This window comes from Erithacus rubecula, assembly GCF_903797595.1.
Source record: "Erithacus rubecula genome assembly, chromosome: 6".
Lineage (NCBI taxonomy): Eukaryota > Metazoa > Chordata > Aves > Passeriformes > Muscicapidae > Erithacus > Erithacus rubecula.
This window is the reverse complement of record NC_136688.1, coordinates 29,607,178-29,751,356: the sequence shown is the minus strand read 5'-3', so window position 1 is coordinate 29,751,356 and position 144,179 is coordinate 29,607,178. Positions and strand designations below refer to the sequence as shown.

Sequence of the window (144,179 nt, the reverse complement as noted above, 5' to 3'; positions counted from 1 at the left end):
AGAATCACCTCTGGGTCCTGGCCACATCCCTTCTGGCTACAGCAGATATTAACCCTGTCCTGGATGGAACCAGGAGAACCACATTATGCAAATGATCCGCTTTCAAGAAATGCACAAGTTTGACTTTTTGAAAGATCAGTGAAGTCTTGCAAATTGATAAGCAAGGATAAAAAGAAATGCCTGCAGTGGGAAGCACTGGTTCCCTATGGAGTCTGACTAAAGTGCCTTAAAGATGCCAGGGGCTCACTAGAGCTTTATGAAATGCTGCCTGTAGAAAGTGTTCTTTGGTTTTGTTTGGAAATCAAGTTCTTGCTTTGATTTTAGTACCTGCAGACAAAATCAGCACAGGAGATGTGTTGGTGTAGATAGGCCAGATTGTATTTCTGCCATTGGTAGACTTGGCTCAAAGGGACAATGTGCCCTGATCCTGTCACACAAAAATGTTATCTCTTTCAGCTCTTCACAAATCACAAATTCTGAGGCAAATTTTCAATTACTTTGCCAAGAAGCAAAATTAGCAGGTTCACTGAAATAAAATACGTGATCTAGTTGCTAGAACAAAATCACAAATGAACAGGAAATTAATCAAACTAGCTACACTTAAGATCAGAAAAGTGCAAGAAAGACAGGTCTGTCAAACCTGCAAAAGTTTAATACCAGTCTAAGGGTTGTTCATGTATGCCATATACTGTAGCAGCTGCTTGACAAAGGACAACACTGGAACCATACTATTTACTACTATACACTTGGTAGCTTTTTCTATTCCTCCTTCTTTCATAAACAGATTGGCTGAGAATCATTGTTTTGCAGCTGCCACATGCAATAAATTTCCAGCACATTCACATTCCTAGCTCTAGCTTGTTCTCAAAGAAAAGGCAAACACTGTAAAATTTAGTAAACAGCTAGCCTACAAACTGAAAATGACCCAAAGTCCTGCCTGATAATGCGCCTCACACAGGATTTAAATCAATTTAAGACAACGGTTCATAATTAGATTTTTTTGGCCAAGGAAGGAAGGGGTAAAGCGTGGTTTTCATTTCCTTGAGAAAAAAAAAAATTAAGACTTTTTAAAATTCGACTTCTGAATTTGTTAGCTTTCTCTGTGATAGGCACAATGGCTAGTCAAGGGCATCACTTTTCCAGAGGCAGAGATGTGCAGATACTAGTTATGGCATGAAGGAAAGGATTTGGTGCACCCATCAGAGAACAACACCACTGAACCTTAGGAAAGGCTGAATTTGAATCTGGCATTTAGTGTTTAGGCTCAATTCTAGAACAAACAGTTCTGCTGTGCATGCTGCAAAAAATGGAAGAGTGATTCACTACAACATGCTGGCTTAAAACAAAGCCTCCTATTCTGCTCAGAAATGGGAGTTCATTCAGGAGCCTGCAATAGTGCTGGATCCTGATTAAAAGCTCATAGCAATAAGTGGGAGATTTTGAGTGGCTGAGAGTGGCTTTCAATCCAGATGAATTCCACTCTGTGCTTTAAATACTCCTCATCCTTCCTCCACACCTGCATATCAGCAACGAGTCATGTTGAGGAAGTCCAGATGAGCAGGATGGGACTGGAAGCACTCAGCTCTCTGAGAGTCCTCTTCCCCATCTTTTTAACAGTTTTCCTTTCTTCCTCAGTGTTGATTTTCCTTCTTGTTTTCCAGACTTTTCTTTGCTAATGTAATCCGGATTTAAAACATTCTGGAATTGTAATTCTTCCACATTCTTGCCTTGAAGACAATTATAAACAAAGATATGTTATTAAGATTCATACTGAAATGGACCAAATGGGGAAATCATGGGAGAAAATGTGACAGTGATGCAAAACCCACTGTGTGAAAATCTACTGGGTTAGATGACTTTCAGAATTTCCTACGAATACCCTGAAACTATTCTTTAAACTAATGCTTTTATCTAACAGCCGCTCACAACTGGAGAGTTTATAGGTCTATTATAAGCCTGCCAAGAATACTGTGGTCAAAGGCAAGTCTAAATAGCCTCTCTGAAAAAATCCACATTGGGAAAAAATGAAATAAGTTTGGTGTGTTTGGACAGAAAAAAGCAAAAGAAAATTTAGTGCATAACTAACAATTGCCATCTGCCATGCTAGGAATCAGTAGTTTCACTTCCCAAGATAAAAAACAATAGGCTGATATGAGATTCTTAGTCATGACTGCAAAAGACTATTTTGAAGGGGAAGTTGGTTCTGAGTTTAAACATTACAATCTAACTTTAAATTAGCTGACAAATCACAACACACAGAGTAAGAATTCAAAGACAGACAGGAAGAAAGATGCATGATCCTGACTGAACAGCAGGCCTTTTGCACATTTTCCAGCAAAGAAAAAAAATAAGAAAAAAGGAAAAAAGATCCACACTACAAGTACAGGAAATGATTCAGCCTAAAAATTTAAACAGCATCCCAGAAAAGAAATGGGATAAATATGCCAAATAAACATATATATTTCTGCAGTTGCTATCAAAACTTAAAACAAACCTCTCTCCATATTGAGGCCTCCCCATTGAAAACTCTCCATCGTATAATTTCCAGTGAGGTCCTCCAGGAGCTGGGATCTACCAGATCAGGAGGAGATTTGCCTAAGAGTTTTACAGTGATCTCAATTGCGCTGAAGACCATATCTCCCATCATCCAGGTTCAACAATTGGACAGTGCATCTTGAAAAGCCATTTTCTTCTGCTTTTCAAAACCACTTGGACTAGATATTGGGATTACTCCCAGTATCTAGCAGAGGACAGATGGACATAGCAGTTTCCTCAGGCAGGCCATTCTGCTTTTTTTCAGAAATTGGTCTCTGTGGGGTTTTTTGGCAGCAGCTCTCAGTCTGTTGCCAGCTCAAATAACCTGCCAGAAGTCTTTGACCATTGCCATTCCCTGTGCCAGGCTAATAGTCCCGAGTTTCTGTGCCTACTGCTCATTCCAGGCCATTGTGCTCTGTGACATTGTTATGGGACTCAGATCAGGCTCATTGATTCTTGCAAGGTAAACAGGCCCATAGACAATATGCTAAAGAGCTCAGCTAATCCAGAAATAATCCCACTATTAAAGCTGTTTCTTCACAATGAAAATTAAAGGAGAGGGGGTGGGTAAAGGTCAGGAGCAAAAATGAACATCTAATGAACGTAATCCTGCCAGACTGACGTGACATGCTGTGCTGATTCTTCTGGAGGGTGAGTAGGCAGTTGTGTATATGTGTGTGTTTGAGAACACACACATCCTGAAGAATTCTTGAATACAGAAATTTTACGACTCCAGACATGCCACCATAAAATATATATACACTGAAAAAGAAAAAAAAATGCCACAGGACTGAATTTCACCTTTTTTTTTTTTTGAAATCTCAGTCATGACATCTTTAGAATCTCATCAAGAAAATCTTTACTTTACATGGCAATTGGTGATCCTAATTATTTAAACTTAATGTTGTCCAGAGTAAGATCCTGCACCAGTTTTCTCTGCTTGTCTAAATACCTAGTTGAGGTTGTTTTAATTCTGAGTCTAACATCAGAATATATCACTGTCTTTAATAGGGATAAAAGCCAAGTTTCCTTGCTGTCCAACATCAAAAGCCACATGTAATTGTCACACACTTAAAGCATAAATGTTCAGCAGGTTTAGATTGTCACATTGGCCCTCTGCTCTAAAATCCAGTCTAGGAAAGAGAAAAGACATCTTGCCTTATTCACATACAAAAAATACTTACAGAAAGCATTTGCTAGTGTTAACACATTTAGAAATTTCTAAGTGAGCAGCAGTTAGGAAGGGATTTTACTGCAAGGAAATTTTCCAGTGGCAATATGATGACAACTGAAGGATGGCATTGATTATCTTATCACAATGTTATCAAGAACTAGATGCTGGAGAAAAAAAAAGGACGATTTATCTTGTTATATGGACTGATAAATCATACTATTTGAAATAATTATGAGTGTCATTGTGTATTCTTCAGTTTATTTCTGGCTAATCAAGGACAATGACATTGTAAAAGACACAGTAAAGGCCTCGCTTTATTATCCAGGACATACAAATAACATATATGTAAGTGTGGCACTCTAGACCACAGAGAACATTTGCCATAACTATCTAGAAGAACTTTAGAGTCAAAATTTTCACCTCCAGAAAATATGTTGACCTTCAGTTTGTCTATGATTTTGAAAGTCACTGGAATACAGATGTTAATTGCATTAAATCATTAATACTACAGCAAAAAAACCCAAGGTTGACCGTATTTTAAGTCTTCTTTTACCAAAAGGTATAGATGAAAAAATTAGAGAAAGTTTCTCTAAGACAAACCCTTCGTCAACCTATGATGCTTCAATCATTTCAGGGATTTTTACTCTTACAATCTTTCCTCATTTTATGTATTCCCCATTTCCTTTGAATGGTTACCAATTTCTGACCCAAATAGAACTTCAAAACAGACTTTTATTTGGAATAATAACCCTGCCTCAAAAAGCATAATACTATCTTGCTCAATTTACTAACGGCAACAAAACCCAATTAATGATTGAATTTATGCCAAAATGAAAATCTGGGTTGGTTGAGGGTTTTTGTAGAAAAACCTGTTAATGATTTCATATGACTGCAGAATCTTGATCTCTGCAGATACATTTACCCCTCAAACAAATTACCAGACAGTACCACATTCTAAACCAGAAAGGAGAATAAAAATTTAAAAGACCACCATCAGAGGAAAAATTACCAGTATTGTTCTCCAGCAACAGAGCAACTGTTCATTTTTCTGGCCATTGCAACACACAAGTAACCACTACTCTTCAGATGATATGACATACTCATACTAACAGTGATTCTCCTCCCATCTCAAGAGGATAATTTGCTATTTCTTTCTGAGGTCTTTTACAAACCAAATATTTGTCCCCATTCTGCACATCCTGAGTGCTGATCCCAAAATCTTTTGCTAGAAAAGTGTGTTCTAGTGTATGTTCTTTTGCATGAATAATTTGTACAGTAATCTCCTTTCCTTTCCCCACATGACTGGATTAAAGTTTTATGGGGCACAGGGTAAAACCAAACAATAAGAATAATCTTATTGTCATCGTCACCAAGTTTCACAGCAATTCTGTTCTCATGTTTTCCTCATTCCATCCTTTTCCTCCTCCCTTTTTTAGACAATTAATTTCTCAACTTGCTGTCCCTCAGTCTGAAGTCTTCCCTGCTGCTCACATGAAACAGTGTAAGTTACTGACTGTTGAAAACTTCAGCTGAAATGCAGCCAGGTCAAGATGAGGTTATATAAAAGTTTAAAGGCAACATTTTTAGGTCACATTCTCAGCAGCGCAGATTCCAAATGTTTCAGTAAGCAGACTGCACTTAACACTCTAGCTGACAGTATTCATTAAATTAATACTGTGCCTATAGTCAGTTCATAAAATGTATTTTTACCATGCACACTATATAAGCACATGCTGTACCACTCCCACACTACCTATACAACCAAGCATTTATTTGAACTTAGGCACAGAAAGGAAAAAAGTTTAAAGTAGTTGTTTTTCCCAAAATACTTTAATAGAAAAAATATGGCTTTTCTTTCCTTTTCTGTGTGAAGATTACCTAATCTTTGAAATTACAAACAAAATTAAAAGCCTAGTCATTCTAAATACTTTATACTGTGCATGCTTATTTCCCTTTCTTAATATCATTGTATGTGCCAACTGTCACCACCATGAAGAATCTCCACTACATAAAACCACAGTTTTGATTTTTTTTCCTTAGTAAAATGGCCTTTATGGTATTTTGGTTATGTATTCTTATGATTAGAGATTTAGTTGAACATTTTAGATGTGAAACCTCTTTGTAACTCTTGGGAAAGTATTCTGTTTGATTGCAAATCCTGAGAAAACATGTATTTCTTCATAGCTTCAATAAATTGAGTCTAAGACTGCAGGCATGAATGGATCAGAAAAGAGCAACAATATAGCTCTAACAGCAGGGCAAAACCTATCTGCCAGAAAAAAAATCACTAAATTTTCCTTGTGCATTTCCTTAAATTATTTTTGAAGCAGTTTTCTAGTGAACTAGTTACAACACATTACCTCGTATTTCCTGCTGGCTTCTGACTGAAATGGATAATTTGAAGTCTGGTGGAATCTTAACAATGTATTATTTGACATAGATAAAACTTTAAATGCACTGAATTCATAACATTATTGTACCTTTGATATGTTGTATGTATTTCACGGCTATCCTACCATTTGTGCTATGGTCCTCATTAATGGGTGTTTGGAGGAATAAAAATTGATTTGGCTTCTACAAAGCAACCAAAGCCAGGCCCAGATAGGTAGGCTGCTTATCCTTTGTACTCCCACCAAGTGTACTTATAAATGTTCTCCTCCTTTCCTTTTTCCCTTCCTACTTGATTCTACAGTTACTCATCTTTATGTGGAAATCTCTGTGGTTGTTTGATTGCTAGACAAGTTTACATTTTAATAATTGCTTATTCAGAATTATACAAGCTGGGAAGGCAAAGAATCAAGAACAAAACCAACATTCCACAACAGGATGAGCTTCCAACTGTAGAAATAACAATGGGAATTAAAAAGGAGTTTTGCAATTATAAAAATTCTTTAGCTATAAAAAGGAAATAAATGAAAATACTCATGGTGTCGCTAACATCTTGCATGATGAAACAACTACAAGCTAGTGTCCTTAAAGCATCATTTACAGGATAAATAAATAAGCCAACACCCCCTAAAAGCAGTTGGATTACCATACATTAGCTAGCATTCCTTCCATAAATATATCAATACATGTATTATAAACCCTGTCAGAATTTCCCCTTTGTGGTTAGAATTGATATGCCAACTAAAAACCCCACAACCTTTATACACATACTTTCTGCATTTTGTTTTCATGTATTCACTTATACAGTCCTCTTTAACCTATTAATATACTAGTATCTTGTTTATATGTGAAGAAGTTCAAGACACAGAGTATCCCTTTTGAATGAAGAAAACTCTTGTTTCATCTCCATCAAAACATGATGTAGCTACCAATATATTCCCCTTAATGAGGATGTCCTTAAAGAAGAAAAAGAGTGTTTTGGCTAACCATCTACTACAGGTGAAAAACGTGGATCATCATGCAGTTAACAGGAGCTAGTTCATTCAGGGCTAGGTCCCAAAATCATGGTCATAACTGGGACAGCAACTGCTGACTACTGGCATGTTCCAATCTGTTAAAACCTTATGGTCAGGCATGTTGGGGTGCAGAAAACCATGCAGAACATCCTATTTCTAGTTCATATACTTAGATGCTTGCCTCCAAAATCAAGACCTGAGCTGCCCAGGGAATTTCTCCTCAAACACCCCATTCCTTAACATATTATAGGCAATGGGGTTTGGATTTCTGCTTTTTTTTTTCCCTTTTGTCCCCTTCAGCCTACATGGGCTACCTGACCTCAAATAACACCTTCCAACAAAAAAAAAAAGGAAGTTGCCTACTTTTTCATGCCAATCCACATACCACATTCCACTGCCTTTTTAGTTTCTAACTCCTGAAAGCTCTGATTAAACATGTCTTCCTACTTGTTCACAGAATGGCTATTTTGTGTGGGGCATCACTGGCTCAGAAGTAAAACCTCAAACACAAAGCAACATAGAGTGATTTATTCAGCAACACAGGGGCAGTTTCTAGCATATGATGAACTGAAAAGCCACAGGCAGAGTAATGAACTCCAGAAACTAAACTTCTTCCTGATTTTTTTGTCTATTTTTATCTAAAAGTAGAAATACTGTTTATCTGTCCCTGAGGATATATAAATTATTAAATGCAATATGCATATACTTTTTCTGCTTATGTTTCTACAAGTGAATTGGAGGCTTTTTCCTGGCTTGTGATTATTGGTCATACTCTGAAACATGTTCTAGAAGTTTCAGTTTTCTTGCATCTGTATGTTGAATACTATCCTATCTTTAGCATGATTAAAAAATTGTCCAGAGCTACAAAACCAGCATTTGGTCTTTTAGGCCTCTTTAGCATATAGAGTATATTTGTAGGAAGAGCCATAAGAAGAGAATACATATACTGAAATTCATAGTTTCTCAAAGATAAACTTTGTAAAGTTTGAGAATTGTTTCTCAATCAGTAATTTAGTGATGAAAGAGAAAAGCAGAAAGATAAAATCCAGTGTCCAGAAAAGGCAGGCACTTTGAATTAAGAACGGCATCATTTAAATCAGTATATGGCTGAGAATGTGTGCAAAGATACTGGATACACAATTGCATGCAGCAGTCAGCAATCTAAAGGAGATTCTGCATTGATGAATTACACTTTTAATAAGTACATTTGGCATCACTGTGCACTGGAAAACGACAGGTGGTTAAGAATTTCTGAGAGAAAATTGCAGCTGGTATCCTCAAATCTTTACCTTTATCAACAAAAAATGTTAGGCTGCCAATGTGAGGCAGTACAGTGCTTTGTCTACCTGTAGAGGAAAAGGCTGAGAACAAAGATTCAGTGTTTGTCTAAATGAACAATGGAGATAGTCTTGTATTAACTCTACTCCCAGACTGAGCCAGCTAGACACAGCTGTGGTACAGAGAAGCTGCTGGTGAGTGCTGTGCTGGAGTTCATAAGCATAGCTGCAAGGCTGTGCATTTCACTTCAGACCTGCTGCCAAGACATAAGATAGTATGTACTCCTAGATACAGACACTCAAATTACATTCCAGCTTATGCCTTGTTTATGCCTTGGCTTGATGTTTTCAGATAGGTTCCTTAAGACAAAATTTTCCAAATGGTCTTTAAGTTTGGATGCCTTTACCATTGCAGGAAATCAGGCTTATTCTTAGGAAGCAAATAGTTTACATTTGGCCAATACATCCAGGGCTGCTCTGCAGGGACACAATTTTGGACTGGCAGTTTTTTAAAATCTTGTTTTCAAGACCTTCCCTCATGTCTCTATTTTCCACCCCTGATTGAATAAAAGGTCCACAAATATTTGAAGAATATTCTTGAGTACCTCTGTAATAAATTTTCTAATACTGACAGTAACTTCCAGGACTTGCTGGCTTGCTCTGTGCAGTCCTTCTTGGTCTTCACTTACCTTACCAAGTTGGCTAAAACAATGTTGAGATGCAAACTGTTACCTTATAAACAGTCTTGTATATAAAAAAACAAAGTTGAAATTCATCACAGGGAAGATCAACTCCTATATATATGAACAAGAAATTAAATACAATGCAAAAATAACTGGCAAGACAACAAAAAACATTGACATGACTGGGGGTCTGTATTAAACTGTAGGCAGCACAAAAATTAATGATATGACACTTTGCAAAACTAAAATTCAAGGAAAGAAAGCGGAGACCACTGTCATACTAGTACATGCTGCCAGAAGTATTCTATACAGAAGAGACTAAATTTTTTCCCTAAGCCTTATTAAGGCTTTAGATGGAGAATTGCATTGCATAAGAGTTTTTATAGCCATGCTTTTCAAAAAGCTAAAGAAAAGCTGGAAAAAGTCCAAAGTGGAGATGAAGAGGTTCAGAAAATATGAACTATTAAGAGAGATTGAAGAAATTGGCTTTGTTTAGTCTAGAAGGAAAGACATGATAGGAGGCTTTCATGCATACAAGATTGCTTGTAAGGGGATGGCAACCAATCTCTATGTCTACTGAAGGAAGGACAAGAAATCAGTCATTTCCAAAACATAAAACTCTACAGTGAAAGTAACTCTATAAGAAGGGAGGAGTAAGCAAGCTGCATGGGAAAGCTCTGAAACTAAACTGAACAAAAGGTTTACAAAACGGTTGGGCAATTGGAAATGGTCTGCTGTACTTGAGCCTCTTTAAGCTCTCTATAAGTACTAGAAGGTGTTATAAGGTCTCATTGGAGCTTCCTCTTCTCCAGCATGAACATCCCAACTCTCATCCTGTTTACATAGGAGAGGTGCTTCAGCCCTCGGATCATCTCCATGGCACTCCTCTGGGCTTGCTCCAGCAGGTCCACAAATTACTCATGCTGGAAGTCCTAGAGCTGTATGCACTACTTTGGTGGGGTCTCACAAGGGCAGAGCAGAAACAAAGAAATTCCTCTCTCAACCTGCTGACCATGTTTGTTTTGATGCAGCCCAGGACATGATTGGCTCTCTGGGTTGCAAGTGCACATTTCTGGGTCATGTTGAACTTCTCAACCACCAACACCTCCAAGTCCTTCACCTCGGGGCTGCTTTCAATCTGTTCTCTGTCCAACCTGCATTCATGCTTGGGACTGCCCTAAAACTGGTGCAGGACCTTGCACCCTTGTTGAACTTCATGAGGGTTGCATAGGCCAACAACTCAAGTTTGTCAAGATCCCCCTGAATAGCATCCCAATTTGAGTTGTCTTTCCTTACACAGATGCCAATTTTCATAGACCTGTTAGAACTTCCTTAAAAATGCTGCTCCTATCCTGAATTTGTGTTTGACTGTGCTTGAAAACAGTTTCAAAGTTATCAGTGGGGTAGGAAGAGAAGAATTTGTTACACAGACATATCCAAACAGACACAGAGCATGATCACAGATGTCTCATCTTACAAAATTTGGCTGGAAAAAAAAAATCTACTCCCATTCAAATCACATGCAAAGTAATTTTGATGTATACATTCTCAGTTCCTAGGAACTATTTTCACTATCACACTTGTTAGATTGAAGTGCTTGCTAACAAAGTGAGGCTACTAAAAGAATCTGCTGGGCTGAAACACCAAAGCCCACATGTCCCAGAGTAATCCCTAATATTGAGTGAAAGCATCCCTAGGCTGAAGTGTTGCAGAGCACTGTTTATGCTTTCATTCTATTTTGCATGCCAAGTCTGGAACCTCAAAAGGGCCAAAAGAATTATTCCTCACTAAGGATCAAATTACTTGATGTCTTTAATGTTACAGGAGTTGTCAGACTGTCCTGTTTCTGATATTATAAGAGGTTTTATTTCAGAGAATGGAGAGGTAGCTGGATAGTGGAAAATATTACTTTTATTTTTTCAGGGGAAAGAGGGAGGTATATGCTACACATCAGACTTCTTTAGCTCCCACATGACTCTCTCCAGAACTGCTTACTCTTTTCCACGTGCTGTGCAACTTGGCAATGCTACAGTATCCAGCAAACTGCTAAAACAACTTTCTCAAAATTTCCTCCCATTCCCAACAATTAAACTAATTAAAGTGACACAATTTGGGAGACAACAGTAATTTATATAGATGTAATGCTATACGTGATTTGAATTTAGAAAGCATGAGTCACAGCAGGCTGCACTTCTGTCATGGATTAACCCAGGAGGAACCTTAACACCACACAGCCACTCACTCCCCCATCAGTGGGATGGGGTAGAGCATGAGAAGAAAAGCAAACTGCGGGCTAAGACAAAGATTAAAAGGACAGAAAAAGAAATGAAAAATAATAACAATACTGCTATTAGTTATTATTGTTATAAGAACTAAAATATACAAGGGATGCCCAATGTAATTGCTCATCACTCACTAACCAATGCCCGGCCAGTTCCCAAGCAGTGAGCCACCATTCCCATGACAATTCCCCAATTTTGTCATACAGCATGACACCATACTATGGTATGGAAAATTCCTCTGGCCAGCTAGTGACAGCTGTCCTGGCTGTATCCCTTTCCAACTTCTTGTGCCCCCCAGACTACTTGCTGATAGAATGGGGTGAGAAGCTGAAAAGTCCTCGGCTCAATATAAACACTACCTAGCAACAACTAAAACAGCAGTGTGTTATCAACATTATTCTCATCCTAATTCCAAAACACAGTGCTGTACCAGCTAATAGGAAGAAACCCTGACAAAATCAGGATAACTTCTAAGAAAGCCATGTAAGAACCTGATTCTGAAGAATTTTTGACTTTGTATAAGCAAGTCAACAGGGTTAATGATGTATCTTAAATCTACAGGAATGGGAAAGGCTTTGCAGTATGCAACACAACTATTATGACCGCTGGGATAAAGAAAAGGCTAGACATAATATGTACCCATATTTTCTATGCACTTTTCACCTCATGTATATACATTATGTGGCTTGCAGTTGCACTAAGTAGCAGACTGCTTGTGAGTTTCAGCTGGGGTGTGTCAAGGATTCGTACTCATAAATTTAATAGATCATTTTATTTGCTCAAAATAATCTCTTGGCAAGACATCTTACTTCCCTGTCCCCAAGGCATTGTTTGTAATAAAAGCCTGAAAATAACTATACCAGGCAATTTAGTTATTCAGTCTCCTTCTTCAACATGAAATGGAATCTCTTCCAGTCTGTGTTCTTCCTAATGTGGTTATTCTTACTCTGTATGTGAATGTGGCACAACTGCTTCTGCATCAAACTGTACAGAAAGTTGTGCAGAATAAGGGAATGACTAAATGCCAGTATTCTTTATTTTACAGCTCAGTTGTGAAGTTCATCCTTTGTCTAGTCTTGTTAACTCTAGACCAAGTTCATAAGACAGACTGTAACATAGATAGATTGCACTAACAGTTTTTGTGCATGTAGAAAAAAAGCAGAGAGCTACAGATATTGTGATAACACAGAGAAGAGATTGGAAATTACAAACCAGGCTTTTTATTTTATATTTCTGTCCCTTCTAGACACTCCATTTTAAGCAGCTGGCCTTTAAGAAACTCCAGGCACATCACTTCCTAGCACAAAGTTAATCTTCCCTCTCATGAGCACATTACTGTTTATTCATCAATTCTCTTAGTTATTTTAAACACATATCTTTCAAGTTGTGTAATGACAGAACAGTTCTTCTTTAATATACAAGTTATTCGTTTTTTCTACCACATGACTGCCAGCAACACCCAGCTATGTATTGCACACATCTTTCAATGCCTTTTTTCCTGATGATTGGAAGATATTATGCAATATTAAGTAATTAATTGCATTTTTTAGAGTGTTCTATCGGATCTGCAATAATTGATTGCTTCTGCCTAATTAAAAGAAGAAATGAATGGGGTAAAGATTTGTATATGATATGGTATTTTGCTAAAGTGTGGTTTCACGTTGTGGCAAAATGTGTATGTTCTGTCTTGTGCATAATCAATTCTGCCTGATTGTGTAATATGAAGGTACTGGAGATGAGAGATGCCCTGATAGGTGAACAAAAAGTTAAATCTCTTTTTCACTTCATCTGTGATTATGCTGTGAGGAATATAAGCTCTGCAGCTGCTTGTTTACAACTCACAAAAACACACTGGAACACAGACTGCTAACGGATGTAAATGAACAGCTTTCTTTCACTTCATAGGATCAAAGGTCCCAGTATATAAATGTACAAACATTTGGTCACCTCTGCTGAATAAAACATCTGAAAACACATGTCCACAAATATGTCCACAAGAATTCTAATGAAAACCAAGGAAACTCTACCATGTGCTTGAATGTGAATACATGCTCTAATGATTCACTGACTAGAAATACTTCACTGAGGCAGAGACTAGATGCCTATATCTACAGTTACTTTTGATCTGCTACATACAAAGGAAGTACATGAAAAAGCCTTTTGACAGAGGCTACTAGGGTTTTCCTCTTTATGCCTTCACAGACAAAAGAAACCAACTTGAACTCTGAAGTACAGTAAATGTTTTTAGTTTCAGGAATAGAGTTCAGAGGATTTTTTTGGTTCATGATGCAAATTCTAAATATTTCTTTAAAATAAATGCTTTCTCCTAAGGGAAAAAAAAGGCTTTAAAATTACTGAATGGTTTCACTTTTTCTGGTGAAAAAGATACTACTGACATTACATTCATATATAACTATATGGAATCCTGCAGGAAAATTTTATCACTCAATTAATCCCTTTAAAGTATATTCTTCTCTTTAAATTTAATAATTTAAATAATAAATTTAATAATAGTACATTTTGCAAATCCCAAAATCCGACTCTTAGTAAAAAAATGTGCTGCACACCTACTACAATTTGAAGAAATTAAAACATTTCTGTTCTTTAAGGGGTAAGGGCTCAGCTCAATGAGTTAGCTATCTGTTAATCACACACTGCAATTTCCCACTTTTTTCTGGTATGGAAGAAGGTCTAATTTTGATGGAAGAACTTCAAAAACCAAAAAATATCCAATCTGACTTGTGCATGCAGACAGATCACAGCTATGGTTAGCAAACAGAATATGCCTGCAAAAAAAGAGCACCAATAAACAAGGTATTCTTGTCAAGAATGTACACACCAACATATTTTTTTACTCCAAATTATGTAGAATGACACTGTCACAGACATGACACAGGTTTGCCAAACAGCAGTGTCCTGGATTCCACCCCAGAGTGGAAGGGTTATGCCCTGCACTGAAATCTACACTCCTCCAGCAGGTATCCACCTCCCCTTGGGAGGAACCATTAGATTCCTTACTGTCAGGACAATAAAGAGCAACAGAAGTCATGCCACAGAAAGTCATAAATGGTGAAAGCCTTGTCATCTGACTTTAGCCACAGTCCTAGATTGAGCGAGGACAGGGTTAATTTTTTTACAGTAGCCAGGAAGGGGGTGTGGCCAGGCCCTAATTTTATTCAATACCATCTCACAGCAATTTCCAGGCACTGGATTCCTATCAGAGGGAGAAACTGTGGTGGGCAAAACACACCAGTATTGTTTTAGTTTCCCTCTTTCACAGGCAGGTACACCTTCCACTAGACCAAGTTGCTCAGAGCCCCATTCCATCCAGAGATGGAATAAAGAATGTCATCCTAGTATCTAATCTAAATCTACTCTCTTTCAGCGTATAGACATTACCTCTTTTCCCACCCCTACATGCACCTGTAATAAATTTCTCTCCAGCTCTTTTGAAAGAGTAGTGGTGAAAGGCCACAATAAAGTCAATCCACAGGCTGAACAATCCCAATTCTTTAAACGTTTCCTTGTAGGAGAGGTACTCCATCCCTCTAATCAATTTGGTGTTCCTCCCCTGGGCTCCCTCCAGCAGGTCCCTGTTGTTCCTGTGCTGGCACCCCAGAGCTGATGCAGCCCTGCAGGTGGGTCTCAGAGCAGAGCAGAGAGCCAGAATCCCCTCCCTGCCCTGCTGCCCACGCTGCTCTGGATGCAGCCCAGGACACTCTTGGCTCTCTGGGCTGGCAGTGCCCATGGCTGGGTCATGTCCAGCCTCCCAGCCAGCAGCACCCCCAGGTACTTCTCATCAGGGCTGCTCTCCATCTGTCCATCCCCAGCCCGTGCTGATACTGGAGGTTGCCCAATGTGGGTGCAGCGCCCTGCATTTGGCCTTGTTAAATCTCATGAGATTTCCATGGAATGGTTCCTGAGCTTGTCCCAGTCTGCCTGGAGGGTATTCCATCCTTCAGGTGTGTCAACTCCACCATTCAGCTTGGTGTCATCCGCAAACTTGATAATCCCTTCCTCTATGTAATTGAGAAAGACATTAAATAGAACTGGTCCCAGTATGGACCCCTGAAAGATTCATGTCCATCATGACTAACCACCACCCACTGGATGTGACTGTCCAACCAATTCCTTATTTTGCAAACAGTGAACAGATAAGCTGTTCTTTTTGGTACCATTATACTTACAGAAGCAAAATACTCTGTGATGTTATTGCATTTACAATGCTCTTCAGCTTTCTGCTGAGAATACTGACTGCAAGAAGGGAGAAAAATTATATCAACTAGCATAAAATGTTAAACCTGTCCAGGTTAGAGCAGTCCATGTATCTTACATGCTCTCTCCCTTGATCTTTTAGGGTTTTTTTTGCATCCAAGGCTCTCATCATCACCATCACTTTTATCTCAATTCTTTATCTTGAGATACTTGAGGTTTTTCTTTTATGAATCACTGTACAGTAAGGAGGCCTACTTCAGATGATATACTCTTAGTAAAAGGGCAGACAATAATTTTGGCTTTACCCTAATATACACAATTCTGCAGCTATCTCAATCTTTGGGCCAAGAATTTCCCAGACCATTTCCTAGAATAATCCGTAGTGCAGTAATTCCTGCTCATACATTAGCCAGCACAATTGTCTGATGCATTTTACACAGTTCAGAGTCCAACTCAGTCACTGCTCACTCCAGTTTTCCCTCCCCACACACGCAATTGCCTGACTAGGTCCTTCTCTTTCACTGACACTCCACTTTCCACAGAAGCACATGCCAAGCATACAAAGGCCAGGGAATGCAGAGGAATTGACCATTTTTGGAATTCAATTACTTCAAAGCCGTTTCACACGCTCAAGCCACTTTTAATCATTCAGAATACGACATGATGTAGGAAATCTACCTTTTAACCTTTAGATTTCCTGTTACCTGGAATTCATTCATATTACGTGGGTAATTCTTAGGTGAAATAGTGTTTGTTTATTAAACAGAGCTGCTATGGGAGAGTCTCAGCTGCAGTACAGCAATAGTAATTTCACTCCTAAGGCCAGGTTGTTTAAACGAGGGTCATCCCCACACACCTTTTTCCAGAAACAAGGAGAGGCAGAGAGGAGAGGGCAGGTCCCCGCTGCTCCAGCCTGCCGCCCTCGCTCCTCTCTTCCCCCTCAGGGCCCGGCTGGGCAGCACGGGCTAACGGGAATTCACGTTATTCCCCTTTCGTGAACCCAGTGTCCCGTGTGCTGTGTATTGGAACCACTGGGCAGGCACAGAAGGTCTCATTAAGTGAACTGGGTTAATTAGGTGAGGGATGCTTTCCCCAGTGGCTCGGGACAGCCGGAGGCAGCGGCGCCGGGCGCACCTCTCCCCCAGGGCCCCGCCAGGTGCGCACGGCCGGCCGCGGGCCCGGAGGGCGAGCGGCGGGAGAGGCGGCAGCGGGAGCCAGGCGGGTTCACGGCCGGCCGGGCAGCTCGGGCCCCGCGGCCTCGCCGCGCTCCCGCCGCCGGCGGGGAAGGCGATGGGAAGGCGATGGGAGCCGGGCGGCCGGGAGGCCCCGCGGGCCCAGCGCCCCCTCGCGGCGCGGCCGGGCGGGAGCGGCTCCGCGGACCGCCCGCTCCCCCGGCCCGCGGGGCGCGCCCGCCCCCGCCCCCCGGCCCCTGCGGAAAGTTGTCCCTGGCCCCGGAGCCACCCGGCTCCCGCCTCCCGCTTCCTGCCCCGCCGCCGCCGATTGGCCCGCCGTGCGCCCAGGAATGCGAGCCATCCCTTTATAGCCGCGCGCGGCGGCCGGCGCCCGCAGAGTCCCGGCAGCGCCGCCGCAGCTGCCCGCCGCTGCCAGCCCTGCCGCGCCGGGACAGCCCGGCACCCGCGGATATCGCTGCCGCTACCCAGAGGCCGGCGCCGACCGCCCGCATCGCTCTGCCCGCAGGTAAGTGCTGAGGCGGCTCTCGCTGTCCCGTCCGAGGTTGGCCGGGACACCTGCCCCGTGCCCGCCGCGCAGCTCCCTGCCGGCCGGAGCCTCCCTGGCGCCGGCCGAGGGTGCGACGGCAGCGCGGTGACCTTCCTCGTGTGTGTCCCCAGGCTGGTTCACAGACAGACCTTTGCCATGGGGCCAGCGGCTGCTCTCTGCCTCCTGCTCCTCGTGCTCGGCGGCTCAGAAACCAAGCGCACTGCAGGTAAGGCCAACTGTGCTGGTACCTGGGGCAGGCAGGGAAGGGAGGAACAAATATAAAGAACTTTGGTGACTGTGTAGGTAGATGAAATTGTGCTCCGTGGTAAAGTGCTCCAAAGCTCTCAATGAACAAAAACGTTTTAACCTGAGCATCAGCTAGTTGGGAATGGGAAGCTTATTTTTTTGTGTGGAATTTGTGTAACCTTCAGAAACAGGAACGTAGAATCTCCAGAACTTGAGCATGTAGCTTGTGTACCTCTGTGCTGAGCAGAGGAAAGGAGGAACATGATGTAGGAACCAGCTGAAGAAGGAATGGGGTAGCAGACTGCTGTCTGTGATAGGGTGCTATAGAGAAGCTGCTACTGCACTGCTGTCACTCAGCTGGATTATGCCATGTCGGTTTGCCATGTCCTAGCATAGGAATATTGCAGTCTAGGCTTTGCTCTCTATTTCTGTGCTGCTAGAGTGTAATGAGGTGCCAGAATGGCTGCTACCTTTGTGTGTCAGTCAGCGGGTACCTGGCACTCCTGTGCTGACTGGCTCCTGTACAAGAATGCACATGTATTGCTGCACAGCAGCTCCTGGTGGGACTGCTGCACCGTCAGAGCTACTGTCTGTGCTCCCGTGTGAGGCACTGTGCCTTGCAGATGTGCACCAGGAGCCAGAATGTTTAGCAGTCCTGGGAGATTTGCACCTGCTCAGCCTCTTGTCCTTTTCTCACGATGCTTGTCCTGATCTCTCTCTGCAGAGTCCAGGAACGATGATAACAGTGTCTTCGATCTCTTTGAACTCATTGGCTTCATGCGGAAGGGAGCCGGGCGCCGGGCCCCCGGGGTGTACCTGGTGAAGGGACCGGAATCCTCCAGCCCAGCTTACCGCATTGAGGATGCCAGTCGCATCCCTGCTATCCCTGACTCGAAGTTCCAAGACTTGTTAGATGCCATCCATGCTGAGAAGGGCTTCATTCTCCTGGCCACTCTCCGGCAAGCCAAGAAAAGCAGAGGCACCCTGCTCTCCGTGGAACAGAAAGATGGCTCTGGTCATGTCTTCAGTCTAGTATCAAATGGCAAGGCAGGCTCCCTGGACCTGAGCCTTTCTGTTGATGGCAAGCAGCAGTTAGTGTCAGTAGAGGATGTCTTGCTAGCTACAGGACATTGGAAGAATATCACCCTGTTTGTGCAGGAGGACCGAGCTCAGCTCTATGTGGGATGTGAGAAAATGGAGAACGCTGAACTGGACATCCCCATCCAAAACATCTTCACTAGGGACCTGGCCAGCAGTGCCAGGCTCCGTATTGCCAAAGGGGGAGTCAATGACAACTTCCAGGTAGGACTTTCACTTAATTTTTTTGCCTACAATTTTCAGATGACTGTCTGTTTTGAAGGTGCATTAGCTACTCAATGAGGCTAAATAGTGACAGAGACCTCTAAATTTACTGAACTTTACTAATGGAGTTTGAAGGGAAAAGCTTTAGATTTGCAGGGATGGAACTTTCTGCAGCAATAAGAAAGCCCTGAAGCTTCCAGACAGGTAGTTTCAGCTTCATTGCTCTTATATGAGATTCAGAAATCCGTGGGTTTTTTCCTTCCTGCCTGGACAGTCGCCAAGTCCTTATGCTTAAGGATAAGACTGTTAGGAAGCAGGGCTGGTTTTCATTAAGGAGAGTAGAGCAATGTGTTTCATTTTTCTGTCTGTCCATCATGAAATTGCTCTGTAAGATCTTGCATGACCTCCAGTCTCCAAGTGCAAGTGGTACTTCTTCCCCTTGCAGTTGCTGCAAGTTGCTGTAATTCTTCCTCTGTCCACAGGGTCTGCTGCAGAATGTGCGGTTTGTGTTTGGAACTACTCTGGAAACTATCCTGCGGAACAAAGGCTGCTCCAGCTGTAAGTTTACAATCTTCTGAATCCAGTGACCTATTAAAAATAAGATTTCTCATTGCGTTAGAAAGACAAGTTGAAGCAGAACTCAGAAGTATGCTGACATGCAAATCCACATTGCATAAGAAATAAGATTATATTTCTGCACGTAATGAATCTGGTGGCAGCTGTTTAGCAGGTGTTAGCCTGGAATGATAAATGCATGTGGTATAAAATGCATTTACTTCATGTCTGTTTTCTTCTCTCAGCCACTAGTGCAGTCATTACTTTGGACAACCCCATCAATGGTTCCAGCCCAGCTATCCGCACTAATTACATTGGCCATAAAACAAAGGACATCCAAGCAGTCTGTGGATTTTCCTGTGATGAGCTGACTAATATGTTTTTGGAACTGCAAGGGCTACGGTCCATGGTTACAACACTTCAAGACAGAGTTCGCAAAGTGGTGAGTGATGGTTAATTTCATGGTACCTTTCATTAACTAGCACTTAGTGAATTAATTGTAACCTGACTTTAATTATAACCTGCCTGTGTAAACAGCAAAAAATTTACTTTGACCTTTTTGAAAAAGGGTATTTCTGTATTAAATTCTAAATACCTTCTTTTTGCTTCTTACCCCTAAGACTGAAGAAAATGAAATCATTGCCAAAGTAGTTCAGATCACTCCTGGAGCATGCATTCATAATGGAGTCCTGCACAAAAATAAAGAGGAGTGGACTATTGACAGCTGCACTGAATGTACTTGCCAGGTAAGATTCCACATATTCACAAATCACCTGAATATAAACACATAAATTGGAATTAACATATATTTCTAAACTGCACTGTTTGAGAGTGTGAATCATAGACAGAACTGGGCATACTAGAGATGCCACAGGATTACTCCATTTATTTCATTCTACTAGATCTCTGCTATAAAGGCAGCTTCCATACCTCATCTCAACAGCAGTATTCTAGAAAGTTATATCAAACATCATTCTGATATAGCTATTAACACTTTTTTCCCTTGATTTGGAGAATGCCTGTATTCTTTACATAAGTCCATCAGTAAACTGAAAGTCAGCATCAGCAGAATAAATGTATAGTACTATCAGTTTTGCTTGATCTACCTTCTGTCCTCACTGAACCTCCTGCTGACTTAGTAGAAAAAGACATTCTAGTACTCAGTAAAGGCATGTAAACTTGTGGTGCTTATGTGGAAAATGCTTCTGGGTGTGTCCTGTTAGCATTTACAGATTATATGGAACGGCAATCCCTTTTGGATTTCAGTTTAGCTGTTTAAATCCCAGAATCACCTGGCAAGATACTTAAGCTTTGTGTTTCACTTCTGCCCAGTGTTGTAAATATACATAAAACATACAGTTTCAGGGTTTCTTTAAACGATTTGCTTGTTACATTTAACTGTGCCTTAGCAAAAGCATTTTGGGGTACTAGTGTACCAAAGAGTGGGTTAACTAGCATGCTACTCTTTAGAAACTAAAAGTTGACTATTTGTATATGTGCAATACAAGGCAACTCAGATTCTGCATCTGCTTCTTTCGCCCTCTACATCTTTTGTCTTGTAGTCAGCAAATGATACTGTGACTTTTGCATTAGCCTTCTTCCTACCAACCTGCTTACTTAATGTTAGCTGTAATTGCCTTAATCTAGTAATTTGCTTGGGAGATTAAATAGTAATCATAAGAACATTCTTCTGACCAAGCTGCTACCTTCAAGAAGCAAAACTACAGAATGCCCTTTAGCTCTTATTGAGATTGGAGGTGGGTGTTCTTACCCTGCCTCTTTGGCTTACAGATCAAAAACCTCTAAGTATGAGTTCTAGATTGCATGGTGCTTGAGCAGAGTCCACTAAACTCATTTTATCTGTACCATATAATCATCTTAAATCCATATTAACTGAAAAGGAAGTTGGCTTCACATTCTTGTTTCATTCCTTTGAAATCTGACCTTGTACTTTGGGTGTCACATAAAGTCATTTACTCAACGACTGTCTGCTTGCTGATAAACTTCTGCAGGACCAAAATATCTCTGCTTTTGACTAAAAAGTAATGGGTGAGAATGCAAACGAGATTAAGTTTGACTGAAAATTGAGTTGTATTAGCTCTAAATACAAGGGTCTCTGCTTTAAATATGCTACTGAGTCCTAAAGTTCTGCAGAAAAGGTCTTTATTATTTACCCAGATTCCAGACACTGTTTATATTCCACTTGGTAACTGCCATTCTCACAACTCTTTATAGAACTCTGCCACTATATGCCGGAAAGTGTCCTGTCCTCTCATGCCTTGTTCCAATGCCACCGTGCCCGATGGGGAGTGCTGCCCTCGCTGCTGGCGTAAGTACTCAATACTTCCACAGCTCTGTAGCAGTTGGCCACATCTAACTAGACATGCTGCTCTTCAGTATACCAGAACTGGATCTCCAAGGATAGCCTTGTACTTCTGAAGTACGTTAAGCTGATGTGTCTTTGAGGCTAATCACTTATGTGATACATGTTCAAATATTTTCTGCAGTATGCAGCATACTAAAATGTTTGAGTTCATGGCCTTTATCTCATAAAAGAAGGAAGATACATGTGGCTTCTGAGGGCAGTTCTGTCCTTTTTTGTGGAGAGAGGGGTGGGAGAAAAGATATGGAAAAGCATGTACCTAGAGTCTTACTCAGAGCTGTATCCCTGTGCAGCTAGCGACTATGCAGATGATGGATGGTCTCCTTGGTCTGAATGGACCTCGTGTTCTGTGACCTGTGGTAATGGGATTCAGCAGAGAGGCCGTTCCTGTGACAGCCTCAATAACCGCTGTGAAGGCTCCTCTGTGCAGACTCGGACTTGCCACCTTCAGGAGTGTGATAAGAGATGTAAGTACTCAGCTACTCATGCCGGTGGTAAAACAGAGGTTGCTTTTATTGGAAGCATGTTAAGAGCAAAGATTAACATGTGGCTCTGTCACTGGCATGGATCCTGGGCTTCTAGCTTTAAGGACTTGTATTAACAAGGTAGAGGGGAGCAGACAGTTAATGCAGTAAACAGGCATGTTTGGGCACTGCTCCCAGAACGAAATGTGATGCCAATTTAGGTATGAAATTTCCCTAGTTGCAAAACTTGATCTGTGACAGTCAGGAGGCTATCCATTACACATGGAGTTGTTGGTACAGTCCTGGTGCATGCTGTATCCTAGATGCTGTACAGCTGAAGTCTTCAGAAACTATGAATAACAGAAATCTCTCTTATAGTTAAACAGGATGGTGGCTGGAGTCACTGGTCGCCGTGGTCATCATGTTCTGTCACTTGTGGCACGGGCATCATCACCAGAATTCGTCTTTGCAACTCTCCAGTACCACAGCTGAATGGCAAACCTTGTGAGGGTGAAGCAAGAGAAAACAAACCCTGCCAGAAAGATCCTTGCCCAAGTAAGTATGTCCTGGTGGTAACTGGTATTGGTAGCTTAAATAGTGAATGTCCTGAGTAGTTACTAAGCAAGCTTGTTCTAGTATTCTTCTCTCTTTAAACTTAGAGGTGGGCTGTGTGAAACCTCACAGGATGAAGCTATTTTTATGCCTTTTCTATGGAGTCCATTAATTCTGTCATTTATGTCAGAACAGTGTTTAAACTGCTCTCACTACAAAAGTAAATCCCTTAGGTAGAAGCTAGTTGTAGCACTGAATTTAAAGCTATTCTAACTTTTCCCTTTAGTTAATGGCAACTGGGGGCCATGGTCTCCATGGGATGCTTGCACAGTGACGTGTGGAGGAGGACTTCAGAAACGGAGCCGTCTCTGCAATAATCCCGAGCCTCAGTATGGTGGCAAGACTTGTGTAGGTGAAGCTAGAGGGACTCAGGTCTGCAACAAACAGGACTGTCCAATTGGTGAGTATCCATTTTCCTTTAAGCATCTGAAGGTTTGTTGATAATCTTGAAAATGCCAATGTAAAGTCTGCAAACCTCAAGTGCTGGGGTTTTAAAATGGGTATCAGCCAAATACAGTACTGTAGCAGCATGGTAAGGCATCCTTTACCATAACATTTCCCTGCTTGTTTCACAGATGGGTGTCTGTCTAATCCCTGCTTTGCGGGGGCTACATGCACCAGTGCCCCTGATGGTTCCTGGAAGTGTGGTGCCTGTCCTGCTGGCTACCATGGTGATGGTATTCACTGCCAGGATATTGATGAGGTAAGAAGACTATAGTTTGCTCCTTGAAAGGCAATGAAAGAAAACAGAAAGGGAGAATAGAATCACTGTTTTACAATGCTAACTGTTGTTCTCCTTTATCTCAAACTCATATTTCAGTGCAAAGAGGTTCCTGATGCCTGCTTTGTCTTCAATGGAGTGCACAGGTGTGAGAATACTGAACCTGGCTACAACTGTCTGCCTTGTCCACCACGTTTCATTGGAACACAGCCATTTGGCCGCAGTGTTGAGGATGCCATGACTAACAAACAGGTATTGTCAGTTTGAGAATTGTTCTGGGTTATGAAATCTCACAGTTTCTAGAAAATAAAAAACACCTATGTGTTTTAGGTAAAAAAGACATGGAACATTTAATAAAACATTATTTCTGTGATTCATAACAGATGCATTAACCAGTTTATTTTGAAGACCAAAAGGAGTTTTAAATATCTTGTTCTCCACAGTCATAGAGGCTTCAAAGGTTGCACATAATTTTAGGAGTAATTCAGGAGTAAATCAGTATTCACTGATACAATAGTATGTGCCTCAGATATCTTAGTGCTTGGTTCCATTTGGTAATACATAAGGTTTGAACAAGAAAAATAATTAGTGCTAAGACTGGTTCTGGAGTTGAGGACCAGAAAAAAGCCATGCTTTTTTTTTTTTTCCTGATTGATTAGCACGTATTTGAATTTCTGAGGGAAAAGTGAGGGATAAAACAATGTTTTCAGTGGGTTTAATTTTTGTGTGGTCTTCTAGGTCTGCAAGCCACGTAATCCATGCACAGATGGAACACATGACTGCAACAAGAATGCCAAATGCAATTACCTTGGCCACTTTAGTGACCCCATGTATCGCTGTGAATGTAAACCAGGCTATGCTGGCAATGGCATCATCTGTGGAGAAGATACTGATTTGGATGGATGGCCAAATGAGAACCTGGTTTGTGTTGCCAATGCTACTTACCATTGTAAAAAAGTAAGTTTATACTCTTCTATCATCTGTCATTATAACAGCCTAAGCTATAAACTATTCTCTCTGTAAATAACTTTCAAGGATAGAGAGAGGTGTAGGAATACCATTGTCAAAGCATTGTTAGGAGTCTCTTGCTGTATTGCTTTATATATTCTTGTGATGTGGGGAAAAAAAAATGAATCCTGATTGTTGTAAATGTTCTAGGAAGATTCTAGTTTAGGCCATACCTATATTAGCTTTGTTCTGATAGCAATCTCCAAGGTAAGAAAAGCAGGGTAAGATTCTCAAAAGCAGTCTGTATTTTAAAAATTATTTAACTGTGACTTTGTTAGACTTATCACTGTAATGACTAGCTTAAGTGAATTACAGTAAGGTTACTCCTACCTGATTGAGGTAGTACAATTTTGCCTTCTGATTAGATTTTTCCTGCTCAAATTCATATTGTAATAATGCCAGGAGTGAACATCTCTGTGTACTTTTCCTTTGTAGGATAACTGCCCTAATCTGCCTAACTCAGGGCAGGAAGACTATGATAAGGATGGGATTGGTGATGCCTGTGACAATGATGATGATGATGATGGCATTCCTGATGACCGGGTAAGGAAACAGAAAACAGCCTTGAATGTGGCTTTCCCATTCCCCTTCCCAAAGCTGGGGTCTGGCTTCTAACCTTAAGAAAGGACCATTGGAAATTGCTGGCACTGACAGCTATCCTAGAAACTTTAGCTATGCATAACTATGCAGACAAACTCTGTGCAGCTGTTTGAGCTTTGGAAGTCAATTTTCATTTTTCATTCAGCCATTCATACACTCATGCCAGCAATGGGTGTTTTGAGATAGTAGCATCTGAATTTTAACTGTTTCCCCACCTTTCATTTCTTCTTTCATATAGCAGTACGACCATAAGCAGAATCTGGTTAATTTGACTCTTTTAAAACTTGACTTTTCTCACTTTTACAGGACAACTGTCCATTCATCTACAACCCACAGCAGTATGATTATGACAGGGATGATGTTGGTGACCGCTGTGACAACTGTCCCTACAATCACAACCCTGATCAGACTGACACTGACAACAATGGAGAAGGAGATGCATGTGCAATAGATATTGATGGAGATGGTAGGTGGCCTCTAACCACTCCTTTAGATGATTTTCTATCAGCCATGAATCAAATGAACCCAGTGTAATCCTGATTTCCCACCAAAACTTCATCCCTGAACTCACAAAAGTTTCCTTGTGGTGGTTTCAAGACATACAGGCTAATGAAGGAACAGTTAGGGCTAACAGAAATTCACTTTGGAATATATACACTTTGGCACAGTTCAATTCTAGCTCCACACTCACAAGGCAGTAGGAACAGAAGTGTGTGGCAGAGCTAGTGATGAGTTAAAGCTTTTAAATTCCGCACAAAATGCCTTAAAAAGGTATCAAGAAGTGTGTGGTGGCTTTATACAATCCTTTGCAGCATTTAGATGTCTGACTTCCATTCATGAACTTTCACAGGGGTGCTCAATGAAAGGGACAACTGCCAGTATGTCTACAATGTAGACCAGAGGGATACAGACTTGGATGGTGTTGGAGATCAATGTGATAACTGTCCACTGGAACACAACCCTGACCAGGTAAGGCCTTTAAATTACGTAAGTAGAGGACTAGTGTGCTAAAAAAATACAACATGTTGTGTGTTGTAGAAAATACTTCAACAGTTTACACCTGAAATTTGACTTGTCAAAAATCATTCTTATTACTTTCCCAAATGGTGCCTTTATCAAATAACATGCCCTCAGAGTTTGAACCACTGCTAGGTATTTTCTGAAAAGTAGCTACAGTGAATATCTGTGAGACCACTGCATGTACTTGCTACCTAAACATTTCTTAGGTATGTCAGTTGTGATGATCCTCACAGTGAGAATATTAAATACTTTGGGACCATTATGTAAAATGTGGGTAGTGAAACTACTCTCTTCATAGCTGTAGTGCTGTGTTCACTTAGACACAAAGTTGTTCTTTAAACTTTGTACTTGAGAACTTTTCTAGCAGTAAGTAGAAGGCAGTACAAGTTGCTTTTCCCTAAGAAAAAGGTATATTCTGACACTTTTTAAATTTATCTTAAAAATCCAGGGGGATCTGGACTTGTAGACAACTTACTGATTCAAAAACCAAAAGCAGAAGTATATAAAGCCTGTGACATCCTGTCAGTTAAAACACTAAGTTTAATAGCTTCTGGAATATAACTGGAATGTTTGAAGGGTTAGAAAAGCTGTTGCAAATTTAGGCCATGCAGCCTAAAAGCAGTGTTACTTGAAGGATTTAAACAGATAATATAAAACGTCTCAGTCATTCTCACTTGCTTTACTACTTCCCCACTTGAGGGACGGAAGTGCCTGAAGATCCTTTGAGGCAGCTCCTTTCAGGAAGATCATTTCTCTTGTGACTTTGAAATCTTAATTACAAGACTCCAATAGCTTTCCAAACACTATCCTAATCAAGTTCTAGAAGTGGAGATATTACATTTCAAGTGCCAGAATTAGTAGCTAATCCCACAGTGTGTGGTATGCCTTCTTTCTACACCAGGGTCATCCACATATGTTCACAAGACTACTAGGCTAAATGTGAGGCAACCTCAGGGGTGATGGGATTGTTTTTCTTAGTTCAGAAGCTGATTATGCAAGTGACTGGCTAAAATAAGTGATCAGGAGACACACTAGTTAATTAATGCAGTCTGTCACCACCAAGGAACAAATGTCTTGACTGATGAATCAGGGGCATGAAGAGCATTTATGATAGAGAAAATCAGGCTGTGGTGTAGAAGATGTAACATCAAACATTGGTAGACTATTTTAATGTTACAGTCTCTACTGACTAGGTACAGAGTAGTTCAGCCCTGATTTGGCCCCTGAAACCCCATTGCTGCTAGGGAAGGTAGGAGATAAAGTACCCTGCATCCAGTATGGTAGACTAGTGACAGAAGAGGCATGTGGCAAAGGCACAAGATAGCTGATGATCACACTGCTTTCTGATGCTGTGAATTCAAATTAAAGACTAAAGGAGCATAAAACCAGTTAGCACAGGCAGTGTTAAGTGTGTATTAATCCACCCATTATATCCATCTTAGCTGTTGATAAAACAAGCAGAAATTGCAATTAATTCTATGTATTAAGACTCCTATTTCAGAGACTCCTATCTCAGCCTTCTTTAAGTAGCTTTTTTAAAGTTGGGTTTTTTTTTTTCTTCTGACAGGAAGACACCGATTCTGATCTCATAGGTGATCAGTGTGACAACAACCAGGACATAGATGAAGATGGCCATCAAAACAACCTTGATAACTGCCCCTATGTGCCCAATGCCAATCAAGCTGACCATGACAAGGATGGGAAAGGTGATGCCTGTGACCATGATGATGACAATGATGGTATCCCTGATGACAAAGATAACTGCAGATTGGTTGCCAACCCAGATCAAGCTGATTCTGATGGTAAGATAGCCAGTATCATAATAACACTTTAAGAGTATTTTCCAATAGTTTGATGCTAATTTTTCTTCACATTATTTAATGTTGGACAAAACTAAGTAAAAAAAACCCAGAATGTCTGTACCAGAAAAAAAAACAGAATGTTGTTAAAGTACTTCTCAGAGTAAAGATCAATGTAAAAATGACCACATATCCAACTTAAGCCTATCAGGCTGGAGTGAAAGGGCATTTATACAGTAGCTGCTGTGGCTTCTGTCATGTGTCTGCCAAGTACCTGGGCAGTCAGAGATCTGCAATCCAGACTTTAGTTCCCAAGCTGTAAGGCTCAGAAGCAAACAGTAGTGGTAATAAAATGGTAAAATTACTTTTATCCTACAGGTGATGGACGTGGAGATGCTTGCAAGGATGACTTTGACCAAGACAACGTGCCAGACATTGATGATATCTGCCCTGAAAATGTGGAAATTAGTGAGACTGATTTCCGAAAATTCCAGATGATTCCCCTGGATCCCAAAGGAACATCCCAGAATGATCCAAACTGGGTTGTTCGTCACCAGGGTAAAGAACTGGTTCAGACAGTCAACTGTGACCCTGGCCTTGCAGTCGGTAAGGGGAAAAATTTAACAGGCACTGTTGTTTGGGGTAGTTTGTTGTTGGTTTTTTTTTTTTTTTTTTGATGTGTGTGTTTGTTTGTTTGTTGGTGGGGATGGGGTGTTGTTTCGTTGGGTTTTTTTAGTTGGGGGAGGGCAGAGGAAGAGAACCTGAGTAACTATTAAGGAGCTGTTTAAGAATTGTAAAAAAGTAGCACCTAAAACTTTATTCCTTTATGTCCCCATAGGTTTTGATGAATTCAATGCTGTGGACTTCAGTGGTACCTTCTTTATCAATACAGAAAGGGATGATGATTATGCTGGCTTTGTATTTGGCTACCAATCTAGCAGTCGTTTCTACGTGGTCATGTGGAAGCAGATCACCCAGTCTTACTGGGACTCCACACCAACCAAAGCTCAAGGCTATTCAGGTCTCTCCATCAAAGTTGTGAATTCCACCACTGGTCCAGGAGAGCACCTTCGTAATGCTCTGTGGCACACAGGAAACACTCCTGGCCAGGTAAGAGTGCCACTTGCTACGTGCTGAAGCACTCTTAATGTGATAACATGGGTACTCCAGGGTAATAACATACTCTTCTGTGTAAGGCAGGCTGTTCTTCCAGTGAATTAGACACTTAGAGGGGGCCTGCACATGCTGATCATGTAGGTTTCTTGACAAAGACCAATAGCTTTGTAATATTTCCTAATTGAGCAAAAACTTGTATGCAATTAATGGGATTCCTTGCTGCAGACAGGCATTCCAGCAGCAGTGAATCAATTGTTTCTGAAATTCTGCTGTAGCTTCCAATTTACATATTTAAAAAGTAAATTACAATGCAGTTGATTTCTATTATTTCTATCTTTAGGCTATTACAGAGCCTAATGACTTACTTGCAGCCTTTAATAATAAGGCATCTTCATGTCAAAATAACTGCTGTGTTATCTCTGGTGTTTGGTTTATTAAAAAAACATTCTTTCATAGGTGAGAACTTTGTGGCATGACCCTCGTCACATAGGCTGGAAAGACTTCACTGCATACAGATGGCGACTTAGCCACAGACCAAAGACCGGCTACATCAGGTGAGCATCATCCTTTCATCTCAAGTAAATATCACAGGAAAAGTGGGTGTCTGTGAAGATGAACCTCACAGGACCTTGTCAAAATGTTTGAGCTGTTGTCTCTTTGTAGGGTTGTAATGTATGAAGGGAAGAAAATCATGGCAGATTCAGGACCAATCTACGACAAAACCTATGCTGGTGGTCGGCTAGGATTGTTTGTCTTCTCTCAAGAAATGGTGTTCTTCTCAGACCTTAAATATGAATGCAGAGGTAAGGATGACACTGCATTTTAGAGATCCTAATAAATGAATTGGTTCAAGGAAGCTCAAGACATAAGAGTCAAGAGGGAAAGTTCAACTGTAATCTTTCATGGTTCAGGTTCCAAAAGTTCTGCAAGCAGAAACACAGCACCTTGATAAACTCTTCACAGTTAAAAATTTAAATATATAAAATCTAAGTATATTTCTATTGTGTTATTTCAAAGTACCAGAAATCCATGTTGAATTCAAGAATCAAATACATCTTGAATCTTCTTTGAAGTGCTGACTAGAATGAATGAGCACATTTGACAAAATCTAGGGTAGAAATGCAATATATTGACTTCAGCAAGTAAAAACCTTATTTGCTTAAAAGTAAGCAGAGTAGTAGATTGTCCATATATTGCAGTCTTGAAGTTCAGTGGGGGTAAGGGTATACAGTTAGTTCCAGCTGTCCTAGTCTTCTGAAATTGTCACTTCATTATGTAATGACACTTCCTTGAGTTAGACTTCATAATCTATTATGAAGTTTGACTCAAGAAAGGACCTAATTGAAAGTATTTCCAGTTTTCTCTACAAATGTCTCTGGACCTTAATGACTTGGACATAATCATCCATAATACACAGAAGTATTTAAATATATGTCTTCTTTTTTCACAGATTCATAATCACAAGATTGTTGGATTCAGAGACTATTTAAAAATGCTGGTAATTGCACCTTTGAAACGTTTAGCCTTACAAATCCTGGGACCATTATATTATTCCTTCCTTTCTTCTTTCTGCATAAATGTGGACTCGAAACACATGACCTGCCTCAAGAGAATGCTTTTGAGAGAATGAAAGTGAGAACATGCTTGGTATCTGACCTCTGCTGAAGTGGAAGGAAACAAATGTGTCTTGCAAATGAGAATTGTCACTGAACAAGCACACTTCTTTCAGTAGGAAAGACTTTTTTGCTGTTTATCACAGTGCAGTGTCACTGCCTCTCTAACTGGAGGTCCCATGGAGTAGCATTTTGTAAAAGAACATCTTTGGATGTGCTGTGGACTACTTAACTGAAGACCTTTCATTGTGTGGGGGAGAGGGGGTTTGGGTGGGAGGGGGAACTCTAGTTTTTTCTTTTTTCTTTACGGGGTAGAGAATTTTTTTTAAGGAAGGCTGTGCTAATTTGGTTAACATCCATTTAACTTGGAGAAATTGTTTTCTATGTCATACCTTTCAGATAAAAAACATAGCCTTGCTCTATTTGTGGTGAGCTAGATCAGCTGCTGTACTAGGCAGGATAAAACAGATACCCTAAAACTGATTTGTGTCATGGCAGGGGTAAAACTGGTACACTGGATCACACCAGCTTTGGGAGAACTGGGATTTATGATTAGATTCTGTTTTTTCCTGATCGAAATGCAGATCTTGCTTACCTTCAAATGTATTCTTTCAGATATGGTGCCAGAAAGCACCACCATCTCAGCTAGTACTGTGCTGTCCTTCAGGAAACCAGCACATGCTTCACTTTTTATGGTTAAAGAGGCACAAAAATAATGTAATAAAAACATTCCTTTTCTACATGCCATAGATGTTTTAAACCCCTCGCTTCTTTAGAGGGGAGGAAAAGGGGCCTGTAGATAAAATAGTAAAATATTTATTTTTGCCTATTCTTGATATTATGACTGAGGGATTATTGATTAAAACAACAAGAAATGCGTCAAGACTATCCACCTAATCATTGTTACAAGTCTTCATGACTGTAAGATTGTAAATACAGATTATTTATTATCTCTGTTCTATACTGAAACTAGAGAGGGTTTAGTTGAGAAAAAAAATCTTGTCTGGAGCAGATAGTGGTGATGTATTTGTTACAAAGAGCAATTTTCCTATAAAGGCTTTGAGGCGCAAGGAAAAGTGAGGGTGTGGGCAATGGGATGTTTGTTTTTCTCAGTCTGAGCTCAATGTTGGCTTTTCCTTTCTTTGTGCAAGGCAGTTGGTGGCCTGGCAGGCTGCAGTTCTGCAGTGCTAAAATTGAAGTCCCTTTAGATGGTATCAGTTTCTCTCCCATCCATAGCACTAGGGGTGAGGGAATGCCACCCACCCTCTTAGTGTTCTCTAGTGCTGGGAGATGTCTGTGATGCTTTACCACTGGTCAGTGGGCCTAACCCAGAGCCAGGATGGCTGCCCTGAGGAGATTGCAGCAAGAGCACAAGGACAGCCCTCAATAACCATTTAATGGGCTCTTTGGGCCACTCTGTGCTCAGTTTGTGACTAGTGATGTGCAGCTACAAAGGAGGGAATTCATCACAGACAATTTCAGGAGCTCCTTGCAAAAGAGGGAGATGCCTTGATGTACATTAAAAGACTGTTTTCCCCAACAGAAGGGGTACCACCCTTATACCCATAATATTTCCTTGTCTTTTCAAAAAATGAAAAGAAATGAACATGGTGAAAGTTTTACGTACAAATATTACCTCATTGTTGTGTGACTGAGAAAAACCTTTGGAGCAAGCAGAGTTCAAATGTCTAACAAACTTTAAAGCTACTGTAGTACTAAAAAGTTAATGCTGTACATAGTCAAAATTTCTTTGCAGAAAATGTATTCCCAGAAAGGAAATGGCATTGGAAAAAAAAGTCAAATACAATTTCTAATGTTGTATTATATTTTTTCCTGTCATCTTGTATACCATTGCTTGTATTTTTATAAATTATTTTTCTCATTGCCATTGTAATAGTTAATCACATAATTGTGTAGATAGGCTATTTAAATAATTTATCATGAAATGCTACCTGTAGAGTTAGTATTTCTATTTTTATAAAAGGTTTGCACACTGAAGATTTTTTTGCTTCCCTCCTCCCAATGTTTTTGCTAGTATAATTTTCTAAGAACATGCTTTTTTTGTAAACATTTTTAACCATTTTTCCATTCTAAAGTTGTGTAAGTTGTACAATAAAGCTTCTTACATACAAAGAACAATAAACCACAAAGGACATTTATATTTATACCTTCGTGCTCTGGTTTTATTAATGTTTTGTAATCCATCTCTGGATCAATAATGTGTTATTTGTGTCAAATTGGGCTTGGATGCAAGATTTTTTCTGCACTCTACATTACAGGGATGCTGAGGGGGTGCAGCTGAGCTGTTACCTGCATGTAGCTGTGCCCACCTGAAGGCACTGTGGCTGTCACACAGCAGGGGCAGCTGGCATGTTTGATTCTGAAGGCTTCACTTGGAGACTTGATGCAGCCACAAGGCAAAACAGTCTGATGCCTGCAATCATGCCAAGCCAGGTCAGCCCCCTTTCACATGAAAAGATGACTCAAAGTATTGGCTATTTGCAGGAGCTGATGCATTAGACTCTCACAACTGAAACTGTTAGTGTGATCAAAGTGCTGATACCAGGGCACTCAATCAGCTTCTAGAACATGCTGCTAAAACTAACAACAGCCAAGGCTGGCTCCTCAGTCTCTACTTGCAGCAGCAGCAGCTTGTCCTGTGCACTCCTTAGCAAAGGAGGTGCTGTAATAGCAGTGCTAGATACCCATGTGAGAAGAGTAGTGAGGAGGTCCTGCAGGTGTAGAAAATTAATATTTACATCTTTTCCTGAGGATCAAGACTCCTGTCCTTTTGAGGGCAGTCCTGTATATTTGATTTTTTTTTTTTTTCCCACTGAGAACAAGGAGAGCAAATAAAGAACTCCTGGCCTGTTATGAAGAGCCAAAAATTTCTGCCCTTATCAGTCACAGAACCATCTGCTTGACTTCTCTAGAATGAGACGGCATAGTGGGAGTGCACTGTCATCACTGTAACCCATCTGGTCTCACCTGGGGCTGCAGATCCATAGGTCCTGCAGGTTTGGACTCTTAATTCTTCTGGCCTCCAAACGACACCCAGAAGACTGAGAACTACAAAAACCAAAGATGGTTCCAAACTGGAAAAATCTCTTCATTTTCTTGCAGGAATAAGGAGATACCTTAAAGCCAACCAGTTTTCTGAGCATATATCTATATCTGAACATATCTATACATGGATAGATGTAGGTTTAATCAAGTTTGAAACAGAAAACTGCTGCTGCTGTGGGGAAGACAGCCTTGGCAGCCCATTCCAATGATCTTGTCTAAACCATGCCAAACTTTCATGCTAATTTATTGCATGCATTTATGTAGCTTTTCTTGTCATTAGAATAAAAGAAAGGCAAGTCATGTGCTTTATGGTAACCCATAGCTTAAGTCCACTCGCTTTTTGCTTGGTAGGTATACAGGAGGACACAAGAAGGAGATATAGTTGAGGGAAGTTAGGCCTTTACTTGTCCAAAGAAACAACTACTAAAGAAAAACTAAAGAGGAAGAACGTGGAAGATGGCCAAACTTCACAGAGCAGAGAAGCCTGTGGGAAATTTGCTTTTCCCAACCTCCCTGGAGACTCATCAGTGGAACATGTAAGTAAGTATACCAACCAGTGCATGCCACTTCTAGAATTACTTGGTATTGGCCAGCTATTTTTGCATAAGTAATCTTTTAATTTCATGCTATTGTAGAGAACACAATGTTTTCCTTCCTCAACACAGTCTTCTCACAGCCCATGCAAATGCAGCACCTTAAGTTTTAAAGTGGTCATCTGCATCAAACCTCTATTCAACAGGTGTAGTAGTTTAACCAGTAGGCATTCATAAGCTGTGGAGATAAAGAATGAGATAAGTATAGAAAGATCTGCATCTTAATGACTATAGTGGATTTTTTTACTGATACTGGCATGATTTTTGTAGGGAAGTCCACAGTAATTGGTAGATTTTCAACATAAATTCATTCTGTAAAGGACTGTTGAGATTGCAGAAGTAAGCATCTTTAAGTATCCACAAGGAGAGTTCTAGTTCTTATTTCTCACCTTTTCCAAAGGCAAAAAACAGATGCACAAAGTTGTGTGAATATTTAAGCAGACTTATGACAAGAGGAAGAGAATTCATTAAAATAAGTGCTTGGCAAGCAGAAGTCTTAAAGATGAAATCTTTTACAGGAAATCCATAAAATCAGACATGTATAGAGAAACTTGGATTTTCATATTTAAACAAATCCCAGGAAGCCCAGACATCATTTGTCTTTCATTTTTCACCTGCTTTCAAAGTGAAGAACTGCTAGCCTAGGCAAAATATACAAAGCTAAACTGAGGGCTGCTTAGACTCTGAGTGCATGTCCCTTGATGGCTCTGCTCACAAAATGTGTATGGAGAGACCATTTTAGTGTTATTGTAAAATTAGGGTAGAATGCCTCTGGCAATGCCCTTCCCACCAAAACTATGCATACCAAATACACAAAGCAAACAATAAGAAAACAATGGCACAGAGCAGTATTTCCACAAGAAAACAGCAGACTTTTAAGGGAAAAAAACATTCTGAGTACAGAATACCTGCTCACAAAGTAAAATTGTTTATGCACTTTAACACTCTGCAAGTTAGTGCACACTACAGAATATTCCAGTTTACTGGGGGGTTTTTTTAAGCATAAGAAGTATTGCAGATTCAGTTGCAAGTAGTGAACTATTTCACATAGACATAAATGACAGGGAGCCTTTTATTCCAACTACTGCATCTGGATTCTAGCCAATCCCTCAATGAAACGTATAATTGGATAAATGTAGGTTATGGCATTAGTAGCATTCAAGTGCCTCTATTCTATTTGAAAAGGAAACAGTTTTTCTGACCTTTAAATCTCACTACAAATAAAGGAGCAATTATTTCTCAATAAGTGCATCTGTTGAAAATTAAATTAAATTAAAGAAAAAATCAGTTACTATTTTTCCTAGCTTTCATAAACCCTCCTAACTTGTCAGCTTCCTGAGGATCTGCCAAACCACCTTGTCTTGTGTCTATCCTTCACACTGTGAGACTCCCAGAAGTGAGGCTCTCTCTTCATAAGTGGGGGAGGAAACACACTTGGAAGTGTAAACTCTGGCAAATTTTTCATGTAAAAAACAAGAGAGAGGGGATCTTTTTCAAAGCTGTGCTTAGAAAGCCTTTATAAGAAGCATAACAAAAAGGTGCATTCTGGAATTATTTGCTGAAATTTTATCCAGCAAGTAGGGGGTTTTAATAAAGTATAAAAATTCTTGTAGTTACTGAAATCACAGACACTGAGCTGCCAACAACTGCCTCTCACTTATCCATCCCTGACGTGGAGGTGGAAAGGCACCCTTTCCAGCACACGAATTTACTGGCATACCTCTCCTCATTTCTCGACTAGTCCTTGTTACTCTGATGACATGTTCAAGCAGCCTTTTCCTCTCTGATCTGTGCAGCAGATAATTTCTGCACAGCCTGTTTTCACTCTGCGCTCAGCATGCCCACTGGCTCGGCAGGAGTTCTGCTCGGGAAGAGAGAAGGAAAGCAAGAACTGCAGATCCACTATGCAGACAGCAGCCCATGTCTGTCTTGGAAAAAGGCATTAGGCTGAGGATTTTTGTGGGGCTTTTTGGTTTTCTTTGTTTTAATGATGAAACTGAAAGTTTTTTGAACCCTTGGTAGAACTACTTTAATTTAAACTTGAATTCTGGACATAGAAGAAAAATTTCACTCATTTTATTGCTGTCTAGATTCAATAAGCTTTTTTAATTTTCTTTTTTTTAATCAGGAAATTTACTATGTCATTTCTCTTTGAAATTAAAATCCCTCAACCACTCTAAGTCTGCACAATAACTGTAAAGCTGGAGTGAACAACTGAAACCATTACAGAATACTGAAATCAATGCTGCAATCCTTTAAAATATTCCACTCAAATGTATTTTTTCTATATTATATATTCAATTAATACATACAATTTATATATGCAGATATGTATATACACATACACAATGTTCACAAAAATCATTGAGCCACCTTAATTTTCCACTTTCAGAGGGAAATAATACTCAGTTTGTCATTTAAAAGGGCAAACCACAGCAGCATCAAAACCTACCCACTGGAGCACTGGCCACCACAAACACCAGTACTGTATGTGTATAACTGAGGGGGCTCTGTGACCAACACAGAATTATTTGGTCATGTACTGCTCAGCAATAAGTTGCAAACACACCAGAATCCTTTCTTCATGGCTATGTTGCTTTCACCAATATTAATTTTTGGGAACAAAGCATCTATCTGGGCTGTAAAATCATTGTGTGAAAAAAGATAAGGAGAACAGCATAAATTTACATGCACACAGGAAACTTCTTGTTCCTCAGACATCTCAAAGCCCAAAAATCAGAAGGATAACTTTAAAAAACAGACTCCTGTGCTCTGCTATGTTTTGGATTAAAGGAACTAGAGAGGACAGTAAAAAAGTTAGTTACCAGAATCTTTTGCCAAATACAACTTATGTAGAATGAAGGTATGTATTTCAAAAAACCTGTTTCCAAATCCCAAGTTAGGCTGAAAAAGAAAAGTAATTTAAATATCTTAATCATCAGTGCTGCATCACTCCCTGAGGAGAAGCTGCCACATTCCAGTGCAGCTGGAATTCAAGTGGCGGCCCCAGTCCAGGGGTTATTGCAGGTCACAACACAGAGTCACTGGAAAAACAAAGAAAAACTCATGAATCCTCCTGGGCTCAACTTTCTTTTTACCCTGGTATTGGTGATGGTTTAGCAGATGACCTTGTCACTATATTTTATATAATATCTCTGTTATTGTCCATCTCTCACCAGTACCATATTTTTCCAAATAATTTTATTTCCAACATTTTTACTTAAAATTGAAAATAAAAATAGAAAGGAGGGATTAAATTGATTTTTCACCTGTAACATCAAGAAAGAAATAAAATGTTCCCAAACAACCTTTTTATATAATGCAGGAGAAACCAAGCACAGATAACTATTAGGTCACTAATTTTTTACAGTTTATGAGCTTTGGGTACTGACCCAACACACCTCTGGAATAGCAAGCCTTGAGTGCTAGGTCCCTGTGGTTTGCAGTGACTACAACTGCAAAGCACTTCCCAAGACTAAAAGTTAAGTTACAGACCTCCTGTTGGAATATAAACTTCAAGTCAATAGCCATCCAAACTTACCTGCTTATCCCTGAAATGCCAGATGCAAATAATAAAAAGTTCTGTGGCTTCAGGAATGTTGTCAGTCTTCGTTAGCAACAGCAATCCTTCCTTGAGGGAGCTAGCAAAAGCTTTTTTATAGCAGGAGGAGATTCAAGGTCAGAAAATAAAACAGGAAAATTAAGAATTATTTAGTATTTTTCTTAATGATATCTAGATTTAGATTATACATGTAATCTTTAAACATAACTTAGATTTCCTCAAAAACTTCTCAAGCACTCGAAACACTGCTTTTGAGAAGGTCTCTATAAAACACAAGTTCCATGTGAAAATAACTGGAGTGTGGAAAGATTAGAGCCAGCAGACAGTTCAAAATGAATATCATACAGGCACAGTAAATACTCTTACTTGTCAGTATTGCTTTAATTATATTTATGCTGACAAAATTATGACCCAGGCTTAATGTTTTTACTGTAACAAATGCATGTAGGGAAGATTTGAAAAGTTCCATGAAATGTGCTTACAGAAATCCTATGCAGAATATCTACTATCCAAAGGTGTTAAAAAACAAGTAGATATCAGAAAGTAAAAAAAGAAATAGAACTGCTTGTTGCAAATATAATGTCCCATTCAGATTTTTAACTAAAAGCAAGTTGATTAGATTCTGATCTCTGTTACATCCACACAAAAACAACTTCCCCAGAAGTGTGCATCCACTCCTACTGGCAACTCTGTAAATTAGATTAAAATCTGGGCAAATATGTGCATTAATTTAAACATTCATATTAGATCAAGTAAACCCTATGCAATAACAGCCCATGTATAGTAGTTACAATTAACTGTAGTTAATATTCTATTCATACATCTTTTCTTGGTGAATGCTAAACGATTATAGGTATAGGATGTGAGAAATAATTTTGTTCTTTTAGGTCAAGTCACGTGAGAGCTTGTCAATGGGATAAATCTGTAGAATCTTCTTTGCTAGACTATCTCTCCCCACTTAAAAAACACTTGTAAAATAACCACTTTTTAAAAATAATGTTTTCGTATTCTGACATTGCCACACATGAAATGGAAAACTCACCATCAGTTGAGTAAATAAGGAAAAAAATCAGGAATACTAGTTAAAGACTAGACAATCAAAAAGCTGTAATGAATTGCTACTATCCTCTCAAACCCAAACCAGCTGCATTACCCTCCCCCCATCACTATAAAGTTTCACAGTCTAGTAGCTGCTAGGAAAAACTTCTGAATGCCTCCACTTTTACTGCCACCAAGCCTTCATCAGGGGCTGCCATCCTTCCCCATTTAATTCATTTCTTAACTAGAAGAGATGAATGTTTGCTGTGTGGTTACCATTTTCCCAGACAAGAATCAGGCAGACTAGTGCTAGTTCTGATCCAGCAGAGCTCTTGAGCAATTCCAGCCTTCAACCAAACCAGGGGTCCAGCCAACAGACAGCCCCGGGGCAAAAATCTGAGTAATGGGATGCTTCACTGAGTCAGGACTCTGAGTCAGGCAGGCTGCAAGCTCCTGCAAACTGCAGTGAGATAACAGAGGCCACGAGTTAGCTAACTTTATAAAACAGCTAGACTGTCTGTGTGTGTGAAGAAAAATTTAATTATTATATATATTTCACACCCTCTCTAATACAGCCCCATCAGTAAACACTAAACTTTGTAAGTTTGGTTGTTTTTTTCATTTGGTTTGGTTTTTTTTACAAACAAAGGCACAAAGCTACACAATATCTGTGTACATTTCTTTATTAGGCAGAACACTCCCAGGAAATTAAATGAAATGCAACAGTTTATTTTGAAATAAAACTGCAACAATATATGATAATGACAATAATAATTACCTCTAAAGAAAAAATCAACTCATGGAACATTTTCAATTATGATAATTTATTCCCATCAGGTTGCTTGGTGTGATATTGTATCAGTGTAATAACACTGACAGTTGTGCAGAGAAGCATAGAGCTGCTCTCGCCTCAAATTTCAATGTTCATTTGATCTGCAAAAAAGGAAAGAAAAAGGTGCTGAGCTGCTGTAAGCACAACATTATTTGCAAGAAGAAAACATAATGGTTTGTGATACAGCTTCTGCTTAAAACTTAATATAGCCCCTCAAAATAGAGCTGGAAATAATTATTTTTGGCTCATACACTATGAGATATAACAGCCTCTTCATATCTACATGTGAGCAAGTCTGAATTCTGTTAATCTCAGTAAACATAATCTATGTTTACATACATATGAGCTGGGTATAGATTAGTGCTTCTTTCAAGAAACAGGAATTATTTATCTTTGAAGGTCCACGAGAGTTTCCTTCATATACATACATTATGATAATAATTATGTTTTCCTTAAAATGTATATACTTTAATGTATTACAGTAAATCTATATCTTAGAATACAGTACCATAAGGAATGTGAAATTGAAATTGTGCCAAACCAGTTTCACACTAATTTATTTGCTTAACCAGCACTAGAAAGAATTTAAACCACATGTAGAGTGGGCAAGAAAATGAGATTACTTACAGAAGATTATGCATACATATTTAAATGTCCTTTAGAATTAAGACAATAAAAAAAGTCAACTAGGCAAATATCTCTTACAAATTAAAATAATACCTGACATTTCTCATACTTTCATCTGCAGATGTATCTGCCTTAAACTGAATTGCACTGAGATTTCCATTTCTCAATACAATTAGCACATTTAATCATGTCTGAACTAACAAGCAAATTATCTACAGAATACGTTAAGCAAGTTTACAAATTTGATAAATAACACACCCTTTGGCCTATGTCCAGGACTAATTGCTTCAGACAAACTGAATCACCTTTGTAGGAAACAAATTAATTAGCTTCTTAGTAAAAAAAATGAAAAAAATCAGGGACTGAAAATTCAGAATACTTCCCCTCTCAAAAAAAGAACTGGTAAGCAAAAAACATCATAAAACCAAGATTCTTATTAATCTTACAGCTTTGAGTTCTACATGATTAAATATTAATCATCATCTGTTTCAGTCACTATTGAAAACAGATAGTCAAAATACCCCATTACATTACTCTGACACAGATGATTTTAACTCAAAGATATTTAAACTATTATGTGATAAATGTCAACACATTCACCATGCAGACTTCTAAAATGAGATGTCCCATATGGAAATTCACTTAATAGTGAAAATCTCCGTCCACTCTTGTGCAATAAAATTACCTTACAGTGGTACCTCACTATATCTACAGTTACCTGCTCACTTCACTACCCATTTCTCACAGTGCATGTTTTTTTTTCTTGATTTAACACATCCCTCTTAAAACACACTCATAATGGGAGCTGGGGCTGGGTCACACTTGGCTGTGACCATGCTACATCTGTTCGGACTAAAGGAGAATTTTAACTCAAGTGAATCTATCACTTAAGTCTCACAAGGGGAAAATGCAGGTAAATACAGATATTGACTTTGTCTGGAAGTGTAAAAAACAGTAATAAGAAGACTTCCTGCATTCAGACAGGCAGAATCGCTTTGAAAAAACATTTACATTCCCCTCACTGCAGAAAGATTAAGTACAAAGAATCAAAGAAAGTGTTGTGATCCTAATTACAAAATTATAACATAGCAGAGGGATATTAGAATGTTCTTCTAAATTACTTATGTATGTGAAAAAAAGTTTCTCTAGATCCAGAACAGATTACCAGTATAATAAAGATCAACTGGCAAACATAGCAACAGGTAATGATTTCTAGTTAGATTAGATTGTAGTACTATAATCACAAACTTCATACTGTCAAAACTTTTATGAAAAAAGTGAAAGATTTACCTGCCTAAAATCTGGCTTATTTGAACAGTTGGCCTTCCAGGAAGATAACTAGTCTTAGGTTAAAAATCGAAATATAGATTTAGATAACAATATCACTATGTAATTATATATAAGTAAAAATGCAATTTATAGAAATTGTTCAGTATTATTAATTTTGGTATCTTGTGCGTGTAAATTTGAACTCCCTAAAAGCAGTTTATTATCTTTAATACAGCCAGGACACGTTTGTTTTTATATGATTGAGTCTACTTTAGTAAAAACTCACATGAAACACATGTATTTTTATGTGAATTTTTTACCAGCTACTGCGAGAATATTTTCTCTCCACAGAACAGTGAACATGACTTTCTACTACCAAAAAGGTAATCCATATGTGTTTTCAACACTGTTTTTCAGTTGACAGAATTAATCAACATCAGTGATATATTTCATAAAACTCCTAGTCAATTATTTCAGGGTAAGAATTTTAATAAACATTCCGTTATTTTGTGTGTATTACTTTTGGCACAGTTTTCTGTTTTCTGAAAGAACATTCTTGTCCCCCCATAATAATCAGTGTGTATTGGTGCATACCTTTGGTGAGAACCTGCTTAGGTTTTTTCATTATAATCAAAAGCCTATTCTAAAGGGTTGTTAAGAGTCTCACCTCCTTTGGTTTGCAGTGGTATGCTGGGAATGTCAGCCTCTGTGGATGGCTCATTGTTCATGCTGATGCAATATAATGGTTCACCCAAGAAAGAAGGTTTCTTCAATCTTTTTGTGTTGAGTGCTCTTGACATAAAGTAACCTTCAGTAATACTCTTATCTTCCATCTTCTGTAAACCTTCTAGGTCATCAGGTTCCTCTGTTTGGGCCAGTGAGTCCTTTGATAAGTGACTATCAGCCAATGCTTTGCTGATATAGTAGCCAGGGATTTTGCTCTCTGCATTAACACACAAGCTTTTGTCTTCGAGTCCAGCCTTTTCCTGAGCCATTAACATCCCTACAATATGGTCTTCAACTAACATTTTGGAAAGACTAGATGTGGAGTGAAGAGTGGAGTCTTGACTTGTGTAACAAGGGGGACTTAATCCAAAAGAAAGGGATTCCTGAGACTGTGGCATGGTAACGTTGCTTATTGTTCTCTGAGGCTGCATACATTCTTCCAGAAGGGTCTTAAGCTGCTCCTCAGAGAGACTCGTTTGTTCCTCAGTCTGAAAATAAAAAAAATAAAAAAAATAAAAAAAAAGGCAAAGGCAAGAATTTCTTCTGTCAAAATATAATTAATGAAAAGCACTGCCATAAAACAGCTTGAAAGATACATTGGCAGAATCCTTAAACAAATATCAATGTTTTTCAATTCAAACAATTTAAATATCCATTTCCATAATCACAAAATTTATGCAGCATCCTCACTGGGTTCTAGATAGATTCTGTGATGAAAGTTAGGAAAGAAGTCTGACATCCACAAAGCACTGAGAGGCCTATGATTTTGCATAGTCTTCCTTGAGATCTGACTGATTTTTAATTATTGGTTTTTTATGTACTTTTTGATATTTCTTGGTTTGCTGTGAATACATACACACACACACAGACACATTGAAAGCAAAATAGCACATTGCTAAAAGGCTGTTGGGGCAATGCAGCTGGGGTTAGAAATGGTTTTGGACAGCACCAGCCCACAAACAATGTCACATACTGACTGAAATATTCCCAGCAGGAATATTCTGAAATATTCTCATGGTAGAAATGCCACAGTCTCTCTCAACCATGTGACACAAAGCACATCAGTTACCTAGCATGGCAAGCATGACCCATGGCATGTGACAGAAGAAAGCTCCTGCCCTGTTCTGTAGGACACTTTTAGTGCTCCCTTCAAGCTTGCAGATGTATCTTTTCAGTTAATTCCTTTTTCAGAGACTGGCACACTCCCATCACTTCTATCACACAGGTCTCCTTTATTGGACATTCCTTAAAATTTGATATTAAAGATAATGACTGATATTAGCTGATTATGGTGAAGATTAGCAAAGGAAATTTAGATTAAAGAGATTAGCAATAGGGAGCTACTTCCAGCTTTTACAATCTTAATGCTCCTGAAAACAGAGTAGCACAATATTCCCTGACAATTTAAAGATTATAATGATAAGACTGTGTATAATACATTTGCCCATTAAATAGGAGCTATAGACAAGACCATAATATATATTAAAAATATTGGAAATGTTATGCAACATTTATTTGAAAAAATTGCTTTCTACAATCAAAATCTCAGTTTTACCCAACCTCCAAGACACAAAGGTTCAGCTGAAACACTAATGAACCCTTAGGTTACAGTGATTTATGTAAAACAAAATTTTTACTCATTCTGTGATGACTTCTACAGAGAATTTATTTTACATTGTACTAGAGGATGGAGATGCTGTCAATTCATTATTAGATGTTTAGCTGATCTATTTTCCCTGAAGGTCTCTGATCCAACTACAGGAGTCAGATTACCCTGTTTGCTGTATAAGACATGACTTGGTTACAGCCAAGGTACCACAGGGCCTATGGATTGCACCTGAAAACTGATTATTCATGTTCATCAACAGAGGCAGTTTCCCGTCAGGAAGGAAAGAATATTTCTTTGAAAAATTTGTGACTATTAAAAATTACAAATGACACTAGAAGGTGAACAAGAATGGCATTTTAAGTTACCTTCAGTCATCATTCTGTCCTTGCATACTCAAACATTAATAATGGCTAATAATCACTGCTACAGACTGAATACTGTACAGCTCAGGCACTAACTGATGTGCATAAACTCAGCTCTGTAGTGTTATTCAACCCAGCAGTCTTTTCCTGCAGATATCTATTTCCTTCCCAAAGATATTCTAAGTTTTTTTCCTACACATAAAACAGAACTGCATTAAAGAAATCAAGATGTTAAGGGTTTTTAAACATGAAAAACAAAAAGAAGGAAAAAGAGCACTGACAGACTATCACTATGGGTAGAGATCATCATTTAGATGAACACATAATCAAGTAATTATATTGAGATTCAAGTAATCTTGGTAACAGTCTATATATTGTTGATAATATTAACTGAAAATAAACCACAAGCTTAAGTGCTTACATAGAAAACATGCAAAATACTACATCTTCACACTCAAAATTTGCCTTCTAAATTTTAAAGTCTTCTAAAGTCTTCTATATTTTAATCCTAGTGCAGAACACACTCACTGATGAAAAATAACTCAGGGATAAAAAATTAGTAGCAAAACATTATGATGAAACAAAACTGAAACATGAAATTTTTCCAATTGTCACTTTTAATCTAAACCACTAGCACATCCTGAAGTCCTTTAATTTCTTGAAGAAGCATTTTAATTTGCAGGATAGCATTTATTTCCAAGCAGTGATTATCAGAATGGACGCACTGTAAGGAACAAGATGCATCCACACAGGAAGAGCAGAACATAAGAGATCACTACTGGCAGCACAGCTGCAGAGAGGGTACAGCCACAGAGCAGATTATGCTGTGTAAACATAACTATATTTGTAACACAGAAGATCCTCACATCTGGAAACCCACATGGATTCCCACATGGAAATGTGTGTGTGGTTCTACACTAACATATTTCAAAACTCTCAGCCAAGATCATTTAGAGCTAATTTTATGTTAATGACAGGGCAGTTCACTCAGTGCAGAAAGGAATTATGTATATGAAGCAAATGAATGATCAGTACAAAATCAACACTGTGAGGAAGATCATCTTGTCCTGCCTTTCTTTGGTTGTTTTATATCCCCTATCCCCACCTCATTTATCTGCTGTCCATTTTTCCTCATCCAATTTTTTTTTTTTTTTTTTTCAGGAAGATCATATGGCTTGTATTCATAGATTTCCTTGATGATTACCAGAGGGGGAAGATTTAGAGCTTAAGGCATATGGGGTGAGAAATGAATATAAGAGCTATAGAGTTAAAAAGTTTGGGAACTAGTGGACTTGTTTTTCTCCAGAGTGGCAGGCCTGCAGCCAAAGCAGACAGTGTAAAACATTTCTTTGCTACTTCCTTTTTCTTCCTCTCTCTTTCTCTTTTTCTCCCTTCGGATTTTTTGTAAGATATGCATGTAAAGATAAGGAAAGTATTTAATAAAACTCTTCAAAAACTACATTTTAAATACTAAAGGCACACTGTTATTTTCTTTTGCCAAACTCAAGAGATGACTATAGGCTTAAGGAAAAATACACAGTGGAAAAGAAGATAAATAGCCATCAGTCATCCACTCAACAACCAGGAATTTACATTGAAATGAAAGCAGAAAGGCTGCTGTTAAAATCAGGGAACAGACTTTTGGGAAACAATGTGGGGAAAGATATCTCAATGTAAAAGGCAGTACATTTGCAACCAAATGAGCATTGGAACTCATGGAATTGCATAATAGAACAACTGTATTAGGAGTCTGCAGAGTATATATTTGCACACATCAGAAGCAATCCAGCCACAACCAACTGTAATAGTTCAGAGCCATGACCTGGAATTAGTAACACAGTCCTAGGGAGACACTAGATTCTACATCTCCCAAGCTTTCACTCCCCTCATTGTAAATAATTTACAACTCCTATACAGAATAAATACTTCAAGACATTTCTTTAAAAATACAAGGACATAAAATGAGTGTCATTCAAAATGCAGAAACAACCCGCTAGACAAGGGAAAATGAGGTATCAGGTCTGGTTCCCATTAAAAACTAGAAAACCTTTTAATTGTTCTGGCTAATTTTTAATAGGACACTGAGTCCTATTCATTTCCTAGGCTTTTTTTACCGTTAATGATCCAAAAAACTAATTCCTAGCCAGGAGTTTAGGAGCCTGCTAATGACCTTTACTGTTTATGTGTGGTTAGCTTTTCACACACTTGTGGCCCTCCTCTGACTGAAGATTTCTTGTTCCTTGCTGAATTCCTCCTTGACAGGAGTCTATAGAGAAAACCTTACTGCATGTAGTAGGAATGCAAACTTGTAGTTCACTGTGGACAGCCCTGCTGTGACTACAAGTTTTCAAGTTCAAATCTTTAGGTTTTCTTTCTATATCCATACAGTAACAAAACCAGACTAACACTGAAAGCTTTTATCAGATTTTACCATGGGGAGAAAGCTAACATGTCAGGATTACTTCTAATTATAGTAAATAATCAAAAAATGACAGACAGTAAATGAATAAGCACTACAAAGTCGGGATATTTAAGGACTCATGTAGCTGGCACATCTATAAACATGGAAATTTTGTTCCTTAGTCTGCTAAATGCTGCAATCAATAGCTCTCATGACACTTTGTTGTAAATAATTTACTTTGATGCTTAATTTGCTGACATTTTTACTGGTGTGTGAGAGTACAACAGCCAATTCTAAGGTAATTGCTTTCTTCCTGATAAAACTGCTCCATTTTAAGATAATACTGATCTATCAAGACAAAGTTCAGATGTTTGATTGATCAGCCCAGGATTATTTGTGACTTTTAGTTATTCAATAACTTATTGACAGTTTTTCAAACAGTTCTATTCTGCTTTGTAAAGGCAATCCTTGCCTTCTATCTCCACATCACTCGACTCAATGTGCACCATCAACTCCAAGGTCTCACCTTGCTGCATCACACCCAAGCATCATGAACTTATCTATGAACTGGTCAGTGCATGTGTAAAATATTATTAATATGCTGCATACAAACCACACACATCATGTCATTGTGGAAGAGCTTCTTACAATCTCCAGAAATGCTGAAAGCCCAAAGTTCTTTTGCACCATGAAAGTCAGTTTGGTGTCTGTAACTTGTAAACTGATTTAAATTAATGTAATATGTCCATTGTGAATTAACCCCAGCAGGTAGCTAAGCACCACACAGATGCTTGCTTACTCCTCATCCCCTCACCCCAGTGGGAGAGGAAAAGAGGAAAGGAAGAGCAAAAAGAGGAAAGGGTAGATGAAAAGGGAAAGGGAAAGGGAAAGGAAGAGTAAAAGCAATAAAACCTGTGGATTGAGATAAAAATTGCTTAGTAAGTAAAGAGAGAGAAAGAAAAAACAAACAATGTAAAGGCAATCACTCAGTATCTCCCAAGGGCAGACCAACACCCAGCCAGTTCCGAGCAAAAAATGGTTAACTTTGTAGAACCCTCTCTTTTCCCTTTTTATTACTGTCCATAAGGTTATATGCATTGGCATAGAATATCTCTTTGGTTAGTTTGTGTCATCTGTCTCAATCCCAGCCTGCTGCACATCCTCAATCCACTCACTGGGAGGGCAGACAGAGAACCAGAGAAGGCCCTGATGCTGTGTAAATGCTGTTCAGCAACAGCTAAAACAAAGGTGAGTTATTGGCACTTTTTGGTCACAAGTCCAAAACACAGCACCCTACAGGCTGCTAAAAAAACACTAAAATCCCAGCCAAACCCAGCACAGAGACCCACACATCTGTTTTCACAAAGAAATTAAGTGTTCAGCATGTCATTTTACTGCTCCTAGTGGTTGCTTGTTTGTTTTACAAACACTACATTAAGAGAAAAAGCTTAATGAATGTAAGAGAAAGAAGTTAATCTTTCCTCTGTACAGCTGCTCCAGAAGGCTTAGTTCAGAATGCAATGACAGAAAATATTAAAAGGAGTAGATCAGAAACACAGTCATAACTCAATGAGCATGTTTTTGGAGAGGCCATGGATTTGACACTTAAAAATTGAGCTGAAAGCTGAGTAATGGATTCAGAAATTGAGAGCTCTTTACAATCATGATTTACCATCTGGTGGTTCTGTGCTTATGTCCAGCGGGCTTGGGGACTTGTATAGTGTTTCAGCAATGACATATATCTTCAAGAATAAACAGGATTCCTAAGCCATAGGAGAAAACCTCCTGCTTCTGCTTTTCCCTTCTTCTGCTGCCTTTCCTTCTGTTAGTTAGATTTTCCCTTCTCTTATATTTTCCGCTGTTTCTGTTTGTGTAAGGGCAAAATGAAAAGGTCTGCTAGTCAATTTTTGGTAGCTGCTGCTGCTGCGAGCCAAACTACAGAAAGAACAGAAGTATCTTGGCAAAATACAGAAGCACCAGACAAAAAGAGGAGATTATTGGGCATCTGGTAACATCACTTTCTGAAAAGAAAATTCAACTTGTACCATTATGAGCATCAGAACCCCAACATCAAAGTGATTATCAGCCTTGTGGAATAATATAAAATCTCCACTACAGAAAACTAGTTAAAAATTTTAGAAGAGAAAATGCACTTCATTAAGAACTTGAAGAAAAAAAAAAACCTATAATTTTTTCCCTTCTTTCTCTGACAAAGAGAAATTTTAACAGAAATCAAAAGAAGACACGAGTTTGTACAATATTGATCTTATTTAGAGTAGCAAAGTAGGTGAAAACAGTGGAGACAAGACATGATAATTGCAGCAGTTTTTTAAAGGTAGGCTATAGGTTATACAGGTAAAAACAAATCAGTTTTGCTTCCAAGAACTTCTCATAAACATGCCTATTTTAGTCATTACAAAGAAGTGCAAGACTTGTTTTAAATTTACCTTTCTCAAAAATATCAAGTCAATAGCATGTGGCTTGAATGTCCCAGTAAAGGAATAGTGTGTTTCATCAGCTATGCCACACTCTGTAAACTTTAGAAAGAAAAGCAACTGGTAGCTAGAGGCAACAGAAGTTGGAGGGGGAAAAAAAAGGAAGCTTAAAGATTTTTGCAATTATTTACTTTTCATGTGACACTATAGACACTAAGCTACATTGCTCACAGCTGAGGAGTTTACATGTATAAAATTATACAAAGATATAATTAAGAAGTTTGCAAGTGGGATGGCTGTGAGAATTATTTCTTGCAACTTTATGGAAATAATTCCATAATTTTTAAAGACCTAGAAAGTAGTATTTCTGAATTGCTACAAGTTGTACTTTGTATTCTAACTTTCCATTTTAACTTTATTTCGTGGTAGTTTTTGATTTACATGTTGCACAACATTTTCTAGATGCTTACATATTACCAAGCTCTCACCCATGGGCACTACAATCTAAATTTGTTTGCCCTAACCAAGTTTGAAGGAGGTAACTTTAGGAAACAGAACCTGAAAATGTCACACAGGGCTAAAGTTTCTAACATTTCTATCAGAAACGTATTGTAATTAAAATAAAGTATTTTTCAACTAACTGAAAATTACTCTGCATCATCATTTTCCTCAGTAGAGTATATTTGACTTTGAAACTCTATTTTCATTATCTGAACCAATAGGGTATTTTTCACCTTTAGAGCCTAAGCAATATTGGATTCAATCTAAACAGTTAAAATATCAAATATAACTCATTAAAATATGTATTTCCATTAGCATGATGGCTTTTTTAATAATTTTGGAGTTAATACAACATAAGACTTATGCATCATGTTATAATGTACCATTCTCCCTAAGGTCCAAACACTGGTTGTATAGCATATTTGACTTTTATATATACTGTATAATAAAAATTTTCTTTAGTGAAGTTTCAACATTGTCCTGTTACTCAATTTTAGTCCAGCTTCCATCATTAGCAGCAGGGCACAAATTACAAGTAAGCAGAAATTACCAAAGGAAGCAATTTTATTCAGCATCTTTAACTGAACAAAAGAACTAAAATTCTAAATAAATATATAGTAAATTTTGTAATTAAATGTGCATAGAGTATATTTTCCTGGCTAGGGCAAAGAGATAGTGACTTGATGTAAAGACTCTGTTTAACTGGATAGCCTGCTAGTCACTAAATAATAAGAGTTGAGTGTTCCTTAATAATGTAATTTCAAAGTTTAAGAATTTTAAAAGCTGCATAAATCATTATGTAAATCCCCTTCATTTAAACACTAAACTATGAGAAAATTCTCCAACTTAAATCACTTTGAATTTGAAAATCCATCTACTCCAAGGCTGTCAACAGATGTTTTGCAAGAATTCAACTCTTCTCACTCCAGATTAGTTCAAGATTCAGCTCTTCTACTGTGTTAGTAGATAGGAAAAATCTAAGTATTTTTCCATACACAAACCACTCAAAAAATTTTCATTTCTAAAATCTTTCTCAACAAATGGATAGCTCACTGTTTATAGAGCACTTGATTTCATACAGTTTCAAGAGTTCTTAAATTAGAAGCAAGCTGGTTTTAACCAAACACACTGACGGTGTGTGAAAACATAGGACACAAATGCCTGAACTGGTATTTACAATCCATTACTCAGAACAAGACTCTCATCTTCTAGCCTCTACTGAAGAAGCAGAACTTCTGCAATCTAGACTACTTAGCATTCAAAACCAGTTTTCTAAACATCCCTTTTTGTGTTTTTAACTGTTTGTTATTAAGCATTTAACAGATTTCATTCCATAGAAATCTCTTCCTTGAATATTAAGTTGTGGCTTTAATTTTCAGCAAAGCCAGTAGAGTAGACAAAAATGCCTTGATGTGGTTGCAGCTGTTTTCTGTTACAAACTTTTTTTTTTTCTTCATATTGGCTTAATATTGTTTTCCAAAAAATAGTGCAGCATAATGGGATCACCCTCACATACAGCCCTACAGCATTTTTAAAAATGCAATGAACTACCCAGAGATTTTAAGAATGCTTACAGGTCTGTAATCTACACGAGGAACAGAAAATGTACAAGAACAGAAGTGTTCAAGGCCAGGATGGATGTGGCTCTGAGCACCCTGTCTAGTGGAAGGTGTCCCTAGATACGGCAGAGCAGTTGGAACTAGATGAGGTTCAAATCCCTTCCAACCCAAACCATTCTGTCTTTCTATAATTCTATAAAAACAGAGAAATCACAAACACATGATCTAGGTGACCTATGCAATTAAGAGAACTTTAGTCTTACTAAATATGGAAAGGACTGGCCCACGGTGCAGCCATGAAGAATCAGCTAAAGCAACTACAGACAAAAACTTCAGACTCGATTTTCTTATACTCTTTAGAGATATCTTTAAAGTGACTCTAAAAAAAAATGGTTGGCCTTGTGGATCAATAGCAACAGGCACCTCTAAATATTGACTTTTTCTAAATAACATATTAATGCATATGACAAGCCTGAGCTGCAGTACATATTTTGAAGGCGTAAACATTCTCTTCTGATAGCAGAAGCATTCTATGAAGGAAGTATGTAGAACAGGAAGATACAGAAACCCACAGACTTCTCCAGTGAAGTAATACAGGTAGAGTACAATCTCAGTTTTCCAAGTTAAGATAAATCAAAGTCTCTTTTATGAATGGAGTTTTCTTACAGAGTTTTTGACATTCCCCCCTCAGCCAAGTGCTGTCAGCTGCAGTTCCCTAAGGTTCTCCCAGGCAGCAGAGAGGCACCAGCACTGGGAATTGTAATTCAACCCAGCCAAAATCTAAAGACAGAACAAAGAGAAGTTGTCAATCTTCATAGCTGTGAATTACAAATATGGACTCCTATCTCACAGTCTCAGGACAAAGAAGTGTCTTTAAAAAAGAAAATATCAAGCTCTCATTCACTGCTTCTGAAATGTTTCTGTACTTTTCAATTCATGGCATGGATAATTATACCCATAAAGGAAGATCCAATCTAAAATCTAAGAAACTGTCATTGTCTTTAAGGGAAAGATCCCTGTACATAAGTATAGATAAGTGAGTAAAGGTATGAATAGTTGGGTCACATCTCTATATCAGCTTGTGAGAGGCCAGAGAAAGAAAATTCTGCATCAGTTCTGTTTGATGGGGCCTGTTGCCACATGGCAAGTGCAAAGTTTCTGCAGGTTGTAGCTGTGTTTGTCAGTGTGGGCATATATTTTATGGAGCACTGAAATAACATTGTTTTTAAAGAAAGAGAATAATACTAAGCTCTTTTTTTACTAAAGAATGGAAGGGTATTTTGAAATGAGGTAACTGCATCTGGCTCTTGTATTTCCATTCAAAAGGAAAACCCAAAAGCCTTTAGGAAGAATGTGATGAACAATACTGCCCCAGGCAAAACATTTTATTTGGAGTTTCAAGCCTTCCTGCACCCGTTCTTGATTTTGGATAGGGAGCAGGGCACAAAACCTTCCAGAAAGTACAAGAACAGGAGTTAAAGCTTGAAACACTCAAATACATATTACCAGAAAATTCTCATTTACCACGTAACAGTAACATTAAAAAAGATGAGACTAAGATAATACGAGTGCTAATCTATTGTTTCCACTTGATGTTTGGCAGCTGTTTTTACAAAGACACATAAAAAAGCAAAATTATAACATTATTTCTTTTTTTTTCTTAACTACAAAAGGAACTGCACAGAAAGTCTAGGTGTTAAAGTAAAGTTCAGTTTTGATTATTTCTTAAAACACACTTTTTCCTCAGGCTTCTCTAAAAAAGTAAATGTGCAACAGTACTAATGTCTACATTCATGCTGGCATGATAAATTTCATTTATTATTATAACCAAAACCCAAGTATTTTATGTCTTTGCCAAACTAGAAACAGCATAAACATTTTATGAACAGGTAAGAGAGCAAACCTGTTTTTTTCTTCTGAGGCAATGAGGGAAAACCTCAGTTACCTTCTGCCATTAGCTTTATAATAATTTTTAATTCCCTAAGCCTTAGCAATAAAAACTACTTTCAGCATCTTTGGTTGTTCTTTTCCTCACGTCCTGTAGCAAGGACAACTGAAAAAGCACATACATTCCAAGTGTTGCAGTTCCTTATTGCTATTATCCTGGTTCTTCAGAAGCACAGGTATCTGCAAACAGATAAACAGCAAGAAACCCTTTACTTAGTTTCGAGAGAGAGGCAGTAAGTTGGTTTGGCAATGGAAGCCAAAGACCAAAAGGTACACAACACACTGCTGTAGAACACTTTTCCCTGTCTCCCCTCACTTTTCCTGGTAAATCCATGCCTGATAGATAAGAGATTGCTGCATGTCTGTAACTAGAATCAACAATGGTATTCAAGAGGTGACACAATCACACTGGGCAGGTTCCTGTGTCCTTCTCACCACCAAGGAGCAAGCCACGAGCCAAGTGACAGAGGCACAGGAAACCAGCCAAAACAGCATATACTACACATAAACATACCAGCTTTCCTGCACCAGGCACAAAAAATAATTGCACTAATGTAGAAGGCTTTATAGTAAAAAACTCATGGTTTTGAAAATAATGTCTTGATGATAGGAGAATATTTTAGCGCTTGAATTTTTCAACCATTTTCTGCAGAATGTGCTCATATGTAAAATGCAATTCAAAACAGCTGAGTAAATATTGATTCTAAGAAATTTTGCTTTTAGAGAAATTAAAACAAATCTAGAAACAACAAACAAATTACAAAAATGTAAAATGATACAGCTGCGTGTAACTCAGAGAAAATTTGAAGTTTGAAATGTATACTTGCAATAGAAATAGCTAAAATATATTTTTAAATTAACCTTGTGACAATCCCATTTATATTCAATGATGTACACCACAGCACAAAAAGGAAAAAAAAGTACACTGTTTCCCCTAATGAAAGACATGAAAGCACCAAAAGGCTCATGTTTTTCAAAAGAAAGTTATGCAAATTTATCATGCATTTGGGATACAGGTAACTCTGCTGAAGCTGGAGTCTGTCTTTTGCCCATAACGTCAAAGTTCACATGTCACTCATAAGATCTGAAAGATTAATTTACAAAAAGTCTGTGTGATCACATTACAAGGTCAATGGCTTAAACACAAAGCACTGTGCACCCCAGTTGCTTGGAACTTTCTTTACTGCACATTGGAATGTTTTTGCCCAGTTGCTTTGGTAAAAAAGAACACTCAAAGTTCACAGCTGTGTTTCTGATTAATTAATGATGACATTGTTGGTTTTAGAGGACACTATACCACTCTCAGTTATGTGGAATCACAGCTACCAAATCACCAAGCAGTGACAGTCAAGTGTTTTCAAGTGTTTTATGTGCTTCGTCCAGGCAGTTAGGAGAAACCTACTTATTCATTAGGTTAATTCAGATAGAGAGTTCCTATTAAAAACACTGAGTAAAGAACTGATCATATTTTTGAAACAAATCATAGGAGCTTAGGGCAAATGACAAATATTTAAAAATCAAACTTCTTTAACCAAGGACACTCACTGCTTAGATCATGTGAACATGATCTTCTATCAGGCTTGTTAAAATTTCAAACTTTCAGAAGACTTCAAGGATAGATGGTCAAATTATTCAAATGAAATGTACCAAGGGCCAGATTGAAAAACAGTTAATATATCAAACAAAAGACAAGTATAACATATGTGCACAGAAAAATATACATCTCTGAAAACACAAAGAGCATTTGCTGTTTCCAGCACTATTATACTGCATAAAAGATGCAAAAAAAAGGAAATTAGAAGAGGTGGAAGTTTCATATATCTAATATTTTTACACTTATGACAAAAATAAAAACATATATAAACATCTAACCTATTGCTTCAGACATAAAAGTGTATGTAAATACCAAGCTTGGATACAGCTACAGTTTGGAAGGAGGATGCTGTATATTAGTATAGCCTTTACAATGTGACATGTATATATACCAGCCCAGCTGGCACAATTTGAGAGTTATATTTAATTCCTAAAATGAATGAGCTTTAATTAAGAAAGACACATAAGGAATTTGAGCCACACAATTATATTGTATCCTTTCCAGAGACAGCAGAAATTCATTCCTTCTGGAATTTTAAGAATGAATTGTTGTGGATCTCACTGGTCTGCCTGGCAGGAGAAACCATCAGCTTGTTCTTGCCTTATGGAATCTATTCATACATGTATCCCCTTACTGTACTAAGCACCACTTCATACAGGAATTATTTAAATGCACTTGATGCATTTGACACAGTTTATGTTTTATTTCATGCATTATTGGAAGAATATTCCTTACATGGGTGAGTCATGTGTAGCTTTATGTGAGCCAGTTCAATATTGACTACTGGGAGTTACAGGCTGTGAGGCACCAGAGTGAAAAGTCATAAAATGGAATATGGAGAAAATAACAAGGCAAGGGACATGACATAAGTACTTTTGTATTTCATCCTAAAGTGATTCTCAGGAAAAAGGATTAAGGCACTTCAGTCTCCCTACTCAGAGCTGGAAATGCTAAGCACTGCATCACAACATCTTGCACCTTTTTAGGCGCGATCTCTTTGGCTTGGCTTTCTCCACATGACAGAGCAGTTTCATTGACAGCCATAAACAGGAGTGCACTGAATCTATTCTACAGCATTCTGTCAAGAATAGAAAGGTTTCTCTTAGAAGACCACACTTTGGAAACAGCAGGCTTACAAAGAACTAAATTTAGTTCTCCATTGCCAAGTGAATGTTTGAACCATGACATAAAATGAGTAATTAGAAGAGCTCTTCCTTGTTTGAAAAAAAAAAAAAAAAAAAAAACAAAAAAAACAGAAAAAACGTTTTAGAAGTGCCCAGCTTTACCAAATTCTTCTAGGTTTTAGATCTTAAGAAGACAAAGGCACCTGACTGGAGCCCACATAAAAATACCCAGACTCCAGAAAGGGTGAGTCCACAGACATTTGGGTTCTGAGTTTGTTTTTTTTTTTCCCTCTTATAAGTTAGCCTTAGGCTGTTCCCAGCTCAGTAAACTGGCTGCTCTGAATATTATTCTAAACCCACATAATCCTCACCCTGAACTGCAGAGAAAGCCCAGGAATTAACATATATTCACTCAATACAGCTTTAACTGACTTGCCCAAGGTGGGAGGGCAGAATGTGCTAAGCCAATGTACTTACCTGTCTTTCACGATGTTCCTAGGATAGAAATTCACATCTTGTTGAACAAATAAAAAAGAAAGGCTCAGTAATGAAAAGGAATCAGTGATTTGAGACTCTCTTTATATCTCTGAATGTGGAATGGGGTAAGGGTGTGCAAGTATGTATGCACATACCTACTATGCACCATAATGAGTTAATTAAATCATTTAGTGGCTTATTCACAAAACCAGAAATATAAGGATGGGACAGGAAAGGGCTACAAATAAAACCATTACAAAATTATAAAGTATTAAAAATAAATTAGTAACTGAAATGAATGTGTAGAATGCAAATTCCTAATCAGCAGTACGCAATAAAAGAATTTTGTGAAATCCCAATATTTGACTCTAGGACACACACACAAAAAAATCTGGATCACTCTATATTCCAAAACCACAAACCAGACCCATATGCTCATGAAACAAATCATATGGGGGAAAAAAAAAAAATCAATCTTTTAAAAATATTCAGGAATATTTTTAACAAGACTCATCAAAGAATTCTAATGATTTCTCTAATGAGAAACTTAAGATTTATTCTTCTCATGACACAGGAAAAAAGTTCATGCTAAAATCTTTAAAAGGATACTCTGGGAAAAAAAAGAAAACAAACAAGAAGTGGTGGACATTTGGTAATAAAAACAAATATAATGAGATAAGAAATAAAATGATAGCTTTCATTGTCCAAATGAGGCCTCTTTGTAAAAGATAAGCAGTACTAGGTTGAGAGCCTTACCAAAAGGGAATCTTCTGGCTTTTGGACAGTTGTGAGGGGCGAGTACTGTACTGTCCATGCAAAAAGGGGAACAGTGTGACAAAGAGGAGTGAAAGCCTTGCCACACTCCCAGGGCTCACATGTGGTTACAGCTACAATAAAGTCATGCCTGTCTGAAGTCAGAGCTCTGCAGAAAAGGTGCCAAGAGATCCTGAGACAAGAATAGTTGTGCAATCAAGGAACTAACAATACATCTTATTCAATCTCTCATCCTAATACAAAAGTGAACCTGATCCTAAATTTAAGAAACACCTGTAGCTATTCTGAAGCTGCTGCAAAGTAAACCACAGTAGTTTAACCTGCTTCAATTGCTACTAGAAGTTCTATATACAGTTTCTATTATAAAGGAAATAAAGACCAAAGAGACACTGTACCCATAAAAAGATATTTTTGTTTACAACCAAATTTTTATTTCTGGTTTTACTATATAATTTTTTCTGTTCAGCCACTTACTGTATCTTGCGTTAATCTATTTGAGAACAATTACTATTAAAAAGACAAAATGGTTCAGTCAAAAGACTGAAGAAAATGACTGGAGAACTCTGAATTCCTTGAATAAAATATATTATATGATGCACAAAGGAATACTAATATGGGCAAACTATGCAATATTGTATATGCTGAAAATGAGAAATCAGACCTATAAGTCTTATAGAACAATGTGTTTTTGTTCATACAAGTGATCACGAAACTTTTATGAACAAGTGAGAAAAAAAAATTAGAATTTGAGAAAGGTAAGCATAAAAAAGAGTCCAACAATGAAGAGAAAATTGCATTCTATATTTTTTCTGAAATTAGATACAGCATGACAACTCAAGTGAATAAACTTTACAATATTTGAATAGTAAAGAAGTGAATAAATTTTACATTATTTGAACAGTAAAGAAGTGAATAAATTTTACATTATTTGAACAGTAAATTATTTTATTGACAACCATGTAACTGTAAGATTACTAAAAAATATTGGAAGGAGGAAAACATTGATGAACAGAACTAAAAACAAGAGGTGACATACTTCAGAAAACTGAAGGAATGTTTAATTCGAGCTCCTCAATTATTACTGCCTTAATTATATATTTAATGTAATTTAGGACCATACTCTTATACTACCATTTTCTCTTCACTTACACAAAGAAAAATAACATAAGCAGAAAGTCTCTGGTCTATTCATCAGCACACATCTTCTAATCTCTGCCTGTGCATTGACACAGACTGCAATCAGGCCTGATTTATTAGTGCAGTTCAGTGACTCTTTTATCGCTGTTTAATCCTGACTGCTATATATCCTACAATTGCCAACTATCTACACAGCACCTATTGCACAGTATGTCTGGCACTATAAAAGTACTGAACTGCAATTAAAATTTGAGCATTACAAAGCATACTAAAACCATTGCTTAAGATGAGAGACCTTTCTGAAGGTGATTAGCTTGGACATTCTGCAACACTACCTGATAAGAACATTACATTTCAAGCAGATGAACATTTCAGACAACAGAAAATATCACAAGGTAAAGCCAAGGCATACTCATATGCTTTTTGCACCTGCATATTTCAGTGTTCCTCTCATATAACTACAAGGAGTTTGAGTAAAGCCACAGACAATATCCAGATGTGAGATTATCTGATGTATCTTGTAATAGTACCAAGGAACTCACAGCCTACAGAAGGTAAAGGGAAAAGGAATTTTAAAAAAAAACTTTTCCTTTTTAATTTTGGCTTGTTCAAAGGGTTGCTCAGGGGCAAGGTGCTGCAAAAACCACTTCAGGGTGGTCCACTGTAGTTTAATTCTCCTGCTCATCACTCTCCTTGGCATCTAAATATAAGAGAAATTCTTGCAAAACAGTGTTAAATACTTGTTCGTATTTCCCTGCTTCAGAAGATTTTCTTCCTGTAAATCACAAGACCTTTAGAGTTCATCTATGTCCTCTAGCACCTTTACCCAGGATATTTTCCAAAATCAAGATAAATATATCTAAACAAAATTCCACTCTTTAAATTTTCAGACATGCACTTTATCCCAATCTTCCAAAAGTCAAGGGCTGCTATCATGTAATTTGTAGTTACAGCACATGAAGCATGGTATTCACATGCATGGTAAACAAAAACCTCATTTATGCTTTTAATGGTTTTCCTCATTTCTTCATAAACATTAAGATTACTGGTTTGGTCTGGCTTTTTTCAGTACGAAACAGTCAACCAATTCTGTATATCCAATAAAATAGTAAAAAATAAATAGAAAAATAATTTGGTTTGAAAGAAGCTAGTATGAGTAGGTATCAAATACTTGGATTTCTTCAAAGACACAAACTCATTTTATCAAATATAGAATCACAGGATCACATCATAATTGAGGTTGGAAAGGACCTCAGGAGATTGCCTAGTCCAAATACTCTGCTTAAAGGAGAATCAACTAGAGCAGGTTGATCAGGCTGTGTCCAGTCAGGTTCCAACTCTCTTTGGGGATGAAGGCTCCACAACCTCTTAGTCACCTGTACTAGTGTTCAATCACTCTCAAAGCTTTGGGGATTTTCCCCCTTTATGCTTAAAAGGAACATCTTGTATTCCAGTTTGCACCCATCTCCTTTTTTTTCTGAAGGCAAAGATGAAAATAATGCTTATGAAGCATGATTTGTGAGCAAGTTTCCACCAATTGCATTCTGAGTCTAGTTAAACTTCAATAACCCTGAAATACTTACAAAGGAGTGTCTGAAAAACATTCACACAATGCCAGGAATTTAATACTCTTAACCAACACAAGATTTTAACGTTCTTTCTTAGAAAACTCAAACAATATGTGCCACCACCAATAAATATAAGGAATACTCTCTATCTCACATTTCATCTTCTAATACCAAGTTAATTAACTTTCCTTTAACAGTCTTGGTAAATCATCCTAACAGTTTAACAACACATTGTTCATGAACACCATCTTCTGGACTTGCTAAATCCATTATTTACTTAATGGTTCTAAAAAAGCTAAAATCATCAGCCAGTTGCTGGGTTTCATACGATGGCTAACAACACAAAGATTCAAAAAAACCCCAGACAAACATGAAAGAATGGATGAACTTCATCTAAGTTTCACACTGGAATTTATTGTCAAGTCAAACATTTACCAAGAAGTTTTTAGTACACAACTGTTCTTTGTCAAATATATAAAATAAATTTTTGAGTCTAAAGCTGTGCATGGATTGCCATCCAGTGTGATGGCTGCTGTTTGTGAAACCATACATAAACTATCTTGAGAACAGCTATTAGAAAGAAAACCACAGCAACAGAGAACTCAGTGTAGGCTAGCTATCACAGCATCTACTCCTGATCTCCAGAGCGCATGTGCAGTCCAAGGTGAATCCACTCTAATGATGGCTCCATTATCACTACCAGCTCCACTGCCACCGCCATATTCCCAATGTCGACTGAGAGATGGAGAGGGTGATACATTTAGTACTTGTATTCCTTATTTCCTACAGGAATTGCATACTTCTGCTTTATCTCTCCACTCTTTTGGGACAAGGAGTCCTCTCTGCCAGTCTTGCTGATCACTACTCTCAAATATACTTTTTTCCCCGTATTGTTTTAGGGGCAGCTGATTCACCAAGCACTAACTGTGCTAAATATCATATCTGTTCCCACAGCACACAGGCAAGTGACTTAAGAGCCACAACCTCCTCCAGTTCACAGTATTTCTTTCTTCAACCACAAAGAACAAGCCTCAGATTGCAAGTTAGGAAAAACTCCAGAGTTTTTTAGTATGAGAGTCTAGACATACACATCTGCGCAATAAAACTAAATTGATGCTTGTTATATCCTATCATGAAATCCAACTGAATCACAGAGCTCACAAAGATTATTTTAGTCTCAGTCTTGGCTACTTTATTCATGAAACTATAATTTAATACAAATACTCAATCAACTTCTTCATTGTCCCTTTTGCTTTTCTTCCTATCTCCTTTCTCAATTACAAAAATTTTACAGACATGAAGAGTTTGCTTCACCAATTGCTAAGTGTATGAGTTTTCTCTGACAATGAGAAATTTACTAAATGTGTGCCTTAGCAGACCAATGATTGGACTTAAAATTGGAATTAATGATTGGGGAAATACTCTCCTGTACCAGGGTGCCATTTTTTCCTAAGTGATTCATTCTGTAAGAATAAGGTGTTCACGTTATGAAAGCAGTTCCAGGTCTCAGGTTAAGCTAATACTGCATAACCTGAGATGCAAAGCATTTTTAACTTTTATTGAGGCTTCATGACTGCTTGAAGAATCAAATATGTACTTAATGCTTTCTAATGAACATAATTAAAAATGGAATAAAAGATAAAATATATAAAAGAAAACATTTATTTGGTATATAACAGTGTTATATACACTGTTAATATACAATGAAAAATAAATTACACTACATAGTACATGTTGATCTTTTCATGACTGCTTCTCTCAATTCTCTTCTTGACTAACTGAGGATATTTTACAGGCATTTCACAGACAACTGTTACTGGACTGCCTTCAGATGAAATATAGTTTGTATTCAGCATTTCACAGGTACAGATGTATTGATAATTTACAGAAACTGCACCCTCCCCACAATGCCTTATTCAAAATACCCACACTAGGTCCTACAAAAACCAATTCTTTTGAGGACTGCAGTTCCCCTATTACTGCTGTCTGTCACTGCAGCTATCCCTTTTATGCAATTCTGTGGCATCTCCTCTTGCCTAAATAGAAAATGAGACATTTTGAAAAGAAAATGGAAAATCACCTAGAAGAGACTATGAAAAATTTCCTATTTCAAACCCTCTAGAAATATTTAACTATTCTCATTTCAAATTTAGCTTTTGCTTAATCTCTTTTCACATCATTAGTGGATATAGGTTAATTTAAAAACCAATATATTTATTGTTTTCTTAATATCTAATCTATATTTTTTTTCTTCAAATGAAGCACAATTTCTCTTTTGTCTTTTCACTATGGAGCCATTTTCTTCACTCCACTTTGCAGAAGTGCATCCTTGAAGACTGCTATCACATCCTCTCAAGAGTTCTCTCATTTATTCTTACTCTTTCCATATTGGTGTAGTTATTTTCTACATTTATTTTCTATTTACATTATTTTCTATTTTCTAGGTCTGTGATCTAGGCATCTAGACATGGTTTGATGCTCCTTTGCTCTCTCACCAAACAGTCCATTGCTCTTTTACTAAGGTTTGCATGACAGAATATGGGATTCTTACTGAGACCTAACACAGAAAACCTGCACAGAACAGAAATATACCTTTTCTATACATCACAGTATGATGGTTTACAGTTCAGGATCTGCCATAAACCTGAGAAATCTTCTGCCTTAACAGGTATTGTCCCTTGTATTTGTGCTGTTATTTCTAATCACAGCACCCTGATGAACTGCATCCTATTTTTGGACCATTTTTATACAATACTCTTTTTAATATACTGACAGATCTGTCAGCTTCATGCTACCAAAAAATTAATAAACATACTGTTAATTTCAACTTCCAGGTAATATTAACATTCAAAATAAAAATGAGCCAGGGAAAAATCCTGTCACAGTCATGTTTCATTGACTTTTCCACAATGAACATTTAATGTTTCTCGCCTGCACATGTACATTGATTTGAACTCAACTTCAATCTACTGTTTCCATCTAAATTGCCTCTGCTATACTGGCATAGGAAGAAGTCCTTTTTCCTGATGCTATTACTCTTGACAAATCTGTTTGCTGTTTCATCCTCATTAATTTTTCCTTATTTTTAAAAAATATGCACTTTTTTCCCACTTGCAGTGTCTCAGTAACCACTCTTGTGGCTCTTTTTAATTTTGACTATTTCTGAGATTCCTTCTTGCAGTGATTTCAGTCTGATGAAGTCCATGAATCAGATAATTTGAAAACAATCCATGCAGACAATTTATCTTACTTTTGGGGGGATTTTTTGCTATGGATAGAGATGCTAGTTCACTGATATTAGAAATAGCAAGGTTAGCACTTGCATACAATTTTTTTTAGCAAAGCGTGACATAAAAAACAATTTTAAAATTAAGAACTTTGTCCCCAGCAGGACTTAAAACAAGTTTGGTTCTCCTTTTAGTAGAAGGATTTTCTAACATAGAATGTTTCTTTCTTGGACATACTTTACTCATTTAGGGCCTATTAACCTTAGCTTTTATGAAATTATCTTTCTATCCTGATATCTTTCTTTTATATTGATCTATATTACCTTATGAATGTGAGATTATTTTCCCTTTTCATATACTTAATGTGTTTGAAATCAACAAATTAGTTCCAAGCCTTCTTTTGCAAATGGATTACCTTCACTTCTGACCTTTCACTTTTCAAATGAGTTTGAAAGTTGGGGGGGGTGGGAGGTTTGTTGTTTTTTAAAAAGCTTTCCTTTCAATCCTTATTCCCTTGAGTTTAGCCCTACTAGTTCTCAGAGTCTGCTTCTTGACATCCACTGTTCCTATTTTATTTTCTTTACTAAACATTGTGAGTACCATCATTTCACTGTCACATCAATCAAGTTGCCATTCATTTAGCCATTTCTAGCATGTTTCTCACTATTTAAAACTACATCTATAGAAACTTTCCAGCAAGTTGCTTTCATTTTCCTTCTAAAGAATGAAAAACCAAAACATTATGACATTACTAAAAGGAAAAAAGTCACCAGTGAATGCTTGTTCAACTTACTCTATTATACCTTTCTCAAAGGATATCTGGGTAATTAAACATTTTGTCACACCACCAAACCCTAGATTGCTTTGTTAACTGCTTACAAAATCCTGCATATATTTATTCTGTGGTGATCTGTTCATTTTTACTTCATCTTATTTTGCCTTCAGGCCTTATAATTTATTCAATTACTCTAGATTCATCTAATTTTTTGATACATATGCTTTTCTCTTCTGATTTTTTGACCTGACTTGGAAAGGCTACGCCCCATTTATAGTACCCCATCTCTTGGTTGCCCTTCCTTGTACACACTCCAGCACCTCAATGTCCCTGCTGAATTGAAGGGCCCAGAACTGGACACATCCTCAAGGTGTGCCCTCACAGATTCTTTTCCACTGGGCATCTTTCCAGCCACTCTTCCCCCAGCCTGCAACACTGCATGGTTATTGTGGACAAATTGCAGGACCTGGCACTTGGTTGAACCTCATGCTGTTGGTCTCAGTCCATCTGTTCATCTGCAGAGAACTACTACCCTCCAATAGATCCATACTTCAACTCAGTGTTATGTGCAAATTTGCTGATATTTTGCTCAATCCCTTCATCCAGACCATCAATAAAGATATTAAACAGGTCTGGACCCAACACTGATCATTAGGGTGCTCCACTGGTGACTGATCCCCAGCTGGATGCAGCACTGCTCACCACCATTCTCTGGGCCTGACTGTCCTTAACCCAGCAAAGAGTGTTCCTGTTCAAGCCATGGGCTGCCAGCTTTTCCAGGAGAAGGCTGTGGGACACAGTGCCAAAGGCTTTACTGAAGCCAGGCTACATCCACAGCCTTTCCCTCATCCATCAGGGGGGGTCACCTGGTGACAAAAGATCAAGTTGATCAGGCAGAACCTGCCTTTCCTAAACTCCTGCTGGCTGGGTCTGATCCCTTGGTTGTCCTGTATCTGCTGTGCAATCACATTCAACATGACCTGCTCCACAGCCTTGTAGGGCACCAATCTTGCATGCTATAAAAGCAGAACCAGATTCCACTCAGAATTTGTACAAGAGAGATCTAATTAACTCCTGTTTCACAACTCAGATGACTTTTTGAATTAAAAAGCCCTACTTTCCTCCTGTCCTACAGACATATGGGGTTTCTACAGCACAACCAGCCTCATCAGGAATTAGATCTAAAACTGGGAGATTTAACAACTGCACTAGAGGGATCCCTCAGCACTTTAAGCATATAGGTTTTAAATTTACCCCCTAAAGTGCCCAAATATTCTTTCTCTTTAAATTCTTCCCATATTTTCCGCTGAAAGAGATATTTGCCCTCATTTCCTGCAACAAAGCTGTTACTGTGCTTTATTAAAACAACTGTGCTATAACCCTGCTAACATCTGTGAAGGGTTACATTTACTGGTTGGTAAGGATTTTTCCTTAAATGCCATATGTGACAGTAAAAGTGATTTTAAAGTGCCAGGCATTAAACTTAAGCAAGATAGAGGTCAATAAGGCTTATCAGTATTAAAAAAATGAAAGGAGGGGGTAGATCTTTATATTTAAAACACTTTGATAAACATACAGATGCAGCAATGTGAGGAAAGCCACTCCTATATAACTTGGCTCCCATTTGCTACACGTTTGCACCTTCATAATGCTCCAGGCTGATACGCACTAGCTGGTCAACTAGCAAGTTTTACTTGAGTTTAAATAAAGTAGGAGTTGATCATAATTGGAGAATGCCCACAACAGATTTTAAATACCTGTAAAGTCCTTCATGTTTCTAAAAAGCACTGGCAGAGCCTTGCAGCATTCCTCAGCAACTACTTATTAAGAGATGGACAAGCATTCAAACACAAAGCGTTTTCTTTTCAAAACACAAAACATCCACCACAATGGACTAACATCATGTAAACACCTCTTTTTCTGTTCATTTAAGATACAGACATTTAAAACAATAATTATTTCTGTGAGAAGGGCAATAATTTCATGTGTAGAAATTTCAACTTCCAGTCAACATGCTGAAAGGAAGCAACACATTTCACATATATGCAAGTTTGCCCTCAAAAAGAAAGGAAGTCTGCCCAAAACTGAAGAAGCAAAAATCCATAAAATGGATAATAACAGAAATGGTAGCAGACAATGGGCTCATTGTTTATAAATACAAAAACATGATAGGAAATTAGGATAAATAATACTAAACTACAGAATATTAAGTAATCATATGGAGCCTCTGCTCCTGTAAATACTGTCCCAGATGCTGTTGGCCTGCTCTGCTGCCAAGGCACACTGCTGATTGCTGGCTCCCGTGCAACTAGACCCCTCCATCCACCAGGAACCCCAGGCACTTTTCAGTGGAACTGCTTCCCAGCCTGTAGGTCCCCAGAACTGTTGGCAGTTCCTCTTTCCCAGGTGAAGGGCTTTGATTTTACTCTTGTTGAATTTCATAAAGTTTCTGTTGGCCCATTTCCCCAGCTTGCTGGTTTCTCTGCACAGCAGCCCTGCTCTCAAGTGTACTGAGCTGAGAGTCACATCATTCTCTCTGCTCCCCATCCCCAGTCTGGTATAACCTTCAAACTTGAACAAGAACACTTTTTATATTGTACTTCATAACCACCTCTGTAAACATGCTTCCCATTTTCATCTTATTCCATGGAAATCATTGCCCAAGCTACAAATCCCATGACTAAGTAAAATCTCAAGAAATCATCCATATCCCCTTCCATCTTCAGTCAGTAGCTTAAGTATGTTTAATTTTTCAAAGTGATGGGATTTTATGAACTAAACAAAGCTTTGTATCCAGCTTAAACCAACTTTGAATATTACAACAAAAGAACCTGAAGCTACATGCCTCCTTTGACTGGCTGGATTTCTGCCATTCATGCCTACTATACAACACAATACCATTAATTGATGTCACAGTGGAAGAATTTTCCTCCCCTGGAGTCACATATTCTAGAGAGGCAAACATTCAGGACAAATACCAAATTCAGTACCCAATTACATGCTCATGGAAATAAAGACTGAAGAGCACAAGAAAAAATATAGCTATATTAATAATTGTAGTGGTACTCCAAATACAAAAATATTTCTCTGTCGCTCACACTCTCAACATTTCCCCACAACATGAGGTTAGAAGGGACAATGGATCAACCCTTTCTCATTGAAGGGAACTTGGGCAGAAATAACAATGTGTGGTGCATTGAGAGCAATAATGCAAGAAACAACAGGGGTTGAAGGATTAAAAACAGCTTGAATTTAGACAACAAAGAAACAAACAAAGATACCAAGACAATAGCTTTACTTTTTTTTTTTTAATATAATATTTCTTAAAGCATTATTCAGTGATCCACTGTGCACTACTTAAATTCTTATTTCAGTATAAAGAATAGAATCTCATCAGGGTAGGTATTGTGATGTAGAATTCAACACAGCATCGTTAAGAGACATTGTCTATTCATCTCTGCCACTGGTTATGAATCCAGTCATACTTATAGCAAATAAAAGTTTCCTGAATTTAAAAGCTTTACACACTTTCCTTAGTAGGGGGAAAAAAAGTGCTTTTAAGAAGGTACTGAGAATAGGGAAAAAATTTCCTATTCTACCTTCTTCTCTTTAACAAAAGAAGGAAGGATCATAAAAGAGATTATTATGCTCCCCTCTATTTTCTTGACAAAGAGTAGTTTCTACAGTGACTAAAAATCAAAAATTACTTGCAGGAGACATAAAACAGAAGAAACACACAGATCAAAGAAGGAAGCTACATAAACTAAAAGAGAAAACACAAAGCATGAGACAGCAAAAATGACAAAGATTTTGTAAGAAAAGAAGGGATGAGTGGGTTGAAATGATCATAATGGTTTGATACCTGAAAAGGGGGCATCTCTGTTATAGGGAAAATAGGGAAAGAAAGGAAGAGGAAAAGAACATGATACCAGAAAAAGCAAACAGAAGTTCATATGGGAAATACAACAAAACCAAAATTTGAGGAAAAATAAGTTAAAATGACAATTTTCTGCTTTATCAAAACAGTTGATTTGCCTCAAAATTCTATCAAGAGCAATGAATCAGCTGCACCTCCAAACATTTTATCAACCTCCCTGCTACATTACCACCTGAAATCAGCTAGGGGAAAAAAGCACACACAAAACCACCCTGCACTAAAAAGACAACTCACGCTAAAAATAAACAGCAAAACCCAAATTTTCAGTAAGAATGCTGAATGTTCCCTGAACAGTTCATCTCCTCCAAATAAATGCTTTGAGCCTCTTGTTAGCGGTGTGGTCTACTTGGAATAGGAAATAATATGACAAGTGGGCAGTAGTGTATTTGTATTTGTATTTGTATTTCTTTTCACTCTGGCTAGTATTACAATGGTTTTAACATGATTAAGTTATATTTTCTAAGCAGAGTCACTAGTATAGTCATATATAGTCATAGTATAACTATGTTTGCTATTTCTTCCTTTATGGCACATTGTTTCTCAGGTGACTTCCCATCACAACATCCTCAATAGACATTTCATATCTATAATGACTCCTAAAATGTTCTGTGAGAGTGTGTCCTCAGCCAAAGAGAACTTGTCAAAGGAAAATATGGTGGACTGTTTGCAGTTTCCTCACCCAGTATGACAGCACTCTCTCCAGAACTCTTGTCCTTAATTTAAGGGAACCTACAAATAACTCCTCTTTCTGGACTTAAAGCACATTAATTTACTGGGCACAATTTATGGACACGGTAATATACACAGCAATATGTATTACACAGTAATATATATATAAATAAAATAGTGAAATAAACTTACTTCCTTGAAACAGTCTAAAAAGTCAAACCCCAAAATCTATGGAAGAAATCAAAAGACAATAAAATAAATGAGAAAAAGGAGGCAAACTGGTAAACATGCAGGTATCCATGTTCTGATCTGTGTACAGGGGTCTAAATGACTCCATCAGTCCCAATAGAGTCATCATTATCAATTGCACAAAGAAACAGGTCAAGAAATCAAGCAGTTTAACCCTACATAATGAGATTTCTAAAGCCTAATTAGGAGACTGAATTCCAAATAGTTCAGCATGATCTCTGTCCTTGCATTATTTAAAAAAAAATCACCAGCCCCTGAAATATGATTTCCCCCTTTGAAACAGTGCATGCATCTCACTGCTACTTCTTTAGAGACATGAAGTGTTTGACTTCAGACATACAGTTGTCACAACTTAAATATTGTTCTCCCATACTACTACTCCAGATGTTTGTAAAAATTAGTTCTCCCAACATAAAAAAACAAAACAAAACAAAACAAAACAACAAAAAAACCCCTGTTAATTCCATTTCCTAGAAATGTGGAATTTTTCCAATTACTAGATGTCCATAATATATTAACACTGTGATTTCAACAACCAAATGATGGCAGAAAAAAAGTGAAGATTCTTGTGCTTATCAAAATTCTAAGTTTCTTTTGATGATCTCCTAATTAAAATTAAAAAATTATGAATTGTACATTTATATGTTGTAGTTTTGAAGAGAAGTCAACAAAAGAACTTGCCAATCTTTTTTTCTTTTTTTTTCTTTTTTTTTTTTTTTTGCCTCTATTTGTCACAAACAAGCGCTTAAATATCATTATGATGGACTTTAAAATTGGGTGTCTGCCAACAAAAATGATGTTCAATTAAACATTTTTAATGTTAGTAACATAGAGACTGGTCATACCTCTTCACCTGCCAACCTAAGCATTTTATTGAAGAAGAAAATTAGGAGCTAATTTATTATAAAAATAACAATGATTTTCTAAAATCTTCAGATCTGGGGGTTGTACTCATAGTTACACATATACAAACTATTATTATTACTGTTACATATAGTACATGTTATTCAAAATCCACAGAAGTAAAAAAAGTGTAATTGCTATTTTATCCCCATGTATCTGCTTCAAACTGAGTAACAGCTTGCAGTTCTTTACATTTATTATTTCTAATGTCTTCCTCTTATTACAATACTTCTCCTCAGAAAGAAGGCTGATAACTAGGACATAATTACAAAATGTTACCAGTTAAAGAAATGCTAAGAATTTTTTCTGGGTAAATACAAATGACCATCACCTTAAAATAATGATAGATTTCCAGCCCTTGAAAGGAGGTTAAATAACCATATATATGTGCACTGCTTATCTGTATTATAGCTATTGATTAAAGTGAAGCAACATTTTGGTTCATTGCTGTTTTCAAAAGTGGCTGATGTTTAAGTCTTAAGAATAATTTATTTAAATTTCTTAATAATATATAAAGCTGTATCTTTCAAGTTTCTGAGCATCTCCAATTTCTGCTGTCATCAATACAAGCAAAACACATTCAACCATGTGTTGCAATTTTATTTGCCCTATGTATTTAAATTTGGCAATGTCATAGGAAGTACACATGCATGTAACAAATGCTTACAAACAGCAACATATACATGGAATAAAAAATATGAATAATATGAACAATTGAAACATTTAAATCTATTACTTTTCGTTTCCCATTAAGAAATATATTTCTCCAACAAAAGATTAAGCTACCTCTCTTGAAATTAATCCTGCAGCCAGATATACTCCTTATAGCTATGTAATTTAAGGAACAATATTAAGTCTTAACAGTAAATCACCTTCAATATTTTGCATGCCTTTGGGTATTGAATTTTACATCTGCAGCTAGGAAAAAAAGACAACCGTCTTGCTATTACTCAGCAGGATACAGATTCCTTTTTGTAAGTGGAATTCCAGACATTCCGTCTGTTTCCCATAAAAGTAGAAAACAGTTGGTCTTTAAGTAGATCAGTTATAGTACATTTAAAGAGTGTAGGTAAAAACTACATCCAGCCAAACATGCTATAGCAAAACAAGTTTTATTCCTTTATACAAAATTCATGCATATGAACCATTGCTTAAACAATTACATGATTTACATATCAGAAGATTAATATTTCCTGACCAGTAAAGAGACAAAACAAAGGTTTTAAAACCAATTCTACCAAATTATTACTTACAACTACCAAGGTGGAAAAAAGGTATATCTATCCTTTTTTTTCACTGGCTGTTTTCACAGCCAGCCATCTCAAGGTGCAATTGCTACCTTGCAATGTCTCATATGCTCATGCAAGAAACTCTTTTCACATGATTAGAGTTACGTATCTAATTTATTATGTGCACACAATGGGTACTTTCCTATTGTGAAAGCAAATCTCCACGTTACTATGGTAAAAGCAGTAACTAGATATGCAAAGAATAATTTGCATGAGAAAACGACTCTGCATACAGCCTATGTGCACTATGCAGAGTTTACTGATGCCACAGTGCTTTGAAAATTTGGCCCTGGTTTCTATGGCCTGACTTGGCAAGACAGCATCTGAGCAAGCATACACAACTGAATAGACAAGCATAAACCTCATCTAAAAATAATTTTAAAATCACACCGAAGTCAAACTTCACAGATAGGACTACCATAAATTTTTCTTCCCATCTTTTAGTGTAGCTGGAGGAAGTTCATAGTTTTTCTTTATGGCAATAACATGGAAAAAAGTGTTCCACTTAACAGAAAATTGCACTTTTATCCTAGAAGTATGCTTTTTTTGCTATGTTAAAAAATCTCTGAAATGGTCTTGACATTTCGTTGAAATATTTTTTAAAATGGTCTCATAGGCATAGACCAGAATAATGAGTTATGTTACTTTTCTGCCACTTTCATAATCTCCAGTAATGTCAATAAACATAGGAAAAAATAAAGTATAGATATTTCTTTTAATTCACATTACAAGCATGGGCCTGCAAGATCAGACCTTTATAATATGAATTTAGTACAGATTGACAAGGTCATAAAATAATTAATAAGTAGACCCTTCCTTTTGTACTTGAACAGCCTAAAGCATGTACACCTAGTTATGACAACCAATCTACCCCTTCACATTAAATGCAAGTATATAATTAAAACATCTGTGAAACTTCACCACCACAGAAGCATCTAAATGCACAAATACTGACCACATATTTTAAACAGAACTATTATATTGGTTGTGGAAAGAGAAGCAATTGAAAACAAAAGTGAGGAGATGGTTATGTTCAGAAATATCATGTCTTTCCCGTATGATATGAAAGAGAACTCAACAGTATGTCTTTGAGGTAAGACACTTTGAAATTCAATATGAATTCTTGACACTTTACTTTGACCTTTACTGTTTAGTCTACTTGTCACACTAACAAAACTCCACTTACAGCAAGGTTTCCCATTTTATTAAAGATTGTTGTGCGGGTATAAGCCAATAAAGCATAATATTAATTAAATGATGCCAAAAGCTAGAGATAAGCTACTGACATTTTGAACACTCTAAGCCAAACTATCACCCTGCTGTTATAAACAATAATGTAACACATTTGTTATGTGTATATATTCTGCTGTCACAGAAAATAATCCTAAGACATTTCCTACTATTTCATTTCTTATATAAATGATCCTAATAAATCCATCAGAATGGAAAAACAAATATGCTAACTCAAGATGAAAACTATTTCTTACATTGTCTATATTGTAATGGCTTCAATAGTTCTTTGACCAACATTCCCTTTTTCCAACAAACCTAGTAAGCTGTTTTAATTCTGAGAAAATTAAAAGACACAAAACAGATACTGCACTGATCTAAAGATGCCATTCATTGTGCTCTGTCTTGTACTGCTGTTCAGCCAAAGTACAATATTTTGAATGGTTAGTTCCTTTTTCTTACTGCTTCACACAATACATATATTATTTATGTTCAAACACTAAATACACCTTTTGACTTATCACACCTTATTTTATTTTATTGATAACTTTACTAGTTAAAAAAAAATAAAAGTAATTCACAATCAAAGAACAATGAAGGGGGAGAAGGATGTGGAGCACAAGCCATACTAGGAGCTGCTGGGGAAGCTGGGTATGTTTAGCCTGGAGAAGAGGAGGCTCAGGGGGGACTTCATTTCTCCCTACAACTACCCAAAAGAAGATTGCAGACAGATGTACATTCTCCCATGTATGAGTGACAGGAGAGAGGAAGTGGCCTCAAGTTGCACCACAGGAGGATTAGATTGGATATTTCTTCACTGAAAGGGTGGTCAGGCATTGGAACAGGCTGCCCAGGGAAGTGGTTGAGTCATCACCCCTTGAGTATTTAAATGATGTGCAGGTGTGACATTTCAGGGACGTGGTTTAGAGGTGGAGCTGGCAATGCTGGATTGGACTCAATCACATTGAAGATCTTTTCTAACCTAAATGATTCTATGCAAAACTTCTTAGTCAAAACTATACTATGTATGGCAGAAAAACAATTTGTAGAAAATTTATTTCAGAACTATGTATTCAATATTTTTTAGGTTATGTGAAAATATTTGTGATGTTTAGATAAATGTTTTGAACAACTTGTACACTATCAATTCACTAGAGAAGACTGAGATACAAAACCACTGTTTCTATCATCACCAGTTTCCTATTCCAGAATCCTTTGTTAAGGCTACTGTGCCCAAACACAAAATATCTACAAAGAGGAGGAAGAGTAATGTTTTAAAGAAAATTAATTCCATTTGGAATATTTTTCTTTAAGTATGTGTTTTGCTCTTTCTCTGTCACATTACAAAGACATAACAAAGAATATGACTCTTGAACATTGCTGATAAACTCTGTTCCAAAAGCCACAAATGTTATGGCTCATTAAACAACTGCCTAGTTCACCTGTAAAGACTATTATGCATGCATATTCATATATAAATAAAATGTTCAAAAGAAACAATAATTCTGAATTACTAATTTACAGAGTTATACAAAGGCCTAAGAAGCAGCACAGTATCAGGCTTCTGCCTCCTTGCAAAGAGATGTCAAGATGATACTATTTTAAAATCTATGCCACAGGTAATATATTCTGTTTGATTCATTCAAGATTTAGGACAGGAAATAAATGCTGAAGGAAATTACCACATAAATGACATTCCTTGAAACTAGATGGGCCTGAGAATGAAAGACTTCTTATTTTATCCAAGCTATAATGCTCATCCTGTACTCAAAATATAGAATAACAGTATTCTGCTCAAAATGAAAAGACATCTGTCTACTTTCTATTTTTTCAGAAGGTAAACTAGTAAAAATCAGTCTAACAGACTTTTCAATTTTAATAGAGGTAATCATGAGCAGATATTATGACTAGCTTTAGCTTAGAACCTTAAACTGACTTAAGACTTGAGCAAACTCCTTAAACACTTAAAGTACAAACAAAGAAACTGCATGAGGGGCTTTTTAAAATATATTTTAGGCACCTTGACATCCAAGCACAAACAGCAATTACAGACAGCACATGAATGCACATAAAGGACTAAATGGATTTCATTTATTTGAAAGTAGCCTTTTTTGCAGTGCACACTTGTTTATATAATACTGAGTTTCTAAAGTGATTGGTCTTGACATGATTTAAGCACTTATATATATATCTTATCTGAAAGAGATGCAGTGATCTAATAGAATATAAATTAGCAGATTATTCAGGGGGAAAAATCTTAATCATCTAGAGAAAAAATAATATTGGACTTACAAATTAACTTATACAAGTAATCTCCCTCTCTGATTTTACCTGACACATACCTAACTGCATCTATATTTAAAACATTCAGAGTAGAGCAATTTGCATAAGCCACTTTGTTTTCTGTACACAGGCATTCTGTGAAGAATCTGGCAGTACACAGAGTTTTAGATAGAGTTCCCCTTTCTTAACAAAAAGAAACTCAAAAGGCTGAAAGAACACCAGTAATGTCAGCGTTAAGAGAAATACAGCATATTTTTAATTATTGCTTAATTACTTGAAGACTGCATTTTTTGGGGCCAAAATAATACTTACTAATCCATCAAGTTGAAATACATGTCAATTTTCTTCAGGCATTTTGAACTAGACAGCTATGCAAGAATGATTTAAAGTACTTTCACACAATCTCACTTCAAATCAAGTTTACCTTTTTTTTTTTTTTTCCCTTGTATTTTCTTGCAATAACAGGTATCCAAAAATTGAATGTTTTTCTTCAGAGCAGAAAATATTTGCAATTTTCAGCTGTTATGGCTGCTATGCAGATAAAGCAAATTCATTGCAGGGGACATTCATTTCACAAAACTATTAATGATTAATTGGACTCTACTTCAAAAGTTCTCCTATAGACAATGTTGAGCTAGTTCAAGCGAGACAGATTGTTAAAATCACTAAATTCAAAATTTAGTTTGCCATACCAAAAACCTGTCAAAAATGGGATTTTTAAATCTTGCACATTGTATCTTCTTATACTATATTACTTTACTAGCTTTTACACTCTTCTAAAACTTCTCTTGAAGACATTAGGAGTTTTGTTGTACCAAAGAGCTGAAAGTCATTCCCATCTTTAACTTTAGTTTGTTTAGTTTGTTTCCTTTTGTCCACATCACATTTGGACACCTTTAGAAGAAGAGTGTAGGCTTCATTCAGGCAACTATTTTTCCCTTTTAGTGAAAAAAACAACCTAGTAAGGCTTAATGATACATGGAGATTAATTAAGGCAACTTGATTGTTCTCTCTAGCTTTCACCAGAAGATAAATAATATTTCTACATGAGATTCTGGTATCCTGTACCAAACTACACATCAACACTACTTAATTTAGCCTTACTTAAACTTCATATTTATTTTCACTTAGCAAATCTTCACAACACCTGGCAGTTTATAGTTTCAAATACATAATTGTGAGGTAAACCACAGAAATGGTTTTAAATTGAGAAGATTAAGAACAAATTGAATTACAAAGCGTTTGCCGCATGCTGTGTCCCAAAAACAAAATGAGAGAAAGTTATAAATCAGGATTAAAATTACATATTAAAATCTGTTGTCCTCACAGTGCATTTTGTTTTCTATTATTTGCCTGCTCAGTGGAATTTATAAGAGTAAACTCCACATTCAAAACTAACTAAACATAAGAGGAACAGCTGTGATCTACATTGCCCTGCTTAACATGGTTAGTCCACTCACACACTAAGAAACTCAAAGAAAAAACACTACAAATAATAGCAAACAGAATACAAACAGGAAGCCTGAGAGACAGCAGAGAAGCTAAACAGTCAAGAGCTCCATGCAAATACATAATCCAGTATGTGGAGTTACTGGAATAGGTTCTACCAATGTCTTAGATACTACATAAAAGAAGTATTTTATTTAAAAGTAATTTTTGTAATGAAATGACAAGTAAAATTGTGAATGAGTAAGAGTGAAGGATAGAAGTGGAATTAAAGTTTTCAACAAGCAATATTAAGTTTGAAAACACTTAAGCACATTTTTCCCCACAAAATATTACTTCCCATGGGGTTTGGTTGAGTTTTGGGTTTTTTTTTTTTTTTTTTTTTTTTTTTGTTTTTGGTTTTTTCCTCCTCTGGGAGATTACTGGGAGGTCAACTGTGAAAGAACAAGTAAGATTTGGCCTAATCATTTTCTACCTGGCAAAAATCCAGATAATAAGTCATGTAGTATAATATAATTAGTAGCTTGGAGTTGTTTTGTTGTATGTATTTGCTTATGAAGCAAGATCAACAGTTTACACAACTTTAACTGCAACATCTCTACTGATTAACCAAGCTCTTTCCTTCCCATATTCTCAGGACCACATACTGTTTTTATCCAGTTACCTGTGTTCTCAGATGATATCTGTCAAGCACAGAAAATACACCCATGAGGGTCTTACCAAACTAAGCATTTACTGAAAGGTCTGAGTATCAAAACTAAGTAGTAACTTCAGCATTCAATATCAAAATTATTCTGCCCAAACAGATCCCTACAACCAGTCATACTACTCTGTGACTTCTCAAAAGTCTGTGGGATTATGGCAGGTCTTAATTGATGTAATCCTTTAAGAAAATACAAACAGAAGAGCCCTAATAAAGGTAATTATACATAACAAGGATTAACAACAATGAATAGAGTAGATACACATACAGAAAATGTGGGTTGTATTTAAATGGTTGATCTAATACTATCTTCAGAAGAGGTTTACAAAAAGGAGAAAGAAAAAGGATTATTCAAAAGAGAAAAAGCCATTTAATGTCATGGACCATCTATCTGGTAGATTGGAGGTACCTCCTCTAACTATAAAATGTATTCAATAAGCTCATAGAAAGATTACCCCAGTAATTCAAAATCAAGCTATTCAAATAAGAGCTTATTTTTATGTACCACCTTTGTTTCTAAAGGCCACTGAGGTGCTGCATGAAACTACCTAAACTGTCAGTTAGAAAAATAAGTCAATCAGCTTTTGAGAAAAGCTTACTGAAGGACACAGGAAAAGAAGAAAAGGATCCTAATCAAACAACATACCAGAGCAGAAAAAAGAAATACCTTACACCAAAGAGGAGTTGAAATAGGAATAATAAAATTAGCTGAGCTGGAATTGGTTCTGACACTAGTGTTTATTTCTACAATAGTTAAATACAATTCTGATATTTAAAGATCAAAATTCCTATTATTTCAGTTTTGTTCCCCTGTTTATACTGCCAGTTTCATGTCAAGAATTTAAAAGAAAATCCATCTGCTCTACTTGAAGAAAATCAACAAAACAGAGAAAACAGTTTTTATTCCAAAAGTACTTGCAAATTGAGAAGATAGGAAATTTAGTATCTTTTGAATGCAAAGATACTTCTTATAAATTCAGTAACTAAAATATTTTGCACATTATCCCCCAGAGGTGAAAAGTAAGCAAATTTTATTTTCCATTTTATTAAAAGATCATAGATTATGGTTAATCCAGCAGTTTTGTGGATTGAATTTTTAATATAGAAAAAAATAGTCTAGTAAAGCAAAAGACTAGACAATTAACTGTAGCCTAAAACTGATGGCACAAGTTTTTGCTCTTGTTGTTTCCATGACACTGAATTTAAAAGAAGACTTTAAATCAAAAGATTGCAGTTACATCATCAGCTTTGTCACTTGCCCACTGAAACCCTGGCCATGTTTTTTTGTGTCCACTACACCATTCATAACACATCCAGTCCTCTAAAATGCTTTGACTTCTGTAATGCAACACCAGAAAAAAAAAAAAAAAAAACAACAAAACTTATGTAATAGACTATTTTTCTTTTGAGGCTTTTATTTGCCAACACAATTTTTCTGATTTTAAAAAGCATCAGTCGCCCACATCATCTCTATTTTCTTTGCCCGGTCTTGACACATGCGGTTACTTATCACATGGAGAAAAATATCTGGTTTACAGCTATTATCTGAGAAATTTGCATTTGGACTCTTGATTTAACAATTTCCAAAGCTTCCCAAATGAGCAGAATTAATTGTATTAGGAGGGAAAAAAAAGCACAAAACAAAATAAAACAAAACGACTAATTTCAGCTTACTTTCTAGATTTTCCATAGTAGCTTAATCCCATAAAATCCAAAGTAAAGCCTGTTAGATATAAAAGAAAAGTGCAAAGCTCCCCATTTAAGGACTAGTTACAACTCATTAAAGTAGGGACACATATAATTTGAAGCACTAGAATGCATGCTGAAATATAATTAGTGGCTATGAATCAAACCAGGATGGATTGAACTAATTCCTGGAATGCTATTATAGAGAGTACCTTGTGGAGAAAGAATGATCCTTCTGTTTGCACAGCAACTAAACGGCTTCAATTTACTTTTAAAATTGACTCGAATTGGGATAAAGGTCCAGGATTTCAAAATGTGGCCTTCTAAATATAATCAGCCTGAATTATGCCTGTTTCACACTGTGATACTTGCAACCTGGTTACCAGCAACAGGGATAAGGCTGCACTCAGCTTATTTCACTGCTTAATTTATATGGTAGTTACCACACCACAGCCAGAATGGAGAGCATCTGCCAAAACTGAAGGCCCCAGAATAATAAAACTGACATGTGCTGTGATATTGTTGAAGTGCTGACTAAGAAACTTCTTTTATCTCCTCTTGAAGCTATAAAATGGTATTCGTGTTATTACTAGCAGGGAATTTTAACAGCCTTGCACTGACAGCAATTATGTAACACATGCACAAAACAATAGAGTTTCACATCACTTAATAAATCCTTGAGCTCTCTTAGCTCCAGATCTCTCGCTGGCTGGATTTTATGGTCTGGTAGTTCTATCCGACCTTCAGAACACTGAAGTATACAAACCACAAAAGCACTAGAAAATTATTAGAAACAACTGGCTTTTCTCCCTGTTACATCTATTTAATGAAGAGGGCATGATGTATAATGACGGAGGTTAATTAAAAGATTTGTCCACTCACTTTACTCTGTAGCTAAATGCTGTTATGAACCCCTGGCATAAAAACAAGCAAGACACAGATATTACTTTTCCTACTATGATCATCCTCTTATTAAGCAACACTTGCATTTAGGAAAAAAAAAATTAGCATGTAACAATAAAACAGATTTAATCTAATTTTGTTTTATTCATTTTTATGAAAATAAAAATACATCATTAACATAAGGAACCTAAATTTGCAGCTGATTTTCCTGCTAACGTTACCAATTCTATTTCCAGTAGTATGCTTTAGTGTTTTAGCTTTCATATACTGCAACTGAAACTCCTAGAGACAGTACAAAAGTTTCATAAAAGAACTAAAAACTATTGTACTATAAACGTTTAAAAAGCAAACTGTCAGATAAGGAACTACAGATAAATTAAAACAAAGAATACAAAGACAAGTTAAAAGCCATTTTTGTATTGGAACTTTTATTACAGGACAGTTTTCACACTTCTCCAATCAAAAAGTATTTGACAGGTGTATTGATTAAAAAGGGAGAAACTCTGTTACACTTTGAGAAAACTACACAATGACTGGAAGTCACTTGGCAATGAGACACAGACTGAAAAACCAATCAAAGTTACTCATACAGTAATTTGAAACACTGATAATTCAGTTTTTATACCATTCAGGTGGAAAGGCATTTGTTTGCATAATGGCTGTTTGCATGAATTCATTATGCATCCACTAATTTATCTCCACACTTCATACCTATAATATTTACAGGTTACAGTCTATGTGTATCATTCATTAAGAGTCTGAATAATGTATGCACAATGAGTATTTCTGATCTTTCTCCACAAATAAGTCAATATTCTCTACATTCTATACAGCTCTTACTTCTGTCATTCCTTGAATTACCATAAATCAGGTTTATTATTATTGTTATATAACTTCAGGTTAAAGACGTGCCTTTCTGAGAAGTACCATCACACCATACTTAAAATTTCTCTCAACATATATGTATGTAACAAATATATGTATGTATGTATATGTATACATATTCATATGTAACAAATATAAGTTACAATACCTTCCTTCACATACAATACCAAAAAGATCACCATTCTTTTGCTCCTTTACTGAATTAAAAATGCTTATCTGGCTATTGCTAACACTTTAAAGTCACTTATCTCACTACTGCTTTCTAGCTTTGCCTCTAGAAATACTAGAAATAAAAACATTTGTTAGTACTTATAATAGGTTTTATTTCCTCCATCAATTATCCTAAACAAAAAAAGAGTACAAGATATTGTATGAATGACAATTCTAACCATAAACAACTCTAATTACTTTCCTAATTACACAATATACCTGTTAAATATATAAAAATAAAAAAAACTGTAGCAAAGTATCATATTTATATGCAATTTCACTGAGAAAGAAATATACAAGGCTTCAAAAGAAAAGCCTCTGTAGACTGCTTCTCACAAACCAAAAGCTTCCAGCACACTCTTAATAGGCTTCTATTACATGTAAGCCAATAGCAGAGGACAGGCACAAAATGTTTGTTTCCTGCAGAATGAAGACTCCCTGCTGAGAGACACCACTCTTCCTTGATATTTCTCTGAAGGAAGGCTTTGATTTACAGAAAGACAAGCAGCTAGGAAGAAAAAAAAAGAACATCTACAACCACATGTTCATGTTTATAGAAGCAGTTACTCAGTTTTAATCTTCTTTTCCATGAACATCTCAAAATGTGAAACTATTCAGAACACTGAGTTAAATACTTGTCTTTGCAACAAATATTGTTTAATGTTCAACACATATACATACCACAGTATAATTACATTTTGCACTGAGGCACTAGGGAAGATAAATGCAATCAAAAGAAAAATACATAGTTTTACACAAAGAACCAGGCAGAAAAGACTATATTATATGAATATTGACTAGATCCCACCAGAATGGAATGGGGAGTACTCTGTATGTCAGAAAATTAAGGCAACCACATAAGGAATAGGGAAGTGTTCTTAAAAAAAGGGCAGTGACAGAACTCATACAAATTTGGGAAATATGACCAACTACACAACTGGTTTACTCTTTAAATTATAATGGGGGGGGGGGGAAGAGTCTATGAAGATACAGTGCAAATACTCTTGAAGGAATAATTTAGAAATGTGAAACTACTTCTAAAGGAGGAATTCAAGCCAATTCACTCCTAAACATAATTGGCTGAACAGAAAAACAAAAATGGGTCATATTAAGAAGCATTTCTTACAAAGTCCAGTCTTCCAATGTCAACTTATTATAATGGGCTTCTTTTTATGGTAGTACATGAATAGTTGAAACTAAAGGTAACACCCTATATAGAAAGCATTTCTCCACAATTAAGTAGTACAGAACATATAAAAAGTGATAATTATCATGCAGTATTATACACTTCTCAGTATCTCTGAGCAAAACAGTGTGAAAATGAAGAAACAAGGAGGTGAATCACACAGAGTATTCTGAATTGGAAGGGACCCACAAGGATTGTCAAGTCCAGCTCTGAAGTGAATGACCTGTACAGGGATCAAACCCATACCTTTGGTGTTATTAGCACCCACTCTAAGGGGAAATCAAACCCAAAACCAAACCAGACAATGGAAAAAAGACACAGAGATAAGAACTTTAAGAACTGGAGGACAGTGTGAAAGATTAGGATTTATTACAAACTATGTGGCCATGCTTCTCACATAGACACAATCAATTTGTGTGATGACAATTACAACTTGCCCTGCATAGTTACAAAAGTACATGCCCAGAAAGCCATTTCTAATTCCCCTTTTTATAAGGGCAGACCTCAATGGCTAGGACATAAGTGAGTCTGAAAAAATTTCATCACAGCCCTGAAAACAAACCACTATAACAAAAAAAAAAAAAAAAATCATGGTGCTAGAAACCTTTAATCTAAACCAGAAAAAGAGAGTTCCTGGTCCCCACACAAAAACCTGTTCGTGCATATTGCATGAGATACAACCAGTGTTTAATATTCCACCCATCACCAGGCCAGAGAAATATCATCCTGCTAATTCATTCTGGTTTGCCCCTGAACACTTGCTCCTGGATGGATATCATACTAACACCATGGGAAAGATTATGTCCTTCCTCCTCTAAATCTTAGAAAAAGAATTATGTAGGGTTAGGTCACTCTCTTGCTGGAAGCAAAATGGAGATAAAGCAACTGAGAGATGAAATTGTTGAGGTTGAATAAGGTGGGGGAATACCCTGAGACAGGTTGTGTTTCTGAAAGAAAAGAAGCATCATTTTGTTTGTGCCTGACAACATGCTTTGTACCTATGGCTGCTTGGGTGTATTGGCTTGCTCTGAGCATGTGTAGCAAACAGAGGCCATAGACAAAGGAATGCTCAGTCCAGCATCAAAAAACAGACTTAAGCATGAGACAAGCCACGAGGTGCCCAACCCTGCCAAACTGGCAACCAGTACAAATACTCAGTAGCAGAATGTTGGGCATTTAGGTATTTTTTCCATCAAAAGTTTATATGCCCTTAGCTCTAATGAGGGGGAATATTTTAAGTGCAGATTTTCTGGAAAGGGGACATCCCAGCCTCTTAAGTATTTTTTGATACTGACCTGTGCTGTGCAGCACAACTGAAAGTATGATGTATAATTAGACTATTTAGACACACAAGAAAAAACTTTCAAAGCTTTTCTCCAACCAACTTCATTTTGATTCTGTAAACAAAATTACCCCGTTACTGAGAATAAAATTACTACATTTACGCTAGAAATACTGCTGTTGTCATCACAGGAATTTTTTTCTGGAAGCCAAAATTCCATCAGACATACTTCACGCTCTCAACTAAGCTTTGTCATAAAACTGTGATTATCAGATCTATCACAGTATGCTATCAATTTGCTTTAAAACATTCATTGCAGTATCCCTCTTACCTATAAATTCAATGGGATTTTTATATTCTTAGGAATCATGCTGAAAGTAACTTCCTGTTTACCACTACTGCCTTTCATAGGTGAAAATACATAAAACATTATATAGTTTAAACCAAGAAAACCAACATGCATACAGCAATATTACAAATATTTATAAAAGTCACATATTGCTAGGACATTTAAGAAGGTTTTGGCCTAGGAACCCCATATGGCCATCAAATAGTTTTATGCAATTTACAAGAATATCTCCAACCTGTGAATCTGCTATGTGCTTTATATCTTTCACTCTTAGGGATGCTGTATGATTACATTTCCATCCTGGTCTGATAAGCTAAAGTGTTTCAAGAAAAAAAACAAAGCTTTACTACACAGTTTGTACATGCAGACATACCAACACACACAGGTATAAGACAAATTTGCAGCCAAAATTTTCTATGTTGACATTTATCACAGACACAAAATCACGCAGCCACCAACTATAAGATGGAGAGAGATTTGTATGCTACTTATCAAAATATTAAGGTGCTAATACTCACCCACAAAGGACAGATTACACCTAAGGACACAGGAGATTTGCTTCACAGCAGCCCTGTTGTTTTTCCTTTCTCATTTTGAATGGGACATCCTAGGGCAAAACAGAAACAGCCTTCCCCAACAATATTTGCAGAGAAACAGGGGCTTTTTCCTGACTATTTCACTTAGAGTACAGAGCTCAAGCAGGCCAACAAAAATAATACTTTTCCTACAGGGATTAAAGAACAGTGCTAACTTGCAGCAAGGAACAAGGAAGACCTGCATTTGCCAGTAGAGATGTGTAAATACCTTCTCCTTGTCTCAGAGAGACATGCACACTTCAATGAGGAAAATTTTACAGTGTTGACACATATTAACCAGAGAACTTTTAGGCATTACTTCAATATTACCACAGCTAGAAACCACAGCCATTGCATTGAAATGTGATGCTACATGTTGTACAAACAGGGAAGGGAAAGGAGAAATGAAGAGCCCAAATAGACTTGGATATATTAAGTATATCCATACAAAAGGTACATGTACACAGATAGCCAAGTATCTGGGAACACCAGAGCTCCACTGCTCTATATGCTTGACTGCATTTAACCAGAAGGCTTCAGGCATGAGCAGTGCAATATGCAATACTTTAAAAATACAACCATAGGATGAAGGGCACCATCCTGCATTGAAGCCATGTATTTATCTCAACCATGAACTAAAGATGACAGGTTGAAAGGGGAGTTTAGAAGGAATGAAAAAGATCCTTACAAGTAGATACACGGAACCCAGGCTGGACATGATGAGAGAAATCAGGAGGCAGAAATATGGATGGCATAGTAAAAAAAAAGTAATAGGCAAATACAACAACACTGTTATATTTGTTGAGGTTAGAGAGGACAGCAGTGTAGCAAAGATATACTGAACAAATAACACAAGAGCACAGAAGTAAGTCAGTTTTCATGAACTCACCATCTAAGGAAAGCACTTTTCCAATAATTATCTTTTTGATGGTGTTAAATGTCGTTTATAAATAAACAAGACTAAGAAAGCAGTGAATTTCCACTTCAGCCATGTTAGAGACACAAAATGGGAGGAGATCAAACAATGACTATAAGCAGCACTATGTGAATTTTGAGATGGGTGAGTAGTCAAAGATTCTTTCTTATTTTATGATGGCAAACACCACAATATAGCAGAGTTGTAAACCAGCAGAGTTGTTGTCTTAACTGGAAATTACATTTTGGCAGAAGGAGGATCAGAACATTGAATTGATAGAAAATTTGATCGTTCTTATCTAGAAATCCATTGTATTTAAAATAGGTCCTATTACAGGCATCTAATTCCAGCAATGATTTCTCATACAGAGTATCACCACATTATTAATACTTATGATGCAACTGGCAATATTAATTATCACAGTCATACGGACGTAGTTCAACTTAATAGGCATTTATGTAAATATCTTAATTTTCTATATAAAATAGAAGCATCATTAAGAGCTTAACTGATCAGTATTTTCTGATCATTAGACTTTATTTTGCATCAAAAAGATACAAATTATGCTTTTTGGAGTAAGCTCCTGTAGGTAATCAAAGCTCCTGACAGCACTGTCACATTTATTATTTTTGTTCTTCATCATCCTTACCAATTGCTCACCTTTCTGCAAATTTCAACTATTTCAATAACCAATGTATATTTTCCTAAAACTTCTTTGTATTAAAAAAAAACCTTAACAATTAACAATCACAAAATGCATTTGGCCACAAGATTGCACAAACTTGTGAAAAAAATTATTCCTAGAGGTGTACAGACATCTGATAAATTTAAATTTAAGACTAGGGTAACTGTATCTACCTTCAGTTTTAAAAGCACTTACTAGAAGTAAGAGGACACCTTTTTTTCAAGTAGGTATCAGTGCCTTGGTCATGCCAAGAGGTAATTGGCATTTATATGTGTGCATGGACACTATTACATACATATATATTCAACATGCATTTGAAGTATTTTTGATTTTATATACTTAACTAAAACTCCAAAACATATATGTGTAGGTAGACTTTTGGCATAAATTAATCAGCAGTAGAAATCAACACACATATAACCAGCAAAGGTGAAGCTATCTTACACAATAGCTGGTTTTGATGTGCATTTAAACCTACTGTGTGCCATGAAGAAATTCAACACACCATCAAACGTGCCACTGGATTATCACAGAAGGCCAATGAGACAAAGGCACAATTGAAAAAATAACTAAATTTATTATTCTCTCTATATAAAATTATTTTCATTAATGCTCAGCAACATGCATTTGGCAGCTGAACTGAGTATTTTTTGAAGCAGCAGTTAACAATGCCATCCACAAAACAAAGATAAGCTCAGTGGTTTCCAGGAAACTGAAAGATGAAAGAATGCAGAGAGAGTCAGACATGGTTTCAAATGAAGAACAAGTGAACTAAGGTCAAACTGAAACCTAAAAGAAATTCAGCAAGGGCCCAGATACCATGGTACAGATAGATTTCAGTTGGATTGAAATTTCACAATGCATTTCAACAATGCATACAATACATTCTTTTGTATATTAATTCACTGGGGACAATTTTTTTCAAAGTAGAGGAGGAACTCAGATTCCAAAGCCCTTAGTTTCACTAATTCAAGTGCAATATTTGGCAGATTTTATGCATTTATATTAAATGTAAATTAGATTGAAGTTTTATCTTCTGACTTTGTCTTGTGAGTTTATTCACAGATTTTGCTGAGACCATGAAGTCTTACAGCACATATGAGGTTAACTGTAGTGCAGGAATCAATAAATGTTTTTATTTCAGAAGCCAGCACCTACTAAATAGTCTCCTCCAGAAATATGATTAATGTATTTTTTCCCCTTGAAGAGATCATTACCATTTTCCAAATAAATTTAAATAATCAATTTTACAGTAGTGAAAAAATACAGCATTCTACCATACACACCAAAAAAAGCTAATAGAGTTACCTTTATACCTACTGCAAGTAATGTTCTAACACACAGAGCTAAATTCTGCTTAGTTAAAATATTCATAATTTCCACCTAGGAACTAGAAACAAAAAATATCTTGTCCAATGGACTTGTCAAAATTTTAAGGTAAGTTCTCTCAAATACTAAGTTTGTAAAATACTGTATTTTACAACTATCAGCTATAACCATGCATTCAGGAAGAACACTCCTAACTGCTGGCAACTCTGCTCCCCTACTCACAGCAGAGAATTCATTTATAATTTTACATAGCAAATTACAGTGGTTTAGAAAAGAGTAAAGGAGAAATTGAAACGCAATGTGAATTTAAAAACCATGGATTTAAAATACACAATTTTAAAGAAAGCTAGAAAAACAACAATGCTAAAAGCTGCACACATGTACTCTTGCTACAAGTGAGAGGCAAATCTCTCACAGCCTTCATTTTATACAGCAGAAATGACCACTTCATTACCAGTCAAAATATCCCCTAGAACTATGCCTAGGCATTCCTCTTCTGACATACAGTGAAGAGTGCCACCTATTGAACAAAAACCAGTATTTCCAGAAATTATCAAATTACTCCAGAAACATCCTCAACACAAGCTTTCAGTTTAGTTTTTCATCATGCAGTGTCTTGGCAGAAACCAGATTTGCCAAAATATTACTTTGGTATAGAAACAAGATCCAAACAAAACTGCATATGAATTATCTGATTTAAGGAAAAAAAAAAAACAAAACAAAACACTCAACTATTTGTGTTGAATTAAAAAGAAAAAAAAAGCCACTTTTATTTTAAGGCTAATCTTTTTTCAAACAAGAAAATGTATCCTTACAATATATTTAACTGTACAGCTAGAAGGAAAAACCTACTTGCATCCAGCCCTGAATACTTCTTTACCTTCACTGAGAACTGAAGTATCTCACCAATCTACTACTCACATATTTCATATCCACATGCCATGTCCTCAGTCATGCTACAGAGCAGCAGCTGAGCAGAAGACAGAGTGTCCCCCTAAAGAAACCCTGCCAGGTGCTGCATAGCAGGCAGCAATGCTACACATTGTTGCAGGTGACATTCTATATTTACAAACAGTATATATTGGCATTACAGTCTATCAATTTGGAGTTTTAAATACACCCGATCTAGTAAAAGAAAAATGGGTGGTATATTGCAAGGGTAATGTGATACCAAATGTCACATTACAATGTAATGTGATACCAAACAAAACTGATATAACCCAACCGAGATTTGGAACTGATCCATTTATACACAAAATACTTGAATGAGTCAGCAGCCCACTGCATTTCCCAGGCTTGCTGTAGACTATCATACAATTCCCAGACACACTTCCTCAGATTGTGCTTGCCTCATAAACAAGGTCAGTAGTGACAAAAAGTGATATAAAGGTCAATGAGTAGAAAAATATGACAATATGCAGACTTACTTTATCTGATTACCCATTAACCTAATCAATATACTGAAGTTCACATATTTCCCCTATTTATTTGTCTCTCTCTTCTAGCTGTTTAATATAACAGTTATAAGAATAAGAATAGTGTATTAAAATGAAGTTCTTCTATCGTTTTGGTACTGTGAATAAATAAGAATTAAATATGCTTCCTTACTTAGTCACACATACACAAATGAACAGCCTCTAAAACAATCACTGTTTCCTTGTCCCAAGTTTTGTTCCCTTACTTCACATATACTCCAGCACTGCCAGAGTAAACCTTGCTAATGTAGAGTGGCTGAAGCTTTTGCAACTATAGCAACAGTGCTATAAGTAATTGAGATTATATCCCTGCTGTTATGCTGCCACCTGAATCACAAAGCTTTTGATCAGCAATGGAGATCCTTTTTTGAGGGTGATAAAAGATAACAGGAATAATACTTTTCCTAATTCTGATTATTGTGAACAGTAAGCCTACTGCTGGATAAAGACCTCCAAGAGAAAAAGGTACACTACATGGATTTTTGGTCTGTCATAACAAACTTACATATTTATGTTTTTCTTACTAAGTGAAAACTCTAAAATCAGCTACACACAAGAAAGAAATTTCTACAATGCACAGACAAAAAAATGCTATTTTTCTTTCGATGTGGTGATAATAAAGAAAGATCACCACAATAACTTAGTGCATGCAACATTCCTATCAGACCTGGTCCTACAAAGAACATTGAGGTATATGAGCCATTAAAAAATCATTTTAGGATGCATTTATATATTATTATTTATGCTACGGCCCTTTGGGGAAGAAGAGAGGAGGATGTCTTTGACTTTGAAAGACCCTATATTAAAGGTGAATATGCATTACAACTGAAAAAAAAAAAAAGATTTCCCAGATTAAGAATAATTATTTGAGACTTTTGACTGCTTATTTCTTTGGAGATTCATGCAGAAATTGACACAAGGTTAAAAAACTGGATTTTATTTTAAGACATACAGAAAGATAAACTCCCAGACTGAGAGAAGAAAAATGGGACAAAAACAGGAAACTTACAATACTCCTCTCTAGGGATTCCAGCTGATAATCTATTTCTTTCAGACGAATCTGTTGATCACGTTTTTCCTTACTGTCTCGCAGAACCTTTTCACCTGGAACTGTTTCTAGGCCTCTGCTTGCATAAACCACAGACTCCTGAGAAAATAATTTATAGAAGTTAAGCACGTAACTTTGTGTTGCTTCATAGACAGATGACTTTAGATTTCTACTAAGAAAACAGTGAAATGCTTAGAATAATACAAATTCAGCAAAAGGAATAGTTTTCATTATGCATATTTTGAAGAAAATAGCTAAATATCAAGACAGACATACTTCAATAAAATAAATTTTATCCTTTGCATTTTAAGAGGAATTTCTCAGTCTCCAGATCTAATATTTGGATGCTTAATTTCTACTGCAACAATAAAAGCACTCTGAGAATAGAGGTGACTGAATGACTGGTCCAAAGTTTGCTCTTTTTAACCATACTGGGATCAGAATTAAGCAAGAAGGAAAAGGAAAAACTGAGCCCAAATGCAAACAGCTTTTGTTTACTAGATATCATGGTAAACAAGGAATAATCCTCTCTCTGTAAGTTGGAGTTAGTTGCCCAACATTTATTAAAGATCATGGTTACACATTCTCACATCCTTCAACAACTTTGGACTAGATTCTGAAGTTTGTATCAGTCCCAAATATATTCAGGTTTCAGTATTACATGTAATGCAGTTCATTGATAATGACAAGTATTGGCAAAACTGCAAAGTTATGTTGTAGTCGGGAAAAAAACAGAGCTTTGTCTTGCAAACCACAGATTCTACAGAAAAATCCAACAGTGCCAGAGGCAAAAAGCCTAAGCAAAAACCCTTCCCTCACCTTGATAATCAATTCAACCCAAAGGAACATGAGCAGCCATAGAATAAAAAAATACTCTATTATTTCTTATTTTCAGAAGCAGCTCAAGAAATTTTAATAGACATACAAGGAAAATAATTCCAAGTAGGATGCCTAATTGGAAAGAAAAACAACCTTCACAGTTCAACATTCAACAGTAAATTCCTCAGTTACAATATACAAAAAACTGTATTTCTAAACAACTTTTTCTAAACAAAATTTCTAAGCAAATCTATGAGTTCTGACATTGAAATCAAACTATTAGTTGCCTGAAAATAAACTTATTTCAATACAGTAAAAATTTTTGAATATATGTTTATATTAAGTAATAGTTGACAGTACCCCAATGACAGTAAATTTTCCTGTAACAGACAATCATATTTTCTGCTTCATTCTGAACTGCTTTAAAAATTATTCATAATAATCTATTTGATGACTATGGAGCATTAAGCTGCTGCTTTCTCATAAGTAGTTCTTACAACCTCATTTTTCTCATCCCTGAATAGTAGTAACTCATAGAAACTCACACAATATGAGTAAAGTCAAGGCTTTTTCCCAATTACTAATTTTTTAACATTCTTCTCAATATGCCATGAAATAAATGTATAAAGTGAAAGGAAGGAAGTATCAAGGAAAACATTCTATTGTCAATGTTTCACATAGTTCAGAATATGTTATGTTTCAATTCTATAGTACATGCACATAGTAGAAGTCCATTTGAGATTATTTCATCTTTCATATTTTTAGATTTGTAGAAAATAAAGCTGTTAAGGATTTTACATAAGGAAAAATACAAATGCTTAGCAAGAGCCAAAGGCTGTAACAAATATAATGCCAAAGAGAAATATGCAGTATTTGAAATATCTGTAATTATTTTTTGCACTCTCTTTTCTCCAAATTCTATAAATAAATGATAAAAAATCCCACATGATGAAGTATATTAGTATTATAAAACCATCTTGAGGCATAAAACTGGCTGATCAATTTATTAGCCTGCTTCTAATCGTGCTCTGAAACATATACAATCTGTGAAATTCATCTGTTTTGGCAAAGCACAGGCATAGAGCATAGGCTATCAAGGAGTTTATTTAAAAATCAGTTTATCTTCTGAATTTTGAGTATTTATTTAGTCTTAACCTGTAAACTTTAGTCCACTTCTACAATATAAAAAGGGAATATTTTCCTTATTAAAAAACCCAAATTGTTACGAAATAACATCTCATAGCAATACACATTAATTATGATTTAAGACAACCAAGTCTACAAATATTATCATTCCTTTAAGTACCATCTCCATGTGCTTTAGTTTTCAGGTAGCTTTCCAGTTTTTCAAGATGGTAACTGTACTCATCACATACAGTCTTATATTTCATATTCATCAACCTATAATCTTCCCTTTTCTTTCAGGATTACATTCAATTTAATTTAATCTTCCCCAAAAATATTAATACAGAAATATTTTTGAATATTTTGTTAATTTGGCACCAGACTAAAGAAACATATCAGAGAGAAATGCAATTCTGTTCAGAAACATTTCCATGTAAAAGAGAACATTAGTCATGGAAAGCATTCTTAATCCAGCTGGACTCCTTGCACAAAAGATGAACATGTCTGTCCCTCTGTTACAGCTCAGCCATGGTACTGCAGGATAATTAAAGCCCATTATTAAGATTTCAGAATGAGAGAATAGTTCCTGTATCCTGTGAAAATATCCATCAGTGACAAAAAGGACATCTCCCACTGAGGCAACAGTGATTAAGTGTCTGCATTTTGAAAGCTATATCTAATGCAATTTTTGGAAGAAAACAATGTGCAGCTTCATAATATTCAACTCTGAGCTAATTCTAAATCGAAATCATAGAATTACAATGTCTGAAAGCCTTTTACATGCTGCAAAACAAAACTGAAAGGCAACTGCTTTTCACTGATGAAGGTAATAAGGAATTAACTACCTCTTTTTGGTTGTTAGGTTTAATATTACTCAAAAGAGATAATACATAACTCTTTAATTAGCATACACCTAAATGCAAATTTTTATTCAAATACTTCTGAGCTATTACCTGAAAGGAAACAAAACAACTTGGACAAACATTTCCAAACAGAGCACTCACTATCAGAGGCAAGTCACATTAAATTCAAGTCGATGTTTTGCAACACTGAACACAAAATCAAGCAATCACTGGCGAGCTCAGGGTAACAACTGCATTTTTTATGTGGTTACCAACAAGGGGGAGGTGCTTTTTCACACAGAGCCACCTGGTAAATAATCAACAGCAAAATGTGACTCCTCTGGAAGTGAGCTACAGAAAATACTGCTAGAGGGAAAACAAAACCTCACATTCAGAAAGAAGCCAATAAAAAAATGACATTAAAGTGCCCTTACAGAAGGAGAGAAAAAAACCAAACCCACAGTATTTTAGCCTTTCAGAGATGTTTCTCATACACTGGTAACTGAAAACAGTTTTGCAAATGAACATTTTTACAGATATTCTCTGATATATCACTTCTGGCCATAAAATGAAAATATTACAGAAATAATAAATAGGTTTTGTGCAAATAAATGCAAAATAAGAATTAGAGCTTTTTATTTTAAAACCCATTATATTAGAGGCAAGAGTACCACAGCACAGGATAAATTGAAGTCAGAAGTAAAAAATTCAAACAATAATTTCTCAAGGCTGAGACCTTGACTTTTAATTTTCAAAACTCAATATTGCTGGCAAGGAAAAAAAAAACAAAGGCCATTAAAAACAAGGGACATACAATTTCAATCTATCTTCTTTAGTCTTTAACATTGCTTATCAGTCATTGCCTTATCTTTCAGATCATAACTGCACAGGCATTTTTGGTATACTGAGATAAGAAGAAACCTAATTCTAATTTCCAAAGGTAAATGATCATGGATAATTTGTTTCTATGCTGAAAAAACCACTCTCATGCAGTTAAAAATGTATGAACATGAAGTATCTTGGAAGTGTGGAATCAACTGTTAAAAACTAGACAGTTCTTGAATTAAATACAATTCAAAATAGCAACAACTTATTTTTCCATTGTTTCTTATAGCTAAAATTTCTCACCTCATTCCTTAGCACATTGACTGTATGAATAAATAGAGGATCCTAAAGAAAAATGCAAAAGATACAAATACACTCATATGTGGTATTGATCTCAGCACACACTTCAAATAAAATATCTGCAGATGAGCTCTGATCTGTAACCTACCTGATATATGTGGCTTGGACATTTTGAGCTAGATCTGGAAAGAGCAGGAAAGCCCCCATCAGACAGTAGTAGTTGAAGCTTATTGTCTATCTCATTTAGGAGATTAAATTCCATTGGTTCAGGTGTGTATCCTTCTCCTGGTGCCTGCCAGACAGACACATTCTCCTGCTGGAAGTACAGAAAATACTTAAGCCTCATTTGCAAAGGAAACAGACTTTTATGGGCAATTGCATATCAAGTGGATTTATTTTTCAGATAAACCATACTTAATAATAAAATTTAAAATTTCATCCATCTCAGTATACAGCTAAAATCTCCCAAATATTCATGTCCCTAACACACCTGAGAGCAGCTATGGACAGAACAAGTAGAGGCATTCATACATTCAATGCTTTTAAATATAACCAAGGAGCAAACTAAATGGACAAGCACTTTCCATCTGATAAAGGAGTCATAAAGTGAGAAAGCCTGACCAAAACTTGGCATGGAATGAAACTGCAGAGGTTGATCATATGGCAGAAACCACCTGGAGCCAAATCTCAAAAGGAGGGTATGAGACATAATGTGATACAAGCAAGGTACCACCTTAAAAGAAAACAAGGCATTCATGGAAAATCAAAGGAACTGCTGTGAGCTCAGTAGCTGCCATCCTTCTGGAGCCCCTATATATTATCACAGAAACTCTGGGAGAGACAGAAAGCAGATAGTTCTTTTCCTGATCATGATTTACATGACTTTTTCTTCTTGATAGCAGTTAACACCTGAATAACACATATGAATATATACTCCTACATACAACTGCATGTTATGAGTGAGCTAGGCCACTTAGCCCAAGCAAATGAGCTCATACCTACAGAGAGATGCCCCACACTCAGGGAAGCAAGTTTGCACAACCCCCATTCACTGGGTATCAGAGCAGCAGATTACCTCTCTGTCCTGACCACAATGAAACACTAGATGGAACCTCAGAAGAGCAAGGATGTGTGGAAGGACATGAATGTATTGCTGGTTTCCTTTCTTTTTCCTACCAGAATAGGACCAGCACCTTGCCCTAAGACTCTAACATCTGTCTTGCAAGAAATTCATGTCCACCATTTGTTTCCAGCTTCCAGATTAGTCCTCTGGCTATTCAAGCAGTTGCATCCATACAAAAGGAGGAAATACCATCCTCCAATTACAATACCACTGCTATGAGGTCATTCGTGGTTCATCCCCATTACCCTAAAGCACACTAGTTGCATAAAGAAAAAGGAAGCCTATCCCAAACACCTGTCATAAATTATCTTCACAATAAAAAAAAAAAATATATATATATATATATATATAAATAAAAAAAAGAAAGAGTCATCCCTTTTCTGAAACAACATCAGTTCCAATGCTTTCTTATACAAGTATGATGTGACACAACTAATGAGCCTGACCAGACCTGAGCTGACTCCAAAACAGCCACTCACAAATGTCTTAGATGCTTGCCAGCTTTGTGGAAACATCTGTTCAGGTGAGACAGTGACCACCAAAGCATAAGTATCCAGGATGGTATGACATTTGTGTAGTATCTCCTAATTTGTGTGTCACCCCCTAATCAGAGAATGAAGATCACAGTGCAAAAACACAGAACTGACTCTACAGGAATCCAGTAAGATGTAACTGGGCTCATTAGCTACAGCTCAATGACTGTATGCCATAGTCCAAATATCCAAATTACCCCAGTAGTCATTTTACTCCAGAATGAAATAGACTCACACACTCTCTTTTGTATTTTCAAGATAGCTTTGCCTGGAAAATAAGCTTCTGTCCTGTCAATGTTTCCTGTGTGTTAACTCAGAACAATACTTTTATAACAGCACAGTCAGTGCTTTCTGTGGAACATCTGAAACAAATTATACTCTTGCAGCTTAGCTTTGACAATTAGATTAGCATGAATATGTGTACTTCTAAAATATTTTAAACACTCATAAAACATTCTTTCAGAAAGTGAGAAGTGCTGTTTGGATATTTGGCATATATAGTACTACAAGTCAAATGAGGTTATCTAATCCACATTACACCATACAGAGGAATTCATACAACATAACCAGATCTGCCTTGATTAACAACCTCCAAAACATTACTTCAGCCAATGTGATTACACCAGCTTTTTAAAAATCAGAATAAAATAAGATGAAAGAAGCCATCAGCTGGATAGTTACCTGGGCCAGCTTGAAGTTGTCTAGATAACTCATTAGCTGACAATTTCCTCATGATTTTCATTATGAAGTAGCCACAGGAAATGCTTCACCCATAATAAAATTCAAATGTGGGAGAGGACGAATCCATCACTAGACTAGACAGGTCTTAAGTAACTATTATCCTTTCTTTTACTCTGCTTTGATAAGAGTTAGGAGCTTTTTTCTTTAAAGAAACAAGAGTAGAGTAACCCACAAACTACCATTCTTGTCCACGGAATTAAGAACATACAGCAACACACGTGTCCTGTGAGATGATGCACTTCATATCTAATATTAACAGTAAAATCTCAATAAATACATGACAACATGATAGTGACATGTGCCAAATACAAAATGTGGACAAATATTATGTTTTTCCATTGCCCTGATGCCTTGAGAATTGATGCCAAAAGAAGCACATGCTGTTAGTTGAAATTTGCATTAGTTACTCTGCATAAATGCCTCTAAATTCTATGGCTTGAAGAGAAAGAAATCCTAGTAACTACACATTTTGAGACAATACTTCTACAATCAGTAAAATAAATTTTAAAGAAAAGACACTATTCCCTAGGACTGAAAGCTGTTTACTAACAGAAGGGTGTTTAAAACACCTCCATATCTTTAAATGATAGCATTTGTCAAACTGAAGACCATCTCCTAGAAACAGTGATTGATGGGACAATCAAATACTCTTTGTCACTCTCTATGAGGATTATTTTTACTCACTTCAGCTCCTGCTAGTCACTGAAGTATGCAGAATGTACAAGGTTTAACAATATTATGTTAAAGCATAGATGTCTAATGCTTAAACACACTTTATATACTTTGAAGACAGGCTGAGTTGGAAGTCACAAAAAGATGTCACATTATCTTTCAAGCTTCATAAATGTGTATTTTCCCAGCTGCTGCATTTTCAAGTCCATTTATCAGTCGTTAAAAACCTGTTGTTGGGAGTTTTTTGCAAGTAGTTGTTGGCCTCTCTCCCTGAGACTACAGAACTAACCACTCAGATTAATACTCCAAAACTTCACATTTTATGAAAAAAAAAAAAAAAAAAAAAAAAAAAAAAAAAATTTTCTCAAAGTGTGGTTCTAAGGATCCTTCTTTTTTTCAGGTTCTGCTGTTAGTTTCTTAACAAAGAAACTAATGCGAATTCATTTTTGGAGACAAATTCAACAGGATTTCTCCATCTTTTCTTTCATATCTCAGTAGGGTATTTCATAGTAGGACTATTTAGATTTAGATTTACTGTAAAAATAAGCCAAATACAACAGAACAGTACAGATTAAACTTGTCATACTTCAAGATCTTGCTTTTCAGTTCCATCTTCTGTATCTTTCAGTAGTTCAGTTAGCCTTTTCCTTTCTTCCTCAAGCAGAACAAATTGGTTTCCTGAATTCTTTGCTAGCTGAAATATTTACAGAAAGAAAAAAAAACATACTTTAAAACTCCACTGACTCAAACACCTCCAAAACAAAGTTTTTAGACTCTATAAAATTAACAGCCAGATCTTGTTTATTTCCATAATACAAATTACCACTTTGATAGAAAAATATAGCAGCCTACACATAATAAATTTATAATCTTATCTTAGCCCTTGACATAGCAGGGAGGCAAATATTTTTCACTGGATGAATAAACCATGATATCTACTAAGTCTTCACTGGAACAAAAAAAAGCAGGAAAATCAAGGGATGTATTTTATGACAAAGAGTGGTCCCATCCAGTCTACCCATGAACAACCTGTATATCTATCCCTTACTTATGCATCAAGACATTGTTCTTTAACTTAACAGTAAATACATTTTTAAAAATTCTTAGGATATTGCCCTTAAAAAAGCAATATCCAGGCACAAACACAACAATTCAGTTTCCAGTTCTCTATTAAATGCATAGAAGCAGTATTATCCTAACCAATATGAATATCCAAGTTGAGAACTGCCTAATACAGTGCTCTGCCATAAATAGCAGTTTTAACAAAAAGGTAATGTTTTCATTTATGCCTAATTAATTTCAAAAGTTCCTGATTTCAAAAGAAAACTGTCTTCAAAAGTACTTATAGACTAATTTCTAGCTAACATTTTAAAAAATGTTATTGGTTTAATGCTTTAATGCTTACCTCAATGTTCTTTTTAATGAAATGCTGGCTGGTTTTGTTTTTGCTATGTGTTTTTCCTTCTGTTTTTTCTGTTTCTAATTCACTTGGATAATCTGATATTTGAGGAAGAAAAGTTGCTACATTATAATAATTCCGATTCTGATTCAACAAGAACTGTAATAACATCAATCCCATTCAAATCTTTAAGAAACACAGAGTCAACAAACTTTTTATATGATCTTTTCATTATTTATGTAAATAATATTCTTCTATTTAAAACATACCATTGCCAAAATTTAATTTTAATTTTCAACTTTTTTATTATATGAGATCACTCAATGTTACAAAGGCTAAAATACTTTTGGATTTCTGACCTCAAAAATCTTAAACACGGTGGCCTTGAAAGCCACGGCATTCCTTCAAACCCTATCATCATTGCAGTTTTCTCATCATTACAAAACCAGACAATAATTTTTTTGAAAACCACAGAACTATCTGGAGACATATCAAGTACATTTTTCTAAATAAAACAGCTGAAAAACAGATGATATAGCTGATATTATTAAAACACGGCTTATAAAACAAGTTTTGTTAAAAAATAAAACTCATCAGAGCTGTAAATCTATTAAACAGACACATGATATTCTAGTAACAATAGGTTTCTATCCATGACAAGAAAAAGGGGCATGATCCTGTTTTTCAGACTTTTACCATGCTTAAAATAACAATTCCTTTACAAACAGCAAATATTTGTCACATGAAATAACAAGTCTAAGTAAATGCAATCAACTTCTAAATCTCAGGAACTACTTCAAAAGCAAGCATGGTACTTTTTGCTTTTCTGGAAAGTAGAATTTGAAAAATGGGTGGCTTATTTCCCTACAAAAAATGAAACTGACATTAGATAATAGAAGACAGGCTATATGGAAAGAACTTTTTTTCAGAGTGAATAGAATGAAAGCACTCTCACAAAGATCTGAAATAAATTCCATGCATCCTTTACACAAAAACTTTAAAGGACTGAGGTGTTGGATCTGACCAAGAAATCCCCTCACAGTTCAAATGCACAACTGTTTTCTGAAAGCATCCTAAGCTTTCTTTACCATTACCAGACAACATCATGTGTCAAGGAAATGGACTATATAGGAATTTAGCAACCAATATAAATATGACAAGCTGCATCCTAAAATAAGCAGAACACACCAAACACCAACATAACACCCAAGATATAAATTACAATAATATTTTTGAGAGGGAACTGTCATACAGAATATCTCAGAATATTCAGGTAAAGAAGGGACAGACATGGACCACTGAGACAAAGAAGACACTGAAGACTGCCATGGGCATTTAGAAGAGAGATTGCAACTAAACAAATTTTGCATATGTGTTTTGGTAGATTTGGCACATCTTTCAAAGATTTGGTATAAATCTTGATGAGACTGATGAAGTAATAGCATAAAACTAGAGCATACATTCTTCTTCACAAGCTCCTCTTGTTCAGAGTCTCCCTTTATGACAGCTGTGACACAGAAATGCAAAAGCAACCAAAACAGTAAGTCTTAGCTATTCAGACACCACAACAAAAGCCCCCAGCAGAAATAGTAAAAGTCATTTAAAGTAATACATTGCTCACAAGCTGTAAGTGATCTCTAGTTCATGCATTCCCAAAGAAGGAACGTGCAGAACATCTCAAAATAGTGTGATGGCAACTCCCAACCATGCCTGTACAGGAACGTCCAGAAGACAATGCTGCACTGAATACTGGTAATGAAACCTGCCATTCTTATTCAAGGGCACTCCAGCACAACTCAGAAATTTTGAAGAAGGAAGCTGAGGGTTGAGCTTTATTTTAAGAGAGGAATGAAAACACATGGTAGACAGACAGAGAAATTAAAAAATTCAGTTCACATACTGGGGAACTAAGACAAGTGATTAAATTATATAGGAGCTGTTTAAAAATTAAAACACGCAGTCACATTCTACAAACTGCAGAAATATTGCTGCCATTGATGCTTCAGGAATGCACTTCTATTATGTCTTTGTCATCTTAGCCACTCACCAGGAAGAGATTCCTTCTGTTTACATAGAATGGTAGTTGACAACAAAATAAACAATTGCAGTTGGTAACAATTACAGTTGAAGCCATTATTCTTATATCACAACACATGTGAACAGTTACTAACCACACAAATTTGAATTTCAAATAGGGAAAGAACAGAGACATACAAGCCTCATGCAATTTCATTTATTTTGATATGCTGGACACACTACATCACTAACAGCATTTGAAGTGTCTATACAGTGCATGATAATACATGGTCTCTAAAAGAATCAGCAGGTGTTTCAGTTTTGTCACAAAGCACTTTACTTCATAACAGCAATGCAGTCTTTACAATAATCAGCATTGCAAAATATAAAATAAGTTTTCTGGAGATTTATGTTTGACAAATCCAATTTCTGCTAAAAACAAAAAAAAAAAATGCAGTACAATTACAATTGGATTCAGCACCACTTGTCATTTCTAGATGGTTTCTTGAATATAAGCCTATTAATAAAAGTTTAGAGCAATAGCAAAGATAAGTTTTTAAAGAATTGACATGAAGAATCAATGATACATTTTATATCAGTTACACACCTCTTCATTTTGAAATGAAAGAAAAATTGTTTTATAAACCCAAAAGTAAAGATTTTCTTAGCAGGTTGAGTAAAACGTCTTAGATAAGTCACAAAGCTGTTCTCTTCTTTCATTTGGAAAAAAGGTAAGAATGTCACTGTTCCAGTAAATAAACTTGCTTTTTTCCCATTTCACTGGCCTTGCCACAAAGGCTGAGTCTTCATTACCCACCCATTGTACATGTTGTCTTACCATTTCTAAAAATACAAACTCCACCATTAATAAAGCTTACCCTGGTTTTCTTGGGCATTATGGCAGTCATAATCTTCAGGATTCATGTGTGTGTGAAATACTGAAGTACATATTTCATCTTCTTTAGCATGGGAGGGATCTGTAAGGAAATTTTTCCAGTAAAATTTAATTGAAATGTGTTTAAAGATGATCTAGCATCATGTGCATCATAAAATCTCACACTTGTAAAGCAAACAAATTCACTTGAATAAATGACATAAGCACTGTATTTCTCAAGAAATAAAGAAGAGAAATAATAAAGGGAGAAAGTGTAAAATGTGAGTCATTTGTATGCTGTTTCTTATGCTGTGCTCTTGTTTTTAACAACTACTGCCCATAGAAGACAATTCATCACATTCTCAAAGATACAGCCCAAGGCCCTAAAGTTCAAATGCCTCTGCAGACATCATGTGGCAACTCATCTAAAACTCTGAATGAGAATAAAGCATCCAGGTTTTCACAGCTGGTGTCTGCCTGTGCATGAAATATTAGACTTCCAAGAGGCTTAGGTCAAGGGCATAGCCTAGAAAAACAGTGTTCAAGCATCCTAGTTGTTTCAGTTACTCAAAGAAAAAAATAAATCATTGAAGTATTCTTATGTGTCAACTAGAAATATAAGTTAGAGCAGTAAGTTGCAGTCTATACACGTAGCACTTACAGAAAAGGACTCACATTGCAAAGAACCCTATGAATTACATAAGATTTTCACAATAAAAAACAATAACCAGTAATAATGAAGTGTAATGGACTCAACTGAACAAATGATTTTGTTAAACAGAGTACAGGGTAAGGAATTTAGGGCTGTTGAATTAACTCCTGATTCACACTTCTGTGAGTGTGTCAGAAGGTTTTGTTCTGCAAGAAAATTTTGGAACACTTAAGTTATTAATGATTTTGTACCCAAACTTATGCTTGATTCCATAGCAACATTAAAAGCTATAATAGCTCCCATATATAAATTACTTAATAAAGGTCTATCAAATTCAAGTTCTGAAAAGCAAATTATATGAACTGTATTGCATTTTAGTATCAACCATGGTAGTCATTAAGACATTAATTTAATTAAATAAATACCACTATAAATAAGTAAGACCTGAAAAGGAAGGCACTAGCATGATATAGAAAACATAAAGATCAAGCTGGAGGAAAAACATATATCTAAACTAAACAGTTGTGTCAGTGCAGTACACCAGAAACTATATTTGCACATGGCCTCTACAGGAGTTACTTTTGAAATAAAGGAGTTAGCAGTCATAGAGTCTTGCTTGTCTGCTATTATTTTAATATATCCTGACATCTACTGGAGACTATCTAAATATCACTCCAATCAAATTGTTTTCTTCCCTTAGCAACCCAAACTTTAGCATAGAAATAAAAGCAGGTTACATTGTAAATAGTAAGTTTTGCTGAAATATTTTAACTACACACCACCACCATTATTATGCATGTACTTCCAACATTCAAGCTGAGATTTTTGCTCAGCAATAACCAGACCTCAAATCCTTATTCTCTCTCCAAAAAGAAAGAAGATAGGATGTACCACAATTCTGTTTCTCTTTACTTACCAGCTGTATCATGCCCCGATGAGAACAAAGCTAAAAACTGGTTTGTGTTTTCCACCTCCTCGTGGCTTCCTGTGGTTCTGATAGACTATTCAAAAGAAATAAACTATGAATCTACAGATACATGCATGTATTTAAAGTAAATTCTTTAAAGTGAAATACATTGTCTGCTTATCAGATCTAATGAACTTCAGACCCTATTAAAAATTACTTTTCGCACTTTCTTTCTTCTTGAGGCTATCTGAATATCTCCTGAAGTTATGACAAAAGAATGGTGAAACTTTAAAGCCTCGGTTACATATTGTCCTTTATATGGAGACACACAGACAAAGAAGTTCTGTAATGTCTATGTGGCTCCAAATCCAAATTCAATGAAATTATTAACTGTTGTCAAACCAATCATGTTTTTTAGCAACTCACATTTCTATTTATGTAAAACAGAGGAAATACTAACTTGTTTCAAGGCATTTAACTGCTAGAGACCAGGATAGGAACAGGGTAAAGGAATTTGTGCTCAAGCATTTTTATGACTTCTTCAGGTGGCATCTCTTATTTCTTCAACAATAGGCAGTGCTGAAATAGCTGGGCCAAAGAAGGATCCCACTTGAGCAGAATAAATGCTGTTCAGCCAGGGTTTACAAACATTACCTCTTGACTCATCTTGCCCTCCCTGCAAGTGGTGAACTCAAGACAGCTAGATATTTGGCAATTTGTCTTATCAATTTTTAAGAACCATGCCATTCTTTCAAAGCCTGCCCAGCCAATATGTATTAAAAACTATCCAGTCTTACTTTTTAAGATCCATTTCTTAATTTTAGTTAGCCAACTGTGAGTTATTTAATAATAAGGCTTCTGTGAAATACAGTAATTCTGTAAGACAGTACTCCAAGATACATGAGTAGCAAAATAAGCAGAACACTTCTAACCTGAAGTTCTTCCCAGAGCATTGCCCTCATTTCTCTGCCTTGCTTTTTAATTACTTTTTCCTTTAAACACTGTTTTTCAAGTATTGTGTCGAGTTTGTTCATTTCCTTTACAGCTGCTTGAATCTGAGCACTTATACCAGTGTCTTCAGAACATTCCAAGTTGGAAGAATCTTCTGAAGAATATATTTGAAATTAATGTTAGCTTGAAGCATGTCAAAAAAACAAACACTAAAAAGCGGTTCAAGTAATCTGGCAACACAAATAGACAAGAGTACAACATTCTCAAACATATGTTAATTTCTAAACCTGTTTGTAGTAGGGAGAAAAATACAGAAGTCTTTGCAACAGAGTGCTGAATCAAACTCTGAGCTGTAGCAATTGGATATGGAGGGGTGGGAGAGGAAAAGTCACCTATTTTGGGCATTTTTTTTTTTTTTTCAGCCTGGCTGGTAGAATACATTTCGAAATAAACAGTTCTGGGGTTAAGACAGACTCGGTAATATCTCTTCCTTTAAATATTAGAGAAGTTTCAGTCTTATGTCTACCCAAACCAGATTCTGATACTGATTCTAGAAATATGTTGCTATGAAAAATGAAAAACTGAAACATGATGGAAACTACCCTTACTTAGTTGAAGTAGATTACTATATTGTCTCCTTTTTTTCCCCTAAGTATGAAGATTATAATTCTAACCTTTAAATTTTCCCCTTCCTATGGCATCCTTCTGTTCTGTCCTTGTTAGAGGAAACACTTGTAGCACTGTCCCTAATCCCACAGATTTACAGGTTTTGGAGTCCTGCAACACTATTTCATTTTCTAATCTTTTGAGGTCAGATGCTTTACAGAGCCATTGATCCAAGCATTTACTGTGATGCATTAGTCTACTTATGCAATAAAAAGATGAGGGATACAACAAGGGGAAAGCTATAAAAGTCTAAGTGAGCTACAGAGGACAGATGGACCCAAGGACAGATGGTAAAAAAAAGAGAACTTACTTCAACTGGCCTGAACTCAGCAGACTGATATAAATCATAAATTACTGAGTGAAGCTTTAGGTTGAGTTCTATCTAATTTCTGTTCTGTAGCTTTTAATATCATGTTTGGTGACCAGCATTGCTGCACTGGACAGGATAAGCACTGAATTCTGCCTTATTAGACTGATTGAATCTATGGAAAACTCAAATTATATTATAGCATTAAAGAAAATGAATATCCATTAATAAAGCAATCTCTAAATAAAGAATTCATCTTATATCTCCTGAATAGCACAATTCATATACATGGTCAATTGGCAATTTTCTTTCATAACTATAATAATATACATACAAATACATGACCATTACAAGCTCTCTTAGAAGCATTAATAAGAAAAGGAAAAAGTTTTATTGCACTGCCCATTTTATACACCTGAAAGGTACTATCTGATTTTGCATTACCTGGATTTCCTGGGGAAGTTACACAGGATTTTGAAGCTTGTAAAGTATTATCTGACTCTGCATTACTTGGTGGTCCTGGGGAAGGTTCACAGAATTTTGACATCTGTGTTTCAGTGCTTTCATCTCCAGAATCTGAATTAGAGCTGCATCCTGAAAAACACAGGGAAAAGCCTTTCACAATAAACCACATACATTTTTGCCAATTAGGGATCACCACAGAGCCCTTGCAGTGGATTAGTTTAAAAATAATAATACTAAAATATAGTATGTACTAGTATATCAGAACTCATGTTAAAAACAGGAGCAGGAATCAAGGGATTTCTTTTGACACCGATTCTGTCATGAAATCTTAACTAAATTTCAAGATGGTATCCAAACATCTGCTTCACTTACTGGCCTTTGCATCTCTATTTTTAAACAGTCAGACACCACAGGACACTAATCCATTGCCATTCATAGAATGACAAAAGAATGCCATGAAACACCTCTGCAAGTGCTTCAATTAAAGTTATATACTGTATACTCATATTTAAAGTATTTTCTTAGTATTAACATTGTTCAGTTACAACCATAAATTACAGGAGTTTTGGACAGGTGGACCATTATTAGAATACAATGTTTTTAATGAATCATCATTATTAGTCTGAAAAGTTTGATTAGAACATCTTAATGAAAACAGTTTCCAACATGATTCCATGGAACACACCCAGATGGGTTTTCCTGATCTTTTAAGCCAGATCACAGTTAGGATGCCACAAGACATTTACTGTACTGTACTGACAGTAATAACACATTTCTTTCAAAGGTAGATTTCAAATAGTGAAGAGAAGTGAAAGTATGGATTTTGACATCTTCTTTTCCAAAATTTTGCCCATTTTCAATCTCTGTGCCCTCCATCAGTAGAATTTTACCCAAACTTGGTAGTTGGTCTAGTCACAACACAAGAAAGTTTTAGTCATTCCCACCTGACAACTCGTCGGGGTTCCAAAAACACTTCTGAAGAGAGATGGTTGTACTCTCCACTGTTTGCATTTGCTGATCTGTTCTTACTTCCTGGACATCAGATTTATCCCTGTCATCACCTTTGCTTTCTGCTGGACAGCAATCTTCTAGACTGCCTCTCTGACAACCATCAGCCAAACAGACAGGTGAATCAACCTACGAAATGCAAATTATTGTCACCACGAAAACAGGGATGTTTGGATGAAGAAGATAATCACAATACTCACATGCTAGCACAAAGAACAACAATTCTGTACAACACTGCAGTGTACTTCTTAAATAAAATAACCATTTTCAGGTCTGATTCTGATACTAAGAAAGAGCTCTTTTTCTTAGATTTCACATTGATTCGCAAGCTCATCATTCCCCAGATTATTTGGGATTGCCAGGCTAGGGTACATATGAAATTAAAAAAGCAGAATATTATTTCTTTATCATTCTACTATGAAGAATTAGTCATGAAGGTCTTAACCTGCTGAAGGAGAGACAAATTACCTTTTGCAAACATGGTTCTGTGGTTAATAACTCCATAGATTTATCAAGATCTACAATTAGGTCTTGAGCTAGGTCCAGGCCTTGAAATTTCATCCAAGCTCCCCCTTGTAATAGCCACTGTTACCTAAAATTCAGAAAAAAACAGTAAAAACATTTCAAATTAACAGTTTCATAGCAAAGCACTACAAGCCCTGCAATATTTCAGATCCAGATCATGTAAGTTTCAAATGCTTTCTAACAACTCCATGTTGTAGGGTTTTTCCAGGTTAAACCAGCTTGCCATTCAAGTATGTGCTTTTTAATATACATATATACATATACATATACATATACATATACATATACATATAATATACATATAAATATATATTTATATCATCGAGCCAACCAAGGTATTCAAATGCTTATCAAAGACACTTTGAATTATGTACATCTCACAAGTAATCTCACAACAGGGGAATTATCATGGCTTTTTTTAGTTTTTTCAATCATTAGACTGACAAAGTTAGCACCAACAAAATAATGAGGGCATTTCAGACACATCTTGTACACAAGTAAACCAGCCAAACGCTACTCATGTTCAAATGGGAAGTTCCTAAATCTAAAGGTTCACATTCCCAACCTCAGTTCAATTTTGAGTTTAATCCACAGGAATGCACGCTTCCCTGAAAAAAACCACCTTGTATGAATTCCCAGGAATTAGACTTTTCAGTGTGAGCATTGACACGTGCTGGCAATTCTCAGAAGGCTCAAGTGAATACAAGTCTTTATTTCAGTAATGAATACCAGCATTTATTTCAGGGAGGAGGGGAGGCCGGGAGGGAGACAGGGACGGAGGAAGGGAGGCAGGCAGAGAGGGAGGAAGGAAATCGGGGATGCAGGCAGAGAGGAAGGCAGGGAGACAGAGGAAGGCAAGGAGAGAGGGAGGAAGGCAGGGAGAGAAGGAGGCAGAGAGGAAAGAAGAGAGGAAGGCAGGGAGGAAGGCAGGCGGGCAGATAGGAAGGCAGGAAGGCAGAGAGGAAAGAAGGCAGGGAGGGAGGGAGGGAGGGAGGGAGGGAGGGAGGGAGGGAGGGAGGGAGGGAGGGAGGGAGGGAGGGAGGGAGGGAAGGAGGAAGGGGGGCAGGCAGGGAGGAAGGCAGAGATGAAGGCAGGCAGGAAGGCGGAGAGGCAGGCAGGCAGGAAGGCAGGCAGGGAGGAAGGAAGGCAGGCAGGAAGGCAGGAAGGAAGGCAGGCAGGCAGGAAGGCAGGAAGGCAGGGAGGCAGGAAGGCAGGGAGGAAGGCAGGCAGGCAGGAAGGCAGGCAGGCAGGCAGGCAGGCAGGGAGGAAGGCAGGCAGGAAGGCAGGCAGGAAGGCATGAAGGCAGGGAGGCAGACAGGCAGGAAGGCAGGCAGGGAGGCAGGGAGGTAGGCAGGCAGGGAGGAAGGCAGGCAGGCAGGCAGGCAGGGAGGGAGGAAGGCAGGTAGGCAGGAAGGCAGGCAGGGAGGAAGGCAGGAAGGCAGGCAGGCAGGCAGGAAGGCAGGCAGGCAGGCAGGCAGGCAGGGAGGAAGGCAGGAAGGCAAGCAGGCAGGCAGGCAGGCAGGCAGGGAGGAAGGCAGGCAGGCAGGCAGGAAGGCAGAGAGGAAGGCAGGCAGGCAGGCAGGCAGGCGGCAGCCCCGGCCTCACCGCGGGAGGGCAGCAGCAGCAGCAGCAGCACCGGACGCCGCCGCCGTTGCCGTGACGACCTGGATGGGAAGTCTCGCGATAGCCGCGCTGTCCCGGGGACATTCCCACTCTGCTCCCGATCCGTTCCCGGCAGGAACAATTCTTGGCTCCTAGTGTTCCCTTTGATGCTCATGTGTGTTAAAATCAGGTTTTCATTGGCACTAAAAATTCACAAGAAACAGTTTCTTCTGAAGAAACAAAATGCTCTCGTTCAAAGCAAGCTTTTGATCGACGAATTTTTGTGCCAAAATCTTACCTAGCTGGTAGTATTATGTACTGCAGTCTGCAGTAGAGCTTTTGTTGACCTTACAGTATATGGCATTGTACTGTCACATGTGCCCCTAGAAGAACAAGTGATTATGTATTAGTATCTTTTGACTGGTCAAGGGCAAAGAGCCATGAATTTTTGCATTTTCAAATTTTCACTTTGTGAGGATGAGTAGAGTTCTTCAGTGTGCTCTATCAGTAATAGTGATACAGCACAGTAATGTGTCAGCTGAGGTAGACAGGCCAAATTAAAATGCTAAGTCCAGAGTCAATGGTAAAAATTCCATTGTTTATTAAAGCCAGGTATTAATCCTTTGACTTGCATTGGAAGAGTTCCTGTGTTGACAAGACTGCCTTCCATGTTGCCACACCTTCTGCTGTAGTGTCTTGGGAATTTGCTGCCAAACAGGAGCAAGGCAACCCAATTCAATCCTGCAAGGGTGTCAGGACCTTCCTTTGTGGCTTAGGAAGTGATCAAAATGTAGAGGGTTTAGTGTTACAGAAATGGAGACCAAGAAGTTCCAATACTGTGTAGTCAAGTAGTGTTAACCAAGGAGTTTCTGGAATAAATCACCATCCCAGGGAACTGTGCCTAGCTATAGGGAACCTTGGGATGCAGAATTGCTGATGGAGAAACCCTGGTTTGCATTAACAAATGTATATTCAGGAAATTGATCTCACTTGGTATTTCTTATGCTTCCTTTTAAAAATAGTCCACTTTCTCCTTACAGAGAAGAGCAAAATACATTTTTAAGTATTCTACCAACATAGCAGTATTAACTGAAGAATAGTTTTGGTTTTCCATTTCATTCGGGTTTGGGAGGTTTTTTTAATTTTTACATAATGTTTGTTCAAATTTAACAATATTACTTAAGGATATCTCAGAACAATATATTGACATTGTCCTTGTAGATTTTTCATCCTTTTTAAACTATTTTTCATTTGTTTAACATGAGCTCTATTTTCCTCCCTTAAGTGCTAGAATAATGGGTTCTAACTTTCCTAATTCCAAGTTTATTCTCCAATAGTAAGGTTTGGCCTTTAAATCTGTTTGCACTGACCAAATTACCCCAGGCTTTTTCTTCTTAAATTCCCATTGCTTTGCTTTGTATTTCACTTTTGTTCTTCAATAAGGTAGGAAGAAACATTTCCCTTACCAACATCTGCAGTGGTTAAAAACAACCACAAACGAAGCAAAAAGACTAGGGAGAAAAAAAAGCCCCACAACTCACTTGTATGTAACTTTAAAGTAATGTTAAAACAGGACTTGTTTGTTGTTTGGGTTTTTTTTTTTTTTTCCTGTTGGACACTGGAAAACATAAGGACCAATTTTTTCTGGAATCTTTCTTCTGTCTGAGTTCAGGCAAGCTATGTCTATCTTCTCATCTCTGTATCTAAGAAGGGCAGCTCAGGCTCCCACCATCCATCTGGACCCCTCAAAGACTGTTCCTCACTCCCAAGCTGAGAAGTTTTTTTTGAAATAGCAAGAAGTGAAATGCACTGAAACAAAAGAAGAAATGGGGAAAAAATATTTTACACACTAATTTATACCCTTTTCTTTAAATACATTTTATTAAAACATTTGCTTTTAATGACTTGTAGAAATCCACAACCTTGGAGCCATCAGAAGCTGGTGACTTCCTTCAAACATGTGAAAGGAAGAAAAGGTACATTCTGCTTTAGCAAAATTTGTTCTCACTTTTAAGATTAACTGGTTGGATTTAGTAGGTTACTGTGAACTTGTCAAGATTCTTGATTCACCTTGTCCCTTTTAAAGTATGCTTCAAAGAAAACTACTTTCATAAACAGACAGCTATCACAGATACAGGTTCAGCATGCACCAAAGGGCTGAAGGAAGGGAAACCACAAGGAGCAAACAGATGTTACGAGATTGTGCTTTTAAGAAACTACCCACAGAGACAACAGTGAGTGCAGATGAAAGATTGCTTGAAAGTGAACAAGAACTAAAATGTCAGGGCTGCAGTAGTTTTAGGTCACCTAACAGACAGATAGAGTTTAAAGCACATTCAGTATAAATGAGAAAATACACCTGTCATTACACAGAGAGGCAAGCTGCAGCACAGTGCCTGAACTCTCACAGAAAGGTTGCTGAGCTGATACCAGGGTTGGCATGACTGACTCACTCAGGAGTTAGGCACCAGATTTGAAAGTCTGGTGTTCATACACTGGGTGATCTGCTCTGCAAGGTTAGCAGGAGGGTTGGTATCTGTATCTGTGAAGATAGAAGGAAAACTTCTCTACCTCTGGCAATGTTAAGCAACAGCATTAATAAACCATTGCCTTTTTAGGTCTGTTGCCAGCTTCTTCATCCAAGAGTTCAGTTGTCACTGAAAGCTCTCTGTGAGTCTCTCTCTGTGTGAGAGTGAGGGACAGACTCAGAGACTGAGACTGTCACACTCAGAGAAAGACCACTAGCATTTCACACCTATTTCTTTCATTTGCTAGCTCTCCCAAAAGAAAACAGCAGAGTGCACCAGCAGCTAAGCTTGTTTCAAGGCTTACCCCTTAGTTACTTAATACATACATTACACTTGAGGGACATTTGTATATGCCCTTTATTACAGCATTCTTAGCACATACATATTTCTTCATTGGAGTCAGGATTTGTCCTGCATGGTCTCCAATCCAGGTTTTACTTAAAACTACAAGAATATATATGGACTCTTTATAACAAGAGGTCTTTCTCAGGTTTAACACACATGATGATTTGGGTACTCTTAGCTTTGTGGATGTTTTAAGCCAAAAAACAGTGGTTTAGGTTTTAAAATACTTTAGGTGTTTGGCACATGCTTGGTAATTAATTTGTGCAAAAAAATCCAGCAAGTTTTAACACTGATCAAATAAATGTGTGTAACAGAAAACAAATGCAGTTAATAGTCCATCCTACTTCACTAATGAAATGGCACAATCTTGCTGTGTCTATTTCCAGGAGAGTAGGACTTACCATGCTGCATGTCTTCTGCTCTCTACAGCCTTTCCTGTTCAGTTACTTTGATGTCAAATCCATTTTAATAAAACATAATGTTTCCCAGAAAACTGACTGCCATTTTTCCATAATTCAGCCATAAAAACAGTTTCAAAATTCATTACTTTTGAAAGTAATAACAAGGTACCATTTTAAGGATTTCAGAGATCAAACTACAAATTTCCATATATAATTGATGTATTATTTCCTTTAAGTATTTCATATTAATAAGGAACACTTGTATATATGTTTTTCTTTTGTTTGTTCGTTTAACTTATATTTGGCAAAAAAAATCAGGCTGTAACAAATTTCAACATAATAAAGATCCATGGGATCAAACATGTAATAGAAAGTGACCTTCCTCTGTCACTTAAAGCTCCTGCTTTTCCTAAGAATCCACCTTGGGAAAAATACTGACTTTATTGTTTCTGCTGACTTTTCTTTCTGCTTTGCACTTAGGCTGTTTAGTCTGAATTAGTTCTTCAGGGGTATTCCCCAAAGGAGGCAGGAGTCGCTTCTTATTATTTCGGTTTTCTGAGAGCCACTGCGGAGGCAGCTCAAAGGGTCCAAAACCAAACTGCATGGAATACTTGTCATTTACTGTATCAGCTTCTGTGGGCACAGCTGGGGCCACCTGAGCTGCAGAGTCTGCAGTCACCTGTGGTATAAACCTGTGAACCGAAGTCTGTCCTAGCTCTAAATTGGTGATAGGAATTTCTTTCTGTTGAAAGTCACCAGAGCCAACGGATTTGGTCTCATTCTCCTCATCTTCTGTCGACTTGAAGATTTGTTGTTGCCCAATGTGAAACATCTCCAGAAGCTGGCTTCCTGAATGGACACTGGGCTCCAGATTATCCTCTGCAATACCACTCGAGCTGACAATGTTTCTCCTGCTAAACCTTCGGTGCAGCTGTACTATTGTCCCCACTAAGCACTTCCGTACTGATTTGTTAACAGTTAAAAATAACAGAGGGTTGGCCAGCAGAGAGACCTTGGGCAACCAAATAGCAGTGAGGAGCAAGAAGACTGAAATATCTGAAATATTGAGTATGGTGCGGTAAATCACCAGAGTCACGTAGGGGACACTACAGAAGATAAATATCATAACCATGGAAAGCAGCATGATGTGGAGCTCAGCTTCCCTCTGGGAGGCATATGGGATAGAAACTGTGTTCTGAGGGGTCCTTAATGCAGCTATGATGACTTTCTTCTTCTGGCTGGCACTCAGCGCTCTGCGAATAAGAATCATAAAGAGAAATACCACAGCCACTGGTACAATCACAGTGGTGATGTTATAGATGATGACATAGATCAGGTGGCCAAGGGAGTAACTCCAAGATGCAGAGCAAGTGGACATGGCATAAATATCAGACACATTGGTCACAGCAAATACTGGAATGCTGGCCACTATTGCATGGGCCCAGATATAGATAACCAGGTCTCGGGATTTTGCATCAGATATTTTTCTTTCCAGAGGGTATAAAACAGAGTAGTATCTGTCAAAAAAAAAAAAAAAAAAAATTATAATTATTTTTGTGCACATACTACTTAAGAGAAACCTTTCAGGAGCCATCTGAGCATAACACTCCAAATCCCTATCTGGGTTGCCAACTGACTTCCTGTTTATGAAAGGAAAAAAAAAATCTACACAAAAAGCCCCCCAAAGGTCTGCCTTTGCAGGTCTGTCTGTAGAAAAACCTGAATATTTTGGTGGTGGAAATTTCTTTCAATACATCACTTTGGCTGATGCATACAAATATTATTTTGAAAATTTCACCATTTACTTACTTGTTATCTAGACAGTACATTGCACACACTCAAAATTTCAAAAGACATTCAAAGGCCAGACTCATCATTTTGAAAGTGGCTCTATAACAGATTTTTTTCTGGATAATTGGAAACAGCTGTGGATGAAAAATTACATGTATCCATCTATTGGAAGTTTTGCTTTGCATAAACTGTGGCTGGAAAGCCCTGAGCAAAAGCACTGGTGAGCACTGAACATTTTATGTGCATTAAAAAAAAAAAAAAGTGCATATCTGACATGCATTTCAAATTTCAGACATTGATTGTTTGCTTACTAATGGAGTACTGCTGTGGACTTTTAAGCTCACAAAATTTTCATGACAGACCTAACTTTTCACACTTATCATTATAAGTGGTAGGAGTTTGTGCTTTTGGTGAGGCATATCACAAGGTTCCTTGGAGAAGAGCAAATAATATGCTGTTCCATTGGCAACATTGGTGAGCATTACAGATAGTGATACCACATTTATCAAGACAAAGGGAGAAAGAAAGAAAAATCCAGGATCATGGCCAGTTTTCCCCATTACCTGTCAAGAGCAATGGCTGGAAAACTAAGGATGGTCACTGAGCAGAAGACTTTGTGCAGAAACTTGGCAATTCTGCAGAAGAGCATCGTATAGATCCACCAGCAGCAGTGTGGACTGGCACTAAGAGCAATGTCAAAAGGCACACAGACCAGGCTGGCACAGATCCCCGAGCAGGCCAAATTCTTGATGAACCGGTTTGTCACAGACTTGAGAAGAGACGTTCTGCAAGTTGACCACAGCACCATGATGTTACCTGTGAGTAGAGACAGGAAGCATAAAACAAGGAAAATAGACAAACAAAGAACTAACCTCAGGCCTAGTCTTTAAAATTTCAATGTTGCCTAGTACTGCAAATGAAAATAATTGTTTGGAGTTTGCCAAGTGTCACTGCTTGGGATCATGATGCTGCTCAAATTAGGAAATCTGTAAGGGCTAGTGGCTTTATGAATCAGAAGGCTGAAAACAATTACACCCCAGCTATCCATTCCCAGCTTCTGGTAATGAATGAATTGGGGGATTTCAGAGGCAAATGCCTAAGAAAACTATCCAAACCATATTTTTAGATACTTACGTTGATTACTGTATCAAATAGTCCATCTTGAGAATTCAAATACAGAAACTGGCTAAAGTGTTCATATTTTAATAAATAGTACAGAATAATTTTTTAAAGATAAAAATACACTAAGTAAATACAGACACAATTAAAATATAAATATACGTATGTTGTTTTAATCTGTTCGTAAGTGGATCACAGCAGCTTGCTTTTTTTTTCACTGACCACTTCAGTGGCACAGACAGGCCTGTGTAAAACCACATCCAGAAGAAATCTAACTTTCCCCCCTCCCTCAAGACATACTCTACGTACATAATACATAATAACAAAACGGATGGGACAAGCAGAACAGAAAAAAAAAAGACTTGGTGCACGTAACTTCACAGAAGTATACAGAGTACAATGTGCTGATTCAGGTATTCAAGCTCTACATATTTGTTTCAAACAGGGGGATAGATAGCAGTGAAACAGAAGTACAGAAAAAAAAGGATTAGCTATGACAGTATTTTTCCCTTATCGTTACATTCCATCCAAAGCTCAGAAAGAAATGTCGTGTGACAGACACAAGTTCTCCATCACAAATTTCCCTATGATTTTATCTTACATAGCAACAGCACGAGTAAATTAAGTGATCTGTTCTTACAGCATGGGCCCTTTCTAATGTATGTGAAGATACCATAAAATTCACAGGATTTTCACTCTCCTTGAAAAATCTGCCTTTAGAAAGATGGCAAAATCATAGAATAGTTTGACTTGGAAAGGACCTTAAAGACAATCTCGTTTCAACCCCTCTGCAATGGGTAGGGACAACTTCTACTAGACCAGGTTGCTCAAAGTCCCATTTAATCTGGCATTGAACACATCCAGGGATAAGGCATCCACAATGTCTGTAGGCAGCCTATTCCATGCCTCACCACCCTCCCAGTGAAAAGTTTCTTGTTAAAATCTAATCTAAACCTGCCCTCTTTCAGCTTAGAGCCATTTCCCCCTGTCCTAACACTACATGCCCTTATAAAAAAATCCAGCCAGCTCCCTTGTAGCCCCCTTGAAGTACTGGAAGGCTGCAATGAGATCTCCCTGGTGCCTTTTCTTCTCCAGGCATAACAACCCCAACTTCTTTAGCCAGTCTAGATCAAGTGCTTCAGCCGTCTGATCTATGGAGAGAAGGATCTCTGCTAGCACAGCTGAGTGGGGCACACTTGTGTAATATCATGTAACCTGGTCCCAGCTTTCCAGTCCTGACTTCACAGACATTATTTTTCTCCTTTATTTTATTTTTCCCAAAGCTGTACTGTGCAGTACTACCAGATCAGTCAAAGCATAACTACCAGCATACAGATACTGCTTGACAAGACAAATCCATTTACTCACTGCAACTGGACAGCATGCAAAGTAGTTTAGCTGCCCACCTCCAAGCAAAGTTAAACTCTTCTTACTGCAGACCATATCAACAGCCACGTTGTGGATACTCTATATTGTTGACACTTACCAGAAGTTCTTTTGAGCTGAAGTGTAATTGATTTATGTGGCAGATTTGTTAGCGTTTTTGTAGGTTACCTACAAATAGACATAATGAGAGAAAACAGCATCTTAAGCTGCTGATTGAGATATGAAAAAGCAGCTGCAGTCCCCAAACATTTCTCTCAGTTGACATTATCATTCTTTGCCTTGATTTCTCCTCCAGTCTATAAAATCCCCCAAGGTTTTATGTGAGTTTTCCTATGGCAGTCCATGTAAAATACCAGCAAGATCATATTCTTGTTCACACGGACAATGTGTATATCAAGTGGCAAGTACCAAGAACTAGCAAAGTCTAGTTCTGATTCTTGATAAAACAGCACTGTTTTAACAGATGTATGCAGTATTTATTTTAAAATCTACCTCACAGACTTCCTGTTTTAGTCTGCAGTACCTGAGTGTCATTTGGGATTCAATTTTCTATATATTGTATCATATGTCTTATGCAAATTCCTGATACTGACAAAATATTGAGTTACATCTCTACTATGTGATGTATTTTAAAGAAAGGAATGATCACCTGGTTTTGGCAGGTGTTTTGGCTTGATAATGTATTCCTCAGGCAGTATTCAATCAGTTGTATTTAAAGCTTTCTAAGTTGCTAGGAGACAGTCAATCAAACCACTTGCTTTCAAAAACATCTCCAACTTTCCAGCTATTAGAAAGTACTTCTAACAGTAATAACATATTTTTATAATGCCCTGGAGAGGGGAGAAAACAGGATTTTTTGGTATGTTTTTGTTGGTTTTAAATTAATTAATATCTTTCATCTAGTTTCAATTGCATTGATTTTATAGCATTAATTCCCAAGCAAGTTTCACCTTCGTTAGAATTAATAAATGAAGAATGGAGAACTAAAAGAAATCAGAATTGTTTTCATTGATACTTCAGAAGCCTCTTGAGAACTACTGAGCTACTCTTTGAGGTCCTGCAGAGGAGCTTAATTCAAGACTCCATATTCTCAGCTGTTGAATTACTTCTACAAATTATGTCATATTGTCATTTATACATCAGAGAGTCACAAGGAAATGAAATTAGCTCTGGTTCTGACTGATACTAAATGGGAAGAATGAAGTGTAAAAAAATAACATTGGTTCGAAGACGAGGAGGAACTCTTTAAACAGATAAAATAAAACCAGCCTGAAAGGCAGAAAAAGGATAAGCAGACAGAAGTGTCCAGTTGGGACACTGGAAAATTAGTCAGGGAATAACCCTCAGGGAAATTTTTGGGTTTTTTTTTTTTTGCAACTATGATTTATATATTAATAAACTGCTCTAGTGAACCACATCAGCTTTAGTATAGACTGTTAAATCTTTGTGCTGATGCCCTCAAATCAAGTATTTCCCTTCATGTATCCCAAAGCAGAGGAAAAAAATTACACCAGAAACTTTCATGGCATTAAATATAAGAATATTTGAAACAAACTGCAAGTATTTCCCATTTCACTGTTCCTCAATTTTCCCCAGCAACTCCTTTCCATGGAAGAGGATAACACTGTTCTAGGCAACAAGGCAATTCAACAAGCATTTGTGCTCTGAATAGCAGCTATGCTCTGAATCCTTTCACAATGGCTGGAGGCTCTTTTCCACTCTCCATGTACTAGTCATTCACTGATGAACCTGGAAAAATTTATTCTCCTTAGGTTACAACTGTACTGGGCTGTTGCACATCCTCAAAGTGGGAAAAGCTGTCATTTTCTACCACAGGTTAGTTTCAGAAGGGTTTCTGCTGGATAACTGGTCTAGTGCTACATAACCTTGGATCCAGACTTCCCATAGGGTTTGTAACTGGTTAGGTGGGAGGCATGCCAGAAGAATTGGAGTGAACAAGCAGCTGGAAAATGCAAAGCTTGCGATTTCCTATAAGTCAGTACTGTCAGGAACATGAGTGCCATTTTTAAGTGATCACGTCACAAAGGATATCCCATATTGCCAAGTTCCACCATTAATACAGAAAGGTGAAGTGCTTTTAATTTCAAAAGGAAAAGTATATCTTTGGCCTTTTCAGAGAGTGAGCTGTGTCTACATAAAACCCTTACAACACCTGACATTATCTGACAACCCTCTCAGTACACAGACTGACTGAGCAGGACATAAAAATCAAGCTTAGAATAGAGCTGAAGTTGGAAGGGGCCCAGTGAGGTTCATTGACTCCTTCAAGACTGCAGACTCAAGACTAAGAGCATCATCCAGACATTCCCTGAACCCTGTCAGGGTTGGTGCTTTGATCACTTCTCTGGAGAGCCTGTTCCAGTGACCAATCACCCTCTCAGTGAAGAACCCTTTGCTAATGTCCCATCTGAGCTTCCCTGGTGCAGCTGGATTGCATTTCCTCATGTCCCATTGCTGGTCACCAGAGAGAGGAGATCAGCACCTCCATTCTGCTGCCCCCCTTTAGGAAGGCATAGACTGAAATGAGGTCACCCCTCCACCTTCTCTTCTCCAAGCCAAACAAACCAAGTGACCTCAGCTGCTCCCCATAAGGAGCTCATCTGTGCCTTTGACCATTTCTCCAAGTAAAAAAGAAATGTGAAATATTAAAGGTAACCACTGTGTGAGAAGCAGCTCTTTTCACATTAGAAACATGTTTAAAGCCTGCCAAGTCAGAGTTCATTTTATCCTGTTATTATCATAACTGTCAACATTCAATAAATCTTCATATACTGTATACCATGGTTATTTCCAGTCATCCCCTACTTTTTTTTTTTAATTCAGAAACATCATAGATAAGCAGCCACACTGTACATTAAGTTGTACAGAAGTACACTGAGAAAATAAATACAATGGTTCACCACAGCGTGCTGTCCAGAAGTCCTTCTAGTCTTTATTGTGGTTCAAGATCACAGAATCTGGAAACAGTAGCATTCTCTGTCCATGACATGTTATCAGAGTCCATTAGTCTGATTCAGAGCAGCAAAAATTACTTTTGCTCCTCTTCCAATTTGTACTCCTTGAATTTCACTGCCAGACACGGTATGTTGATGCAGGCATCAACAGCTGAGATAGTCCTGAAGTACTAGCTTTTAGCAATACTTCAAATAATGTGAAAGAGTCTTAAAAATACCTTTAACAAGCAGAAGTAAGATCACCATGGAAACCACAGTTAACTGAAGAAATGCATTTGCCATGCAGTCATCCAAAGAAAAAAAAAATTACTTCTCTTTGTTGATTAATTCATGGAACTCAATCCATTACCTGATATGACATCCATCTTACATTTATGTTAACTTTAATTAGCACACAACTGAATCAAAACAAAGTCCACACTCCAGCAAAATCCTCCTCCTCACAACCTGCCATCCTCTGCTTGCTCACTTCCCTCCAGAGCAGGATTCCAAGAATCCAGCCATCCTTCCTAGCAGAGAGCCTCTGTGTACCCCACCCACACTCCTTGCATTGTCGCAGGGAAGGAGCTGGCAGCCTTCTTTATGAAAAGACAAATTAGGAAGTCACAAAAAAGGTTAGAAACTAGGCTTTAGCCATTAAAATAGTTCATTAAAAACTAACTGAAAAAGTTACCATTTCTGTGAGCATGATGAATGGGAAAAATTCTCATGTTGAAACACCAGAGTGATTAAATACCTGATTTTCCAATACTATTTATTATTGTTTTTCAGAGTATTTTGAGGAAGGTCTGTTTCACAGAATTTACTCTGACAAACCACTCTCCAAAAAAGTAGTTAATTGGAATATTTTTGGCACCCATGATAGGTTGCTATCAAATATTTTTCTTATTAATAATATATGAGCTTACCTATTCATTTCCAGAAAGAATATGGATGTAGCAGGATGCATTTTGGCTTACACAGCTTGAAGAAATGTGTAAATTTATCACAGAATCACAGAATGGTTGAGGCTGGAAGGGACCTCTCATGTCAGCCAAACCCTGCTCAAGTATGCATAAATTCTTGCAATTCTTTATAATTCTTTTTATATTAGTTTGAAGAAGTGCAGCCATGAGACTGATGGAATAACCCTTATAGATGAAAGAAGAGCATAAAACTAAAACAAAAAGTAAACTTCCTGAAACCAAATCCAACCTTTTCTAACATTTTTTATACCAACTTCAAAATCCAGTAATAAAATAACAACTGCAGTCCAGTTAAAAATAGTGGGAAAATATTTATTTTGTCATTTTAGTATATTTCTTTCAATTGCTGTATGCCAAACCTTCCTTTCCCTTCATAAAACAGGTGAACTCCCTAATTTTAAGATGTTTCTCACTCCTATTCTTAGAATTCTCATTCACACATACCTACTTTCATCGTAACTATTGATACAGAAGTGTAATTATGTAAGAGATTTATCAGGTCAAATGAATTACACAAAGCAGGAATTTTCCCAGCTTGGGGTAGTTCCCCGCAGAGTGTTTCAGCATAGATTTAAATTATATTGGAAGTCCTTTTTTTAAAGTGTGATATTGTCTACATGATTTTTGTTCCCAGAAATGTATACTTACAAGGTAGGAACGATTTTATGGAAGGAGTTAGTTCATAGCAGCTTAGTCTCAGAAACTGAACAAAAATTTCCTTGCAGGAACAGGTATGTCACTGGCTTTGGTTGCAGCACCACTTAGAATTAGTCCAAGGCCACAACCTGCCTACATAATCCACTGGCAGCTGCTACTCTGACTGGCTCTGAAGGTGGAGCAAAGGTAGAAAATATATATGAGGAATTTTAAATTGTACTTAGAGCAAGCATAACTTGTGGGATATGATGTTATTTTTATCTCAAAATTACTATGTAAAATTACCATTAATATATTTGCACCGTGACTTTTTTTTTTTTTACTGTTGTCCTTACTATTTGTTATGTTTACTGTCTGTAGGGAGATTCTCAAGTAACTGCATCCTGCTAATGGTCTTGTATTCCCATTTATATTTCTTTCAGATATGTTTATTTGAAGGAAGGTAAAAAAGCATTGCACTGGTAGTCTTCCAGTTCTTCATACCCCCTGCCACTTTTTCCTGCCTCACCTTTTGTATTTGCTATCCCACTAAATGGAAAAAATTTCTAGACAGGATCATTTTCTCCCTTTTGATAAACTATGGTGCTTCAACAGCCATCAAGACCATTTCAGCCAATCAAGAAAACAACCAAACCCACTTATTTTACTTAAGTACACTTGACTTGCCTGAATTCCTGGCCTCTATTTTAAAACCAATCTCCTCAAAGAAGCTGAAACTCTTCAAGTTCCTTGGGAGGAAAAAAGTTTAGAGAATATTGCATCTGCAATTTCAAAATCATGGATTGTTCCCATGTCAGGAAAATATGATGTAAATTTTAGCATTGCCTTTCAAACCTCAGCAAGGAAATTGAAAAACCTTTTAAAAAGTCTAGATGTACTGTTCTAACCATAACAGGAATACAAAGTCTCTTCAAAGTAACTTTCTGAATCACAGTGCCTAAGGGACCAACCTTAGTACAAAAATGTAACCAAATTTTTTAAACCAAGGATTTTACATTATCTCCACGAGAGTTCCCCATGACAAAGGGACCAATGTTTTGACCAAGTCTACAGAGAAAGGAAATGCAAGGAACAGATATAGATGAGGTAAAAATATTGGATGCTCACATCATCAACATATGTGAAATCATTAGCAGAAGTCTGGAATCCCAAATCTCCTTTGCCAACAAAGGATCATATCTAGTGACAGGTGTAAGGTGGCCACCTTGCACAAGCTTCTTGCCTGTCTCCCTCAGAGAGCAAACTTGATGTTGTCAGTGAAACACTGCAAGGCCTGGAATGCAGGTGAAGCCAGAAATCTTTCTGAGCAGACAGTCTGTCTATTCTTCACCATCCTTGGCACAAGAGGAGTAGCCATTGTCCCTTTATTTTATAAAGCAATCAAAAACAGCTATTTTGAACCTGTATTGTAGTGAGAGGACTGTGCCAAGCAACAGGGTGCTTTGCTTGAGCAACCCTGACCACTGTGTTGAATCTAACTGCAAATAGCAGTCATAACACAGGAAACAAACAAGTTTTAAGATTTGTTTTTAAGTAACACTGCTATCTGCCTCTCTGTATCTCTGTTTGCAGAGAGCCTGCAGTCTCTTTTGTTGGTAGCCTCCCTATGTAAGTGCAGACATGGCTCTTCAAATGCCTTTTTTCTCTGCCCACAAGCACCTGCAATTCATGGGCAGGTATGTTGGTGCCATTAAGGACATAAGATCACAAAGATGTGACTTCTCACATCACAGATGCCTCATTTAGAAAGCCAGACCTAGTCCCTAACAAGGTTATTTTAGGAGGAGCCTGCAGGACCCCTGTCATCTCTGTGTGACATGCCAAGGGCAGATCTTGGAGGAGACTGACAGTTTTGCACTTGTGAGGCTGTGAAGAAAATATTTTAGAGCAACTCCAGCACTTGGTCTGGGCTGTAAGCTTCTCCACCATCAACAGCTGACAGGAGAAATTTCCCACCTTGCACACTCAACCTGGTGACCTCCTGTGCTGTTCAGAACCTTATTCTCTCCTGCCTTCACCCTTATAGGCTACCAGACCAGAAAGCAATGCAGATATGGTTCAACAACAACATTCTTATGCAAAATCCAGTACTTTGCTAGTTGTTCACTCAAGATTTTCAGCTAAAACTTTTAAAATAAATTAATTGCTGTGCCATATTGCAGTATAGTGGATATGCAGAGATCTATGCAGCCTATAGAAACAACTGAACAATTTTAATTTTACTAAATTACTGGGTAGCTGTTTTTCCCTGGCTTATTTATTGAGAAAAAAAAAATGAGAGATATAGGCAATTTAAAATGAGTGACACTTAACAGAGAGCAAAATTTTAAAAGCCTATGGTTATTACTAGTAGTTGGAAGACAGACTTTATCTTTTGTTTGGAAATTGAAGTTATCTTGCTTTCTTGATTTTAAAAAATTCCTACCCATTAACACCAATTTTCATCTCCCATTATAGCTGAAATTAGAGAGTTTGTAGCTGAAAGACACCACACTAACTGCCATTTCATAGAGCAGAAATTATTTCTGGACCTACCCCACAGTCCTGTGACATTTCTTTTGCTCTATACAACCAAGAAAGATCTGACATCATTCTTGCATTAGTTTGCCAGTGCTTCCCTTTCTCCAAGTGCCAGTTTACTAGAAACAAAATTTTACTTTTTATATATTTGTGCCATGCAACCATTCACCAGGTCAGCAGCTGGGCATATTTGCTCTTCATTTTTCAAACACAGATGTCTTCAGACAGGAATTACATATGCCTAATGCATCCTGTGCAGTGGGATTAATTTACATTATATTTAGAAACAAGTTTTTTTCCCTCCTTGCCAGCTGACTGTAATGAATGGTTCTCTCCACTCCTCCCAGCCCTGTAAATGTACTCAAGTAACACTCACTAGGAATAAGAAAGTATATCTGGGGACTCTGACACACATCTGAAAAACCAGGAATTATTAAAAAAAAAAAAAAATCAGTACAATTCTAAAACAAGTACTATTTAAAAAATCATATGGAAAAATATTCTATTTGATTACCAAAGTGTGGCATTTCTCTGAAGAAATATAAATTTATGGAACCAAATCAGATTTATCTCATCTGTCAAACAGAAGTGTTCCCATGGGATAACTCTGGGCAGGCAAGGTGCTTCTCTGATAAGGTGATGGTAGCATTTCTGTCCCAACAGAATGCAAGAAGTGGGGTTTAGTTTGATTTGGTTTGGTTTTATCTTAAAATATATAGAGGCTTAATGTATAATTTTAGATTTTTTTTGGTCAAGTATTTCCCTTACAGAATCAATTGTTGACAGAAACTCTCCCCAGATTTATTCTCCCTTATTTTTTTGAGTCTGCCATAGAACTCAACAATTAGACTTCTGTATTGTCCACTCCCAATCTGCTTTCTTTACTCTTTTTATAACTCAATTCCCTTTTCACAGTTTACAGGTCCATCCTTTGTAAAACAGCACTGTTAAACCCAGAATAACACTGAGTTTGGTGAAATGGGCCTCAACTTTCAATCTTCACATGCCTTCAAAGGAAGGCATGCCTCCAAAAAAAATTAATATTAGTACTTAACACTTCCATTCAATTTAAAAAAAGCCAGGAATACAACCTATTAGGGCTGATGGCTTATATCCAGAGCAACATGCAAGTGCCCAGGATTGACTGTAGTAAATGGAATCAAATTAAGATACAAAAATTGGAGAAACATTGAAATTTTTCTTGACCTTAAAATTTTTTTTTTTTTTTTTTTAATCCTAGGTCTGGACATTGTCTAGCAGCAAAGTAATTCTGATAGTAAGATACGCTGTAAAACTGCCTAGGTCATCCCAAACACATCCCAATGTGTGGAAATAGTTTTTAACTTTAACCTTCCAGTAATCCAAATGACTGCCATACTGGCAAAGGAAGAGGGCATTTTTGCTTTAAATCTCCTTTTCTTCCCTGGTGTTAGAAATACAAGTAGACATCTGTATTTGAACTTCATAAATTGCTGGACACAGCAGAAGATAATGTACCCTGAAACCTGCCATAATATTGCCAGTATTTTGCTGCATGTTACATTGCAGCAATGCATGACCCATCATGTACTGATGACACAAACTCCCTCATCAATCATCTGCATGCACTATATAATTTTAAACCTGTGTTTTGCTGATAGATGCAGCTGAACAGGATGGAATTTTTGTGCCTCTTTGCATGTTAAAATCAAACTGATTTCAATATGACAAAAAGCTGGAACAATATAACAAAATTAGTTTCTAGTTTCACTGTCTTCCTAAATATATGTGTGTATATATATCTCTGTGTGTGTGTGTATGACCTGATAAGGTAAATCATGTATTAGCCATATGCATGTAAAAATTAAATGAACCTAAGACACCTGCAGCACACAGCTAACCCTGTAAAGGACAGCAGCCTCCAGCAGAAATGAGAGAAAGGCTCTGTATGTGCATGTCCTACCACTTCCACCAAAGAGGGCACATGGCACACAGGCAGGGACTTGTTTGATTGGGCCAAATCAGCAAGTGGGTACATCAAATCACTTACAGCTTGCTGTGTTTTCCTGCACATATCTACAAATCCATGTTCATTAGCAAAGCTTTCCACGGTTCATGCATCTGTTCTCTGCTGGCATCTCTAAAAGAACATTTCTTGTTGTGACACAGGCAGTAAAACCACAAATAGCCAAGATGTTATCTGCTGTATCATTGACCTCTGCTTATTAAACATTCAATTTACTGCTACAAACCAAGGCATATATTACTTATATTTCATCTTTTGTATTTTTACATTTCTCACACACTTTTCCCCTTTTGCTTTCTTACAAAAACTACCACGTCACACTGGTTGGAAATGCTTGGATGACACATTTAGGTAATTGCTCCTCTTGTACTGAATCATCCATTGTCAGCAGGTGAAAATGTTTCGAATCTCTCTATGCCACATGTAAAAAAGCAGAAAGTAAAAATAATCCAGCAATTTCTCTTGACTTCAGCAAAGTAGCAACAAAAACATATGCCAAATATCTATAGTGGTTTCAGCTCTTCCATTAAGGGACTAAAATGTGTCATTAACACATGAAAACCCTTCAAGTTGGACCTCTATTGCCTGGATGCAATATTTTCAGTAATAACTATATAATTAGTCTTGTTACATTGAAACCAAACATGGACATACTTTGTACCTTCAGGAATATGAAGAGCAAGATAAGGATTGCATATTTTAATATTCCCTCAAAAATCACTCAGGCAAATCCAAAAGGTCTTCCAAGATAGCAGAGACAAAGAAAAAGCTCTTGTTTATTTAACTACAGAGGTTTTGGCATATTCAACTTGTGACCTTAATACAAGAAAGAGTAGTGGATCCTTTCCTGAGCCTTTTAGGAATTTGTCTGTGGAGACCTGCAACAGAAATACCAAGATCAGTCTGAAAGAAATGCAAACAGAAGCAAATATGTGTGAAAGTATCAGCAGAAACAATAAAGCAAGAATGTTTTATTAGAAGAATGTTAACAGAATGTCATGTATAGATAAAACAAGGATACCACTGACAACAATTCTTAGACCACAGTAACAATATTACATCAGATAGAGGCAGTACAAAGCAGTTCTGCTTTTTTTTCTTGATCTTGATCAATTTAAGCTTTTGTATATGAAAGACTCAATTCTTCCCTACCAAAGTGTTTTGATAATTTTCAGATTAAACCTTTCAGAAGTGATCAAAGATTTAGTTTTTCTTAACCACACATTATTTTTGATATGGACAACATTTCAGTTTTTTCACAGAATGGTTGGAGTTGGAAGAGACCTCTGGAGATCATCCAGTCCAACCCCCTGGTAAGGCAGGTTCACCCAGAGCAGGTTGCAGAGGATCACATCCAGGCAGGTTTTGACTATCTCCAGAGATATCTCCACACTTTATTGTGGCAGAGTGTTCCAGTAATCCTCAAAGTAAAAGTAAAGCCACGTATTAATTTCCTGTGTTTCTATTTATGCCCCTTGTCCTGTCACTGGGCACCACTAAAAAAGAGTCTGGCCCCATCCTCCTGACATCTGGCCTTAAGATATTTATCTACATTGATAAAATGTATCTTCTTGATTCATTTGTGAGGAGAATTACTTGAATCTATAGATTATTTCACCATTATACTCATTTGTATAATAAATATAATCACAAATATATTCACAAATATAAATGTAAAAACACTCCATAATTAAAGCAACATAGTTGTATTGTTTGGATTTTGAATGTGTTTGGGGTGTTTTATTAGAATAAGTTACTAGACATATAGCACTGGAAATAAGCAAATGTCATCAAAAACATATGATAAATGAATTGAAAAAGAAAAAAGTAGAATTGTTTTAAAAAAAACAACAAACAGTAGTGTATATGGTGAACAATGCCATGTAACAAAATTACTCCCAGTTTTGTTATCAAATTGTCATTGAAGTTCCAAAAGCAAATCATCAGCATGATTACACTAAGAATATACTATCAACAATTCTTAAATGCAAACAAATGAATATGTATCTGAGTTGGTTTTCTTCTGTTAATTCAATCTGGATAGGACATTTTATTCAAAAAAACTTATTAAGAAGAAGGCATTCCAAAAATTCTCTTCACCTAAGAGACATTGTAATAAACCATTCAGGTACTGAAGTGCCAATACAATCATCAGTAATGCTTAATGAGGAGGCACTTAAAGAACAGCACAATCCACTGTCAGAGGTTACCTCAACTCTTTCTGATTTTCCAGTGGGAGACATCCCATTGTCAGTAACTGTTCAAAACAATTTGCTTCCAGATGTGTACTGGGGAAAACCACATGACAATCACTGTGTAAACTTCAAAGGTAAGTTTAAAACAAGCAAGCAGAAGGCTTCACTGTGATAGTAATTTTAGACTGCATAATTGTAATAATCTCTCATGTTTTGAAAATTATATAAATAAAGCAGGAAAAACAGCTAGCAAGCTAGCATATAGATTTCTTTCAGATTCTGTTGAAGTGATCCCTATTTTTTTTAAACAAGGTATTTATTACCAACAGACTGCAACATTTCAGTGCTTTCCTAGAAAAATATTGTGCACAAGAAACCATATGACAACCCTTTGCCCTGTCCTGAGAGCCCATTCCTATGTACAGAGAAACCTGTGAATTCTCCATATCCATGATCCCTTTGGATCTTTGTGCTGTAAGAGTGACTCAAACTGTAATATTGCTTTAAAAGCTGTAATTTATGAGAATTGCATTCAGAAGCAATCTCTCTTCTAAGAGCACAGTAAAGGAAGACTTCAGCAGTCAAGCAACAAACTTGAAATTTCAACAGTATGTGGTCTAGACTGAAAGTAAAGAAAGAAAAAACAAAAAGCCCACACTGTTTTAGTGAGAGTCTACAATTGCCTCCAGAGCCTACTCAATTAAAAATTAACTTCAGAAATTAGCCCTGTAATGATGCAAAAAAAATCACTGCATCAGAGCTCAAGGGCATTGTTAAACCCCGACAATGGTTTGTCTGAGCTGCTTGACAGAACACAGTGGAACCTGCACACTGAGAGCAAGGCATCCCAACCTGCATATGACTGCCCTGATTCCTCTAAAATTATTTTTAGAGGAGATTATTTTATTTTTTTTCTCATGTCTCACTGTTCTAACAGCAATCAATCAAAGAACTCCTTCTATTTCAAGGATGGAAAAGTTAACTTACCATTTCAAGCTTTATTGGTAAAATATGCTAATAGGGATGGAATTGACAACTACAATGGTTATATAAATTTTTCAGGAAGCATCTAGTGTAAGTATCAATCAAAAAAAAAAAGTATTGAACTATTAATGTTTGAGTTACATATACATTACTGGTTTTAAATTCCTGATTACAGCCTACTTATAGTCATCTTAATCTGACATACAGAGTAGTTAGACTAAACAATGCATCCATTATTTAACATCTAACTCACAATATGTCTGAGGGTTTCGATTTTTTCTTTGTGGGATTTTGGCTTGGTTTTTTGTTTGTTTTGTTTTGTTTTGTTTTGTTTTGTTTTGTTTTGTTTTGTTTTGTTTTGTTTTGTTTTGTTTTGTTTCTTAAGGAAAGTAGCTCTTCCAGATCAAACACTTGGCTAGTGATTTCTACCACAAGAGGCATTACAATATGATGGCAGTCATTTAGCTTTATTTTTGGCAATGTTTTGAAACACACAAACCACAGATATACCTGCCTGGGTACAGAAAGCTCCCTTTTAGGCATCAGTAGAAGTCACTACTCTCTCAAGGCTGCATGTTTTTAATAGGACTTGATAATTATATTCTGAAAATAAAAATGAAATTTAAAATAAATTTTGTATTGCCATATGCTAAGAGAATTGGGGAATGAACCAATGGACTATTTTCATTTTTTGGAAATGAGCAGATTTAATTGAGAAGCATTTTTACATATCCTATTTTTGCCATCTCACTGATCCCAGGCTGCCTATTTTATGAAGTAGTTGTAAAATATTTCATAACTAGCTTTCCTTTGCTGAGATGATAGTGTCTCTGTAGGAAATGCAGGGAGATTTACATTATAAATTTACATTTATCTTAGAAAAGATAAAACCATCACAAAATGCAAAACTGAGACTTGATGCCACTTTTGATCCTTGAAGCAAGTCACTGTCAATGAATCTGGATGTCCCAATACTTACTTAGAGGAACATGATCATAAAGCTACACCTTACTGCCCTCTCAACCATGCTAAGCCTATGACACAAGACCTGAGAGGAAAGCAGGACTTGCAGGTCATCTCTGATTCTCCCTGCTATGGGCAACAGAATGAAGAGAAGATGGACAGTTTTTCTCTACTCTTCCATCCAGTTAATAATTCAAAGTAATGCAACCTATAAAAGACAAGGGCAGTGTTTATCTTTGGAATACAAAGTGGGGGGAGGAAAGAGAGGGAGGGAGGAAGAAACTTACCCCCTGTATGCGTATCACACATGGCAAGTCCAAATTCTGCTGGCAATATTAAAAATGTTAGCCTCCCAGAGACTCAAAGCTAGAGACTGATCTGTATTACTCTGATCACCATCTTTAATTCTCTCTGCAACAAAGGACCTAAGCCAAGCTGCTAGCAAACACTTTTTGTGTCACCAGCTCATTTCTTACATCACCTAACATGTCCCCAATGTGATCAGCATTGACAGACCCCAGTGCTCCTCTTCACAGCCTACCAGAGGAACCAGAAAGCATTGTCTGGTTAAATTCCATCTCTTTCTAACATCACATTTTGATGAATGATGTACATTGATAGTACAATTACCAGATTTCCACTGCTCTGAAAAAAATGTTAAAAATGTCAGTCAATGCAACTGGTGCTGAAATTATTTCCTTCCTCTATTCTAACTTATGTTAACTGATTTTTTTGCCAAGTCTACATTGCTGAGAAACAAGACAATGTTGAAAAATAAATGCACAGCTTTGCCTCTTTGTCCAAATACATAGGATAATTCTAGAGTTGTTTTTTTTTTTATTTCTAAGCATTTTTTAAGATTTTCAAAGACTGTTTTCATGCTGTATTTGTTGCCTACAAAAGATATTACTGGGTAATTTTTTTCTCTAAATCTACTTTCTGCTAGGTGCTATGTTTGGGAATATTTTTAATTCAAATCCCAGATTAATTTTACACTTTCACCCTATTTGAGTTGTTTATGACTGTTTGGGGTTTTTAAAATAAATTTTTAATGCCTATTACTTAAGTTATATGGAACTGCTCTTTGGGTGAGGTCTTTACATCTTTTCAGAGGATGAAGCAGAAAAAGAAAATCTCAAGTTAGCATTTCAGTACAACAAACAAGAATGACAGCTCTGCCAAGTGAGAAGAGAAAAAGATGGTATGGGAGGCAATCTTATTAAACCAGCTTCAAAAGTTGAGGGAAGAGAGAAAGAAAATCTTTCAGGCTGAAGACACGCCACTCTTGGACATGTAACTTGTCCAGTACTCTTTGATTTGCACTTACTTGTTTTCTTACACAAGCTCCTTTTTATCTGAGTTAGCACAAACCTAGTAGTTTATTTCTTACATATACTGAAATGCAAGTAAACAAAATGCAAAATAAAGCAGATTTATGACATGTGAATATTAAGTAATCTTCAAAGCTAAGTTTTGTGACTCTAATGATGCTGTTGTTGAGACAAATACTGCATTAACACTGCAATGTGTACACAGCTCAGCTGCTCACATGGATGGAATAAAATTACTTAGCTTTTTTCATAGACACTTTTCAGTATATTTCCCTAAGAACCTTTATTTATGTGCCTTTAAACTCAGTTTTATCTATTTGGACTGTAATTGCATGCATAATCACACAGCCTGCAATCAGAGCAGGTGGAGGTAACACTCCAGTGTAATTGGTTTTTTTTTTTTGGTACCAATGGCAGGATCATCAAGAGTTCTCTATTTTGCTTTCTGTGGACGTAACTGATTTATTCTTTTGTGATCTTTAGCCAAAAAAAATAAAAATAAAAATAAAAATAAAAATAAAAATAAAAATAAAAATAAAAATAAAAATAAAAATAAAAATAAAAATAAAAATAAAAATAAAAATAAAAATAAATTAAAAATTCAACAGAGGAACATACAAAAATCAAACATGTTACAGAAATCTCTCATATTTCTCATTCTGCACCACAGAATTTTTTTTTTTTTTTTATTGCATGCTCCTGTGATTATTTCAGTTTAGAATCAATCTTAGGGAACCCCTAAGCAGCAGCAAATTGTTTAAAATACTTTCCACATCATGGCAGCATTATTCCACGCAGTGGTAATATCTGATTAATCAGAATAACTAAAAAAATTCAACAATCAGCAGGGATTTTCTAATTAAGACTCTTCCAGTGTAGTGAATCAAATAAAAATTTATTATAAAAATAACTTGACTGAAACATAATAGAAGTGTGTAGGAGGGAGAGGGAGGAATGTGGTTGTGGGGAGTGGGGGGTTTCGAAAATCAAAAGTATATTAATATTTTATTTCTAGAGTTTCCAAAGGTACAACTTGGCCATTGTCTACAATGAGAGACCAAAAATAGGAGGAGTACTGAGAGTATTCTCTAAGAAGCATGTTCCCTTTGGAAGTCACTTATGGCCCAATTTTGCCAAAGCAGAGAATCTTGGGGTGACATCCCAAGTCTGATACTCAGTAGATGGTGACCATCCATCTGGATGACTTCTCAGGACAGACAGCCAAAATTCACTCATAATTTTGAACAATTTGAGCTGTATGAATCTCTATGAGCATCACAACCATTGCTCCTTCTGCTACCTTCACATACTCTAGCTTCTTTTACTCTTTGCTTTGCTCTCTGGACTTTAGTATGTCTTTTCTTCTACTGACTGTGTTTTAAAAAACAAACAAAATAAAACAAAAGGATGTCTTTGTTGGCCTATTACAGAGGCTTGTTACAGTCAGAAAAATGTTGGTGTGGTGGCAATTTTTTTTTTTTTTATTAAACTGCAGACATAGAATACTGAATACTTAATAGAATACTTAGCCAAGTCTCACATGAACACTTACAGAATTGCAGTGGATGAAAATAAGGATAATAGATAACAATTTTTATAAGTGAAGTAAAAGAACATTCTGTAATACACTATTGAGTTCTGAAGCTTTTTCTGTAAGTATAATAGTAATTCTGATGACCTGTACATGATGTTCCTTGCAATGTCCCCATTCTCTAAGAATGCATCAGTGTGGGCAAAATAAGCCTCTATATTTTAAAATATGGGCTCAAAAAAACCCATGGACATGTCAGAGAACAGTGTATGCGACAACATCCCTCTATCATTTCCTGATGATTAGCAGTCATACACAGTGTTACTGTACACGTATAGGAAGCTTCCCAGACCCAATTTAGGCAAGATGGGAGACACAACATATGAAAAAAAAAAGATAAAAAGCATGGATGCTGTGTCCAGCCATCACAGGGTATCTGTGCACACCAAACAAAACAGGATGAATGCTTATCTCTCTGAAGAGGGAGTACATGTAGCAAACAAAGGGCAATCAAACAGGGCAGGTGGCACATCTGTTTTGCTCAGGAAAGACAAGAGCAGGGGGAAAGCCAAGCAAGACTGGTGAGTTTGGGACTGGCCTGCTTCCTTTGATGGATACATGTTTTGGGTAAGTGGGAGTTTGCTGAGCCTACTCCAAGCATTTGCCAAGCAATCTTACTTACACCTTAGCACCTTACAAAGGCACCACCCTACAGTACAGTAGGGGGACAGCAATCTTAGTCACTGGAGCAAAAGACAAGCTAAAATAATACAATTTTTTAAAACTAGCATGGCTCAATGTGCCAGCCAAATTCCAGAAAGAAACAGTGCTACTGGCCAGAGTACAATATATGTGATAATAACATGTAATAAACCTGCACAGGGACAGAGAAGTCTCTTAATTCAGACTGACACAATCCAAAGGGGTTGTAGCTAATGCTCCTCTGAAGAGGAACTGGGAAATAAAATCCTAATACCACAAATGGAGAAGGCAAATCAGACAACTCTTTTTGTTCAAAATACTCCTAAAAATTAGAGATATTAAACTCAAACAAAAAAGAAAAACCACCCTACCTCAGTGTTTTCCACTTTTTCCAGGTAATACCAGAAGAAAATGTATTTTAGGCCCTTTTATGACTGACTTTTTTGTTTGTTCTATGGTATCAAAGAAATTATCCAGTTGTGCCACACAAAATATAGGTACAACAAAAGTAAGGCCTGCTGGGGTCTGGAAGCAAGATCGCTTTGTATCAGTCTTCTGGAAGAATTTTATGAGTTTTTGTATGGAATTGCTTTGACAGACAAGAAAGCAAGTCAAAGATCATAGAAAAAAGCAGACTAAAAATAGTCTCTGTCTCCCAAACCACTGTCAGAACAGAAGGAAGGACTGTATTTGCCAGGATGCCAGACTATTCATGATGGAAAGGAATGTCAATTACAGTATTGAATATCATAACTAATAAACAATTTTAAAAGACAGCAGTCCACAGCAATCTCCCAGCAATCACCAATGACAGCAAGACCATGAGCAGAGAATAAGACAATTAGAGCTCTCCCTGTCATCACCATTTCAGCTTCACTACTGCTTTCATTACTACCATAATTACCATTTCCATTGTCTGGCTAAATTCATGCCTTACCATGAGAGGTGCACAATTTCTTATTCAGCAAGCCTTCCAGTCCAGGATATTTTCCTTATTGCAATGTTTCTATGGAAGCTGGCTGACTACAAGGCACCAGCTCTTCTCCCTGCTTCCAGCTGCTAAATCTAATTTAAAGATGCTAAAAATAAAAAAGACTTACATGTAACAGAAAACAGGAGGCTGTATTTCCTGCAGGGAGAGCACTTAATCAGCAGTGAGATGAAAGAAGGTACAATACAATAATTGTTTCACTAGTATTTTTGCCATTTGCAAACTTTCTAGCAGTACCTACCCCACTATCAAAATGTTTTGACAATTCTTTCCTCAGTAGATATTGAGATAGCAAGTATAGGAAACATAACATGGAGAAATTTCAAGTCTTTGGGCATCCAGTTTAGCTATGGCCCCAGTGACTACCATACTGGACACCCAAGGTTATTTAGAGTAATTTACAAATTCTGTGATGGGCCGGCTGGGTGCAGAGATCAAAAAAAGTACAACAGGAAACCAAAACAAATTACCAAAGTAATAGGGAAATTTTTCTTTAAATATATACATGATGCATATAAAATCCTTTTTTTTTTCTCTGCAAAGCACTTCATATTGATATTCCCACTGTGTGATCTCAGAGCCTCAATTTAACCAAATATCAAAAAGAAGTGGTTTTTAGACTATATTAGGAAATATGATTACAGGCTCACCTCCATGAAGGAGCAGAGAGACAGCAAGTGTGGGAACCTCAAAATCCTACTCAGAGAAATCCTCTCCCCAAACCCTCCCCTGAAAATGAGACCATATGCCAAAGTCAATATTATGGATTTTATTATAATGAGGAATGTAAGGTAGAAAAAAATAGAAAAGGGAGTGGGGGCAGTGGAGAAATCAAGTAGAAAATAGTCACCACCCGTGTATCTAGTGATATTCTGTTGATCCTTCCTCACCCTAGGCTTGGTGGGGGTCCCAAGGTTGTTCTAAACTTTTCACTATTTATACATCCTAGGAAACGAATGAATTAATGCTCACTGACTGCAGAGTTGTCTTATTCTGTAGGCTAAATTATTTCCTCACCTCTAACACTTTTAAGTCCACATGCTTATTCTTTCTCTTATTTTGAGCTGGTGCTCTGTGAGTCCATGGTTGCAATCTGCCCCTGCCAGAATGACCTTTTAGTGCATCTGAGATGATTTTAGCACAGTTATCAATCTGGCTTTCCTTGTGGCTTGTAAATCTGGAATTGTCTCCATTACCAGCTATAGACTCTCCTCCCCAAGCTTTCTTAACATGCCCCTAGCTCTGAGATAACACCTGGACAATAGTATCCCCTTTATCTTATCTCAAGTTCTGTGGTGGCTTTTCAAGTTCAAGCCCCAGGTATCCAGCCATGGTGGTTTGGGTAGGAACAAGTGCAGGAGACCAGAGGGAAAATGAGATAAAAGGCATCTATAAGTTGGCATTTTGTTCATATACTGGTCTGGCCACACTCCGCACCTGATCAGCACAGTCTGTCCCACATTCTCATTCAACTCCATTTCCAGCTCTTCTCATGGGTGAGTGGCTCTCTCCTCTGTGGACCTGTGAGCAAACAGAAATCCAAGTGCAGTAGCTGGGGAAAGACCATGGGACATCAGGGTTGATGCATCAGGATGGCAATGCCTGGAGAGACAGAGAGTGAGGATTTGTGTGGGTGTGTGTCAGTGTGTCACCATTGACTGAATGTCAAGCCAGACCAGGCAGCAAGCAGGAGATGCTCAGGAGTCAAGTGTTGGCGTGGCCATAGGTGTAATCCAGGTAACCACGGGGGTCGAGAGGGTCTGAAAGTTGGCCAGCAGAGGACCAGGAGCTCCAACCCAGCTACTGGAGAGAGCCATCTACATCTGTGTGTCTGTGGATGAGGGAGCTGGGAAGCAAGGGGATCCCAGGCTACCTACTGGGTAGACTGGGAGTCTAGGACCAGAGTGATCCACATTGACTTACATATCTATATACTAATATATTTTATACTAATGGGCTTTCATCCTCAGCAGCCAGTGAGGGGAAGAGGATGAGGCCATTGATATTCCTTGTGTCTGTCTGAGTGCTGCATTTCCTTTCTGTTTCAGTCTGTGTGGGTGCTCATGGATAATAGGTATAGATGTATTGTGTGCATGTGTGCCTCTTGGGAATGCTTGCTCAGCCCTGCTGTTGCTCATTCTGAGGTCATGGAGCTGCAGCAGGAACATCTGTACTGGCCTACATGATTTAGCAGTACTGCCAGCACCTTTTGTGGAGATGTATATAATTTCCTAGATCTTGAAACATGTTCCTAGGTGGCAAACTTACTTTTCCAACATCACACAAATAAGAAATTAATTAAAGATTAACAAAATAGAATAAACCCTTCATTTAAGAGCTCATGATGCCTGCCGAATAGCAAGCCAATAAATGCAATCTGTAACAGAACTAACACTATTTAAAATTCTTGCTAAGTGTGTGGGTTCATTCATGCCTGTACTAGCTACTGCCCATAATATCAATACAAAATCTTGCATCTAGACTTTCACTGAAGTTCAAAACAGTCAAGTGATACACATCAGCAGGAGTTTCAGCAACTGTAACTCACAATAAAAAGCAAAGCCCAGTCATTTAGTTAAAGAGCTGTGGTTCATGGCTCTCATTAAAGTGTTCGCATGGGGAGTACAGACAGTAAAATGACTGGCATGAATCATTTCTCCTGAAATAGTATCAGTCTACAACTTCCTCACGAGAGGAGGCAGAGGGACAGGCACTGATCTCTTCTCTGTGATTACTAGTGACAGGATCTGAAGAATGGCCTGGAGTCGTGTCAGGGTAGGTGTAGGCTGGATATCAGGAAAAGACTCTTCACCCAGAAGGTGGCTGGGCACTGGAACAGGCTCTGCAGGGAAGTGGACACAGCAGCAGATTCAGGAAGCATTTGGGCAATACTTTTGGGCACATGGTGCAATTCTTGGGGCTGTCGTGCCTAGGACCAAGAATCAGACTGGATGATCATTGTGGGTCCCTTCCAACTCAGGATATTCTGTGATTTTAGGATAAATGGGGGTTGGTTTAGCATCCTTGACACACATGATCTTTAGAGACATTGGTTAAACAGCCAACACGGGTCTGAGGAACTCTTCATCACACAGTATCCCCACAGTACCAGGCACGTGCATTTCAGGTATTCAGGTGTTTCACTGCAGCTCACAGCTCCAGGCTAGGTAAAAGGCTGGTTTCCCAAAGCCTCTCTTTTAAAAGGCAGCAGCAGTGCTACCTGAAGGGCTCCCCAGCCAAAGCCAGACAAGGCCCCTCTGCTGAAGCTCGGGGAGAGGAGAGGTCTCCATAGCAACAGGGGCCCCAGCACTCTCACAACCCCTCTTCTTCAGCCTTTCCTCAAATTCAATATTTCGTCCAAGGAGAATTGCTTAGACGTTCAACAGAACACACATAAAAAACCAAAAGCTTAACATTTATTCCAGGCAGACTTTACCAAGTTGCATCCTGAGCTTAACTGCTGCACAGTCCAGGACTCCTGAGGCTTAGAACCACCCATACAAAACCACAGGGGAAAATCATTACTATAATGTTATGATACTGCAATATGTTATTAGTATGCAGTTAGTATTACATGCAACTACCACTCATATCATCATGTGCCTGATGCTTCTTTTTAAGCTTGATTTTCAATCACTTTTTGCTTTGCCAAACTTTATTTCAGCTAAACAACAAAGTTAATCTATGGAAAGTGCCTGGTTTAGAAGATTTCATCTATGACACTCCTAAGTGTGATACAAGTGAAACAAAACATCATCATTCCCACCCCCAAACCTTTTCATTTCTTCCTCTCAGAGGACTCTCCCCTTTTTGTAGGCTGTCTTACTTCAGGTTTGTACCCCATAAGGGATCTATCCCTTTAAAAATTAGTTGCTGCAGCAATACCATTTTACATCTCTCTGCACAGATATCAAGACAAGGAGAAGATCAGGTTCAGGGGCAAAGAGAGACTGGAAAATCCTCATGAAAAGGGGCAAGCCTGTTCTGAAGGACACTGGGAAGGCAGCAGGGGTTCACTTTGCACTGTGATATTGGATGCCTCTTTCAAAGCACATAATTTTCCTTCAAAGGGTGGCTAGAAATGAGGAGGTAACCAGTCTAACCCATGGCTTTCCAAAAAGTGCTATAACAACTAAAATAGAGTTGAAACTTTAGCAGAGTATTCTCAGCCTTTCCAGTTAAACTTCGTTCCGTACAGGACAGATTTAGGAAGACAAAAGAGCAAGCAACAAAGAGCCTAGCTCCCCAAACCTCAAATAAGGCACTGATCTAAAAAGTCTGGGAAAGTTTCCTGGATTTGGGATTATGCATAGAAAGTAAGATGCATATTCAATCTGGGGAGTAGACATTAGCACTGAGGACATCTTTTCCCCTCATGCATCAATTTTGTGCATGTGGATTTTTTTCCTAAATGACTGACAATAATTATTTTTTTAAAGAAAAAAATTTAATTTTATCCAACATAAAAATTGTGAACATACTCAAATAGCCTCAGGAGCAAATATTGATTCTCAGGCCTTGAAAATATGGAAAGAACAGAAACCACAAACCATGAAAAGGGCAAACTGAAGTTAGATATATGGAAGAATAAACTGTGAGGGTTGCCCAGGGAAGCTGTGGATGCCCCATCCCTGAAGTGTTCAAGGCCAGGTTGGATGGGGCATTGAGCTGCCTGGTCTAATGAAAGGTGTCTCTCTGCCCATGGCAGGGGTGATGAAATGAGAAGATCTTTAAGGTCCCTTCCAACCCAAACACTTCTGTGATTCTATCCTACAGTTCTACAATGGGATATAATCTTACCTAAACCTAACATGTCATGAACATTCAGTTATAGTGTCAGTAAAAGCACAACTCATTAAGCTCCTCCATTTAAATGCTGTGACCTTTTTATCCAAGTAAACTATGGGAAACCCAAGTTCAGAGTGAGAGACCCCACATCCTCATCTGCCTCAAAACTGTTTTTTCTGGTCTTTCCTTCGTTTCTCCTGAGGAGCTGTTGTCCACTGCATTTCACCCACCATTTTTATCTCCCTTTCAAACGAAGCTCACTGTGCATACTGGTTCTAAGAGTTCTTTGGAGACTCTCTTCATTTCCAAGATCTCATCCCACTGCTCGCACTCAACTGAAAGAAGCTGCAGCCACCTCTGGTGGCCTCCCCCCACCAAAACTCAGAATTAATACACTCTCTTTCTTCTTTCAAAGCTAAAGTAATAATTAGTCTCTGCAGACTGATTCCTTCTAATGGCAAGAGGAAAATACACTTTGCAGATCAGTATTGCTGTATTCCTATATTCACTGCAGAACTGATCTCAAGAATTTTATTTGCTAAAAAAGAAAGCTATTAAAAATTGACTCACTTGGAAAAGGAGCCCTATGTCATTCCAAGCTTAAAACAAAGAAAAAAAAATGTTACTCTCTTGCCATCAGCAGGTATAATGAAACAACACAGCACTGTTTTGTCATATCACAGTAAGAACTAACACACGAATTTATGCTAGTGTTCCAAGTCTTCCCACAGGTCTCAAACAGAGATCTTAAATGGGAGAAAATAAAGCCCTAACATGCATCCCTCTCACAGCTGACAAATTCTTCTGTGCAGCAGGTACCTAAATTAAATTCACAACACCAACTGTGATTCTTCCCTCTTGCAGAACCTGAACCTCTCCATGCTGTAGACTCCTGCTCATGTCAGACCCCTGCAAGTATTATCAAGACTGAGTCATATGGGTTTGCTCCATTTCAAGCTGAAACTAAAAGGAATTTCTTCCTTTTAGAGGGGAATGCTATTTTATCAACAGCAAAGTTCCTTGGGCACACACTGATGATGTGAAATGCACAAGTTGCACATCCACCCAAACCAGAAGGGATTCAAACCCACACATCCTACCCCTGAGGGGTGTGACCCCCATCTCAGGCTTTAGGGAGAAAGACAGTCTTATCCACCTCTGCAAAGAGGAACTTGGGACTCACTAGAACAAAGAACTGCAATTCTGCAGCTTAACTGAGGGGTCCACCTGATGGAAAAAATTGCTGGATGCCACTCATGCTGTAAGGACCATAGCAGAGGATAAAAGGATAACTTACTTAACAGTGTTTCTGCAAGCATTAATGTCAGGTAAATATCCAGTTGTTATCCCTTACTGATGCAGAGATACTGTCCAGCATGTGAACATGCAAAACTTCTGCCACAAATGAGAGATGTGGCTTTCCATTCAGTAGAAATTCATTGGGTTGATATGGGAAGACATGTGTAAATAAAGTTTTCAGCTGTTATGATAGTGTGTATCATAAATGTTTTAAAATAGCACTTTGGGGACACAGGGAGACTAGAAGTGAAGGCTGTTTCCAAAAAATAGTTAAAATTGGTTTCCATCACTGCAAATACATGAGGTCCACTGCTAACGTTTGTCATTGGACTAGTGTATTTTCATAATTAAAGAAATACTTAATTTCTTCCCGTTTAGTTCTTTGATAGGCCTGGAAAAGTTAATTCATCTGGAAGTTTTATCAGCCTCCCAGCCATTCAATCAGCAAATAAACTCCTTGTGACGAATGATTAAGTGATAATGTCTATTTTCTTCTTCAAATAATTTTGGAGGATCCATGTTCATGAAACTCAATCTGAACATATGACTCAAATTTATTCTCCATAAAGTACAATCAGAAAAGAAAGAACTATAATTCTGACTTTTCTCACCTAGTCTTGTTATTTTAGGACACTGTTTTGCTGGCTATTGTTTTGTGCCAGGTACTATCCAACATACAGAAAAAAGAGAGTACCTATGATATAAAAAGTATCCTTTCCCCACACTATGTGCTAAGAAGGTAAAAAGCAAGAATCATAAGAATTATCCCCAATGCACAGAGGAATAACTGACTCTAAAAGACTCAGTGATTTACAGTAATAGCCAGTAAGTGCATTGTTGACTGGGACTCAGCACTGTTCCATGGCTATGCTTACCATCTTCTTAGAAATTATATAAGTGATATTAAATATTACCAGAAGGAGATAGATATTAGAATTTACACCATGACCAAAAAAATGGACAGTAGCATTACTCAAGGTCAGGAAAATCTAAAACAATCTTTGATAAAATGAGCCAATGACCACCAGCAAATTCCTGAAGAACTCCCTAAAGAAAGATGAACGTTTTCTCAGTCAAACCATGTGTAAAGCCTTGAATGATTGAGATAGTAGTGACATTTTACTGAAATCCAGCTTACTTATCTCCCAAACAGCACTGACTGGACTCACCATAAGGCTAATTTGCCTTGTTTGGTTTTTGTTTGGGTTTTTTGTTGTTATTTTTGTTTGGTTTTTTTGTTGTTGGTTTTTTTTTTTTCCTTTTGCCAAGAAATGCACTCACATTCCTAACAAAACAATTTGATATAAGCATCAAGAAAGCAAATGTACACATATTTGTAAAATTATGTAGCAATACTTTACTACGACATATCTAATCTATGATTCTTACTGTAAGAGTAATAAGTAGGCAAGATTGCACATGGTTATACATATTTACAGTATAAAGCACTTGTAAAGGATTTATTTAAAATCTGTGGGACACAAGTGCCAAATTACTGAAGAGTGAAACAGAAATTTTGCAAAACTTGTTTAAAACACTCCATACCCCTTTTTATGTCAAAGAGAACAGACCTCATTGCAGCTGAAAATTAGCGTGTCATCAACCCATTTAATTTTTGCCCGTTTAAATTCTGGTGGAAAAGCTTACTAAGTAATACATACATCCAATATGCAAGTTCTCATCCGTGACGAACTCATTTTATAGAAGCAACTTTTACACATCAAAACTCACAAGGAGCTTGGAATCATACACCTGAGGAACCAGAAATGCAGTAAGAAGAGTCACGAAGGCAACCAATGATGCCGGTTACCTTCTGGTCTGCAGTCCCTGACCGCAAGGATAAAAAGTAAATAAATAAAAATCAACAGAGAACTCCAGCAACTCTCGCTCACCCAGCAGAGAGCCCACGAAGATGACAACCTGCACGGAGGTGGTGAAGTGCCGGTAGCTCTGCTCCTCGCCGTGCTCCTCGCTCTCCGCGGCGCCCGCCTCGCTGCCATTCCCGCCCCGCCACAGCGGCTGCCCGGCCGAGCCGTTGCTCCCCATCTCCAGCGCTCTGCTGACGGCCTGCGACGGGCCATGGTCGCTTTCATTCATCAGCACCCAGCTTCTGCCGTACCCCATGGCGATGTTCCCGCCTTCCTTGCTGCCGCCTAATAATAACACAGGTTGTCCAGCCCTTGCCTTCAGTGAATGAACGGAGCCCACAGGCAAAAAGATGCTTCTGAGGATAAAGCCCGCTCTCTGCCTCTGGGAGGCATCTTCACCACATTCCTGTATCCCGAGAAGCAGGGCTGGCTGCTCGCGCTTTCACCTTGTAAGTCATGACAGCCAGTAAATGAAACCAGAAAACAAAACAGGCTTCTCTTTCCGCTCAGCTGTGCCATAGTTTTTGCTTCGCACCGCCGCAGGTCTCCTCAGCATGATTTACGGCAATGAGCGAGAGCGAAGGGATCGCGGTCCCCAGAATCGCACCCCACACCGCGGCTCATCTGCCCGCGGCTGCCGAGGGTCGCACAGGCTCGCACGGCCATGGGTTCACTGCACAGCAAGATCGACCTGCAAAAGTGCGGGGGCACGAATTCTGTACCCTCGCTCCACTCTCAGCGCTGGCTCTGGCTTTGGTCACAGCCCTGAGAGAGGAAAAGCATGGCTTTCCCTATGGCACATCTGCTCGCGCTCTGTCCTCTGCTCCTGCCCGCTCGGCCCGCGGTGGGACACGGTGGGACACGGCTCCCTCCCGTCCCCGTCCTGGCCCCGCGCGGCGCAAGACCCTTACAAGCGCGCAGAGAGGACAGTGGATGTTCAGTGGCTGCCCTGCGCTCCCGCTATTTCTCGGGGAAATGACCTGGGGCTTGAATCGCCAGGCGGGGGGCGCTCCAGCGTACGCTGAACCGAGGCGGCTCCGGACGATCCCTGCGCATCCCGCACTGAGCGCGGCTGGCAGCGGCGCCCCTGCCCCTTCGTGTTCCCACATCCCGGGCGGGCGCCGAGCCGCTGCGGGCGGCTCTGCCAAACCCCGCGGCATCCCGGGCCCGGCCGGGCAGGAGAGGAGCCGCCGGCCCCGCGTTCCCGAGGACGGGAGCGCCGCCATCACTGAACCGCGGCCGCGGGCTCGGCGCCGCCGCCATTTCGCTCGGGGGCGTTTTACAGCGCTGTTTTAAAACAGGTCCCTAATTCTGATGACAGACTTTCAAAAGACGATGCTGGGTTCTAGATACGCATGTTACTTGTTAAAATAAATATTTTTCTAAATGTATAATTTTCCAGAAAAGCTCTTCAGTGGACGCAACAAGTTCGGGCATTGTACGGATGGTGTGCATCCATACAGTGGGAACACTTTTGCCTGTCATTTGAAGACCTCGGCGCGGTGCTAGTTAAAACTTAAGACAAAAATGTTTTTTCAGCCGCTGGCCGGCAGTCTGGAAGCGCCCCGGGAAGAGGAGCTATCCATGTGCTCAGCCCTGCACAGCAAGGCTTCCTCAGGGTCCCTATGCCCATGAGATGTGTGCCAGTGACATTCGCCCAGACTCCTGCCATGTGAACTTTGGTGATCCAGGACCGAGAGCCGTGGATTCAAAGGCATTTGCTGACCACAGGGTAGGGGACTGCCATTGTTCCATCCCACCACAGGTCCTGGAGGCTGCTGGCCAAGCCTCTGCTTGTACCTCCATGTGTTTGTGCCATTTGCAGCCTCCTCTCATTCCTCTGGGAGTTCATTGCCCCAGCCTCTTTTCTCGTAATTCATGTCTCTGGCTCACTCTGATTGTGGCCTCAGACTCACGCACCCTCCTACCTTTTCTTCTCACCCATAACTCATTCACTGTCCACCCAGTTCCATTTTCCCCCACTTTACCAGGCAACAATGAGCATCTTTCACCATGCTTTTCTTCAGCTCCTCCGTCGGTATGGAATGAAGACCAAGGAGCCAGGCAGGAGCTAATGCTTACTATCTACAGCCTACACTGTGTACCCTCTGTGTTGTTTTTTCACAGATCCCCAGAGCCAAGAAAGACTGAGCTGGCCAAAGGAAGAAGTCCTGCGGACATAGGATGGTCTGGGTTTGACATAAGAATGGAACAGAACAAAGCTGTACAATGGGGACTTTGAAGGACACTGTAGCCAATACAGAAATGTTTGCCTGATTAAAAGTAATTTAAATATTAAAATGCTCACACCTGCATATGTTAATAAGCCTAATGAAGTACATGCTACCACATAAATGACTGTATTACTCAACAATCAACTTAGACCATGCTATAGGTAACGTAGAAGGAGGGGCATCAGATTGATCAGATTATGCTGTATCTAAGGAGGGCAGAGCTGTTAGGAGAAAGACCCTAAAAGACCTTAGAGACAGTTCTCAGGCTACTCTCCTCTCCCTCCTTCCAAGTGGACATGCTTTCTTGATTGTCACGGTACACGCTAGGAGTCACATATATTAACAACAAGGACTTCTCCAGCTCTGAGGCTGAAGAAGCATTTTATTGAAAGAGTGAACCATATTTATAGTGTGGTTCACAAGTCTCGAACAGGACAGCAGTCCATTGGACAATAGAAGAAAACAAGCCCTGTCACATAGCATGAGAACTGTTCTTCAGTCAACACCAGGTGCTAATCTTTATTATTAATTCCTTTCTGTTTTTCCTGAATGTTATCATCCTGGGAAAGGCTCAGGCAGAGCTGAGAAACTGTCTCAGCCTGGGAAACCTTTTCCCAGGCATGAGAAAGAGAAAAAGAGCTCAGAGCCTGAAAAAAGGCCTAGCAAATCCTGCCCGGGCCTTCAGTGGTGTCCACACTTGATAAGCATCTATCTGCCATTATTATTATTACCCAAATAATACATTATCATTAGAGCTTTATCACAGCTAGTGCATGTATTTGCACTGTGTATTTCTCTTGCTTCAATAAATCATATTATTTGTGAATCTGTGCTCATGGAAGCTCCCATTGAGCACGATCAGACATATATTGCCAATTTGATTATAATCAGAATAAGCCCAGCTGCACACATGCCCTCTGATCTCTGGAGACCAGCTGGACTGCAAGAGGTTTTATTTTCTGCCAAATTTCATAGTCTTAACACTCAGAAGTTTTTCCCTCCCTCCTGCCCTTCACATAGGAACACTGACTTCCCCTCACCATGCACATGGGGAAGTGAAAGCACGTTCTCACAACTCAA

At 37.6% G+C, this 144,179-nt stretch overlaps 3 protein-coding genes across 5 annotated transcripts; 1 reads left to right on the top strand and 2 right to left on the bottom strand.

Annotated features, from left to right (window-relative positions):
* Nucleotides 1-17,115: 17,115 nt before the first annotated feature.
* On the top strand, nt 17,116-32,893 carry THBS1 (thrombospondin 1). Of its 2 annotated transcripts, XM_079310197.1 has the most exons (22): nt 17,135-17,268; nt 17,421-17,515; nt 18,260-18,837; nt 19,320-19,395; nt 19,638-19,834; nt 20,013-20,138; nt 21,628-21,721; nt 22,069-22,242; nt 22,618-22,794; nt 23,078-23,251; nt 23,427-23,554; nt 23,672-23,824; nt 24,311-24,529; nt 25,016-25,123; nt 25,487-25,646; nt 26,031-26,149; nt 27,768-28,002; nt 28,378-28,605; nt 28,838-29,109; nt 29,572-29,669; nt 29,779-29,918; nt 30,566-32,893. In XM_079310197.1, the coding sequence occupies exons 2-22, from the start codon at nt 17,446-17,448 to the stop codon at nt 30,571-30,573; spliced, it is 3,534 nt and encodes a 1,177-aa protein (XP_079166323.1). In that variant the 5' UTR covers nt 17,135-17,268; nt 17,421-17,445; the 3' UTR covers nt 30,574-32,893. The 2 variants fall into 2 exon arrangements, with proteins under 2 accessions (XP_079166324.1, XP_079166323.1); XM_079310198.1 differs by lacking the exon at nt 30,566-32,893 and having other exon boundaries at nt 17,116-17,268; nt 29,779-29,956.
* A 9,460-nt stretch (nt 32,894-42,353) lies between these two features.
* FSIP1 (fibrous sheath interacting protein 1) lies at nt 42,354-106,706 on the bottom strand (the record flags this gene model as incomplete). The annotated part of the gene is made up of 12 exons (XM_079309669.1): nt 106,522-106,706; nt 105,863-105,986; nt 105,331-105,523; nt 104,366-104,515; nt 102,930-103,102; nt 102,007-102,091; nt 100,443-100,541; nt 97,555-97,646; nt 96,736-96,843; nt 93,229-93,393; nt 89,131-89,268; nt 42,354-42,929 (listed from the first exon to the last, which is right to left on the bottom strand). Exons 2-12 carry the CDS (start codon nt 105,953-105,955, stop codon nt 42,354-42,356), a joined length of 1,872 nt encoding a protein of 623 aa, XP_079165795.1. The 5' UTR covers nt 105,956-105,986; nt 106,522-106,706.
* Nucleotides 106,707-109,365: 2,659 nt separating this feature from the next.
* On the bottom strand, nt 109,366-142,047 carry GPR176 (G protein-coupled receptor 176). 2 transcript variants are annotated; one of them, XM_079309786.1, is made up of 4 exons: nt 132,857-132,936; nt 115,192-115,259; nt 113,150-113,402; nt 109,409-112,312 (listed from the first exon to the last, which is right to left on the bottom strand). In XM_079309786.1, the coding sequence occupies exons 3-4, from the start codon at nt 113,392-113,394 to the stop codon at nt 111,205-111,207; spliced, it is 1,353 nt and encodes a 450-aa protein (XP_079165912.1). In that variant the 5' UTR covers nt 113,395-113,402; nt 115,192-115,259; nt 132,857-132,936; the 3' UTR covers nt 109,409-111,204. The 2 variants fall into 2 exon arrangements, with proteins under 2 accessions (XP_079165911.1, XP_079165912.1); XM_079309785.1 differs by lacking the exons at nt 115,192-115,259; nt 132,857-132,936 and adding an exon at nt 140,890-142,047 and having other exon boundaries at nt 109,366-112,312.
* Nucleotides 142,048-144,179: the final 2,132 nt, after the last annotated feature.

Bases quoted from the DNA above. Each gene is read 5' to 3' on its own strand.
- THBS1 (XM_079310198.1), top strand. From the start codon at position 17,446: ATGGGGCCAGCGGCTGCTCTCTGCCTCCTGCTCCTCGTGCTCGGCGGC. The intron at 22,243-22,617 runs GTAAGTACTCAG...TCTCTCTTATAG, and splicing joins TCAGGAGTGTGATAAGAGAT to TTAAACAGGATGGTGGCTGG. The intron at 29,670-29,778 runs GTGAGCATCATC...GTCTCTTTGTAG, and splicing joins CCAAAGACCGGCTACATCAG to GGTTGTAATGTATGAAGGGA.
- GPR176 (XM_079309785.1), bottom strand. From the start codon at position 141,121: ATGGGGTACGGCAGAAGCTGGGTGCTGATGAATGAAAGCGACCATGGC. The intron at 113,403-140,889 runs GTGAGCGAGAGT...CTCTACTCACAG, and splicing joins CTTCGTGGGCTCTCTGCTGG to GTAACATCATGGTGCTGTGG. The intron at 112,313-113,149 runs GTAATGGGGAAA...TTTTTTTGACAG, and splicing joins CCAGCCATTGCTCTTGACAG to ATACTACTCTGTTTTATACC.